General features: G+C 34.6%; 3 protein-coding genes and 2 long non-coding RNA genes across 5 annotated transcripts in view; 3 read left to right on the top strand and 2 right to left on the bottom strand.

Moving 5' to 3' along the window:
- The window catches only part of LOC126977134 (cuticle collagen 34-like), a 6,152-nt gene extending 2,603 nt beyond the window's left edge, over positions 1-3,549 (top strand). The window contains exons 3-4 of the mRNA XM_050825837.1: positions 2,416-2,441; positions 3,437-3,549. Of these exons, the coding sequence (XP_050681794.1) occupies positions 2,416-2,441; positions 3,437-3,549 (139 nt within the window). The remainder of the gene's footprint in view (positions 1-2,415; positions 2,442-3,436) is intronic.
- A 9,111-nt stretch (positions 3,550-12,660) lies between these two features.
- On the top strand, positions 12,661-14,266 carry LOC126977133 (cuticle collagen 2C-like; the record flags this gene model as incomplete). The annotated part of the gene is made up of 2 exons (XM_050825836.1): positions 12,661-12,793; positions 14,163-14,266. Coding segments are annotated over 2 exons (237 nt in total), but the record flags the coding sequence as incomplete, so codon positions are not given.
- A 34,692-nt stretch (positions 14,267-48,958) lies between these two features.
- On the bottom strand, positions 48,959-80,295 carry LOC126977102 (uncharacterized). The gene is made up of 3 exons (XR_007732148.1): positions 80,188-80,295; positions 55,651-55,756; positions 48,959-49,184 (listed from the first exon to the last, which is right to left on the bottom strand). It is a non-coding gene; the product is annotated as an uncharacterized LOC126977102 (long non-coding RNA).
- On the top strand, positions 74,874-76,586 carry LOC126977103 (uncharacterized). Its single transcript, XR_007732149.1, has 2 exons — positions 74,874-75,008; positions 76,347-76,586. It is a non-coding gene; the product is annotated as an uncharacterized LOC126977103 (long non-coding RNA).
- A 2,433-nt stretch (positions 80,296-82,728) lies between the features above and the next one.
- On the bottom strand, positions 82,729-119,282 carry LOC126977109 (uncharacterized). The gene is made up of 7 exons (XM_050825810.1): positions 119,230-119,282; positions 111,314-111,444; positions 106,528-107,076; positions 92,170-92,358; positions 84,263-84,516; positions 83,743-83,931; positions 82,729-83,661 (listed from the first exon to the last, which is right to left on the bottom strand). Exons 2-7 carry the CDS (start codon positions 111,362-111,364, stop codon positions 83,181-83,183), a joined length of 1,713 nt encoding a protein of 570 aa, XP_050681767.1. The 5' UTR covers positions 111,365-111,444; positions 119,230-119,282; the 3' UTR covers positions 82,729-83,180.
- Between the last annotated feature and the right edge of the window lie 24,897 nt (positions 119,283-144,179).

Here is a 144,179-nt window from a genome sequence, read left to right as displayed (position 1 = left end):
ATCAAATTGGTACACAGTGCCCTCGTTTATTATGTTAACCATGTCATTTACAAATAACAGGTACTCAGTCGGGCCAATGATAGAACCCTGCGCTGTGCCCTGTGTAGTTGATTTTAGGTCACTGCTATGTTTGGCTAGACTTACAATGATTTTTCTATTAAGGTGATAATTTTTTATCAATTCTAATAAAGGACCCTGTTTACCACTCTGAGACAGTTTGTTAAATAGGGTATTATAATTTAATACATCAAAGGCCTTACTGAAATCAATTAGTAGAACAAGCACGTGAAGTTTATTGTCTGGGTACGTATTAACTTCATTAGTAAAGTTTCTTAGTAGTTCTGTTGTGCTTTTATTTTTTTGGAAACCATATTGTGTATTATTTATTATTGAATGCTGTGTTAAATAATTATTTATTTTTAATCCCAAGTACCTTTCTATTATTTTATCAACACAGGACAGTATGATGATGGGCCGGTAATTATTGTAATTATCCCTCTTACCCTTCTTGTAAATAGGCCGAATTACGCAAATTTTTAATATGTCCGGATAAATCGACGTAGTTAAGCACTGATTTAATAGGTGTGTAATGACCGGCACTAGATATGAATACATGTATTTTATATCTTTAGCTCTAATTCCGTCGTGACCAGAACTTTTTCTATCATTTATATGCATAATTATACCCTGAACGTCTTTTTCACGTGCCTGTTCTAATCTAATTGAAGCAGCAAAATTAATATCTAATATTTAAATATACTATTCTTTAGCCAAATAATCAATGAAAGTGTTACTGCTGGAGAGAAGCACCTCCATGATTCAGCAGGCATGTCCGCTGCATCACTCAACTTTCGTTTAAGCCTGAGAATATTTTTTTACTTGGAGAGCTACAAAGCTTGTTGACGTGAAACTTCTTTATCGACTTATGAGAGAAATTTTATAGAAAATCGTCACGATTTTCGGTTACGCGCCATTTTGTTTTTTTTTAATCCAAGATGGCCGCCTCGCAAATTTATGATTTCAACAATATGGATATCGTGCATATATATGTTGTATCGTGCAGGTTTAGCACGCGGCCGCGAAAAAGTAGAACATCTAATAATTACTAATGTTGACAAAATCATTTGGTTTAGAGAATAGATTATGATAATTAATATAACAGAGATTTAAAAATTATTTTTCAAAGAAGCTTCACTTTTGACATGTATAGTCCAGATCTGGCAGTGGAATCCATAAGAAAACCATAAAAGTCTTAAATTTTTTATACATACGTATAGCAAAGTGGATGATAAATTTACGAATAATTCAATATTGCGTGGACCTATTTCCATTAATCCTTTTTTATTGGAAATGATATACTTCAAAGATAGTTTGGTGAGAGTTTGGTTAGGTTCTGATCACGGAATCCATGACAAAGTAACGGAACTCTTCAATTCGTAGGAGCAAATTAACAATACGCGGCCGAATATTATGTATGCTATCCGGATATTTAAGCCATCTATCAAAACAAAGTTATGGTCAAGTTATTGTCGTAGTCAAATATGTTGATCAATGGGACTCCTTAACGACTTACAGTAAGGGTGTGATCTGTGGCAGAATTTCTGTCTGTAATGAAATTGCAAAGCGCTTACGTTCATTGCTGCATTGAAATATTTAGTATATCTACACGTCATATTTAGATAAATTGTTAGTTAGTGTACTTAAAATTCACGAAAAATCCAAAAATAAAAAATTTTAACAAAAAAAAAGAAACCAACTCCAAAAAACACTATTCCAAACAATGTATATAATACAATATCCACTAAAAAGTATAAAAATAATTGCATATTTTTATCCAATCGAATTAATTAATCTAAATCTAGTTAGTTATACTTTTTAGTGTATATTATATCTATTGTTTTGGAATAGCGTTTTTGAAGTCAGTTGTTTTTTTTTGTAAAAAAATTTTTGTAGTATTATTATTACATATTATTTGCGTACATTTAGAATTAATTGAAATTGTATGTTTTTCAATTGGTCATAATATTAATTTGATATTATAAATATTAATCAATGGAGTGGAAATATTTCCTGGTAATGTTTTAGTAAAATTCAGTACCTATCTTATTAATAAAAGCAGTGTAAAATTTACTCCAACTTTAAAATTATTTCTCCGTGTCATTTAATTCTCTAGTGGCAAAGGATTTTAAATTTGGAATAACTTCGCGTTTGTTAATAAAACAGTTGATTTAACTTCTATCTATTGCGTTATTTAGTATCAAAATGGATAGTAAATCGATCGCAAAAGGGTTTACTTTGTTATTTTTTTGTCAACTAAATGTATTTTGGTCGTGTAACTTGTAATATTTTACAAACTGAAAAAAAAAATATATCTCTTAAAACCATACCTGTCAGCATTTACATGATGGGAAAAAGAGAAAAAATAAACAGGTTTTTTGAAGGTAGGTAAGTGACCCTTTACCTTAGGTAAGTAACCCGTAAGTGAAGACTAACCAATGAAGAATAATATTATAAAATGTAAGTTGTACGTTACAGCATGCCCTATTGCAGCAACATAAGTAGCTGTAAACATACTTAAGGCACGACGTATAGTTGATTGTAGTTTTTTCTGGGATTAAGTATACTTAAAAACCCTATTGTATGTATATATACATATATATAAAATAATGACAAAAAACCACCAAAACAACTGGGAGCTGAAATTAGAATGGTTCTGTGTAATATGTTATAATATTATGTTTTCACAACACATCAAATTGTTTTCAAAACCAAAATATATAGTAATATTCTTCAAACTTGTGCACGTAGGCCCTTATAACATTAAAACAAGGTTGTCAGGCAGGTTGTTAAGGAGCCTTAGCTTCGTGCCTATTTCCATAAAAAACCTAAAATCTTTTAGCCTGAACCCTTTATCAGTGCTGATCCGAATTGTTTCATTCAACTTTCTGTAGTGACAATTTAATCTGAGCATAACGCTTCACACAACGACCTATGGTGTGATGTAGCTTACTGGGATACAACCTGGCTCATATGATCTTAATTTTTGCTTTTTTTTATGAAAATAAGGGACGGGACGAGCAGGACATTCAGCTCAGATGATAATTAATACGCCCCCCATACGTCATCCCTATCAGGATTCTTGAAAAACCCAAACGTTCTGAGCGGCACTACAATTGCGCTCATCACCTTGGGACATAAGATGTAAAGTCTAATTTGCCCAGTAATTTCCCTAGCTACGGCGCCCTTCAGACTGAAACACAGTAATGCTTACACATTACTACTTCACGGCAGAAATAGGCGCCGTTGTGGTACCCATAATCTAGCCAGCTTCCTGTGCAAAGGAGCCTCCCACTGGTGTTTTGCTAGTTTTCTTATAACGTTGACTTGTTACCTTGAGAGCCAGGGTAGTGTCCGCCTCCATGGGATGGGCCTATAGGTCCGCTGGGACCGCCCGGTCCTCCTGGACCTCCGGGGCCGCCTGGTGAGCCAGGAGTGCCGGGAGTGCCGGGAGTGCCGGGAGTGCCTGGTGAACCTGGTTTGCCTGGGTAGTAACCACCTCCTGAACCGGTTGGGCCTTAAATAAATATAATAAGATTTATTTTCCTATATAGTTATTGTGTTTTATCTTATAATTAATAAAGCAGTGGGTACTTTGGAAATAATATTAATGTTAGCTTAAAAACCTGCCTACCTTGCGAGCCTGGGTAGTAGCCGCTACCTCCAGTTGGTCCTACTGGACCACCTGGGCCACCTGGACCTCCCGGTCCTCCTGGAGTACCCGGTGATCCTGGAGTGCCTGGAGTGCCGGGAGTACCGGGTTGTCCTGGGTAACTACCGCCTGTAATATTTACATAACATGTATCACTATATGATGGAATTTTTTTCAAGATGATAGCTGTCAAGTTTTGCATTTTGGTTTAATGTTATCTTTTCTAATATTGTTACTTTACAAATTAAGTTTAACGTTCTGTTCTTGGGTCAAACACTTTGTCGAACACCCAATATTTTGACAGAGTTCTGCAATATTATTATTGTGTTTATTTTGTGGGTAGCCCCGTTATTGAATTGTTTCCTGTTTTTCCTAAAACATAATCTTTTTTAATATAAAAATCTGAAAGCTTGTTTTAAGTTAATATAACATTTCGATGACAGATTTTAGTACTAAAAGCATAACTTATATAACAAATTTTAAATATTTGAATAATAACTAAGTTTTGAACAGTTTGGTATTGCAGTTGAATAATATCTATCACCCATATTTTTTTTAGTTTATTAGCCAATACAGAACAAATACATACATTTTTATGAAATAAGTACCACGAAAACCTTAAGGGGTTATCTGGGTACCTAGAGCCATTCAATTATTTTTTTCCAAATTCTATTCTTTTTTCAGGAAGTATCTTTTAAAGCGAGTTTTGATTTTCGTGGTATTTATGTACATTTCTTGCAACTCTTTGGGCAGTTCGTTAATGTATTCTGGTATTACGTAATTGACCGTTCTCTTCCCATATTTGTTATTAATTTTTGGTAAAATGTATTTGTGATTTATATCAAGTTGTCGTAAACCAAAGGGTCTATATTTTTCGATTAACAGGGTGGGATTATTAATTTCGGTTAAATAGAAAATTTAGCTTTATCATAAACGTTCATGACATAACAATGCCCAAAGAGCTGATCATAATTTTCCTTATTTTTATTTAGTTCATGTTTTGGTACAATTGTTTTGAGTAATCTTAACTGCAGATTATAAATATCTTTCAGATTTGTTTTGCAGGACCTACCATAACTACGAATACCATAAGCGATGACAGAGTCAGCTAGGGCCATGTACAGGAGTCGTAATGTCTCATATGGTAATTTGAATTTGAGTATGCTTAGTTTGCTCAAGATTGATCTTAGTTTTGAGCAAACATGCGCTATATGTGGACCCCAAGTAAATCTGTCATCGATTATTAGGCCTACGTACATTTGAGATTGCACTTGTTTTGTCACATGTACAATTTGAACTGCAGGAGGAGTGTAAGCAAGAGTGGTTGTGGGCTACGATAGTTGGTGTGATGTCTGCCTTGTTGTGCGACGAGTGGATGTGTTTATACTTGGTTTTTTGAGTGTTTATTGTCAGACCTACATCGTGTGCCCATTTACAAAGTTGATTAAAATTATGTTGCAAAATGTCCTGGGCTTGCTTAACAGTTTTTTGAGCTACTAGTAGACAAGTATCATCTGCAAATTGGTACACAGTGCCCTCGTTTATTATGTTAACCATGTCATTTACATATAACAGGTACTCAGTCGGGCCAATGATAGAACCCTGCGCTGTGCCCTGTGTAGTTGATTTTAGGTCACTGCTTTGTTTGGCTAGACTAACAATGGTTTTTCTATTAAGGTGATAATTTTTTATCAATTCTAATAAAGGACCCTGTTTACCACTCTGAGACAGTTTGTTAAATAGGGTATTATAATTTAATACATCAAAGGCCTTACTGAAATCAATTAGTAGAACAAGCACGTGAAGTTTATTGTCTGGGTACGTATTAACTTCATTAGTAAAGTTTCTTAGTAGTTCTGTTGTGCTTTTATTTTTTTGGAAACCATATTGTTTATTATTTATTATTGAATGCTGTGTTAAATAATTATTTATTTTTAATCCCAAGTACCTTTCTATTATTTTATCAACACAGGACAGTATGATGATGGGCCGGTAATTATTGTAATCATCCCTCTTACCCTTCTTGTAAATAGGCCGAATTACGCAAATTTTTAATATGTCCGGATAAATCGACGTAGTTAAGCACTGATTTAATAGGTGTGTAATGACCGGCACTAGATATGAATACATGTATATATATCTTTAGCTCTAATTCCGTCGTAACAAGAACTTTTTCTATCATTTATATGCATAATTATACCCTGAACGTCTTTTTCCACGTGCCTGTTCTAATCTAATTGAAGCAGCAAAATTAATATCTAATATTTAAATAAACTATTCTTTAGCCAAATAATCAATGAAAGTGTTACTGCTGGAGAGAAGCACCTCCATGATGCAGCAGGCATGTCCGCTGCATCACTCAACTTTCGTTTAAGCCTGAGAATATTTTTTTTACTTGGAGAGCTACAAAGCTTGTTGACGTGAAACTTCTTTATCGACTTATGAGAGAAATTTTATAGAAAATCGTCACGATTTTCTGTTACGCGCCATTTTGTTTTTTTTAATCCAAGATGGCCGCCTCGCAAATTTATGATTTCAACAATATGGATATCGTATCCGAGGTTCTCGAGGGTGCAGAGAACGATTGTGTGATCATATTTAAAATCCAAGAAGGCCGCCGCACAAAATTATGGTCCCAAAATCGAACGATTTTGGGATCATTTTTTAAATCCAGGATGGCCGCCGCGCAAAATTATGATTTCAACAATATGGATATCGTGCATATATATGTTGTATCGTGCAGGTTTAGCACGCGGCCGCGAAAAAGTAGAACATCTTCCCTACTAGAGTTGTATCGTACAGGTTTAGCGCGTGGCCGCGAGTAAGTAGAACATCTAATAATTACTAATGTTGACAAAAACATTTGGCTTAGAGAACAGATTATGATAATTAATATAACAGAGATTTAAAAATTATTTTTCAAAGAAGCTTCACTTTCGACATGTATAGTCCAGATCTGACAGTGGAATCCATAAGAAAACCATAAAAGTCTTAAATTTTTTATACATACGTATAGCAAAGTGGATGATAAATTTACGAATAATTCAATATTGCGTGGACCTATTTCCATTAATCCTTTTTTATTGGAAATGATATACTTCAAAGATAGTTTGGTGAGAGTTTGGTTAGGTTCTGATCACGGAATCCATGACAAAGTAACGGGACTCTTCAATTCGTAGGGGCAAATTAACAATACGCGGCCGAATATTATGTATGCTATCCGGATATTTAAGCCATCTATCAAAACAAAGTTATGGTCAAGTTATTGTCGTAGTCAAATATGTTGATCAATGGGACTCCTTAACGACTTACAGTAAGGGTGTGATCTGTGGCAGAATTTCTGTCTTTAATGAAATTGCAAAGCGCTTACGTTCATTGCTGCATTGAAATATTTAGTATAACTACACGTCATATTTAGATAAATTGTTAGTTAGTGTACTTAAAATTCACGAAAAATCCAAAAATAAAAAATTTTAACAAAAAAAAAGAAACCAACTCCAAAAAACACTATTCCAAACAATGTATATAATACAATATCCACTAAAAAGTATAAAAATAATTGCATATTTTTATCCAATCGAATTAATTAATCTAAATCTAGTTAGTTATACTTTTTAGTGTATATTATATCTATTGTTTTGGAATAGCGTTTTTGAAGTCAGTTGTTTTTTTTTGTAAAAAAATTTTTGTAGTATTATTATTACATATTATTTGCGTACATTTAGAATTAATTGAAATTGTATGTTTTTCAATTGGTCATAATATTAATTTGATATTATAAATATTAATCAATGGAGTGGAAATATTTCCTGGTAATGTTTTAGTAAAATTCAGTACCTATCTTATTAATAAAAGCAGTGTAAAATTTACTCCAACTTTAAAATTATTTCTCCGTGTCATTTAATTCTCTAGTGGCAAAGGATTTTAAATTTGGAATAACTTCGCGTTTGTTAATAAAACAGTTGATTTAACTTCTATCTATTGCGTTATTTAGTATCAAAATGGATAGTTAAAACGATCGCAAAAGGGTTTACTTTGCTATTTTTTTGTCAACTAAATGTATTTTGGTCGTGTAACTTGTAATATTTTACAAACTGAAAAAAAATATATCTCTTAAAACCATACCTGTCAGCATTTACATGATGGGAAAAAGAGAAAAAATAAACAGGTTTTTTGAAGGTAGGTAAGTGACCCTTTACCTTAGGTAAGTAACCCGTAAGTGAAGACTAACCAATGAAGAATAATATTATAAAATGTAAGTTCTACGTTACAGCATGCCCTATTGCAGCAACATAAGTAGCTGTAAACATACTTAAGGCACGACGTATAGTTGATTGTAGTTTTTTCTGGGATTAAGTATACTTAAAAACCCTATTATATGTATATATACATATATATAAAATAATGACAAAAAACCACCAAAAACAACTGGGAGCTGCAATTAGAATGGTTCTGTGTAATATGTTATAATATTATGTTTTCACAACACATCAAATTGTTTTCAAAACCAAAATATATAGTAATATTCTTCAAACTTGTGCACGTAGGCCCTTATAACATTAAAACAAGGTTGTCAGGCAGGTTGTTAAGGAGCCTTAGCTTCGTGCCTATTTCCTTAAAAAACCTAAAATCTTTTAGCCTGAACCCTTTATCAGTGCTGATCCGAATTGTGTCATTCAACTTTCTGTAGTGACAATTTAATCTGAGCATAACGCTTCACACAACGACCTATGGTGTGATGTAGCTTACTGGGATACAACCTGGCTCATATGATCTTAATTTTTGCTTTTTTTTATGAAAATAAGGGACGGGACGAGCAGGACATTCAGCTCAGATGATAATTAATACGCCCCCCATACGTCATCCCTATCAGGATTCTTGAAAAACCCAAACGTTCTGAGCGGCACTACAATTGCGCTCATCACCTTGGGACATAAGATGTAAAGTCTAATTTGCCCAGTAATTTCCCTAGCTACGGCGCCCTTCAGACTGAAACACAGTAATGCTTACACATTACTGCTTCACGGCAGAAATAGGCGCCGTTGTGGTACCCATAATCTAGCCAGCTTCCTGTGCAAAGGAGCCTCCCACTGGTGTTTTGCTAGTTTTCTTATAACGTTGACTTGTTACCTTGAGAGCCAGGGTAGTGTCCGCCTCCATGGGATGGGCCTATAGGTCCGCTGGGACCGCCCGGTCCTCCTGGACCTCCGGGGCCGCCTGGTGAGCCAGGAGTGCCGGGAGTGCCGGGAGTGCCGGGAGTGCCTGGTGAACCTGGTTTGCCTGGGTAGTAACCACCTCCTGAACCGGTTGGGCCTTAAATAAATATAATAAGATTTATTTTCCTATATAGTAATTGTGTTTTATCTTATAATTAATAAAGTGGGTACTTTGGAAATAATATTAATGTTAGCTTAAAAACCTGCCTACCTTGCGAGCCTGGGTAGTAGCCGCTACCTCCAGTTGGTCCTACTGGACCACCTGGGCCACCTGGACCTCCCGGTCCTCCTGGAGTACCCGGTGATCCTGGAGTGCCTGGAGTGCCGGGAGTACCGGGTTGTCCTGGGTAACTACCGCCTGTAATATTTACATAACATGTATCACTATATGATGGAATTTTTTTCAAGATGATAGCTGTCAAGTTTTGCATTTTGGTTTAAAGTTATCTTTTCTAATATTGTTACTTTACAAATTAAGTTTAACGTTCTATTCTTGGGTCAAACACTTTGTCGAACACCCAATATTTTGACAGAGTTCTGCAATATTATTATTGTGTTTATTTTGTGGGTAGCCCCGTTATTGAATTGTTTCCTGTTTTTCCTAAAACATAATCTTTTTTAATATAAAAATCTGAAAGCTTGTTTTAAGTTAATATAACATTTCGATGACAGATTTTAGTACTAAAAGCATAACTTATATAACAAATTTTAAATATTTGAATAATAACTAAGTTTTGAACAGTTTGGTATTGCAGTTGCATAATATCTATCACCCACATTTTTTTTTTTAAGTTTATTAGCCAATACAGACAGATACATACATTTTTATGAAATAAGTACCACGAAAACCTCACGGGTTTATCTGGGTACCTAGAGCCATTCAATTATTTTTTTCCAAATTCTATTCTTTTTTCAGGAAGTATCTTTTAAAGCGAGTTTTGATTTTCGTGGTATTTATGTACATTTCTTGCAACTCTTTGGGCAGTTCGTTAATGTAATCTGGTATTACGTAATTGACCGTTCTCTTCCCATATTTATTATTAATTTTTGGTAAAATGTATTTGTGATTTATATCAAGTTGTCGTAAACCAAAGGGTCTATATTTTTCGATTAACAGGGTGGGATTATTAATTTCGGTTAAATAGAAAATTTAGCTTTATCATAAACGTTCATGACATAACAATGCCCAAAGAGCTGATCATAATTTTCCTTATTTTTATTTAGTACATGTTTTGGTACAATTGTTTTGAGTAATCTTAACTGCAGATTATAAATATCTTTCAGATTTGTTTTGCAGGACCTACCATAACTACGAATACCATAAGCGATGACAGAGTCAGCTAGGGCCATGTACAGGAGTCGTATAAAGGCATAAAAGGCATAAAAGGCATTTATTTTCTCAAAATTGATTCCTTTAGAATTCTTTTTGATGTCATTTCTTATACTACTAGATACTACTACCGCTTCGGAAACAAATGGCGCTCTGAGAGAGAAGAAGCGGCGCAAGAAACTCTCCCAGCATTCTTTTTTTTTGCGCTCTTTTCAATAAAAATATACAATATTGTACAGTTGCTATAAAATAATCACAATCTAGTCCCAGGCTGTCCGATCATTTAGATATTCAGCAGTGGAGTAATAGGATTTACGACAGAGCCATTTTTTATAAAACATTTAAATTTATTTATAGACAATGCCTGAACAGTGGCTGGGACTTTATTGTAGAAGTGTATACATTTGTAATGTCTCATATGGTAATTTGAATTTGAGTATGCTTAGTTTGCTCAAGATTGATCTTAGTTTTGAGCAAACATGCGCTATATGTGGACCCCAAGTAAATCTGTCATCGATTATTAGGCCTACGTACATTTGAGATTGCACTTGTTCAATTTTGTCACATGTACAATTTGAACTGCAGGAGGAGTGTAAGCAAGAGTGGTTGTGGGCTACGATAGTTGGTGTGATGTCTGCCTTGTTGTGCGACGAATGGATGTGTTTATACTTGGTTTTTTGAGTGTTTATTGTCAGACCTACATCGTGTGCTCATTTACAAAGTTGATTAAAATTATGTTGCAAAATGTCCTGCGCTTGCTTAACAGTTTTTTGAGGTACTAGTAGACAAGTATCATCTGCAAATTGGTACACAGTGCCCTAGTTTATTATGTTAACCATGTCATTTACATACAACAGGTACTCAGTCGGGCCAGTGATAGAACCCTGCGCTGTGCCCTGTGTAGTTGATTTTAGGTCACTGCTTTGTTTGGCTAGACTTACAGTGGTTTTTCTATTAAGGTGATAATTTTTTATCAATTCTAATAAAGGACCCTGTTTACCACTCTGAGACAGTTTGTTAAATAGGGTATTATAATTTAATACATCAAAGGCCTTACTGAAATCAATTAGTAGAACAAGCACGTGAAGTTTATTGTCTGGGTACGTATTAACTTCATTAGTAAAGTTTCTTAGTAGTTCTGTTGTGCTTTTATTTTTTTGGAAACCATATTGTGTATTATTTATTATTGAATGCTGTGTTAAATAATTATTTATTTTTAATCCCAAGTACCTTTCTATTATTTTATCAACACAGGACAGTATGATGATGGGCCGGTAATTATTGTAATCATCCCTCTTACCCTTCTTGTAAATAGGCCGAATTACGCCAATTTTTAATGTGTCCGGATAAATCGACGTAGTTAAGCACTGATTTATAAGGTGTGTAATGACCGGCACTAGATATGAAGACATGTATTTTATATCTTTAGCTCTAATTCCGTCGTAACCAGAACTTTTTCTATCATTTATATGCATAATTATACCCTGAACGTCTTTTTCCCGTGCCTGTTCTAATCTAATTGAAGCAGCAAAATTAATATCTAATATTTAAATATACTACTCTTTAGCCAAATAATCAATGAAAGTGTTACTGCTGGAGAGAAGCATCTCCATCATGCAGCAGGCATGTCCGCTGCATCACTCAACTTTCGTTTAAGCCTGAGAATATTTTTTTACTTGGAGAGCTACACAGTTTGTTGACGTGAAACTTCTTTATCGACTTATGAGAGAAATTTTATAGAAAATCTTCATGATTTTCAGTTACGCGCCATTTTGTTTTTTTTAATCCAAGATGGCCGCCTCGCAAATTTTTGATTTCAACAATATGGATATCGTATCCGAGGTTCTCGAGGGTGCAGAGAACGATTTTGGGATCATTTTTTAAATCCAGGATGGCCGCCGCTCAAAATTATGATTTCAACAATATGGATATCTTGGATATATATGTTGTATCGTGCAGGTTTAGCACGCCGCCGCGAAAAAGTAGAACATCTTCCCTACTAGAGTTGTATCGTACAGGTTTAGCGCGTGGCCGCGAGTAAGTAGAACATCTAATAATTACTAATATTGACAAAAAACTTTTGGTTTAGAGAACAGATATGGATAATTAATGTAAAAGAGATTTAAAAATTATTTTTCCAAGGAAGTTTCACTTTTGACATGTATACTTTGTACACTCAACATTTTTTATATGTCAATGACCAGCTCTCAGCGGCAGCGCAGGACCAATTGTCGTGGAGATGGAGGATGGAGGATGGAGGCCTTTGTCCAGCAGTAAACGTCTTCCTGCTGATGATGATGATGACATGTCTAGTATGCAGTGTACTCAACATTGCTATGTAGGAAGATATTATGATTTTATTATAGATACCTGGGTAGTAACTGCTTCCACCCGGGCCGGTTGGTCTTACTGGCCCACCCGAGCCGCCTGGTCCAGTTGGTCTAGTTGGTCCTCCCGGTCCACCCGGACCTCCCGGCCCACCCGGACCACCGGGGCCTCCGGGTCCTCCGGGTCCTCCAGGGCTACCAGGGCTACCCGGTTGACCTGGATAAGAACCTCCACTTGGACCTAAAATAAAATTTATCAAAATAAATTAAAAATTATTTATTTATTAGTTTTTCTAGGCCCTAGGGTCTAGACGAAGTCTAGAAAGAAACTTCAACTTTGTGCTATAAGACGTAAGTTCAAGTTTCGTTATCCATTGTTATATAAATAAAATGTTTACTTTTGATAAGTACAGATATTTTTGTGAGTATAAGTAACTCCCACACAATATAGGACTGTTCCTATGTGTGAACTTTGACAATGTGACCTTTGTTATTTAATCGTCTGCGTGAGCCTGCTCGTGTCTACTTGACGTTACTGTGACGTCACTAACATGGTGGCCTGTCCCTCTATTAACGCACAGGGGTGTTATCGAGTCGTTAGAGAATCTTCTAAAGACGATATTATACACCTATTAAATAAGCACAAAGAGCTCAGTCTAATTACTAGTCACTAGTCAGTTTTTTACTTATATAGTATTTTTTTACTTCTTATCAAACTTTTCAAAAACCCTACCTATAATTATGGACATAATACTTTTGAATGAAACTATAACTGAGGAGTCCCACCTACCTACGACTGCGTGGCGACTGGTGTGAGTACCGTGGACCGAGGAACTAACTATTTATAAATAAAGTTGGTTTTTTAGTGGGATACTATTTTGACATTATTTTATTTTTACCCGACTGCGCCAGAAGGAGGATTATGTTATATATATTATGTATGTCGTGGCAGATTTTTGACAGCAAATTAAAATTTTTGGCACGCTCTGCCAAATGGAGGCTTCGTGAATTAATAGCACTTACCTATATTATATTGCAGAGTACTCAAATCTACTGACTGATCAACTTTCTAGAATGGTTCCCGACTGCTGCAACTTTTCTTGTATTTAAAATATTAAAGAAACTTTGTCGATTCTAACTTTGCGTGCAATCGGATATGGCGACTTCCTTGTTTTAAGGTTTTTTCATTTTCATCAAAAAAAAAAAAAACAGAAACACCGCCGGGTTTTTAGTTTTTAAATTACAGTTTTTTATCTCATAAAAATTTTCAGTAGTAAACCTGTAAGTGATAAGCCAGTTATTTTAGTTACTTTAAAATAATGGTGTATGATTAGAATTATTGAAGCTTGTAGTTTGTACAGAGCGAATAGCAAAGAATATTAAATAATAGTACAAATATGGCATGGGGGCGAAACTACGATTCGAATCAACATAATAATGGAGTGAAACTATTGATGGAGTATAATATGTACAGAGAGGATTGTAAGCATTATTATATTTTATAATATTTACTTACAACAATAAAACCTGCCTACCTTGCGAGCCTGGGTAGTAGCCGCTACCTCCAGTTGGTCCTACAGGTCCACCTGGGCCGCCTGGACCTCCCGGTCCTCCTGGAGTACCCGGTGATCCTGGAGTGCCTGGAGTGCCGGGAGTGCCGGGAGTACCGGGTTGTCCTGGATAACCACCGCCTGTAACATTGTTAAGATGGACGTTCAATGATTTAATTCATATAATCAATATATATATATTCATAGAATACTATGTATATATACATAGTATTCTGAGGATGTTCGATAAATTTAAACAAAACTATTTCTCGTGCTGAGCGATTAATAAAAACTCGTTTCTTTTGGAACAGATCCTTATAGACTCTTTAAATATGAAAAAATCTTTCTATAGCGAAAGCCCACTGAGAAATTTTTAATATCCAAAAACCAGTGGTCAGTTTTTTTTAGTTTTCCACACACAATTTCACATTATTGGTGATGTCGAGGTAATTTTAAAAGGCTAACCTTGTGATCCAGGGTAATAGCCACTGCCTCCACTTGGCCCATGTGGTCCCGGGCCGCCTGGTCCGCCTGGACCTCCCGGACTACCCGGAGAGCCTGGTGTTCCCGGACTGCCCGGAGTGCCTGGCTGTCCTGGGTAATAACCACCACCAGAGCCAGTAGAGCCTGCATAAAAGTAAGGTAAACATTACAATGAATGACGCCACGAGCGTTTTTTGACCTAGTTATACAGCGTGTCGCATACAATATTTTTTGTACGACTTGGCAATTTTAAATAAAACAAAAATGAAACAATTTGTTATGTTTTAAAAGTGATAAAACTGTCTAAGTGTTCAATGTCATCAAAAATGATTGATCTGTTGAGATACTGGTATGAGAACCAAAGCAATTGGTTTGGTTCGATGGGGCGACCCTTTGTCTAACGAATACAGTTTATACTGCGGAGTGCTTCAGGGTGGGCTTACAACGACCTGATTTGTTCAACTTGTATATGAATGACATGCTTGGGGAACTGACTAGAACGAATTTGGGTTGTCATATTGGCAGTACTTGTGTAGACAATGTAAACTACGCAGATGACATGGTTCTTCTCAGTACCTCAATCAACGGTCTAAGACGCATGCTCTCAGTGTGTGAGCGTTACGCGCTTAACCATGGTCTGAAGTATAATGTGAATAAATCACAGATGATGCTGTTGAAGGCGGGTCGCGGGCCGGATACACCCGTGGAACGAGTGGGACGGTTTAAGTATTTGGGTCATATCCTAACAGAAAATTTAAATGATGATGAGGGTATGGAACGTGAGCGCCGTGCGCTTGCCGTGAGATGCAACACGCGCAGGTTTTCCAAATGTAATAAAGAAGTAAATAAGATATTATTTAAAACATACTGCCAAAAATTTTTATACATGTCAATTATGGTCAAACTTCACTCGAAAAGCCATTAGGGTGCAGTATAATGATGCATATCGCATCCTAATGAGATTGTCACGGTACTGTAGTGCGTCCAGCATGCTTGCAGACGACGGCATCAATGATTTCTTCGCAATTATAAGATTACGGATAGCATCCTTTTGGTTGCGTATACGCTCCTCTAGCAACAAAATTATTTCTACTTTGTCTGAGTACCAATCCCATTTTTAAATATTGATTAAATGTGCATCGGAATAACAACCATAAATAGCTGTAGATATCGAAAGTTGTTTTTTTTAGTTCAATTTTAAATAAATATCATAATATTCATAAATAATTGTAATTCTTAATAATTTTGACTGATTGTAATTGTGATGTGTGTCTGAAATAAACATTTATTACTTTTATTATTATAAAGATATGACGTGATATTTTAAAATCTAAATTTTGAGTTACGTTTTAAAATTAAACTTGTATAAAATATGCCTCAAGCATAATATGTATAATAACAATAATAACTCAAGACTTCCTTAAACAATTGTAGTAGTAGTACCTACCTTGAGAGCCTGGGTAATAACCGGAACCTCCCGCAGGACCACCGGGACCTCCTGGACCACCCGGGCCCCCTGGGCCTCCCGGGGTACCAGGTGTGCCAGGAGAACCAGGGGTTCCCGGTGTTCCTGGGCTCCCAGCTGTGCCTGGATAGTAGCCTCCTTGCCCTGTTGTATTGGTAAGATGTTATTCTTTATTATATGAATATTTGACTGAAGAGTGCTATATTTTATACAGGATGTTCAGATCTGTAGATGAATAACTAAAATCATATTAATTGTTCTCCCAGAAGGGAGATAGATTCTCACAATGAAGAACTTATGCAATTGGACGGACACTTAATTGCTAGCAGTAACAACGTTAGGGTCTTATGCGGACAAGTTTTTCATCAGCAGAAACTAGCCCCTATGTGATCTTGGATTACGAGGCATGATGCATTCCGAGCAAACATACTTTACATACTCCTGCATTCCGAGAAGCCAGGCAGAAGCCAGGCGATTCTACTTTAGTTAGCGTAAATTTAACACCGTGTTTGTGTGGACTAGTGATGTAACTTATAATATCGTATCAAACTCCTCAAACAAAGACAATAAAGAAATAGAAAGTAAATCATTGTAATCGTTTTGTTTGCAGCTTTACATTATCTAATACCTATAACCTACAACAATGGATATTAAATCATTATTGATTTTGTTTCTTACCTGTTCCTGGATAATAACCACCACTGGAGCCAGGATAGTATCCACCTGTAACAGGTTGAAAACATGAATATGGACAGTAATCCCCGCATTAGAAATAGACTTTATTATCTATTTTAGGCAGACAGTTGTATTGTTATTACTTCATCCTTTTGGATGACGTTTTTTTTCCAAGTGAATTGTTCCTGGTCCATTGTTTGCTGGATATATTATTTTTTCATTCTATTTAAGAAATTAGGACAAAATCAAAATAAAAGTTGTTAATAGTCAAACAAACCTGATCCTCCTGGTCCATTTGGTCTATTTGGTCCGTTTGGCCCACCTGGTCCACTAGGCCCAGCTGGTCCATTTGGTCCTCCTGGTCCTCCGGGTCCATTTGGACCTCCAGGGCCATTTGGTCCTCCGGGTCCATTCGGACCTCCAGGGCCATTTGGTCCTCCGGGTCCATTTGGACCTCCAGGGCCATTTGGTCCACTGCCAGCACCTGTAAAGAATAACATAATTTATAAACATCCTTTCAATAATACTCTTCACTAACCAGGCCAGTAAAATAAGTTAATTACAAAACAAACAAAATTGTAATGTATAAGCACATAAGAATCCAATTTTTAACAAAAAATTCTAATGGAGGTTTGTTTCTGGGAATAATGATGATGTGATGCTCCATTTGAGTTGAAAATAATAACTTAATAAAGATATAACATACCTGATCCTGGATAATAGCCGCTGCCGGGGCCACCTGCTCCTCCAGGTCCGCCGGGTGAACCTGGGCTGCCAGGTGTTCCAGCGCTGCCTGGGTAGTATCCACCCTGACCTGGTTACAAAAAAATATATGAAATGTCTGCACATTTTATAGGAAGTGCTAGAAGTAACATTGCAAAGGCTGTTAATTAAAAAAAATATTATAGAAAAGATTAAAGCTGCAAACCGGAGAAGGGTAAATGATACTCAATGAGTAATATAGATAGTTTGTATTGGAAAAATATCATGTGTGGCTGCTGCACTAACTCACCACCAGGGTAGGCTACACCAGGCTTAGGGTTACTGGTTTGTCCAACACTGTCAGGAGGAGGGCTGGGTGGCTTAGTGGGTTTCGTCGGTTTTGGAAGAGGTTTCGGTGGAACTCCTCCGGGAGTCCTTCCACAACCCTTAGGCAAGTAGAGTTTGTCCCACGCAACAGTTTGGCCGGGCACGTCAGCAGAATTTCCAGCACTGAAAGTACATTGTGAATATAATTTAATTTAATTTCTGATTTTTCTTCAAATATTAACTTATCTTACAATAATAATCCGCAGATTCCCACCTTTCGAAACAGGATATAAAAATATACCATAACAATTAGGCTAACATTACGTTCTCATGTTACTATTATTACCATCACATACAAGAAGTTGGAGCTTATTAGAGAATTACTTCATCTAGAGTCAGCGAGATTCCATATTAAACAATATGAACAGCAAGACATGGCCGTGCACTCTTTACAAGTTTACTTTGGCACGTTTAACGTTATCCTGTAGGTGAGTTTGTTGCAAATGAAATAATGTGAATCGGCGTGTCAAGATATACTTCCAGGTCTTACTTAGAGTTTTTTGTTGACTAAAATAGACAAAATATTACAAAAGCAGATCAAGAGATAGCTAAGGTGAATCTTTAATTGTTCAACAAAATTTTCAATCATCGACTTTCTTTTAGGTTTGTTTACGATAACTTACTTTTCATCATAAACATTGTTGTCATCCGGGAATATTTCCACGGGCTTTTCTGGTTCGATAACTCGGTAGCCGTGGCTGTCAGCTACGTAATGAGTTGCTCGAAGAAAGCCATCAGGGTCGACGTAACCATAGCAACCGTACGTCACTCCATCTGGACCTCTGTTTTCGTGGTGAAATTGTCCGTTAGGTCCTACGTCGTAGCCGAAACCGTAGGAACCTAAATTTGAAACCAGCATTAATAATTATTCTTAGTTCCATTTACTGGAGTTTTTAAGTTAACCAAACAAATTTCTAACTTTTCCAGTGATTTACTTTGAGGCTAATTAATTGTGCACTGTGTGACCCATACTGTCTTTCAACACTAGAGTGATTACAGGAGCCTTGTTTTTAGGTCATTGTATTTTTTTAATGAAATTCATTCAATCTTTAAGTTGTAAGTTTACTCACTATAATTAATAAAAGGTAGGTAATAAAACCAGATCTACAATACTAAAATGTTAAAAAATTACACAAGTGTATGAAAGCATGTAATTGTCAAAAAGGGTAAGTTAAGGTAAATAGATATAAAATCGTAAAGTCTTAATAATAATATATTCTCTGCAATTTTAAAATCGCTCGTTTGTTCATATGTAACCATAGCAAACCGCATCAAGAGGCTGTTACTTTAAGATTTCTATCAGACAATGTAGTTTTTCCATAAATGATGTTATTATACTGTTTACAATATCTTTTACGTAGAACAACCATAATATTATCTACAAGACCTGAATGTATTAGACAGATAATGAATGACTTACTCGTATCATAATTAGTTTCGTAGTATTGTTTCTTCTCGTCATCTTCGATTTCGACAACAATATCGTTTTGGTCTTGGTTGTAGGCTCGAGACTCTTTAACTTGTTCGTTTATTATGTCCTTTGGGTTAGCGTCTTTCTTTGGTAAATCTTCGCGGGCTTGCGTTATGACTAGCGCAGCCTGAAACAATGGATAAGAAATTATTAAAATGGGTATTATATATAGTAAAAATATGTCAATAGTTCAACAAATATAAACATTTTTATGTTGATGGGTTTTAGTGTTTTTATCAAAGGCATCTTAACTTTTTTTATCTTTCTCAATAATAAAATAATCGATATAGAAATAATAGTTTTAGCTGTTATTACAATAATTGTTATAATTTGATTTTTGAACTACATTTACAATACCAATATGTTATTGAATGTTCTGTTCTATGCGACTATGGTATGCTATTTGACAAATCTGCATACGTGTAAGTATATTTGTAATTCGTTCATCAGATAATTGAAAAAAAAGCAATGAGTTGCACAAATTTTCGTCATCAGTACAATGTTTACTATTAAAACATTGCATTACCTAAGTGATAATATTGAGAGGCAGCTCGTGAGTCCTGCTTGTAGTCCTTGTATTCAAGAACGATAGATTTCTTAATTGTCAAGGAGACTCTGTCGTGTTAAAGTTCAAATGATCTCACTTGAACATGTTACAAGTTACAAATTACTGACGTCAGCTATCTCACGATTATATATTTTGCCTTCAATTTAAATAGATTTTGGATTTTTATTACATATGTTTTATTTGAACATATATTATCGATACAGACTTTTTGGTTGGCAAATTGCATTAAGAGCTATTTAATGTTCAATGTTAAAATCACTTATTGAACGTTAAATTCAAATAGTATGACTCAGACGAGTATGAGAAGACATCATCAAACAGCCCGGGTAAGACTCCTTTCGAAAGGTGTGGTTCATCATTTAGAAGGTCGTGTACGCGATACTGGTCCTTAACACATAAACGTTTTTTACAATTTCTTTTGAAATTCGCTTCATATTGTGTGATTTTTTTATGTTCTCGGTTCATGTTGTGAAAGCATAATATGCACACCTAACGATACTTTTACTAATTCGAATTAACAGAGTAGTTGGCATAGTAAGTTAATGTTGACTGATTGGTGTTGATATCACAGTTTTTGAAACTAAGCTTATGTACATATTATAGAAGAAATTATTCTTTCTAACCGGATTAATATTTCAGGTAGAACAGAGAGTTTATTATTTAAGTCTTACAAACTACCCGCTCAAATAACATTCAAATTTCACATCAAAATATAACATATTATAAAACATCACAGTTGAATGATAAAACAATTTGGATGTTACCAAATTGCTCAAAGGACCATCTAAAGTTATGTAAATAAGTTTTATTTTAAATTATGCCCTTCATTATCAGCATAGTCCTAACTGAAAAGTTCAACGAGAATAAGTTTATTATGGAGACAAACTGACTATCATTTTGTAGAGCTAATGAAGTATAATTCATAATTTATGTTAGTTTGGTTTTAAATAAACCTTTCAAGTCTTTCCTTGTTCTAAGTTTTTTATTGCTATCGAGAACAAGCTAAGTAACACAGTGAAGGTTTCGTTGCCCTTTCGGCTACCAGCTGACTAATGAGTTTCTTATCAACATAAACATTCCTCTATTGTGCTGTTTACTAACTACCTACATTAACAATAAATTTGTTTTACTTGTAATACTGCTTTAAGGCGACACTAAATGCCAGCGACCTTGAGCGATATGAGTTCACGGCTGCCGGCCCGCCATCTATATAACAAAGCCAATATTTTCAAAATTCTTGCGTGGAAACAGTTTATATGCTTACAATCCTCGTTATTTACTACTTATCTGAATAAATGAACCTACACAAAAAAATACAAGCTATAAGAATAACTTTTCTGAGAGAAGTACCAAAAAAATGCGCCCCGCCATGACAAAAAACTTGTTTAACTTCAAAGAAAAGTGGTAGTTCAAAAAGGCTCGGCAGTGTTAACTATAACCAACAGCAAGCATTAGCATCCTACAAATAAGACTTAAGGATATGTGTAACAGGTTTAAGTAGTGTTCATAGCTCGTAATGCTATACTTTCACAACAAAACTTGTCTAAAAACACCATGTTTGCGTGTTTTCTGCTTACTCTTCGCCTTAATATGATAGATCACGCAAAAGTTATAACATCAATGGGGTCAATAAAGTTGGGAATAAATAGTCTTTGCAATATTCCTGACGAACAACAAACGCGTTGACTGAATCGAAAGTCTGCAACAATAATATCCCAAATCCAAATCTCATAGTAAGTAACTATTTGAGGTCGCTGCAATGGGTTTCTGTGTCAAATTCGCGAATAATTGTACAAAATGTCGTTTGCTTACAAATCTCCGCACGTATTCTATGCGGATCAAAGAATTTTTTGTTGGTTGTAGTTTCAAGTACGTGAGGCTTAAGTTAAGTATGGTGAGTGACACAGTCGCTAAGAACAACGTCAATATGTAAGACATCCGTGTTTTAAATGTTTTCTGAACGATAACCATATTATTTATGTCTAATTTATCAATTCGTGGAGATAAAAAAATGTACGACCTGTGGGTGACTTTTAATTATTGTTGAATAGTACCTACTAGGCAGGACACTAACGATATTTAAGGCGAGTACTCGGTATTCGATTCGAAAATTAGTTTCTGAATTTTTGAACATAATATATATTTCCCTATAAATAAATGAAGTGTGTATTTAGCACCGCAACCCCACTGCATTGTTATTTCGTTATTTAATCAAAAAAAATAAAGAAAAAATGTAAGCTTTTTATTCATAATATATATAACATGATCGCCAAATATCACATCCACGAGTGTGCGAAAAGTAACTTATTAGAAATAACATCAAAACTTTATATAATAGAATGAGTTATTTAAAATAATAATAAAATGAAATGAAAAATAATTATATATAACTTACTATTTAAGTATTTACTGCAGTTATATTAATATAGTTTTAAGAATGAGGTAAGTGTTTGGACTTGATAGATAGACTTCCTATAAGGATTCATTTCTATTGTAGGTACGAAACAGACAACAGATTTATCGATTTGTATAAAATATTAGCTGACCCAGCAAACGTTGTATTGCCGATATTAAAATCGCGATACAAAAGTAACTGTTGATCATAGATGGGTGAAAATTTGAAGTTGTATGTATTTTTTAATGCTGACTCATAATCAAACAAATTAAAAAAAAAATAAAAAATAAATAAATAAAAAATCGTGTGGACCACCCTTAACATTTAGGGGGATGAAAAATGACACGAGAATTTTATATATTAAGATTGTGTCTTAATCGTGTGCTTCAATATGTAAGCATTTAGAAGGTATGTAATGACATTCAAGCTATTAACAATACAACCTCTTTGCAATATTGTTTAGATGTCACATATTTCAACATTTTTATATGTATTATGTTCTTAGTCATGCTTGTTATGCAGAAAGACGACTTTTCAAAGCGGATCTATTCGAATGCTGATATTATATTGAATTCGATTACTACATCCTTGATTATAATCATTGATAATATCTTCATTATTATATTCTCTGTGTAAACTTTGACCTTGATATAAATATTTACCTTTTACCGTCAGCCGAAATATGGAATAATATCCCCCCTGCTGCATGGTTTTCGTAGTAAACTTAAAGTGTTCCTTAATATAATTTTAGTGTTCCAAAAAGTACATAATAATAATTATTAATTAATTATATTATGTAATAATTAATATTATTATTATAATATTACTCTTTATTTTAATTATATTACTAATTATTGAATTAGGTCAGGTCACGAAATTTTATGTAATTTTTGTTTTGTTTTTATTACTTTTTTTATGTGATATTATTATTTTAGAATGGTAACCCTTTATATATTATGTATAACCTTTAAGTAGTTTGACAGTCCCCTAGACCACGTGGGGTTCTCCGGAAGACCAGCGCTGATCATATCGCCTATGGTTATGGCCAGTATTATGCTGAGATGAACTCCAATTCTGCATGTTCATATAAATTAATTAATAAGTTTACTTGTATACCTTAAGACGCAGAATAAATGATTTTTCTTTCTTACTGTATCATCTAGATAGACTGTGACAGCTGTGAAAACGTTGAAAAAATTGAGATTGACAGCTAACCTCTATTTTGAGCAATGCACGCACAGTAACACAAAGTGACATACAAATTGCGAGTGTAAGACGTAGCTTGTCACGCACAGTAAACTAATATTCCTGGCCTGTTTTTATCAGTTGTCTAACAGCAACATACTATATCTAGAGGTATAAAATATCTAACAATATTTAACACTAGCTGATAGCCCGCGACTTCGTCCGCGTATACACAGGACTGACTGAGATAATGTAATGTACAGTTACGCAACATTTTGACTTACTTGTGTACATAAAAAATAAGAAAAAGAAGTGATTTATCTTTAAAAAAACTCAAAAAAGTATCGAGTTCATCTATCAATTCGCATACACTGGAAGTAAGTTATCATAACTAATAAATTATAAGTGTTAGATAGTGCTGCTCTAATATCAGATGACCTATATGATTGTTTTTTTTTTCTATATAAAAAAAATGCTTCTAAATAAATATGACAAACATTCGAGCTAGGATCTACTTAAAGATATTATATATATATTTCCGTGGGATATTTAAGACTTCCTTATATTGATGTTCGAATTTACAATTTTGCTCCTTGAAAATTCTTAGGCATCGAAAAATAATTCAGCTGTTTGTAATACTTTCATATGAATTTTAGTTTCGTCAACAATGTGAAGTAATAATGTGTTGTGAAAGACTTGTTTATGTTTGACCCGAAATAATAAAGAACTATAAAACAATAATTTATAGATTTTGTTTTAAATTTGAATATATTTTGACAAAGTTTAAAGTCTTCGATAACTGGTTTTGTTAATGTAATCTTCATATTAATTATGGTGTAAGAGGATACGTTCTAAAAGGCTTGGTAGTAGTTATACAGGAATAAACGGCAAACGAATTATATATTAGAATAGACTATAAGACTGTTAATTATAATACTTAATAAAGCTAATAATTGAAACATTATATAATAAACTAGCTGACCCGGCAAACGTTGTTTTGCCATATAAAGTATAATTCACGCGATAGTTTTATAAGTAATAAAATATTGCCTATATTATACATCATCATTTTGTTCTTTTGTCAATAGTTTTTGCAGCGCACGCAAAAATAGGTTTACACCTTGTGTTACAAAATAGCAATTTTATTACGGATCCCTAATTTTGAAAAAAAAACATAGCCTTATAGCCTTCCTCGATAAATGGACTACCTAACACTGAAAGAATCATTCAAATCGGACCAGTAGTACCAGAGATGCTAATCTCTGGTACTACTGGTCCGCGTTCAAACAAACAAACAAACAAACACTGCAGCTTTATAATATTAGTATAGATTAATTTCATACACGAGCTGACAGTCGTATAATGCGTGACCACTTTTGATCCATCCATGGGTCAATGTGTGATTAACTACTGACTGTTGACGACTCGTCAATCAAAATGGGTAACAGTAACTGTTGAACAGAAGACATATGTGCTATAGGTTTACTTCCCTCCTCTATGTTGGTGTGTCTCCGCTAGAGATGTATGTACTTGTCTCTCGCACGCCATGTTTGTCTCTACTATATTATGATGGTCACGGCCCTATGGTGTCTATTTATTTATTTATTTATTTATTTAGATAGATACACCAACAACACATTATTATACAATTACAATTTTAGCAAGTACACAAGGGATAGTACAATATGACATGTCTTTACAGGTATAAACAACATGACAACACAACAGCACAACAGTGTCTGTTGGTCTATCATTATTATGGTTTTTATTATTATAATTATCGTTACAAAGATATATTTTAATGTTAATATTTTAATATTCAATGACACAAACATCTACCATCGCTGTGTGGAATCATCATCGAAGGTTGACATCAATGTTAAAATATATATATATTATAATATGATTATCCTTGCTTTTGTGTGTTTTCTTGACAACAGTGAGGTGTCTTCGTACTTTATTACTGTTAAGTAATTTTACAACTTATATGGGCATTCGGTAATGAGAATAAAATATTAAATCATACCATAATGTTTCAAGTACCTATTGGCTTTATTAAGTATTATGTTTAAACAAACATTAAGTTATCATCATTATGAAGGACCCACTGTATCTATATGTCTATATCTGTATGTTACATAATTTACTATCGTAATGAATGAGTGTTATTCTGTTAAGTTTGACAGTTATCTAATCCTCTTTGGTATTTTGGTACTTTTTGTTCAAAATTGGATTTAATATATTAGAAACTTTAAATAATTCAACGTCATAAACTACCCCCCATATAGTAACCTTTACCACACAAACGTTTTTTAACAATTCTTTTTTATTTCATAGGTAACCTATTTGTTAAGTACATTTTCTGGGATCGTGTTGTAAAAGAATATTTACATCACCCAATATGACTGAGTAACTCGATTTAACCGAGTATAAACTATAATGTTTATCATACGGTAAAGATTTGCGTATTTTCAAGTTGTACAAAATACTTATTTGTATGTGGCCGAAGCAGTAGCAAACGCCACTTGGTTACGTCACTATGTGGCTATGTTTGGACGGTAATATAAGCGTTAAGTGGTCCACAAACAGGTGAAGGTTGCGTGCATCCGGCTTCAGTAGGGAATTTATATGTTGATAAATTTATTGTGGTATCAAATCTGGAGGAAGCACAGTCGTGATTGTTTTGTTTAAAACAACAAATGTTAATAATCAGTTCAAGTTTTCAAGACTCGAACAAATTGGGATTGGGCAACTTGAATGTTTGATTCTCGAATATTTAATGGTAGATTCTATCAATCTCAATGGGTTCTGTGAGTACATCGATAGAGCTTTTTCGAATTTCTTTAAGTTTTCTAATTCGTTGTTAAAGATAATAGGTACTAAAGATTATACAGCAGTTGAACGAGTGGTATATTAAGTATATTTTATTTGGAAGAAATTTTAAATAGTAATTTCTTTGATTAACGCGAGTGTTAAAAATTTAAATAAAACATTATTGTAACTGTATTTTTTCATTTGACTCCTGACAATCACAGTCCCCCTGAAAACGTACTCTGCAAAGGTCACGAAATGTCGAGTTTAATATAATGATAATAAAAACGATATTTTAATACATAGATGTAATTTTCTTACAGTCAGTGGGATGATATATCTATGCTTTAACGCAAATCCCTAATATTTAAATATAGTTACAATGATATGCGTTTTAATCCTTTGAAAACTATTCTATTTAATGTTAAAGTAATAAATTCCCACGGGACTACGTATTACAGTTTCGATTACTGTGTGCACACTTCAGCCATTAAGTTTAAAATAAAACTCGTTCAGTAAAGTATTATAAATGATGACTAACAACCAACAGACATATAAATTTTTAATATTATGTTCTACGAAAAGAATGTTCAACTTTGACCTAAGCGTGGCTGAAGCGTTCTAAGTAGTTTTGAGTCAACATTGAAAGGACGTTTATATTTAGACAATAATTACAACATCGCGTGTTTTACAAATAATATTGATAAAGTAGTAGTTAATGTTTATCTCATTTTGTTATAAAAAAATAAATCTAACACTTTTTATGGTAAAGGAGGACAAACAAGTGTACATGTCATCTGGTGTGAAGTCACCACCTCCACATTCTCTTGCAACACCAGAGTAATCACAGGAGCGTTGCCGGCCTTTAAAGAAGGTGTACACGCTTTTATTGAAGGTACTCATGTGGTATTGTCCCGAACACACCGCACAAGGAAGCTCATTCAAGTCAAATCAAACCAAAAATATTTTTATTTCATAGATAAATCATATAATTACACTAGAAATATGTCATTTTTTTCATACAGCTCATTCGGAAGGCAGATTTCCTTAGAGAAGAACGAGTAAGAAACTCTAAGGTTGCTCTTTTCAAAATAGATTAGGTGTGACAAGTTCTGATTTTAAAGCAATTTACAAATCATTTCACAGCTTTCGGGATGATATCCTAATTTGTACTGTAATTATAATTTGTGTTCTGATGCGTATCGTGCGAAGGTGGAATTTGGCGGCAGGAATCAGGTGAAACAGTTCTTTGAAACACTCCTCGTGATAGATGCGGTAGAAGACACACAATGAAGCGAAATCTCTACGCAACGCCAAGTGATCCAGCCGTTCACAGAGCACTATATCCCCGACAATTCGAAATTCAAATGGATCGAGCTGATACTGGGGTGCGCCAGACCAGAGGTGACAGCAATGCTTCATGTGTGGCCGGACCTGGGCTTTGTACAGCGCTAGAATGTGGGCCGGCTTGAAGTATTGCCGTGCTCTATCTATGACACCCAGCTTCATCGAAGCCATTGGCTTTGCCCTCCAGACCACGGAATTTACCCGAGAGGACGCGCTAGAAGACACAAGTTTCTCCCGGCAGTGGTTGACGATTTCCCGAAAGGTACCTGCATGGCCCGTGTATACGGCATCACCAGTGCTGTCGTCTGCATAGCAATGTATGTTGGAGGTGTCCAACATATCATTGATATGCAGAAGAAACAGTGTAGGAGATAGCATACAGCCTTGGGGCATTCCATCGTTCACGGGCTTGGGATTCGAGCAATAACCGGTGATAACAACCTGTATGCTGCGCCCAGTGATGAACCTTCAGCTTTGAGACCTTAAAACCTATCAATATGTAGCATATATAAATAATAGTATTTTATTAGTATTAAAGGTAATGGTTTGAATAACAGGTGTATTAAATTAATTTTTTAGCTATTTGATACTTTTCAGTTTTTGATGTCAGTTTTTTTAAACGTAGTTTTTTTTATTAATTCTGTATCTCTGTATTCTAAACTCATCAACCGGAACTCGTCGGGATATTAGTCGGTATATAAACCAACATATTTACGACGTTTGGTGTCGGCTGTTGGACTTGAGATGGAGCCAGAGTATCAACACAAGTCGCGTCCTTCACCAGCGACCTTCCCCGTGCCCCAGCCATCACGGACATTACATCAGGCTGGCCCCAAATTGGAAGACAAAGATCTCCTGAAAGAGATCTATACATCGTTGGTACAAACTGTACTAACGTATTGTATAACGATCTGGGGTGGGGCCACTAAAACAAAATTCCTTGAACTTGAACGAACACAACGTAATCTTATTAAAACAATGTTCTTTAAAAAACGCAGATTTCCCACGGATAACTTATATAAAGAAACTAAAATACCAACAATTAGAAAACTATATATTACAAACACTATTACAAGAAAGCATAAATCCCTCGCTTATGACCCTAAAATCCTGCAAAAAAGAAGAAAAGACATTGTGGCAGTAGTTCCTAAGTCAAACTCAACTTTTGCTGATAGACAGTTCAATAAGCGATCTGCCAAATTATATAATTTAATAAATAAAGAATTACAGATATATTCAAAAAACGTATATGAATGTAAAAAACTTACATCTAACTGGTTAGAACCCAAATCCTATGACTGGGTAGAACAGTTGCTGAGTAGCTAGTTGTGTATGCTACAATTATATTTATATAAATACACACACACACGCGCACACACGCACACACACACACACACACACACACACACTTGCACACTAAACACTCATTTCCCTTCTTTCCCCTTTCTCTGATCATGTCTATTTTATATATAGTAGTAACGTAACGTATAATGGTAGAACTTTCATAAATAGTTTTAAAGTACATATTATTTCATTTGTGTAATTTGCATTGTAAAAAAAAAAAGGTCAAAATTATATTTTTATTAGTTAACTTTTACATGTATGAATAACTCTTAAGTATAATGTAATTTTGTTTGTTATATATACAGGTTAAAGAGCGGTGACTCCCAACACAGGCGATAAGCTTAACGGGAAACACCTGCCCCTAGTTTTTAAGTACTTTTTGTTAAAGAAATAAACAATTTATTATTATTATTATATTATTATATTATTATTATAAAGATGTTCTGATATTATTAATTGATGCTTTATGTATATGTCCTTATTTGTTAGAATTACATATCTCGACACATCTCGACTTATGAAATAATTTAATAATAACATTAAGTTTATTACATAATACGGGTGTGTATCAAGTGTGGATTGAATAACTTATTAAGTATTATAATATGAACCTTGGCGTGATAGAAATATAAATATCATGAATAACATACGCACGTTACAATAATAGACATTCTTCCATGAAAATGAATATTAATTATAACGTTATACAGGAATTCCGAATAATAAAATACTAAAATCTTAATAGTTAATATTACAAGACAGTGATGTCATTTGTTTTAAAGAAAATATATTTTTATAAGTAGTGATTGATAATGTATCTTTCAGGGAAGCTATATATAATGTGTAGTTTAAGAAAATATATATTAAAAAAAATAGGATAATATAAGGTTTTATTGTAATTTTGATCATTTGAAGGACAAAGTAGCATTGTGTATGTAGAAAGTTATTCTGGTTTTCTCGCAGGAGAACACTGTTACTTTGTTCTCCTCGGGCACCATATACTATATTTTGGAACCCACTCATGGATATAATAGTACTGGTACATTTATGTATTGTTTAGTTTTCTGTGTACATAAAATGTACAATGTTACACTTGACAATGTTATGTTACAGTTTTGTACAGCATCCATTATCGCACTCAGCGTCCAGAGTTTATATCTAGTATATTGAAGAAGCAATGGTTACGTAAGTAGTAAATTACTTAGAACCACGGAGTTCAATAGAAATATGGAGCACGAGTTACGATCTGATATCCCAGAGATGACACTCGATGGTTGGCAACACCGGAGATGAGATGGGAGGACGATATATTACGATAGCAATACTTAAGAGAGGAGTCCGGGGCCATGTTAGACAACAAGACTGTTGGAGAAGTGCTGTGGCAAGCGGTACTCAGAACTGAGAGACATTCTATAAAAGCAGAAGAATCTTTTCTTTAATTTAGTTTACTGTTAATTGTATTTAGATTAATTTATCCCCGTGTCGGAAATAAAAAGCCTTATATTATTTATTATTAAAACTTATAATATAATTACAATTATATAAAAATTTAATTGCTCCAGTAAATTTACTCTAATTGATCGCTCTACCTTACTTGAGCCGACTTTACCCGACCGAGTTTTACATAGCCAAGCGTGGCAGCTCAGTATCATACGATACCCACAATTTCAGTGTCTCAATATAAAATTAAATCAATAATAATGTAAAGGAACAATAAATTACATTAACACTCAACAATGCACTCTGTTTAGCTGACGCTTGTATAAGCATGTGTAATACATTTCATAATTCATAATGACGATTTTATGTAAGACTTATTGACAGCTCCATTGAATGAAATAAAAAGTGGTGGCCATTGACACAGCTTGTGTTACAATATGAATAACTATGTCGAATGTTTGTTTGTAAAAGTGAGAAATGAAACGAAACTGTCAAATGATTTAAAATATACATTGTGTAGATACTAACGTGACCTGCGCTATGGATGACTTTAATTATTTTACTTAGATCATTTATACATCTAGATAGACTGTACAGCTGGAAAAACGTCGAAAAAAAATGAAGTTAGTAACTGGTACCCTCTATTTTGAGCAATACACGCACATTTATTGTATTTGTGAAACATATGTTAGGACGCATCTATATTTATATTTTGTATCTCTTTCCTATATTGTTCAGTTCTTATGATGTGTTTGTTATGTTTCCTTGTAATAATAAATAAATAATAAATAAATAAATAAATAAACACAAAGTGACATACAAATCGCGAGTGTTAAACGCAGATTGTCAAGCACACTAAACTAATAATCCTGGCTTGTTTTCTTCAATTCTCTAGCGGCAAGAGGCTCTATCTATATTCTAGACGTATTATAAATGATCAAACTTATTTTATTATACCAGAAGTTAGTCTAAGAGATAAAAAAATGCTGAACTACTGACTAAACTAAAAAGTAATAAATATAGAAAAAAGTTAATTCGATTTGTAGAATTAAAAATAAAAGATAAATATATTTTCATGAAAGATGTGTTTGATTTTAACATCTATACCGCGACCGGTACCGCGAGCCATTTATTATTTTATGATATAATTATGAAAATACATATATTAAATATGGGCTGCACAAAATACGAGAATATATGCATTGATATAATCTATACTAATATTATAAAGCTGCAGTGTTTGTTTGTTTGTTTGTTTGTTTGAACGCGCTAATCTCTGGTACTACTGGTCCGATTTGAATGATTCTTTCAGTGTTGGGTAGTCCATTTATCGAGGATATAGGCTATGTTCAAAATTAGGGATCCGTAATAAAATTGCTATTTTGTAACACAAGGTGTAAAATCGAAAACCTATTTTTGCGTGCGCTGCAAAAACTATTGACAATAGAACAAAATGATGTACAGGCTATTATATAGGCAATATTTTATTACTTATAAAACTATCGCGTGAATTATACTTTATATGGCAAAACAACGTTTGCCGGGTCAGCTAGTAATGTTATATAAGTCAAATATTAAATTTGTATTTAAGTAAAAAACTCATTCAAGAGCAGTGAACGTACGTATGTTAAGTATAGCTAATAATAATATCTATTTGTTTATATTTATAACATAAACTTAGCATCGGATTTGGTCCGGCCAAATCAACGGACGCTATCAGCTAGCGGACCATATTCGATTGTTACATTGTCCATGTGTGTAATGACACACACAACATTATTAATATTGACGGGTACGACGCCGAACCAAATGGTACGAGGCATCCACCGGACTGTCCGATACTCTGTCTGATCATACCAATTACGACGATGTGTTTATGTTAACATGAAAATATATATGAACTTAGACATAAACTCAAGAACATGTTAAGAAACCTAAATTACGAAGCTACTGAAAATCTTATTCGTTAACCACTACTTATATTAGGTATAGCATATATATAGCATATTGATAAATAAAAAGCTAAACACATACACACACACAGACACACATACACACGCCCTAAATTATATATAAAATAGTTTTTGTGTTCATAATTTGTTGCATAACTTCCATTGTTAGACCTTAAAATATGTTGATGTTTGTCATTTGACATTTTACAATGCACGACTGGGAAGAGACTGACCCCCATGTCACGGGCTGTCCTAGTTTGGGGGTCGAGGGTAATATTTTAAGCAAAATTGTATTTTTTTTGCAACAAAGAAAGATTTATTATTAATATGTTATGTTATAGCATGTCCGTGACATGACCTTGCATGTTTTCTACTGAACATGCTGCAACGCGCTTATACAAGTATTCTCTTTTTTATTATGGAAAGGTGTGTTTTCAATAATGAAACATATTTAAATGATATTAAGTAAGAATTATTTTATTGGAACCCGTGATGTATAAATATAGGCATCCTTGTTAAAGCACCGCTTCTATTAAATATATCTTGCTATGTTGACACATTGAGATACACAATGTATTGATCAATAATATTATCTACATAAAAGACAATGTCACTATAAACTGGGAAATAATTCTGATCTAGTTTACTAGATCAGAATTATTTCCCAACTTGTAATGAATGACTTAATAATACCTTCAAGTATTGGTTGTGACTGTCTCGCGTGCAAACATAACGTGACAATAGGATTTTTTTCAACTAAATTTCTCGTTAGTTTCTTAAGCTAAATCCATATTAGGATTTTATTAATGACTTATTGTTCGTGTCCATTGTCATTAAATAGTACGTGTAGGATATTAAAGGTTATGCGATCATGAACAAACATACACTTATTATGCCTACTATTTGGCGCGTACTAGATTCGTTAGTAAATCTTTTGTGGGACGTTCTATTATACTTTTACAACATGATCTCATAAAATGTTCAAAACAAATATATTACGAAATTCAAGAGAATTGTTATAAGACGTTTCTGTCATAAAGGTTACCACTGTGTGTGGTTATATATTCATAAAAAAAATATATATAATTTTGTAAATATTTTTTTTTATGTTTAGTGAATCTGGACTAATACGACGTTACGGTAAGTGACTCAAATTTCCGGATAGCATAAAAAAGTTTCAGCTGACTATCGTCAATTTGCTGAAGAGTTCAGTTACTTTATCATGAATCCTATAATCTGAACCTAACTAACTAACTAAACTCTCACCAAACTATGATTGAAGTATATTCTTTCCAATAAAAAAGGAATCATCGAAATCGGTTGGCGCTATATTGAGTTATTCGTAAATTTGTCGCGCACATAATTACAGCAAATTTAAAACTTTTATGGTTTTCTCATGGATGCCATTGTTAGATCTGGACCAATTGAAATGGGACCACACGGGTCACGGGACAGCACCAGCTTTCAAATAAAACAAAAATTATCAAAATCGGTTCACCCAGTCGAAATATCTGAGGTAACAAACATAAAAAAAACATACCGACGAATTGAGAACCTCCTCCATTATTGTAGTCGGTTAAAATAAGAAGCCCGCTGAGTTTGTTGCGGCCGTTCTTCTCAGGTCTCAGGCATTAATTTTCAAATGGGTGGTAGTTTATGACTAGATAAATTATTGAGTTTTCTACTCTGCACTTTCTCGGAATGTGCGAAGGCTTAGTAATTATTATAACATTTATAAGCAGAATATCTTCGCGATAATAAGGCGGTACAAGTGGAGAGGACGCCTGCCATCACCACGTTATTGTCGGCAGACATAAGTTATAAAATCATAATATTTTTTTTAATATGCCTATAAGTTAATTAACTATAATATTAATTTGAAATAGTTATGTTAAATGACAAAATTACTTTAAATGACATTGTTTTCTGTTATGTTACACTAATGATTGTTTTATGGAAGATGAGTGGTTTTAAGCGATCACCACCGCCCATATTATTTTGCAACACCAGAAGAATCACATGAGCGTAGCCGACATTTTAGAAAGTGTTTGCGCTTTTTTGAAGGTACCCATGTCGTATCATCCTGGAATCACCGCACAAGGAAGTTAATTCCACAGCTTGGTTGTACGTGGAAGAAAGTTCCTTGAAAACTGCACTGTGGACAAACGCTACGTATCCAGAGCATGACTGGGTCCCCGATAATTCGAGCTGCTCTGCGTTACAAGTGGTCAAATGGATCGAGCTGATACTGGGGTGCGCCAGACCAGAGATGACAGCAGTAGCAGGTGTTCATGTTGAAATATTATAGGGTAGTAATTATTTAATTAAAACTTAATAAAAATCACAGAATTTTACGTGTGCCCTGCAGATTTGATGTTAGAAGCAACCAACAAAAAAGAATTTGTTCGTAGTCGTGCGATATCGACATCCCCCTACTAGCGTCTTGCGCTAAACCTGCATGAATCTACGCTAGTAGGGAAGATGATCTACTCATCATAACAACCCTCTAATAACTATATAATACAAACATACAAGCGAAGTATTTCGCGCCATTTACTTATTATGCTACAGATCCAGTTTATTTTATTTTTTTAACTGTTTAATAACGATTCCTAAGTCCCTGATTGCATTCAACTTATAGATAAACTTTCCATTAATTAACTTATGCAAGTATCTAGCTATGTACCAGCAACAAAGAAAGATTAATATTCATATAATCATAAAGACAACTCATAATTTGTATGAACTGTTAATTTATACATATTTTATAAACACGTAAAATGTTCATTATGCAATACAAATGACTAATTAAAAAGGACGCTTTACACATTTGCATGTGACGTCATTTTGATAAGTTGTTAGATGAGGTTCGGCGTGTAACCTCAACCTTTACACAGCTCTACTGTCTGATGAAACCGAGACTATTTTTTTTAAACTATCACAGTTATTTCCTTGGTGTTTTAATACACGACCAGCCCCTTACGTTTTGTGTTATTTTGTAAGCCTTTAAAACAAGGCAAGTACATGTTAAAACAAGACTAAAGTCCTGGTAGGATCATAACAAAAATAACACCTCTGAGAGGTATTTTTTGTAAGTTCCCCCCTCCCCTTTCCTTCCCCTTTCGGAATAAATTAATTTAGCGTTTGTCGCGCGTTCTAATACCAATGAAACACAATTCAAAATATTTTGAACAAGACCTACTTGTTACTCGAGTAACCAACTCATTTGATAAACATACGTTTTGCTTATAATATCGTTGAAATATAAAAATATAAATGATTCACTGCCAATAAATCACGGCTAACACTAATTTAAATTGATGTCATTTAAATTAGTCATTCAATTTCAGCATTTTTATTGAATTCATAAATTCGCTTTGATTGTTATATTTAAATAATATATTTAATAGGTATTTTATACAATTTATAGTATAAATTTTTTAATTATATATCATTCGTATAAAATACTATAAAAGTTGTAAATCTCAACATTTATTAAAAATTCCTGCTCGCTCTACGTTGAAATATTTACATACAAAAGAACGATAAAGTTTGCAGAAAATAATTTTCATATCTGATGCATAAAAGCGAGAGTTATTGTCTTCAGTGCTTGAATAACTGCACAAAATATTATAACATACAAATAAAACGTTCATATATTGTTCTCGGGACTATTAAATGTGAACATTTTTAGACTTTTATTGAACATTAAGTTTTAGTACTACAAGTTTTGTAAATAAAGTTTTAAAAAAAATCTTTAATACAAGAATTTTTACTATTATTTTAAGAGTGTTTTGAGTCTGCAAAAAAATACAAAATCCTAATACTATAATGAAGTCTAAGTTAATAACCTGTTTATATTTACAGTTTACAACTATTAGCTATATTAATTAAATAATATAATATTTTAAAGGACGTCATGTTAACTTTTTTGGTAAGTACGAATGAAGCTCGGTATTAACATAATGAATTCAGAATATTCAAATGTACGATTAATAGACAGAAGATAGCATTACATTGTTATTGTTGAATTATAATGAGCATATAGTTGTCAACTATAAGATGGATTCATGCAACAAGATTATCTAAACGTACTATTATGTTTTTTGTTATTATGATCAATATACTCGACTGAATATACAAATTACGCTTAAGGCGAAGAGTAAGCAGAAAACACGCAAACAAGGTGTTTTTAGACAAGTTTTGTGGTGTAAATATAGCATTTGGAGCTATGAACACTACTTTATCATGTTACACCTACCCTTAAGTCTTACTTGTAGGTTGCTAATGCTTGCTGTCGGTTAAACTTAACACTCCAGAGCTATTATGAACTACTAGTTTTGTTTGCAGTTAAACAAGTTTTTTCTCGGCATGATGCATTTGTTTAGTATACTGCTCTCATAAAAGTTGTTCTTATAGCTTTTACTTTTTTGTGCTGGTACATTTATTAAGATTAGTAATCAATAATGAGGATTGTAAGCAATTAAACTGTCTGCGCCTGTTAAAAATGTTAAATTTTCGACGCAAGAATTTTGAAAATATTGGCTTTGTTACATAGGAGCCGTGAACTCATATCGCTCAAGGTCGCCGGCATTTAGTGTCGCCCTAACAAAATTGATAGACGACGCGGGATCACATCCGCGGAGCTGGAGGTTCAGAACGGCACTACGATTATGCTAACCGTTCATTAATATATGATCCATAAAGTGTAATAAGCGGATAAATAAAAAAACATGTAAAAATATTTATAATAACCCTTTTAAGAGGGATCGAAATTACAAATGTATTCGGCTATCTACAATATAATGTTAATCTTTGTATCTATTTCCGGTATTGATATTAAATTGCCTTACTGCTAATATATTCTGTACACTTGATAATAATTAATTATTTAATTACATGGTTTCGTTGACCTCTTTGAGTATTGCCTGTATCAAGAACTGTGACAAAAAATCAGTTCATCCAAGATCGGTTTTATGTCAATTGCTACAACGCTTTGTCTCGCCGCCGCATTTGGGATGCTGTTTGATTGACAGCTGAATGGACAAGAAGGCTCAGCTCTGTCTGGTGTCCGTTAAGAGGATCAACTTGTCGATGTCAATGTCCTGTTATGTTCATCTTTACGACACACGTGATTAATCACAGGTTGCCGAATAATGCCTTTACTGAGAATTATCCGGTCAGTTACGCGAATGTGAAAGTTTAGTGCCATTTTCCAGAAACACTTAATTTTTCTCTTAAGTCTAGCTTCATTGATAGTTCACAAGTCAGATATATGTAATATAAGGTCGTATTTGCACAGGAGATTAAAAAGAATGGCGTTAAAAATAACGTAAGTCCAGCTCTGAAAATTGTTTTAAAACTGCTGGCGCATGTATAAATTCGTGGTTAAAATATACGAGTGTGGATATGTTTTATATTAACGTTTTACTAAAGAATATTGAAGCTAGATTTGAACTTCTTGGAATACTATAACATGCTATAACTCCTCTGTATCACACTTATCTATGACACTAAAATAAAAGTTTTATTATTATTCCTCAATAAATAAGGTTTATCGATTAGGTTAGGTACGTCGATTAATAAAGTTTTTGACCCTTTAGTTAATCAAAAGATGCACTCGTGGAACTTTCTGTTTGTTTATAACTCAACCGCAATACCGAGTTATAAGGAAACTTCAGAGTTATTATTGTATCGATTCGTCTTTCCACTAAACGTGATTGAAAAACTTGGGAGATTTGGGATCTTTGCTTAAGACCTTTTTTTATTATGCCTATTTATCAAGGGTGTTGATAGCTTATCACCATCATCAAGTTAACAATATAGTGCCAGAAAATGTGTTAATTTAGCTTCAAGCAAGGGTTTGTTTTACAAATTGAGGCCAAAAGGTACAAACCATTATTATAGCCCGGGCATGTCATATATTGTTCCGTAAGAATTAAACAGTGAAACATTAATCAAAAACAAATTAAATTTTTGATTTTTTATTTGATTTAATCATTGAACATCATTCCTGAAGGAGCGACACTGTAAAGGGAACACTAATCTTGTCTTATGATAGAGAAAGCCTCACATTAGGAAACGTTTCAACATTTTGTAACTTTGATTTATTTTGGATTGAGAAATAAACAGTCACAGTATCTAATTAAAATTTAGGATTTATAAGAGACTCATACTAAGACTCGTACCGCGGTACTTCCAATCCAACTGTAATTAAATATTTAGTATATTCATAATATTTTCTTCTCATTCAAACAATTACGAGTATTTAAAAAAAAAAAAAAATTACTTGAAAAATATATTTTCGTCTTAATATCGTATTTACATCCGTTATAAGGAATTCTTAATACTTGTTAAAAGTTGCCAAAAATATTTTGGTATTACAACTTGGAGATATCGAACATCAAACAACTTTCCTTACCAATAACATCTCATTTGAACCTTTTTAGTCGTACGAAATACGAATGAATATCATTTCTATTTTACTATTGAAGTTAATTAATAAGCTTTACAACATTTTTATATTTTAATTAAATTATACAATATCAGTTGACCTGGAACTGTTTCATTCTTTTATTAAAAAAGCAGAAAATATTATGAGTACTGATGTTTGACTAAATTGCCAAAAATTATATTTGTAATAAAATAATTTATTCAACTAAATGTTTTATGACAAGACATACATGACCAGACAAGACTTTTTATTGAAAAGAGCGCAAGAATGAAATGAAAATAATGCTGGGAGAGTTTCTTGCGCCGCTTCTTCTCTCTCAGAGCGCTATTTGTTTCCGAAGCGGTAGTAGTATCTAGTAGTATAAGAATTGACATCAAAAATAATTCTAAAGGAATCGATTTTGAGAAAATAAATGCCTTTTTATGCCTTTTTTATGCCTACAATTTCCGTTCGAAGGTTCATTACATCATACCTATTGAAAAACAAAAATTGGCTTTACACTGGCTTTAGGGTTTAGAGGATGGCGGGGAGAAGCTAAGGGGAGAACATTGAATTGTTTTCTTATACGAACTTGAGCTTTCATTCTTCTGATTTGTCAGCGTTCGCGATTTAATATGTCTATGTTTTATTTCAACTCAATATAATTAATATGCACACATTTTTAAAGTGGGTAAGGTCGCCTAGTTTATTTTGTGAGAGTGATGACAATCTGTGTGTTTCATTCGGAGCCAAAATATTTGGATTCCTCGCTCCTCTCAACAGTCTATTATACTTTAAAGTCCTTCGCTTCGCTTTTTCATTCATTTCATTCATAATATCAATCTTAATGATCAAAATATCACTTGGGTAGGATCTTTGTAATACTAATTATTATTAATATCTTAACAGTTTTATTTCCCAGACTTTATAGTCTAATTAATAGCTTATAACTAAGTTATAACTACTTTTGACTAAATAGATATTATAAATGTATCTCTATCTACTTATATGCCGTTCTGTGTGCCTGTTCCGAGTTATCTATGTAACGGAAATAAAATTTACGGAGCCAAAGTTACATGTCGCTCATGATCAAAAGATTTGACAGACTCACTTCTTATATAAAAAGGGCCTTATATTAGAGGGAACAGTAACTTTTGCCGGCTGATATAAACATTGTTAACACAATAAATTAAAATATTTATTTATTGTTCTGAGTTATGCTACTCTTAGCTTTTACCGCCTAAAGGCCCGCTTACAATAGGATATGCAAAAATACTAGAGCCAAATCGAATACATATTATGACCGTATTAGTTTATATTCTTGACATTTGACGCTTTATTTTTTTACGTCATAGAAACAGGACAAAAATCTCTATCAATTAAATACCTTTATCCCTCTATTAAATATTTTAATTCATTTGTGAAGCATGATTTTATATAACCTTTTACGAAGATGATTTTGCAAAAACTATTATTTTATTTGTGACTGTAAAAGGCGTTAGTAATTAAGGTCGGTTACTCATATATAAAATATAATAATATTATCAAATAACACAAGCTGTATGTTTCTTCCTATCTACGTTTTAATCTATGTTATACGATAATTTAAAAATGGAATGAAGCTCATCTCAATATACATATAACTCATAATTATCATAATATAAAAGGAGTTTAATACGATTTTTTTGACCACCAAACTAAATCATTAAACATACTTCCTACCAACCAGTATGACATCTTCACAGAGGACAACTTCCAATTTACTTGTTACAACATTGCAAATTCTTTTTGGCAAAATATAGAACAGGACAGATATTTATTCTTCTTCATAAGAAAAACTTAAACACTCTGTATAAAATAAGGCCGGGATAACACTTGACTGAAGTGGCGAATATGTGAAGATGTCTTACAAGGTAAGAGTCTGCCTCCTATAATAATATAGTCGTGATTCTACAAATTATTATATTTTCCACAACGTTCTTACGTCGTTATTATTTAACAGATGTTTTAATTTTTATTTTTGGCGTGTTCATTATACTTCACAGATTAGACAGCCTGACTCCTGTTAGTTAGTTAGTGGTCCGGGGTTCAAATCCCAAAAGGTTCAAAATGTCTTATCATGAACACTAACTTTGTTTCCGAGTCGTAGATATAATATGTAATAGTGGTATCATCATATACTCCGGGAGACGTCCACTGCTGGAAAATTCCCTCCCCTAAAGATATTTAATAATATATCGCTTACTGGCACTCATAAGAAGGGTAGAAAGTTTGTTTGAAGTGTGTCAATATTAAAATTTACATTTTTTTTATGATAAAACTTATTTTTCACATTTAATATGAACACATCGTCTAGTGTGACTAATATAATTCAAAAAGTCGTTATTTCTCTGTTGTTAAATGTCAAGGTTGCTATGGTGTGGATCCCTACTGTTTTTTTTGTTATTTTATGTTAATAAAAACATTCGAAACCTTTTTAACATTTTATCAGATACATCTTTTAATTTATTTTGAATATGATTCATGAATTTAAATAATTTAAGCATTTTATATTTGATAATTATGTATTTGGCTATTTATATATCATTAATGAAATTCATTTATATTATTATTATATTAATGAAAGTATTTTCCCGCTTAATATGGTTAGATAAAAATATATTTTCATAATATTGATAATATAATTAAGTAACATAAAAGGACCAATGAGTTTCTAGCCACTTTTTCTCATAAAAGCTCAACCTTTTCTGAAGTGGTGGTAAGTGGTAAGTATAACTTTAGACATTCATAATTGTGTCATTTTTGTATAAAGATGAATAAATCTGATTTGATTCAAGCGTTTATTTCTTTTTATTCAAGTTTTAGTTTTAGTTTGAAAAACTATGAGATTATAAAATTATTTTATGTTAAAATAAAATTACGTTACTTTAATATTTTAGATTAGACAGAATATTTAAATGTTTTATTAATTTTGTGTATATTATTTAACTATATATTTATTTTATAAGACTTAATTAAAAAGTCTCACTTACCAAAATAAAAAGTAAAATCCCCGGCGCCATGGCACGGGTTCTCGTGGCCTGTTGGCCCTCCGTTCGAGAAAACTTCAGTCTTACTATCACAAGTTAAGCCTCCCAGAGCCGGCTAAGCTAGAGTCGTGCTAATATTCGCTAACATGCCCCGCTCACAAGCGGTCGGCTTAAAAACTAAATTGTGCAAACTCAAAGATGCGACTCTTATATTACCTCTTACGTTATCGCCGAATACCGCAACGTATTTCGCATATGACAGCTATACATGTGTGTGTGTGTGTTTTGGCGGTGAAGCCTCCGCCTTCCATGTGTGTCATGATGTGATCATGATAAAGGCTATATTCCTTTCCTACCTAGCCGATAAGTGTATGTATTAAACTAATTCTTCATACCTGTATTAGTGTATCGGTTTATTAATAATAACGATAGTATATCGAATGTAATTTTTGTTAGATACATACTATATGTTCTTCTTGTAATGTGTATGTACAATATTTGACATCAAAGACAAAGAACTCGTGAAAAAAGTAATTACTTTTAAAGATGAAAATTGAATTAAGTTTATAAAAACAACACCGTGATGTAACAAATATTGGTTAGATTAGCCCTGATGTCGATATTCATAACAGATATATTGAGAAAAAAATGACAGAAAACTTTAAATTTCCAATTGTCCGTAGTAAATACTAGATATTGACATGTTATGTATTTATATAGATATTTACTTAAAGCATATTGTTTTATAAAACAATATATTTAGGCGATTTAATCAATATGAACTTTTATTGTACAGGTGTCCAAAAAGCAGTTAGTGAGATGTTTTATGTAATAACAGTGATTGCATTTGTAGCATATCATATGGTATGTGTTTAATTTGATGTAGTTAATGTGAGGAAGAAGTTAACTTCTTTTTAGATTAAAGGAGGTATATACAGGATGTCCCACATAGGTAGTACATACAAATAATATTATTTTATTAATATTGAAGGTATTTAGGTTTGCATGAGAGGTATATTAAATTAATTCCTTAATAAGTTTTTTTTAAGTCTCTATGCCATACACGAGACTCAATAAAAAACAATTCATTTGTTTGTCTCAGTATGCAGTTCTTTAATAAAATTCCAAATAATATAACGTTATGTCTAACATCGTCTAAAATAATAAAAGTTTTAAAGAATCGCCTTATTATGATAAAGAAATATGGTATATAGATTCTCCTGGTCCACCTAATAATAATTCTTCATATTATTAAGATTACATAATTTTAAGAATGTAACCTGAATATAATATAATATAACATGAATATAATATAATAGTGATTCTATATTGCAATTGCGTTATATTATAGAGTCACTAGCTGACGCGGCATTCGTGTTTTCCCATATAAATTATTTTTAGTGTTCGACTGTTTTTCCTTACTACTACGAAAAAGTCTTTTCATTTTCCGGGTTAATGTATAGCATATTTTTGATACTCACAAAAAAATTTGGCTTTCTATTGGTAACAGAATCTTCAAAATTCAGTAGATCCAGAGATAAAGGCCGGCTACGCTCCTGTGAGTCCTCTGCTGTTGCAAGAGAATGTGGGCAGCGGTGTTCATTTAACACCTGTACGCTCGTTAGTCCTCCTTTTACATAAAAAATATAAATTATTTTCTTTTTTCTTCAATCTTTAATGATATTCTATTGACCATGGTATTCGGGACGGAAACAAATCCAACAAATAAAAAATCAAGAAAATCGGTTCAGCCGTTCTCCAGATATAAGTATTAACAAATATATTGTGTAATTATGCAAATTTAAACTAAGTATTTTTATGATGATCCCAATAACAGGTATTATAAACGCTATGAACGTTTGTAAAGATAGAGACTTTGTTAAACGATTTTCTTTCCAGCCAGCATAAACAGAGATATATGCGTCCAAGCTTTTTTAGGACTACTTAAGATAAACATTTCCATTATACATTATATACGTTTAACTCCAATGGCTTCTGTGGCCTCTTTGTGGCAAGTTTTTTTCTAACTTACTTGACAATTATCGTACTATTTTGGATAATTCACAGTATGTCTTTATAAATTAAACCCTGTGTGTTATTTTGATGTGTAAGCTCTATTATTGTAAGGTTTCATTAAAATCCATTTATTAGTTTTTGCGTGAGGATGTAACGAACATACACACACTCACAAACTTTCGCATTTCTAGTATTAGTATGATTTGTGGGGTGCTTTGTGAGTATTCATTTTGTGATTTTGTTGTTATCATGCCTATGTACGCTATAACATGGAAATGGCATTGCTGGCGGTGGCGTCGTGTCGTCTCCTTCCTTCAAATAGGTGCGATGGGAGCGATGGCTGGTCAATGCGTCAACTCGTGAACGGGTGCTGCTTGAGGTGTCAGGTCGACCTGTTATAGTTAATAAAGCATTGTAATAGTTGGATACAGTTACTAATTATATCAGTAATAACGATCATCATGTTCACGAAGCATCCTTACACAAACATTGAGTTCAAGCTCTAAAGGTTGAGGCAACCAATATACGATAATTTATATTTATACAATTTATTCTTTATAGCTTTATATGAAATAATTTATATTATTTAAACACTACTCATATATCGGATGTAGCACCTTACAAACTAATTTGTTGTGTATATTACGGCAACTGTAAAATAGTCTATTTGATTGAAAAGAGTGGCCGTTGAGTTTCTTGTATGTTCAGATGAACATGAGATCATGAGCTCTACTTTTTTTAAACATATGGTAAATTCATTAATTTAAAAGAAATATTTATAGTGACTATTCAGAAGCGTTTAGTTTAAGCGTAATTGAATAATGTTTATTTAACTTTGACTTTGACAGAGAGTGGATTGTACTGTTTGACTTAGGTTTGTGGATCTTCACAATGATGAAAGTTTAAAATAATTTGTCAACACAACGGGTCACTCACCGTTAATTGAATTTGAATTTTTAAACTCAACTTATTCCAAACCACCTTTATACCTGATGCCGAAAATATATAACACCATAAGTATAACCTGTGCCGCGTATAAATAATAATATTATAAATAAATCATAATAATGACGGATACATATTACATCCTTCCACCCCACATGTTTATTTCACAGTTGGTTGGTCTACATGGACCTGGGCTAAAATGGCGTCTTCGGGTTGAATCGAGTCCTCGCCAGGTAATTGCGTTCATGAATCTTGAATATCACTTTAACTGTTTTGACCTTAATTAACTTAAACGTGATTTGGATATGGCTGGATTAATAAAGAGAAAACGGGTCTCCACAAAATTAGTGATTTCCCAGTCTTTAGGAATTTCAATATCTATATGTGAATAAAAACATAACTTGGAAAAAAACCAAGTCTCGCAACTCAGTTCTTCTACCGTGAAAAGTTGTGAGATCGATGTAAGACCAAGTCCGTCGATTTACTTACTCACTACATAAGGGTTTTTTTTGTGTAAAGTTAAAAAGACAATATTGAAAATCTTTTATGTTTTATATAAATAAGAATTTCTATGTTTTTTTCCTGGTGTTGTTTTCCTTCGGATGATTCTGCGCCGTTGCAGTAGCCGATGTGATACTACAGGGCATAGATATTTTCATAACAAACTCTGTAGTACCGACCGGTGGCAGATCACAGCCCTGGTTAGATGTGTCAGTCAACTTGGGTTGCGGTGCTGGGCTCAAAGGAAACTGCAAATTTTTTAAGCGGCAAATCGCCCGTACGATATCAAAGCAAAATCGGCGAGCAACTTTCCAGTTACCCGACTGGAACACGCAAGTACTGGTCGTTGTCGAAAGCTGATCTGGTTAACTTCAACCAGCCCTCCCTGCCGCCGTTGCACATGAGGAATGGCCTGGCCCATACAGTTAAAGAGAACGCTGATCTTCTATGCGCGTCTCCAACTCGTCTCTTGACGATAACGGAAGAACAGTTGAGACAGAAAACTGTTAGGTGAGCTCTATTTTCGTTGGACATAAGGTAGTTGAGTGGGTCGGTGCCTCTGGTTACAAAGTGTGCTTCTGAGTTGACGCCGGTGCTAACGTATTTATTCCGGTACTCATATTCAAAAGGCGTAGTCCCTGACTCATGGAAGACAGCCCTTGTCCATCCGAACCAAAAAAAGGAGACATTTGGGATCCGGCAAACTACAGGCCTATAACTATTGCCAACATCATGGAGAGCATAATTAACCTAGAAAGTCACCAGTTGATCAACGACCGACAGTACAATACAGTACGACAGTACTGTCTGTACAGTACGACAGCGGTTATGTAAACCAAGGGGAAAGGTCTGGTGGTTAGCCTGGATATAGCGAAGGCCTTTGATCGCTTATGGCACAAGGCGCTTCTCTCAAAAATTCCATTATTAAGTCTTCCCAAGACTTTATGCAAGTGGAGCTCCAGCGTCCTCAATGGGCGCAACATACAGCTGAGTGTCCCAAGGCTGTTCGCTATCTGCTACACTGTTTCTTCTGCATATCAATGATATGTTGGACACCTCCAATAATAAGTATATAATGCTATGCAGAGGACAGCTTTGGTGATGCCGTATATAAGCCATGCAGGTCTCTCTCAGGGAATCGTCGACCAGTGCCGGGAGAAACTTGTGTCTTCTATCGAGTCCTCTCTTGAGAAGTTCGTGGAATGGGGTAAATTCCGATGTCATCTGGATGGTAAAGCCAAATTGGGTTCGAAGAAGCTGAGCGTCATAAATAGAGCACGGCACTATTAAAAGCCAGTCTAAATTATATTGCTGTCATTTCTGGTCTGGTACACCCCAGTATCAGCTCGATCCATTTGAAAGAGTGTAACGCAGAGCAGCTTGATTGTGTAGAGACGTTGCTTCTTTTTGTGTCTTCTACCGCATTTATCACAGGGGGGCTTCCGAAGTGCCGTTTCACCTGATTCCTGCCGCCAAATTCCACCTTCGCACGACACGCCCCAAATTAGAATATCATCCCCACCATCTGGATGTGTGGCGGTCCCCCACAATGCAGTTTGTAAGGAGCTTTCTTCCACGTAGCTAGTAAAATAAATTACTGATATGAGCAAATGAGACTTGACATCTTATGTCTCAAGGTGACGAGCGCAGTTGTAGTGCCGCTCGGAATTTTTGGGTCTTTAAATCTTTCTTTTCTAATCTTGAGCGGCACTGCATTGTATTGGGCAGGGCGTATCAGTTACTATCAGCTGAACAACCTGCTTGTCTTGTCCCTCATTTTCATAAAAAACGTACTACTAAGCTATGGAATGACCTTCCTAGTCCGGTGTTTTCGGGACGATACGACATGAGTACCTTCAAAAAAGGCGCGTATACCTTCCTTAAAGGCCGGCAACGCTCCTGTGATTCCTCTGGTGTTGCAAAAAAAATGTGGGCGGCGGTGATCCCTTAACACCAGGTGTCTTCCTTTTCAATAAAAAAATATATTGCGAAGTCGAGCAAAACCAAGTGGTATGGCCGTACCAATTTTCTCGAAGCAGTAAAGGCCATTTTCGACCACCTTTAACTTCGTTGTGGATAAAACAAGAAACCTGAATTCATTAACCAAGCAGCCATTGTATAAACACGTTATAATTCAAATTTCGTTCAATTTGAATCAGTAGTTTAATATTTATCCTAAGTCAAAGTTTCTTAATTTTGTCACTGACTGACTGACTGAACATAAAAACTCTACTTCTAGCAGACATAGAAGCTTCTGACTTAGAATACAATTATTGTTATATTTAGGAACATATTAGTGCGTACATTAGACCCGAGCCAAGCTGGGCCGGGTCGCTAGTATATTATAATAATCAGTTCATTAAGTCTCCACACCCCACTCTATTCTCTATGACATGTGTTATATTCCTCTGTTAATAATTTATTACTTAAAAATAACCGTTATATTGTTTGTATTATATTATTAATCTGGTTTCCTTTTAGTGAAAACACAATTAGCATTGAAACATTGGAGTTAAACTTTAAACAGAAACTTGTGAGTTCCGATCGGTCGTTAACCTCGTTAAAATGTATATATATGTCCAAATTTGTCGATAACAGGATTATAATAAATAGTTTTATTGAACCTATTTTAAATGGCCGTTGGCAAGGTGGCAAAAGTCGAACACATTAATTTATGTACAAGCCTTCATATGTTAAGTGTTAGTTTTTAGAATCAAATTGATAGCTGCAAAATATATTTTAATAGTGTAATGGAATATTTTTGAAACTTTATTACTTTATTTTAAAAAATAGTACGGTAATTTAATATTTCTAAAGCTAAAAAACGGCTAAAATCTTGGTGTACTCATATCCCACTCAATCGTATATAATCGATTTTGACATAGTTGTAGGGATTTTTGCCTGAAATCTGCCGCCGTTGCACATGAGAAATGACACGCTAGCCCATACGGCAAAAGAGAAAGCCGATCCACAGTGCGCTCTTTTCGCCTCCAACTCGACTCTTGACGACAACGGAAAAACACCGCCGACCATCCAGTGTCCCCACGCTGTTTCTTCTGCATATCAATGATATGTTGGACACCTCCAACATACATTGCTATTCAGACGACAGCACTGGTGATACCGTATACACGGGCCATGCAGGTCTCTCTCAGGAAATCGTGGACAAGTGCCGGGAGAAACTTGTATTTTCTATCTAATCTTCTCTTGAGAAGGTCGCGGAATGGGATAAATTGGACAAGTTTCAATTTGCGAAGATATTGAGTTTTCAGAAGACTCAATTTTTCGCGTTTACCACTAAAAAACTTGTGCGGTGTTTCCGGGACAATACGACATGTGCACTTTCAAAAAAAGCGCGTACACCTTCCTTAAAGGCCGGCAACGCTCCTGTGATTCCTCTGGTGTTACAAAAGATTGTGGGCGGCGGTGATCACTTAACACGAGGTGACCCGCACGCTAGTTTGTCCTCCTATTCTATAAAAAAAAGAAAGAACATACTCAAAGTACTGATGGATAGGGGTCCAGCTAATGGGTAGGGGGTGTAAAGGTCTTTTTTTAAAGTTTTTCCAAAATCCTCATAACCGCTGGCTCATAGCAAAAAAAATAAACTTGCATTTCAAGTAGGTATGGCACGTATTAAATACAGATGTTTTAAAAAAAAATCAAATTTTCTTCTAAACATTAAATATCAACATTACTACGGACGGTGTTTTCAATGGGGAATCAGGCAATTTCTGCATTCCGGCACCCCACACCCGTCGTGCAGCGGCTAAATATGGTGTTGAGAATGCAGTTAAGTGCCACTGGATCGTTGGTTGTCACCGGCCTTAGGATGCCCTCGTCTCCTCTTGCCCAGCCTCATTGAGGTGGTGGTATGTGGGGGTTGCCGAGCCATTGTTGTATCTTTAAAAGAAGTAATAAGATCAGAGTAAGTATATACCCCATATATAATATATATTTGAGGTATATTAGAGTATTTGACAACTTCTGTGATGCTTGGAAGCTCCTCTGGTAGAAGGAGGAGTGCCCGGACCTAATATCCACTTCATCGATACTCTAAAAAAAACTGAGTTTGCTATTGCAATGAGTATGTTGTTGAAAATACCAGCAGCGCATACGCTGCTATTCATAAATACAAAAAAAAATTAAAAATTCCCTCAACGTCTCATAGATTTCTTGTATCTATGACAGATTCAACATAGATTGTGATTTAAATTATTTGGAAAACGTTAAAGCTGTAAATGTTGATTGAACAGTTTGGCAACGAGTTTTTACCACTTCTTCTCATGTTAAAAAGCATAACTTTTGACATTCATAATTGTCTTTAAAGGCATAAAAGGTTTTAGGTTATTTTCTCAAAATTGATTCCTTTAGAATTCTTTTTGATGTCATTTCTAATATACTAGATACTACTACCGCTTCGGAAACAAATGGCGCTCTGAGAGAGAAGAAGGGGCGCAAGAAACTCTTGCAGCATTCTTTTTTTGTTCTCTTTTCAATAAAAATATAAAACATTGTACAGTCATTTCTATCGCTATAAAATAATCATAATCTAGTCCCAGGCTGGCCGATCACTTAGATATTCAGGTGTGGAGTAATTACTTTTATGTGGAGGATTTACGACAGAGCCATTTTTTTTATAAAAAATTCAAATTTATTTATAGGTAATGCCTGAACAGTGGCTGGGACTTTATTATAAAAGTGTATACATTTACCCTTAAAGCTATTTTGTATGTTATGAAGCCTCCTAGAATAAGTTACAAGCAATCCCTTATTTCTAGCGTTATAATAATGAAAATCACTATTACGAGCAAAAAGGTGACGATTTTTGTGAACGTATATTAAATTTTTATAAATGTACTGACAATGAACAGTCATAATATTAAATTTCTTTAATTTTTTCTATGAGAGACTGTCTATAACCAAGTTGATATACAGCATGAACAGCTCTCTTTTTTTTCTCTCTTTAATTTGATCTATATGTATGAAGTGATATTGATTTGATTTAAATATGATTATCAAACCTTAAATGAACATAAAGGGTGACATGGTGGTACCCAAGGGAAGGCAAAAGGAAAAGAGGCCGACCACAGAAAAGGTGGGACGATGACTTAAGACAAGTGGCAGGAGTCACATGGAACAGAGTGGCTCAAGAAAGAAAGGAATCGAAAAGATTGGAGGAGGCCTTTGCCGACTGGTTAACAGATCTAGGAAAGATAACCAAGCAATAAATACTAGTTTAAATTTATTCATATCTATTAAGTTTAAGATTTTAATGCTAGTCCTTTACATAAGTTTAAAAATTCATTGCACTAAGAGATCTGAATAAAAGGCTATATTATTATTATAATTATTATTATTATTAAATAAACATAAAAAAACACACAAAAGTATAACTTCTTCATTTGTTTAAAAACAAACATAAGTGTTTACTAAATTGTACTAAAAAACCTTAAAACATCCAAATACAGCTTGATTTTTGTCTTTCGTCGAATAGTTATTAAGGTATAAATTATTACACTACAAAGAAATTTATTTATATCCACCTGAGGCCAACAACCGTAATGCTAAAATTGATTAAAACGTCAACCCAAGTTGAGCAATGGCTACTATAAACAAAAATTAGACATTTGAGTTTAAATTATACTAAGCTTGTTTATATTTTATTTGATTGTCTCATTATATTGTAAATATAATATTATGTTTGTCAAAACTTTATGGGCAAAGGGTCTGCAATTTATATTTGTTTTTTCATGGCCACCTGATTCTAAGAACAATATTACGGAAAAGATCCCAATCCGTGATCATATTATGTGTTATTGTCGTACAGTCTACAAGACCACCACTACAAGATTTCAATACCTTATACTACGGCCACACTAGGTACCTTACCACCCACCACCCTGTTACCACAATACAGTAATAGAACACTACTTCAACTTCATAAGAGCGCATGAATCGACGCACATATAAATTTGTCAATCGTTATACATTTCCCCCCTTATTCATAATGGTCCACTAACTTAAAATAGCCGCTAAGGAGTGTTTTTTCTCATTTTGACTTAGGTGAATAGAAGAAGATAGAGTGAGAATTAGCAATACTTTAAGTTAGCAGACTATTATGAATAAGGGGGTTATGGTTTACCACCACTTCGGAAAAGGTGGAGCTTTAATAAGAAGAAGTGACAAGAAACTCATTGCAACTCTTTTAAATTAATATTGACAGCTTCATCATTCTACAGATTATTTTAATTACAATCAATGACAAACGATATACACAAAATACTCTTATGTCTAGAGAAACAAGAGTAAGTTAAAAATAAAAATAAATGTAAATTAAGAATACAGATGTACCAATTCACTTATACTGTTAGGAATTATAGAAGTATAAATAAATTAATTTTAAAATTAACAATGTAAAGCAGAGTTCCTGATGCCAGAGTCATCCAGCCACCAAGAGTAGCACACGTATGTTGCGTGGACCATTCATAACCTCACCTGACCTTATTATTGGAAAGGAAACGACCCACTCAACACCACTAAATTTCCTCGGGAAGTGCTGTAGTTACACTAGGATTTACGAGATATCGTATTGAGCTACATAGTAAAAACTAATAACAACAATGGTACGGTACTTTGATGAGCAAAACTGCCAGTTGCCAAATAGATACTTTTATTTTACTTCAGTATATTGTAGCATACATCTAAGTATAGCTTTAATTATTGCCATAAGCTTTGCCATGTCGCCGTTGTGTGGCCGTATTACTAATGTGGCATTTAATGTGTTTTTTTGTTCAAATAAGTTGAAACTATTTGTTATTTTTTTAAAGTGATAATCCTCACTTATAGAATTAATACACAAATAAAATTTGAAAACAAAATTTTATGAACGATGCGGGACTCGGACCCATGACCGCGTTCCGTGCGAGTACTCATCCAAATGAGCTAACCGTTCGAATCCCGCATCTTACAAAAAATTTTGTTTTAAAATTTTATTTATGTATTAATCCTAGAAAATAAGTTGAGTGGGGATTTTAATGTAAACTTTGCATCGGATACAGCGAATCCGTTGACTGAGTTTTTGGATGCCAAATTTTATGTGAAAATGTGCAGCAGTCACACTGTATCAACAACAAGATCAAAAACAGTAATTGACGCAGTATTCTAAAGATATATTGAACATATTAAGACCAAAGTATTTATTTCATACTTTAGTTATCATAAGCCTCTTGTATCATTTATCGAATATGTAAGCTCTGAGTCTGTATACATCTATGTCATATATATGAATAAAACGCCTACACGCCCATAAAAATATTAGCCAATTTAAAAAGAATAGTGATGTACACAGTGTCAATACTCGAAACAAACATAAACTCGCAATTCCATCTACTAGGCTCCGTAAAATTGCTAAATCTTTTAAAGTGGATTGTGTTATATTTTTTATCTACACCCATGCTTTAAATCCTCTATTAAAGATTCTGAAACAGTTAGCTTATTGCCAACATTAAAACACCCAATGTTTTAATAACCATTACATCACCCAAAAGAGTGTTGTAATGTTGTACTGAATTTCATAACAACACTCCTATTTTTTTTTCATTCCCTTCATGCTCAAAGAGTTTTAACATACAGCCACATTCTTATTGCGCGATGCGTGGCATCTGTATGAATTTCAAAAAAAGAACATTTTGGTTTACGCGCGTTCCACACCACCGGAACGTCGCGCGCCGTAAAAAAACGTAGGTTATTCGAATCCCCGCTATTTTTCTTCGATATTTTTACTGTTTTTTTTACAAAAAATGAGCGATTAGTTTCCAAAAGAACATAATATTCAAGTGAATTTTAATTATTGCACTATACAAAATATAAATTACTACTAAAATAAATAATACTTTCATTAATACTTAGATTATTTGTATAGAATTAGAAATGGGTGATATTAGGTTACTACTAGGACTGACTGTTTTAATGTTAGCAGTAAGCTAACTGTTTCAGAATCTTTTAGAGGATTCATATTTTGGGTGTAGATAAAGTCTTGTATGCAACTGTTGATAATTAGGTATTAAAACACTCATGTGATACTATTATCACAATCGGCTTCGCCTCGTGAGATAAATCCACATTCGTGTTTTAATACCCCTTATTACACAACAGTTGCATAAATAACTAATAATAAACTCCCAAATGAAAATTAAATGTTACTTATTAAAAAATTTAAATGTATCGTAAAAAATAAATTAACATCTAAGGCCTATTATAAGGTGAAAGATTATTTGAATGATAAAGATAGTTGGAATTAATGTTCTATATTTTGTTAATGAATATTGTTATACTCATTTGAATGCTATTTTAACTTTTTTACTTCATCCACTACAACTACTTGCACTACATAACTTATAAAGTTTTACAGTGAATAAAGATATTTTGACTTTGACTTTGAAAATGTTAAATAATTACCAAACCTTACATCACTATGATTAAAGATCATAACGGTCACTAAAACCTACAACTATCAGTCCCGAAATTTTACATAAGTCTCATTATCTTGAAGCCAAAATATTTGAACGTTGCTCATACGTTCGCACATTTGATCACACATTTTCTTTAATTAGATTTATGAAGAATGAAACAAACATTATGTGGAACAAACCGCAATTCATCAGTGAAAACTGCATTCAAATCAGTATCAAAATACTGAGATTAGAGTGCACAAACGTACAGACAAACAGACAAAAATTCTAAAAATCACCGGTCTATACAATGGTAGTAATGTAGATTATATATCTATATGTACATTTTCAATATCAATAAAATAAGACCCACAATCCTAACCGTTACTGACAAACTCTTAATAAATACATACAATCTGATAATAATTAATCCTTTTTAACACTTTTCACATAAGTATGTCTCTCTGTACTTAATTAAAATCATATTATCTCAGTGTATTCTCTCGAACATAAAATTCAAGCACAAAAACAACGACTTTAACAAGGAAATGTCCTCATTTAGGCCGAAAACTGATTTTATTACAACGACACAAAGTCGATAAGGTGCGTGTTTGAGAAAGTAACCCGAAATAAGGTATGTTTGGAGTCCTACATGATAAACATAGCGGTACCTATATGAAAGCCGTGTGTTGAATGTGTGTCGTTGTTCGTTGTTCGAAGATTGCGGGAGGAACAGAACAGGATGTGCAAGATTCAATTTAAATTGGAAATATTTCTGGTATTAGGTTCGTTGAACTCGCTACTGACCCAATCTGGACTTAGCCTACGTATTCTTAACTAATTCGGTATTTTCTTATTTCCGTTGATATATATAAATATGAATTTCCATTTTATTTTGTATATATATATATATATTTATATATATATTATTAATTATTTATTGATAATCAATAGCGTTACAGTGTAGCAATTAATAATAATAAATATCCATTTATATTCTCCTCACACAGATTTTAAAGCTAAAAAGAACAGTAGTGTTACATTTTTATAAGCTGGTATTTTGTGAGGAGCTGGTGTCTGAAGTAGGTTGACCCTGTATTACTGATCACCAGGACCTCACGCCTAAATATAAGGATGACAATTATTAAAATATTATACATGTGTACTAGTAGCTAGAGAAGCATTAAAAATAGCAGTAGATTATTTTATACTTGAAAATTACTAGCAATATAATGTGTGTGTGTGAGAGTGTATAAGGTTTTCTGTGGAGGTATAGTCCAATTTCTGTAATCACTCTTTCAAGATTAGCTTGCATTAGTTCTATTGAGATGGTGAATTGACAGCACTTTGTTTACCTTATTGTAAAGGTTATTTGTTACCTTGAACACAGAAGAATCAGTGGGAGAAACTAGCATTAAACAATATTCTTTCACAGATTCAATCTTTTCGTCGTTGTGCTTTATTTATCTCCTGATCGTAACTGATAAGGCTACGTTTTTTTTTAAACTGTTTGCAGGATAGGATGTCAAAAAACACTGGAACCGTAGTATTTGTAGAAGTATTTTAATTAGATTTTCAAAAATGTTAGTTATTAGGACTATAGCGCCAAAATCTTAGCGAATGTAGGGTTTTATAACGCGTATCACCAGACCTTACAAAGATATAACCACATAATATATTTAACTTTATAAAACCCTTGTGCAGTCGAAGTTGCAATATGCCTGTCCAATCTGTAATCTCCATTATGCTATATATGTCACACAACTGCAGGCTGTACAAAAGAAATTCTTGCGTATTTTAAACTATCGTATGAAAGGTGTGATCGGAAATAATAATAATAATTTGCCGCTTATACCAGATATTTTAGATCTAAATGGTAATACAATTCACGATGGCAAGTGTCCTGATATACTGACCCTGGTGGCTTCATCACAGCGCTGGTGTGGGACGGGACTTGCGTCGATACTCTGGCTCCTTCTTATGTCCAAGCTACTTCAGTTTGTGCTGAGGTAGTGCTGGGTTCTGGAAACCCAAGCGATGTCAGCTGTTTCGGTCATAGAATCGACCTAGCTATCCAACGCGGATATACTGCCAGTATTCTTGGTACACTTTCCAGTAGAGATACTTTTAATTTAATATCATCATATTTATTATTGTAAATATACTAATACTAAGCATTGTTTTGATTTAATATACATGTTTTGAATAAATATATGTTTACAATTTATTTTTCTTAGCAGTAAAACAATATTAATGCATTATTAATGTGATTTAAATGCTATGAACCTATCGAAATGTCTATAATTGACAGCATTTAGCTGATATGATAAGCAAATAATAAATGTAGGTAGGTATCGAAGCTTATAACTCGGATTGTCAAATGTCAATAATGCGATGATCAATTATTAAACTTTAACCTTTATTAAAGATACGCTAATTTAAAAGGTTTGGTAATTTGATCCAAGGCACACAATGATTAGATTAAGGTTTTTGTTTAACAAACTGGCCATGTGTTGTGTGAAAATATTTGAAATCTTGTTTTCATATTGTAAAACTTAACCACAAAGGTATCGCTACACACACAAAACAACCAAAACAGCACAATGACATATTAAAACTACGGTGATGATTCAATTTATGTATTATATATATTATATTCTTGTGCTTAATACTTACATAATGTAACGCTCTTAAAAGTAACTTACTAGAGTTATTTATTCTGAAAGATCTTATTATAGTATTTTATACAACAGTTGTAAAATGATGGTCAAAAAACACGAGTGGCGCGGATTCGCCTGCGACTCACATCGCAATAAATGACGCCACGAGCGTTTTTTGTCCTAGTTATACATTGTATCGCATACAATATTTTTTCTACGACTTGGGTATTTAATTTATTAATAAACAAACAAATACCACAAGTTTTCGAGTTGCCGCTTTAATGTATTGTATACATACGTAACTCTGGTGAGTGGTTTCAGTTTTTATTAAAGGAATGGCAAAGGTACACCCATACAGCCAACGCGGGAAATTTGAAAATTACAAAATATACCTAGCAGCATCTTGACAAATTATACTGACAAGTTTTTTTTAACTGTTTAGTCTAATGATGTATACATGAAAATATTATATATGTAATATAATATTATGGTGCTACATAATATTTCTATGAACCTACCATACCCAAAGATAATTTAAACACTACGTTCGTACCTACCATATCTACTACCTAGCCTAGATTTAGTGACTGTACTGTACTGTAGACAATGCTTTTTTAGACCATAGAGTAAAAATTTTTCAGAGACTCAATGAAGTATGTACTTATATAATTAGTTATCTTGGCTTTTTAAATGACAGATACAATTAGAGGAGTACAAAAAAAATCTTATCAGTTTAGCGCAAGATATGGAAAATATATATTTTATATCCTAGATAACTAGGTTCACTTCATTTATCAATTCGTAGTAAATTCTAATGTTCTCGTAATGCAAAGAAGCAATTTGCACCTTGCCATGGCAATATGCAAAAGACTAGGATTCCGGATTGGAGAAGCATGCGGCGCTAGTCCAAGCATACTCAAGCTATAATAAATACGCATTGGCGTACCTACAGGGTGGCGCAGTGTGCACGACAGGTGTTCTTCCGGCACCAGGAAGGGTTCTTATAAACCCGTGTTGACGAAAATTTCCAATCAAATGGTTTATTGCTGACGCTGTGGGTGCAATGCGCACATTAGAATGACGAAATGCAGGCTGTGTCAATACAATACACTGTTGGTTTGAAAAGTAAAATTCAATTATTTTTGTACGTTGTTCGATCGCGTAATGATTAATAATAATGAAAAGAAATAATAATAATTAAAATAGTTATAAAGAATTCAAACCACATAGCTCATTCTGCGCCACCCGATACAATAAACGACTAGACTCACAATCACACTAAAACACGTTTTTCTGCAGACAGCTGCAGAAAAACGCAGAGCTTACGAGTCTATTGGGCAGAGTTTTCGTTCAGTTGTGTTTCGACCGCGCTTTAAATACAACGACACGCAATGACAGCGTTCAGTGAAAAACTGTTCAAATAACAGCATATTCAAATTTAAAAAGACGGAGTGTTGAATTTTTCAGGTAAGTGCCTTTTAAATATTATATATTCCCTTTTAAATTAACAAAGTTGCGTCACTAACTTGAGGTTTTTAATCGTTTTGCTAAATAATATCATTACGTTTGCTTAAACACACACACTGTTGTTCTTGACTCGTGATCGCGTCGGAGCTTCTAATGAACGTATACAATAGACTCCGAACACGAAATAAGGTGTGAATGTTAATAAATGTTTTAATGTTAAGTGTACAAGTTAATGTATAAGTATATACAACGCCGCTCGGACATTTTTGACGATCTTTTGATATTGATTATTTATTTATTTATTTTTATGATAATAAGGGACGAGACGAGCAGGACGTTCAGCTGATGGTAATTGATACGCCATGCCCATTACAATGCAGTGCCGCTCAGGATTCTTGAAAATTTCATAAATTCTGAGCGGCACTACAATTGCGCTCGTCAACTTGAGACATAAGATGTTCAGTCTCATTTGCCCAGTAATTTCACTAGCTACGGCGCCCTTCAGACCGAAACACAGTAATGCCTACACATTACTGTTTCACGGCAGAAATAGGCGCCGTTGTGGTACCCATAATCTAGCCGGCTTCCTGTGCAAAGGAGCCTCCCACTGGTTAGGAGTCTAGTAATTTATTGTATATCAATAGAAATATGACAAGCTAGGGCCCTTACTGTCAATATATGTGTAGGCAAACGTTACTCTCTGTCAAATTATCTCATGACAAAATTCAGTAGAACTGCATAGGTCTACAGTACAGTCTACGGAACTGCCGCCGCAGCTATTTCTACCGCAAAAAGACAGAGAGAGTGAGAGGTGAAATTACAGGTTCATGAGGATTAAATTACATTTTATTAAAATAAAATACTTTATAATAACACGTAACTTTTAATTTTGAGGACGACCGCGACTGTTGCAACGGTTATATTAATAATATTACATAATGCTCCGTACTTTTGTGATAATAGAAACATAATACGACGCAAGTCATATTCAAATTCAAATATTTTTATTCAAAATGGGATATGGCATCACTTATTGAAAGTCAAAAACTAAATACCAGTGGGAGGTTCCTTTGCACAGGATGCCGGCTAGATTATGGGTACCACAACGGCGCCTATTTCTGCCGTGAAGCAGTAATGTGTAAGCATTACTGTGTTTCGGTCTGAAGGGCGCCGTAGCTAGTGAAATTACTGGGCAAATGAGACTGAACATCTTATGTCTCAAGTTGACGAGCGCAATTGTAGTGCCGCTCAGAATTTATGAAATTTTCAAGAATCCTGAGCGGCACTGCATTGTAATGGGCAGGGCGTATCAATTAGCATCAGCTGAACGTCCTGCTCGTCTCGTCCCTTATTATCATAAAAAAAAATTGAACCCATTCGAAAACTTATGCCTCAGACCTGAGAAACGCAAGCAAGAAACTCAGCGGGCTTCTTTTCGTTTCATTAAAATATGGCTACAACATGAGGACGGTCGCTCTATTCCCTGTCCATGTCCTTCCGCCGCAACCCGCTCTCGCCTCTCGCTTCCTCACGAATCAAGCACATCTCACCTATAACTATGTATGTAGTTACAAACCTATCTTGGATGACACCAACTCCAAAAATTACAACAATCGTAACTAGAGTTAGATTTAGTAATAAGATTGTATAAAAATACGCATTTTTTTTATACTTTTTAGTGCATTAGAAATTTTACCACAGATCGCACTTGCCTTACTGTACGTCGTTAAAGAGTCCCATTGATAATGGGGGGGGGGGGGGGTAACACGGGTTGGCGCGATATTGAGTTATTCGTAAATTTATCTTGCTATTGGTATGTAAAGCAAATTTAAGACTTTTATGGTTTTCTCATAGATGCCATTGTCAGATCTGGATCAAAATGGACCACACGGGAAACACCAGCTTTCAAATAAAAAAAGAATTATCATAATCGGTTCACCCAGTCGAAAGTTTTGAGGTAACAAACATAAAAAAAAAACATACCGACGAATTGAGAACCACATCCTTTTTTGAAGTTGGTAAAAAATTATCTTTTGAATTTCGTAATACATTTGCTATGAACATGCTCTGGGATCTTGTTTTCGCGCAAAACGCCTTACAAAAGACGCACTTGATACTTATATATATATGATATACTTGACTTAGCAAAGTTGTAGGCATAATAAGCTTATGTTTGTTCTTAGTGCTAAAATTATGGTTACGACAGTTTCTAGCAAATTCTTTGTGCCCTATGTAGTATATACATGTAAAAAATTATCAATAATATATTGAGAGGCAACAGTTAAGGTCTTTCAATTTTGCTCTCAATGATTCTTTTTGAACATTTTCATTATTGCCACTGTTTTGTGCATCGGAAACATACAGAGAGTCAACGCTAAACAGTTCATTATTCCCATTAAAAAGCCAGCTCTTCAATATCCGACTTGTTCACTATAATATTGAATCACATGTCGTCTGCAGTTTATTTGGCCAGTATTAATGTTAACGCACGCCTGACATTGAGCGAATTATTTTCGATTCATTAAACGTTATCAAGTCACATTCCAAGCGTGATCAAAGTTAATTTGACATTTTTTAAACCCGCTCAGTCACTTTGAGCATAATTAAAACACGCTTTGATTTACTTCATCACTTACATTAAATACTGTATTACTGATATTATAAATCTGAAGAGATTTTTTGTTTGTGAAATTGTTAAAGTCCGCTGAATTACCGATCGATAAAAAGTTCTTATTGTAAATATCCCGTCATATAATATCACTGACTCACACCTTGGTACTAAGATTTCGGCAGGCAATTCGCCTGTCATATGTCTAACTTGCAGTTAAGAGATGGACGATACAGACAAAAAGATGTTTGATAGATGGAGAGGTTTGATAGGCATTAGAATTAGAATTATGCTTGGAACACTACGAAAACGGTGGACTGATGAAGTAATAGGACATGCTGGAAAAGATTTAAAACTGTTTTGATTAATACAATAATAGTCTTAAGTTTACTTACAGTTACTAACAATAATTAGATAAGGCCTAAAACTCTGTAACTCAGTACGGAAATAAAATGTTTTTTTTTAATTCCGTCTGATTATTATCTATCAGTACATCGTAGTTAGCCTGACAGAATAATATTTGTAAAGCAACTCTACCTATGATACTAATTATACTTTAATAACCGTTATTTGAAAATAAGCTTCAAATAGAACAGTTGATTACAATTTCTTAATTCGATTAAACATTATTATCATGTTACATTAACTAATGCAGTTCATTTACATATTGCCTGGATGCCCCAGGTATTCTATACAGCCTAGTGCCTGTGCCTAGGTATTGTGTAGAATGCATGCATTATACAGATTGCCTGTGATATGGTATTCCGTATTATAATACGAGGGCAGCACTGAAAATTTCGGGAATCAAGGAAGTGACACAACATTACTATTTAAAAATGTATTTATGCTTTTCGAAGTATTCTCCGCGAAATTTGACACATTTTTCCATACGATGGAACCAATCATTGAACCAACCATTCCATTCGGAAGTTGGGGTCTCCAAAATGGCCGTTTTGTAGGCGTCCACAGCTTGTTCAGGTGATGAAAATCTCTGACCACGCAATTTATTCTTTATTTTAGGGAAAGTATAGAAATCATTAGGGCTTAGGTCGGGGCTGTACGGCGGATGGTCTAATTATTCTATGTTTTCTTGCTCTAAAAACTCTTTTGTTTTGTGCGCGGTGTGACAACTCGCATTGTCGTGATGGAGGATGATGCGGCGGTTGCAGTTCTCTTTACGGAGTTCAGAAACGACCTGTGGCCCACAAATGCTAGCATACCATTCTGCATTAACCGTTCTTTCTTCCTCAAGAGGAATAGTCGCAACATGGCCGGTTTTGGAGACAAACGTGGCCACCATTTTTTTTTGCAACACTCCGTGAACGAACATTTTTTGTTGGCTTTAACTCATTTTCGAACACCCAAACTCGTGACTAGTTTTTTGTTTCGGGTTCGTACGCGTATATCCAAGATTCGTCACCTGATACGATGTTGTATACATCATTTGAGGATCCCGCGTGGAATCTTTCGAGAGTTCTGACGCACCAAGTAACGCGACCCGCTTTTTGCTCTTCACAGAGCAAATGCGGTATCCATCGGGGAAACAACTTTTTTACACCTAATTGTTCATGCAAGAATATTTGTATTTGACTCATTGCCACTTCATGCCAATGTCTAAAGTTGCCTGAATTTCTCGGTATGTCACATGTCAATCTTCCTCAATCAGCTTACGCACAGCATCAACGTTTTCTTTGGTGACTGCAGTTTTTGGACGACCTTGACGGGGATCATCACTGAGCTTGCCGCGTCCACGTTGAATTTCAGTAAGCCAACGATAAATTGTGGTTATGGATGGGGCTTCATCACCAAATGCAGAAATCATCCGGTCAACACACTGTTTTTGTGTTAAACCACTTCGAAAGTCATAATAAATCATCGCTGTAGAATTTTCTCGAGTCAATTCCATTTTCTCAACGACAAAACAAGTTTGGCAAGACCTTGTGACAAGACCGAGAATCTTTTTTTAAATAAATAAATGGTATTCGATTTTTAAAACCAAGGAGTTTTCAGTTAAAAAGATTTTAATATGACAGGAACAGTGGAAATATTCCTTTCCCGAAACTTTTAGTGCAGCCTATGTATACTAGCTGACCCAACAAACCTTGTATTGCCATATAAAGTAATAAAAGAAAATTCAATAAATAAAATTTATCTTACTACAATAATTATTATATTCGATTGCCATCTTGCAACTCTATTGTTGAAACCCTGTGGATGAAACAGAATAATATAAAAATCGCGATACAAAAATAGTTGTTGATTGTAGAGAAGTGAAAATTTTTAAGTTGTGTGTATTTTTCAATGCTGAATGATAATCAAAGAAAAAATAAAAAAGTTTGCCAAATAAATAAATAAAATATTTAAGGGCGGGGCCACCTATCATTTAGGGGTATATAAAATAGATGTTCGCCGATTCTCAAACCTATCCGATATGCACACAAAATTTTATACAAATCGGTTTATGGGGTTTCGGAGGAAATTGGTAACAAACACCGGGACACGAAAATTTTAAATATTAGAAGAAAGTAACTTTTTCATTTGTGTGATGGTATATAACTGGAAACCATTAACCATTTAAGAGTTATACACCGAACTTAAATCCGCCTCAGCTTCTAGTTAAATAAAGTAAGTCAGTAAAAACCTGCTCAGAGATATGTCACATCCGATATCTAAGAATATTATATTAATTTTGTGAGTAAGACTTAAATACATGACGAAATACTACAATCAACAATCATTTTGTTGGTCTGTACTGGCATCTTATTGTAATTAATTTGTTTTTATCTATGTCTGAGAATTTATAATATAATTTCAAGTATTTTCATAGGAACGAAAGGATTGAAGTAAATTATATACTCAAAATTAATTAACAACAAACAGGCATTGCAAATGAATCAGTTTTGGATTCATTCGTTAACTGGAAACTAAATACAATGCAATTTTAGGTTTTATTTATTTTATTTTATTTATTTATTTAAATTGCGTTACATGCGACTTAGTTACTAAACAAAGGTGTTTATAATTACGTATACCAATGACTTTTTTAATAATATAATAATATTGACACACTTTTTACACAAATTATCTTGCCCCAAGTTAAGCATATATAGCCTGTGTTATGGGTTACAAGACAATGATATATTTAATACAATATACTTACTTAAACATACATATATTCATATAAACATACATAAATACATTTAAACATCCATGACTCGGAAACAAACATCTATATTCATCATATAAATGCTTGCACCTACCGGGATTCGAACCCGGGACCTCTAGCTTAGTAGGTAGGATCGCTAACCACTCGGCTATACAGGTTGTCAGACAGGTGTAGTACTAAATAATTTATAAACTAAGTTGTGACACTTGTAACGGGGTATATATAGGTCAAACAGGTCGAAATTTCGAAATTAGATTGAAGGAACATATTGCCGCATTTAGGAATAATCATCCCGAAAAGTCACACTTCGCGAAACATTTAATTGATACAGGTCACTCACTCGGAAACAATAATAATTTTAATATTTTACATACATGTGAAAAAGGATTTCGATTAAATGTGTTAGAGCAATTAGAAATAATAAAACACAAAAAAAAATGTTTACATTGTTGAATGAACAAACAAATTTAGTCCCATCACCTTTGTTACGTGTCTCTTCCGGGGGTAATACGTCACAACAGCCGACCAATCACAGCGCGTCATTTCATGGGACGAGGGTATAAAACAGCGGCTGCCGGTTTATTTGATTCAGTCTCGTGCCAGATTTTGGCGAGACAACAAGTCCTGAGGATGCCTTGTGTAGAGGCGAAACACATGTCGAATTGTTTTAAAAACAAATATTGGCGGAATTAACACTAAAGAATACTTAAATCATTTGTATACTAAATAATTATCACATGCACCTCGTAACACACAGCAATAAACGACAGAGGGGCAGATATTCAAATATTTTTTTCCTCTAAGTAGGTATTCATTAAAAGATAGTAACTTTTGCAGAGTTTATGAATTTTTTATATTGGTTTTGTTTATTTAGTTTCAAACTGTAATTTGTTTGTTTAGTTTCAAACTGTAACAACTAATTTTCATTTGAAACATCTGCAGATAGTATTTTAATCGGAATGAACGTTAAGTGAAGTAGATATTGTATTCTATCAAAAGTCAGCCATGCTAGCTGTGTGTTATATTTTCTAGTTACTTAGATAATTTATACGTTTAAATAGAGCCTCTTGCTGTAAGACAACAGGTAAAACAGGCGAGGAAAATTAGTTTAGTGTGCCTGACAAGCTAGGTCTTACACTCGCGGTTTTTTATAACACTTTGTGTTAGTGTGTGAAAATTTCTCAAAATAGAGTTTAGTTTTAAATTCATTTTTTTTTCAACGTTTTGACAGCTGTCATAGTCAATCTAGACGTTTAAATGATGATCTAAGTCTAGTTTGATGAACTGCCTTTTTTATCCTGTGACCTCCACGGTCTATCACCCCACCGGGGTTTTCGTAATGGCAGTGTACTGTAATCGAACCGACTAAATTCGCTAGGCAGACCCATTACCCATGCCTAGAATATATTGTATGATAGAAGTTCTACATTTAATACTAAACACCACACGCATATTTATATATGTATATAGTAAGTCAAACAGAGCAAACTTCAACTTTCATAGACAACAATGAATAGCAAACAGATTCATCTACATTGTTAATTAGAACATTGTTGTTTGTGTGTACCACTCATGTGCTACTGACACTTTGTACGTAAAACTTACGTTTCTATGGTAACATAATATTTGTTTTAAGACATTCAAATCTAACAACATCTGGGTCGACCATTGTTTTTAACTGTTTTCTTTTTATATTTTTATTTACACGTCATAGTAAACGTAAATGTTTGTCCTGTGAGCTTCTTTGACTTGAAGGATAACTTGTCGCGGCCGCGGGTTCTTATTCCTAGAATTAGCTAAACTAACCTTAATGATATAACATCTTTAGAAGATAAGCCATCTGGGAGCGAAAATCCTGTCAAAATTGGTCAGACTATTTCAGAAATAAGACGTTACAAGCAAAATTATTAAAAACACTACATAGTACCCTATGGGTTCGTAGCCCAACAATCGTTTACTTTATAATTTAACAAGCATTTTAACAAATGAATGTTCATTAAATATTTGAGACTTCTACCGGTTTATGGTTTTATTATAGGTTACTAAACTTAAGGTATGAAGTGCTAAAAGACCAATAATTCTTTCTGATGCTATTATAAGAATAAGTTGTAAATTTACCCAAATTAATTGCGTAAGTTTATTATATTGCCGTTAATTATAACACTTTTTATTAGCTATACGCTCCTTCATTTCAAACAAAAAGTGGAATTTATAATATATTTTATGTTACTATAAAGACTTTTATGGACTGTAATTCACATTTGGAATCGATTATTCAGTATGATATGTTTTTATAATTATTATTATATTAATATATCCTCATGTACGAATGTCTCAGGGATATGATAAACACAGTGATTTGGTCAAATCTCGGAGGATGTTAAAATAACAACACGGTTTTATCATTTCTCTAAACAAATCTAGTGATTTGACCAAATGCCAGAGTTGCTCCGTAAAATGACGAAAAGGCTTTTCTTTGGTATTTAAAAGGTTTTTTTTAGTTTTAGGTCGCAGGTGGAGAGGGGTGAGAGGGGAAGGGGGAGAGAGGGATATGTCTTCTGTCCCCTGGCTCACTCCCCCACTCCCATGAAAAGGTAACTCACCATTCCTTTGAAAATCAAATTAATGTAACCTAACCTCAAAACAGATAAAAGTTTCTCTAAAGGCCAAGTAGAATGTAGAAGGTGGAAGTTCAGGTCTTGGCTCTTGATCTGCTATGAGATTAAAGTAAAAACTTAATAATGTCTATTTTAGGTAGTAGGATACGTATTAATATGTAGTATATACTACGAATTAATATATTCCACTCAAAGAACGATCAGGCGGAGGGGATACGCGGGGCCTCGAATTAAGCGGGGCCTGTAGCAATTGCAACCCTTGCTATGTGGTTAATCCGGCACTGCTTAAGTCTAAAGCTAGCTTCGCTCGCTTTTACATCCTAAGTTCTTCTAGTCGCGTCACTTATTGTCATTTCACGGAACCAACCCTGGCATTTGATCAAATCACTAAATTTGTTTAAAGAAATGATAAAATCGTGTTGTTCTTTAAATATACTCCGTGATTTGATCAAATCTCTTAGGGAATCGACCAAGTCTCTGTTATTATCATTTTATTGCGACATGTATAAGTCTAATCAATAAATTCAATAATTTAAAGTTCCGGTTTCTCCTTTCAATTACTGCACAGTTAATAAAAAAGGGAGGAAGGCTTTTGACGCTCCACAATCGACCTAAAGTAACCTACTACCTACTACTACTACCGTACTACTTAAAATAATACTAAGTCCTCCGGCTCCAAAGAATATATATCAATATAAAGATATATTTTAGTATATATGCATCACTAGTTTTTAATTATCAATAAAACATTGGGCTATGAAGTAATTATGCAGTCAGTTTTTTTTCCAAAACATCATATAATTATTACAAAAAATTTTTTACAGCTTAATAGCTGTCAAAAAATTTTAAAAGTACTACCTACTAATAAACGAGATTTTTTTTTAAATATAAGTAATGTATGATATTGTATAAGGGTTTATACACACGAGCGCCAGCCGTACAGCCTATTATGATGTTTACGGTCAAATAGTACCTATACATTAGTATTATATATTTTATGGAAGAGCAGGACAGAGTGCACGGGTCACCTGGTGTTCGGTGATCACCGCCGCCACTCCACTGATGCTACCAGGGTGCGGCCTGCGGTGATGACTTACAATCATGTGAACCGTAAATTGCTCTTGACATGATCAGGATAGTGTTGGGACTGGCTCGGTATTGTAGCACGTCCGGTGGTGGAGAACCGTGCCGATGGTTTCACCGCAGTAATACGGAAAAGAAACTCAAAAATGGGTTGGAAAGGAGTCCCAATATTATTTTGAAGGTGAAAGCCGACAAACAGAAAGGACAGCGCATTCAAAGCGCACTGGATTTAGTTTATAAAGTTTATTAATTATATCAACTAATATAGAATAAGTTTGTTGTAATTTATTATAGTATTCACTAACAAGACTGTTTCACTAATATTTATATATGGACCTATTGTTGTCTAAAATAAATAAATATTAAATAAAATAAAAACATAGAACCCTCGATTCTCACATAGTCATAATGGTAAATACAAATTGTTTATTCAATTTAAATAAAACTTATTAGGCATCTTACAAATATAACCTTAAACTTATCTAAATGTCACTTAACGGTATTTTATTAACAAATCGCATTTTGAGGAATTTTGCGTATGCTTTGTCAAAATTAATATGACACTAATTATAGTTATATTATCGAAATAACAGGCACAAGCCTGCCGATAAAATACATTATAATGTACGTCCCACACACGCTACTCGCAATGTAGGTAAAGGTGATTTCACACTCAGCGTCATATAAATAGGAATGTGTTTTAATTGATTTGATAGATATATTATCTTCCATAATGACCTGAATGTAAGAACTTGATTTACCAATTGGAAAAGGTTCTTTTAAAATAATTATAATTAGTATAATATTTAGTCCATATGATTGGCAACAACCTGAAATATTGTTCGGAATTATTGGAATCTATATATCTCAGTGTACCGGACTATAGAACCCGCCCAAGTAACTACAAATTATGTCAGAACAGTAATTTAAAACGTATAAAAAACTTATATAATAGTGAGTACGCAGGTGCTGATTTTTTGCGATATCTAAGCAACCCTTTTTACATGAAATCTCAATACTTAATTCACACGAAAATAAAATTATATAACATGAACACGAAAACACTCAATCACCCACACCCTCACTCACCTACAACTATACACACACGCACACTCACCTGTTAAATATTATTATTATTAACGTATGTAATAATACTTACTAGTATAAAATAACATATATCATAACATACATCTGTATTATACTGTATCATACTATTAAGATATTGCATGTGATTATATAATATTACAAATACTAGAAATGTACTAGATATACTAACGAAAACAATATAATATTAACAAATCTTATAACTACATAAAATTAAAACTGATACTGGCATCATTTCCGCGTTGGATAGCTGGTCCGTTCTTTTGATTTACTATTAATTGAGTCATGATTATTTTAATAAGTGATTCCTATTAATGTTTTGTAATTATTAATTCTAAATTGGCATATTTGTAACGTTATTTAGTAAGTCTGTTGTAATGTAATTACCTATTCTAGTCTATTGTAAAGTTATATAGCTGTTGGATTATTAGTAACAAAAATAAAATTAAACGAAAAAACAAACGACTTCAAAAACCCTGTTCCAAAACAATAGATATAATAATTATGCACTTAAAATATCAATATAATTGCGTATTTTTATAAAATCTAATTAATTTATATAATTATAGTAACGATTATTGTTATTTTTTGGAGTCGCTGACATCCAAGGCAGGTTTGTAACTACATACATAGTTATATGTGAGATGTGCTTGAGTCGCACGCGCAATGTGAAGAGGCGAGAGGCGAGAGCGGGGCCGCAGCGGGAGGAGAGTCTTCTCCTTCCCTCAAATATGTGCGAGGGGAACGACGGCTGGTCCATGCGTCAACTCGTGAACAGGTGCTGCTTTTGGTGTCAGGTCGACCTGTAATAGTTAAATCATTGTATTTGTTGGATACAATTACTAAATATGATAGTAATAACGATCATCATGTTCACGAAGCATCCTTAAACAAACAATGAGTTCAAGCTCTAAAGTTTGATTATATTACTGTATTTTATGAAATATTACTTTTTATGAAATAATTAATATTATTTAAACACTACTCATAATATATTGGATGCAGGACCTTACAAACTAATTTGTTATACGTATGTATATTACAGCTATTGTAAAATTCTATTTGATTGAAAAGAATGGCCGTTGAGTGTTTTATATGTTCTTCTCACTTCTCTCTGCTCAACTTTTTACGAACATATGGTAAATTCAGTAATTAAAAAGAAATATTTGTAGTGACGATTCAAAAGCGCTTAGTTTAAGCATAATTAAATTAAGTTTATTTGACTTTGCTGACTGTGAGATTAGAATAATGTTTGTTTCATTTTTGTACTCATTTGACAGCTGATATTATGCCTAGCTTAAGCTGAGACAGCTCAATGCAAAACTTAAGTTCGCCTTTTATCACACTCAGCTAAGTTTTACGTCCGAAAAGTCTGAGCAAAGTCTACGTACGTTATATAATAATAATAATAAAATTTATTGCCTTGAACTTAATTTAAGTATACAATATCAGCTTATTACAAACATACATTAAGACAAAAGGGAGTAGGCTCAGCTTATGCTGCTTGAAATAATATTTTCATGCAGCGCTGGTTTTCAGCCATTCCCATCTCCCTAAGGTGTAAGGTGGGATACATAGTAAAGAGAGCAAACTAATAACGATTACAATGCAGATCTAAACTTTTTCTAAATGTATCAACCTCTGTATAAATTATGAGTGTATTTGTGAGTGTGAGTGTGGGTGTTGTATAAATATATGAGTGTGTGTCAATGTGTCAGTTTAAATGTAATATGAAACGAGTTGCAAATGTTATGGTTTAATCATGAAAAATATTTATATAAGGGAAGTTCTTTCCATACACAATAATTAAAATTTTCAGCTTCCTGTTGTTTCTCTAACAATGCCATTTTATATTATTTTATATAGATCTCAGTGAACGTGATTACAGCCAGCTTCACTTTGTTTCTACACCAGATCAATCACAGGGGTTGTCGTACTATGGCGTGCCTGTACAAACTTGTTTTTAATGAATCATTGCAATTCAAATGCCTTGTATATCTAAATTATAATAAAATCTAAAAACATATAGTCGAAGTGTATACCACCTCCAATTTTTGATGTTGGTTGGAAACAAGTAAAATTTAGTAATTTAGTTATACAAACGGTTTATTTTCGACCTTAGCTTATACTAGTTTAAAAAATAATCTTTTTATTTATATACGCCAGGCTCGCCGCCACATTAACCGTTCCCAGTGTGGTGGCCGCGGTGTCTGTGGTTATATAAATTTAAAACATTAAACGCTGTTGTTTTAATGAACTCTGTAATATTGCTTAATTTTGTACTTAATTAATTCTTATGTTTTCTAATTTAACTGATTTCCCCCGTGTTATAGATGGGTAGAAGTTGCTGCTAACTAACCTGGCACATTAAGGCATGAATTGATTACTTTGAAAAAACGATTTTTAAGATATACCCCCAGGTATCGTAAATAGGTAACACATTTTATATTAATATATTTTAAATAGAGTTACTATTAGTTTTACTACGTTGTTTAACATATTTGTTTTTAATGTACATTAAACACTTCTTTTGTGCACTTTATTTTATGATTATAGAATTAAACTGAGCCATCACGGTCGGTCATAACGCTCGATCTAGCAGTGACTTCACCTTGAAGTTTTCACTTTATTGTTACGGACTTAAATTGTCCTGAAAGCCTAATGCCTCAATAGAAAGAAAACTAAACAGTGGAAAATACTTTTCAATACGTTTTAATAAGCATTAGTATGATAAACAAGGAAATATATTTTATTGCAAAAAACTGAAGAAAGTACTGAGTTAGTCTCCATTCTCCAGTGTTCTAATAAAAATAAAGTATTGAAAAAATCTAATATAATAATTACTCAGCACTATAATTTAATTTCGGTTTGAAGGTTGCAATTATTGATAGTGAACTATTTGCCTTCTGAGACGTAACATGTTATGTATCAAGATGATAAGTGCAATGTGGGTCGTGTTATGGATACATATACATATCATACTTCTCTCATAACTTCTTATCATATCAAATAACTACAAATCATATATCACCTGCATTCATTGTTCAAGCCACAGACTTACAATATACTATCAAATAAAAAAAAATCAAATTCCAAATTTCTATATTTGATATTAAAATATATTTACAAAATTACTTAAATCTACTTATTAAAGCAATTTACAATTAAGCCTTATATATGTAGGTATCTGAAAACTTATTTCTACAACCCTATCTACGTAGTGGGGGATTAAACTTTATTATTCTTAAAAACTAATACATGAAGCTTGTGGGAGTGGGGGGGGGGGTCCAGGAAACTGGGAAAACCTGGCTATTTGCTATGATATACAATCAAATAGACAAACCTAGAATCACTTATACGTCTAGATAGACTGTGAGAGCTTTGAAAATGTCAAAAAAATTGACATTGACAGACAGTTAACCCCTACTTTGAGTAATGCACACTACATTACTAACATAAAGTGTCATACAAATCGCGAGTGTAAGACGTAGCTTAGACATAAATTATCTAAGAGACAAGTGAGTCGTGCGAGGAACAAAAAGGATGTTAGCGACTCTATGGTTACTGTGACAGACTTTGATTGGCAACTCATAAATAGTCAGCCACGTTTTTATTCCCCCCTTTGGGATTATTGGCATTTGAAATATTAAATCACTTGGTATTACACACATTGACAAATAAAAATTGGTCACGCATTATCGAGCTCTCTGGTCGTTTTAACGCTAGTATATTGTAAGTCTGTGGTTCAAACAATGTATCCTACGAGCAAACTATTTGAGTTTAATCTCAGTATAACATTGTTATGTGAACGCAATTCAAACGCTAAGAGCCCAGATTAAACACTTAGACCCCTAATTATCTGGGTATAATAATCCAAGCTTAAACGTTATATTTAGTGCAGCTGACCTGCGGTTTGGTTAATGTTAAATAGATCATAATATATTTAACAATGTACAATATTTAAAGAGGAAATGTTTAATATATTATCCAAGATCATGACATTTTTCATTAATTTTATTTTTATCATGTTTTTTCGTTTAGATTTCATGAATGAATTTGTTATGAACATTTTTTTTCGCAAAATGCTGGATCAGGAGTGGGAGAGGCAATGTCATGACAGTTGTATGTTTGTATATAACATTTATTTATCTGTGTGTGTGTGTGTGTGTGTGTGTATTTCAGAATTATTTATTCACAATGTACTTTATCTCTGAAGCGTTTGATTTTAATTCCTCGATATTTATAATGGCGTCACAATCAATAAATAAACGCTCAAACATCTCGCATGTAAAAAAGAAATTATTTCTTTGTAAGTGTTTGTATGTTGATGCCATAAATTGAGTAGGGTTACTCCGCGCACGTTGGTTCCAGTGAAGTAGGAATTCGGTGTCATGTTACGTTGTAAAATGATGGGCGGTATTTTTGGGTAAATCCGAAACTTAGCACCGTTACTTGATATTCTTTTAAGACTTTCAAGTAACGTGTCTTTGTGATTCCAGCAAACGAATTGAATATACGGTTAGAATTACGTTGCTGGAAAATACTGAATTCAAGAGTTAAATTACATTGTTTCCTGGTCAGAGAAAGTCGTCGTTTTATCGATCGATTGATCGTCTGTTTATTACACGATCTTCACTTTGAACGTTTTTAAGAGAATATAGAAATATGTTTGATTTTTAATTTTACAATAACAAATGAGCATTAATTTGTTCGTATGAACCAATTTTCGAGCACTGCGAGTTTAAATGATTTGGATCATTGTTGCAATTTGGGATACACTGTTTAAAATTATTGTACGGTTCGTCATAGTGATTGAAGTAATAATAATTTTATTGTTGAACCAATATAATTCAAATAATTTGAAAATACTTCAACACCATTCATCCAGAAGTAGATGTAATGTTTCCAAAAAGGACTGAAAGCATAACCGAGATTTATTAAAGAACGAATTTGGTAGCGAACTTTTGTAAAAATAGATACATGTGAATATCCTTACAGAAGTTCCTCTTGAGACATTATCACGAGATCCTTTAGATATCATATAATCCTTACTCTTTGTAAGTATTCAATTCAATTTATTTATCTGACGTTCAAGATCCAAATATTTCTAATATTACTATCAACTATCGTACAAGTACCATACAAGTATCTGTGTTCTGCGATCCTGCGTTATATTGTCAGTTTCTCTTATATAAAAAATGTTAGAAAATTGAACAAGAATTTATTATAATTTTGATGAAGCCATAAGCGACAAATATAAATATGTTGAGTGAGCACCGGATTTGAGAGATTTGACTGCTTAATTAATATGAATATTAAAAACAAATGTTACTAATTTAAGATAAGAATAATATTTTATTGTCTGTAACATATAATTTGTAAGAAAAGTACAACTTTGATAATTCAAACAATACTATGTAATATGTTAACTGAATCATTAAATTGTGAGCAAAAGCCAATTCATTTGCCAGATTCAGCAAAGTCACGGTCGATTGTTTACAAATTCAAATGCATTTATGATTTGCAAGCTAAATGTTTTGTTTCAAATGTAAACATTCGAACGAATGAAATTGCCGAAAGATTGAGGAAACGAGTAATTAGTGGGGCTTTTAAAATAAGTTCCGAATGCATTCGTGCATAATTACAAGTATAATTTTTGTATTAAGTTGTAAAACAAATCGCTTTATTCTTCTTCGGAACTGCAATATAATAAATGTACGAATCAATATGACGTTATTTATGATACCTACGGCACTGGTAATTCGCTATCGATTTTAAATTATTAATCCGTATACAATTGGCGTGAAAAAGTAAAAATAAACCCAAAAATCATTGAACAATGACATACATTTGTTTTGTAATTTGATATGCGGAAAACATACAGATATTACAATATAATTTTATAGCTCTATTATTATAAATTATTCATTATATCTTGGTGTTTATAACTCTATTGATAATAATATTAGTAATGTTAATAACCATTAACACAGTTATCAATTTTATATTTAAAAATAACTGTGAATATTTAATCGAAGTTATAATTTGTAACTTTAAAGATGTGGATAATACTGTGGCAATTTAGTAATCTGCAGTTAAATTAGCTGTATCAAATACAGGTATCCTATATTTAATACAAGGTATCTGGTTATTTGTGCCAAAGCGTCTTTAGTACTTTATTTTGTGGATTGAATGAGTCCGTGCCGTTTCGCTTAGCTATGTAACGCTAATTTAAATTGGTACAAGGGAAACATCAGTGAGGAAGAGGTAGTATGTATCAAATACAGGTATCCTATATTTAATACAAGGTATCTGTTAATTTGTGCCAAAGCATCTTTAGTACTTTATTTTGTGGATTGAATGAGTCCGTGCGTTTCGCTTAGTTATGTAACGCTAATTTAAATTGGTACTAGGGAAACATCAGTGAGGAACAGGTAGTCATATGTTTTTAGAGTAATGGATGGACATTGTGACACAAATAGAGTGACAGTAAAATATTTCAAAATAGCGATGTAATTCACGCGTGATGCTGACGACATGTACCAGGACTTCATATTTATTACAAAGGGTAATTAATGCCAAGTGCAATACATAGATTTTCAATTAATTTGTTTATGAAAAAACGACCTAACCAAACCTAACAAGATAGTATTTATCTTATAAAAATTATACCCAAACATTCCTTAAAACTGCATTGCCCATAAATAGTAAATAAAATTTATTGTAAGAATTATTACTTTATGAATGAAGAATAAAGTTTTTTTAACGTATGGCGTATTATTAAGTAGCGATTTGTGAAGTATTTAGTCCGGTCAATCTAGACCAAAAAATGAGAGTGAAGGTACATAAAATCCCAACCAGCTGAGAATCAGTAAAATTGTTCAAAACATAATTATAAATAATATTTTAAAGTTCCCCATCATTCCCGTGTAAAACAGTAAGTTTTATCATAAAAGTACATTGGAAAAAAATTGTAGATCATAAAATTATCTATAAAAAATGTCACAATACTTTTTTTTCCTACGAGCCACCGTTTCTGAGATATAACTATTTTCATTATCACGAATAACTCATTTCCTTGACCTTTGAACTTGAATAAAAAAAATCCATAAATGGGAATGATGGGGGAACTTTTAAATATTATTTATAATTATGTTTTGAACAATTTTACTGATTTTCAGCTTGTTGGGATTTTATGTACCTTCGAAAGTCTAAATTGACCGGACTAATTCTCGTCTTTAACAATACAAGGATATACGAGCTTAATAGGCCATAGTTGGGCCGATAGTTGGTTGTACCGCTACGGAATTATTGTCGCGAGAATATTATTATTATATCGCGCATTTCAATAATAGGTACAAACAAGCAGTGGACAATGTCTCACATCCGTGAGTTGTGTAAATATAATAAATAGTGACAACTATATGTAAATGATGATAATTGAAACACAAACAATGCACATACAGGTGAGGTGATACCATATCCCTAGAATATGATTCCTAATTAGATTATGTTTCAAACAGCGCGCACGTTTCAATACAAGTAGGAACAACCTATAAAACGTTACGTAATATTTATTTATAATTTTGTGCGGCCTTGCAATAATATGTGGCAATCTAATTATCACAATTTTGTGAATTCGGCTTTAAGGATGTTTTCATAGAGTTTTGTGATTTTCTCTGAGGTACCAAGAAAAGTGTCGTTCGTACACATGGCGAAGTTCGCAATCGTTTCAATGCGTTTTTAACAATTTAAAAATAAATGAACTCTTCAAATTTTGAATTAAGTTAATCGTGTCATGTAGTAGTGGGATATCGTATGAACAAGGCTTCATTGGTCTTGCCAATGATTAAACAGATTTATAATGATTTTTATGGTTTGTTTGTAACTACATACATTGTTATAGGTGACGAGGCGAGAGTCGAGAGCGGAGCCGCGGCGGGAGGACACCGATTCCAAAAATTACAATAATCATAACTAAAATTACATTAATTAATTGTCAATGACATACCTAGTATGCCCAGATTGTCCATGAAAAGACCAACTTAGTTTAATGTAAAGATTGACGAAGGTGAAGGTATGAATAAAGAATTAAAACGCCGTTTTTTTATTGTTAAAGGATGTACAAATAAATCTTTGATTCGCAGCTTTATTTTATTTTTTATTCTCATACATTCGGCTCAATGACCGGAATGGTTCGCGCACTGCCAGCTAGTGAGGGAGCTTTGGCTTTTTGATTATTTATTGCTTCTATTAGAGCTTTAAGCCACGTCGATCAATGACCAGATTTAGAGTTTTGAATGCCAATTTATTACGTCCAGGATATTTAAATAAGAGTTTTTAGATTTTTTTTATAAGAGGGGGCAAACGGTCGTGATGGGCAGTGAGGCAACCACCCTTGGACAACCCCATCAATAGGGTTAAAGACATATGTTGCCTGCCTTTATGGTGGGAGTATGATCTTATCCTGAAGGTCCCTGAGTCGTATCGGTTCGGGAAAAGTAGAGTCACGTAGACATGAAGAAGAGAACACGTCGCTTCTACAATGTTATAGTTTTAGTTTGTATCCTGGCAAATTGATAAATTGATGCAAAACAGAATTGCTAGAGACTGCATCCATCGTTAACAAGTAAGGTCTTTTAAAAAGAGCTTCTAGGAATGAACTACCAAAACGCAACAAGAAGAAATGCAGCTAACAAATAGTTCACGTTTTTATATTCAGCAGTTGTTTGAACACCAGAGGTTCGTGAGGAGCATTCAAGATCAACGTATGAGTACTTCATGTGAATCCAAGGCACGTAATCCACCACTTGGTCATTTTTTGCTTTTGAACTTTCTTTTTAAATTACTTATTTTGTTTGAATGAAAGTTGACATGAGTAACTCTGTAAATAGTCATGTATCGGATACAACGTGCTCACAACTCACCTCACCTCAATTTCGTTGTTCAAATGAATTTTATACTTAAGATATCATGAGATACGTATTAAGCTATTAATACTTGAGAGCCTGTATGGCGCAACTGATAAGTCTTTACTTTACATCTGGGTGGCGCCGGGAGGAGAGCCACCACAATGTGTGTGAGATTTTCGTATTCACGCATACTTTTATATGATGGTCATACGTTGAAGGAAGACATTTGAAGGAGACCTTTACAAATTTGAGAAGAAATATAACGACTGTGCGTGAAGTTTAACAATTCCCCTTAAGTAAGTGTGGTCTACATAAAGTTTGAGGCTAAAGTTTGACACAGGGCCGTTTTTAAATAACGCAAAATAGGTGGTCATTTTTATACCTACCCCTATTTGAAAATGTTCTTATCTTCTGCTACCTGTTGGAACCTGATTATTTCATTGAGACACATGAAAGTTAATTTGTTTGAATTTAAGTGCGTTTTTTTTGCTACGTTTAGTCCTGATTTTATAATTTTACCAACTATTTAAATAAAGTGAGCGACAAAATTGAATTGTTAGATATTATTTACGTCATGGAGCGACGTCGTTTGACGGCAAATTAAATGCAAAGAGCTGTAGGGATGTTGCAAGTGGGAAGTAATCAATCTCAGGTATCTCGGCATTTTGGCATTCATAGAAGTGTTATTATGAATAGTGTAGAGAACGCAGAACATGGACCAGGAACAAGTGGATAAAATTATGTTTTCCGATGAGTCGCGATTCGGGTTTAGGCCTGATACATGAAGGGTGCGGGTACCGTCAGCCCGGAAATACTGAAAGGCTCAGGTGCATTCAGGAAGTTCATCCATAGAGCGGCTCAACAGTTATGGTATGGACGGGTATTATGAAGAACATTACATTGAGGATATTCGCAGACCTTATGTCCATCCATTTGCACAAACCTTTGGCTCCTATTTCACGTTAATGCATGACAATGCGCGTTTACATACAGCTCGTCAAACCAGTCAATACTTGGCAACGGAGAACGTCCGGGTATTGCTCTAGCCTGCACAATCGCCAGACCTCAACCCCATCGAGCACGCATGGGACATGCTCCAGAGACGTGTTTTGAAGGACTTGAACGGAGTGACAACAACCCAACAGCTGAAGGATTTGCTACAATTCCATTGGGAGCGAATACCGCAAGATGACATAAACAGTCTAATTTATTAATTAATTAATTCAATGAATATTATTGCTATATTGCCGACAAGTTCTGAATAGCAGAGGAGGCCATACGTTATATTAAATTATCCTATTCTGTCACAATAAATTCATTTTCGGTAGAAGTTTCATTTTGTTAAAAAAAATGTTTAGTTGCTTATGTGCCTTAGTTTCTGCAGTTTATTCTAATATTGTTGATTTCTGTTATTAAACGAACTAATAAAGACAACAGCTGTTATTTTTACATCATAGGACTCTAAAAAAATCGGGAAATGACCTATGTGTAATGTTTGCTTATTCTTCTTCTTTAAGACCTCTTCAGGTCTGCCAATTTGACTATAAAACAATCGTTAGTTACCTTGCGCGGTGTTTGCAGATCTTTAAGAGATGGTTACCTTAAAAAAGCACCCGTTAACCACGTATGATTCTTATGTAAAATATTGAGGGTAGACATGATAACTAACTATTAAACTCTATAAAGAAACGTGTGCGTCCTCGGGACGCCCGACAGAAGTGACACCTTCAACTAATCTAAGTTGAACTATTTTATATTGAAATTGTTTAACTTGAGAAAAGCTTAGGTTATTACTTAAATTTTGTTTATAAATAAAATCTTTTATTGAATTTCAAATATATTTTTTTATTAGTTACAACATTAGTTCAATATGTACACGAGAATCTTGTACATGATTAGTGTAGTAATTTAAAAAGGGAAGCCAGACAGACTGACGCCGTAACGCGTTACGTTATGAAGCGGTTTACATTCCATAGAAAGTTAACACTTAATAAACTGAAAATATAGGTATTGACACAAATTGATTAATTACGACATACATTAAATCTAAAGATTTTTTTATTTAAAATATGCCCTTTTAATACACCCTTGTAATTATTTTAAAATCGTTTGCTGTTTCTAATTCAATTCAATTTAAATATTTTTGCTGCAGAAAGTCAAAATCTACTAAACCCGTTCTCAGCAGGCCAAATATAATCATCTTCATTATAACTGTCTTGTCTCATAAAATAAAAATGAAACTCATTAACCTAAAAATATTAACAAAATATATTGTCATACGATGGTATCTTGTCTCGAAGTTAACAAGTAAATTAGCTCCAAAGTCTTCGCATTGTTTTTGTTGTATTTCGTGTATCCTTTGTTTGATGATTGATCGATGACTACACATAGTTATCTTTTACATTTAATATTGTAATATAGATGTCTTATTTTTAGCATACCTATTAAAAATTGTATATTTATCATTATAAAAAAGTTGAATGCGATCAAACTCACATTATAACACTCACTCACATTTAAAACATATAGGTGATACTAATGTATACCTTTAGTAAGTAATAACTTTATCGTTAATTTGTAATTGTTTTCGGGTGTTATTGTAATTCTTCAGACCCTCAGATTGTTTTACTATACTCAGTCGGAACAATACTTATTTGTTGTAAACAAAATATAAATCCTTATTTCATTACTTATATTATAAAACATCAGAGCTTTCTCTAATTCTATAAATATTGTTACAATTCACCACGATCAGAACAATTGTTAATACTGGGTATCATGTTCACTAACGTAATCTAATTTATTCGTTAAACTTTTCGTAAGAACACTACTCACCTGACTTATAACTTTATCGCCCCAACAAATCCACTAATCAACTTATTCCTCATCCACAATTCGGATTACATTCCACGAACTCGCGCCCCCAACACGTCCATGGTCTCATCTAGTATATTATTAGACGTCGTGAAAGCGTTTGATATTGACTGCCAAGTCATTAAAGCTTTACGAAATAGGTGTGCCATATTGTTTCCTCCGGTATATTTGATATTAATTAATTATTTGTATCTAATATTTTGTTACTGCATCAAGGGCACACTTTCAATAACACGACCTATCAAGTTAGGAGTTGCTCAGGGCTCAGTACTCTCCCCAAAGCTTTTCTCCCTCTTTACGTGAAATTTGGAGAGGCCTCCAAAGTTTCAGCTCGATCAAAATGTGGATGGCAAGGCTGTTTATTACCACGTTTCACGTATCGTCATTATTTTGCTAAACTTCAAGCCACCATTGATGTGCTGGAAAACTGGTTCAGAAAATAAAATATAAAGAGTGCGGTTCAGCGATTATCTTTGGTAGGAAGCAAGAATAAAACCAAAGAATGCACGTTTGATGCATTTAACCGGTTCCGGTACGCCCATTCATTGGGCTAGTTTTATCAAATATTTATTAGCTCTAATGCAATATGTTCTTCTGGGAATGTAACAATACCCAATTTACCATACTTATATTTTTGTATACTTATCCACTCTTATGTAAGCCTAATAAGCCATCGCCTTAACTTTTAAACACTAGATGAATACTATGTGCAAAGACATCTCTCAAAATTAGGCGGCACGTACCGAACTTAGTTTAATATCATACAATGTGGCACAATCAAAAGAGCTCATTTCATTTTGAATATATAGGAGTTTAAGTTCCAAAACTATACTGGTGCTTAATTAAATTTATGTAATAAAATTTTACATATAAAAATAACTTGGCAATTTATAAAATTAGAACGGATTCGACTATTTTGTTTTCTTGATCATCAAATCCGCTTTTTGGGGAATGTCGTTTAGCAGTTTATAAAGCATATTTAATGCTTGAATATAAAGACAGTTAGCGACAAATGTTAACATAATTAAGAGCTCAGCGGGACACAAACCAACCTGTTGTGAGACTAATAAATACTGTTGCATACAATTCAAAAAGTTAAACAGCGCTAAACATTTTGGTAATATTACAAATTGAAAAAGAGACGCATGGTCGGTGGGGTCCAGAAACGCGGAAAATGTACAAAACTATCTTCGCAACTCAATAGGGCAACTGGAAACCCAAGCGCTGGCAGCTATTTCGGTCAACGGATCAGCCTAGCTATCCAACACGGAAATGCTGCCAGTATTCTTGGTGCGCTTCCACGTAATGATAGTTTTAATTTTATGTAGTCATAGTTTTGTAAATATAGATATAATATTAGTTTTGTTTGAATAAATATATTTAAACGTGTTATAATAACAGTCAAGTAATATTCCAAGTTAAAGTCCAAGTATGTTACATTTTTATGGCAGCAATGATCTGAATATTAAGATGGGAAGTGCCTCATAATATTCCGAATTCAAGAAAACCATTCCGTCGTCGTGTTTATGAGTTACGACAATTTTAATGTTATGGAGTAACGCTATTAAATCGCAGTATTAATTTTTAATGACTATATAATTTCGTTTATTTTAGTGTTAGGAAGAAAAGCCAGTTTTGAACACCTTTATAATTAAGCAACTTGTTATTTATAAGTGAATTTTTGAACGATGCGGGAATCGAACCCGTGCCAATCGGGATAAGTCCCAGTGCTCTTCCAACTAAGCCAATCGTCCGCATGTCGCAGGTTCCGTAAATCTTGGCATGTTTGTTCAACTCTCGAGTTATGGCTCTATAATCCTTCAATAGTTTGACACATTTTGCTAATAGTTTCATGCAGTACAAACCAAGGACGAAACATACTTCGGTGATGATTTTAGGTCATAAAATTATTTTTAGTGTATGACACTTCTTTGTTAAATCCTTTATAATTACATGTTAATTAATTTTTAAATTTTAATTATTTTAATTAATGATCATGAAACAAAATTTTATATTGAAAATTTAATCAAAGTTCCAGTGTAGCGGGCGGGTTATTTATTTCCCAGGGTACAAAATTGTTGTATCACATATTATTCTTATATATTAAATCCTTTACACTGGCAACTTTTTCTTATAGATATCAATTTCCAAAGGAAAAGAGTTCGTCGACGTCTTCTATAGATATCTATTACCACATTGATCTGTGTTGGCGCCTTATAACGACATACTTATAATAAATAATATAGTTATATTAATATATGTATATGTATACGCTCTTATAACTGTACAACCACGTTCAACCTGACTGCAGAAACGACTCACAGACACCCACGAAGATAAGATTTACTGTCTAACGTCATGTACGTTTTAGATATTTATATATATAAAACATGTGATTTTATAAATTATTATTTAAGTTGTAAAGTATCTAATAATATCATAAGAATATAGTTGTAAAATGTAATGTAATTTCATGGGATAACAAAAACAAAATAAACAAAATGAAAGTAAACTTTTCGTTTATTTAATTTACAATGAATTCCAATAATTAATATGCCATTCCTTTTAATATTTTGATGAGCACGACTGCGGCATTTTAATAGGATTATTATAATTCTACAAGCATGATACTAATTTGAATAAACTTAACAAAAATATATCTATTTCCAATAAGTTTTACAGAAATATAAAAGAAAACTTGTTTAGAGTGAAAGTAGACTATTAGAATTTAATATATTATAAGTTATAATGATATAAGTCATTATTTACAGTTGAACACCTACTTGGACAGTCATGTCTGTCCGATAATATCTTAGGGATATAAAGAGGGCAATGACTTCAACAGTCATCCATTTGGGTTTTTTGGCAAAGTATATAAATTAACCAAATTATTTTAAGCTGTGCATTCAAACTAATATTAAACTGTTTTCTTTTGTAAGTTATTATGATTTGAATTAAAATTTGTATACTTCTATGTCCGGTTCAGATGATTCTTCGTCTAGTCCATCTTCCAAGTGAATTATTTTTTCAACATTTTCATTGAAAGTGACGACTGATTTCCTTCTTACTTTATTTTTTTCACCAAATTCATCATCATCGTCAGAATCAGCTCCGCTGTCCTTTAGTTTGTCTATAGATTGGATAACAATTGGTGCTTTTGGATCCGGTGCTGATATATTGATAAGAGTTTCTTTAGGAGTCTGAGCGACATCAGTCATTTTTGACGGTTCTTCAATGATAACAGGCAACATATCATTCGCGGCAATACTCGAACCATTCGCAGCATCCAATCTTTCTTGAAGTTTTTTCTCACTCTTTCTTAGTTCATCTAAATTTATTTTCGGTAATATTTCAGATTTGGATGACTTGATTGAATCATTTCGAGATGCCAAACTATTGCGGTCACTAAATTGGTCATAATGGTGCTCTTTTTTCCTGAAAAGTAAGTGGACATGTCAGAAAACCATGCGCTTGTATACAAATAAGACGTACGTAATCAAATAATGTCTACCGTACCGTTTAAGGAAAAAGCAGACAGCAACTGTTAGAGTAATTATTAGAACGACGCCGGCAAGGACTATAGTTGCCACTAACAAGCCAGTGTCACGTCCAGGTAGAGGGCATATCTGCAGTTTGTCGAGATGATCTTGAAGTGATAGGACACTGGCTATGTTGACCGTTACTATGTTGCTATCACTTAGGTCACTGTAAATAAAACAAAACGGTAAAATATTTTATCTGATTAAATGTCCTAGACGTATAATTTTATGCCAGTTTTAAGCATATTAAGATTTTGTAGAAAACTCCACAAAGTATATAGCTTAAATCAAGATTTATAGCATGTTAGTATTTTATGTGACTCTGAATTATCTTGACCTGCTTGCTTGAAACGACTTATGACCCACAACTTAGCCAAAAAATGGTCGTCATATTGATGTAACGTTTTGCTTTTAGCGAGTTAGAAAATGAATTTTCCATATTTGCAATGTTAATATTGCTATTTATGATTTTAGTATTACATTAATACAAACATTACCTTGTAAGTCTATCTACTTTGATTGCTTCCTGGCTTTTGATTCCATATACAAATAGTCTCAGAGAAACGCCTAAATCATCTGATTGTTGTCTTTTATAAGTTGGTTCAATATTTCCAGTGACCACGCTCGCGCATAACATTTTAATATCGTAATCAACAGCTGCGTTTAATGCAGACAATACTTGGTCTTCATCATCCAAGAAACTGTTTTGTACAGTGATCACGACTATTTCTTCTGAGGATAGTAGTTTCACCTGAAATGAAAGAGACTATCATTAAATTAGTAACAAAACATTTAAATATTTGAATTGTGAACTTTTTGATTTCAATTGCATTGATAAGCAATGCAGTCTTTTTTAATGTTATGTAAAAATCACATAAGACCTTCCTTATAGAAACCAAAGCAATACATGGTCTCTGAATTAGAGACAAACCCTCAATGTATTTTATAATTTTTGCATTATTTATATAGATATAATTTAAAAGTACAAATATTAAGTAAGTGTTATTATAACCACAGTTTTTCTTGCCAAACCTATGAAAGTAATAACAAGTATGGTGGCGGCCTCAATAAAGAAATTCTATTTTATGGCACCTGTGTAAATATTTGTGTAAACCATTTTGTTTCCAAAAACAATTGATACCTATTCTATCTATATATAGCTATTCAACCCACAGATTTATAATTAATTTTCACACTACCCGAGTGACCCGTTCCTTCAGTAATCTGGAATGTATAATAGCACTTTATTTTGCGTACGTCCGGAGTATTCTTGAATACGCATGTAATGTCTGGACACCCCAATATATTATACATATCGAAAGGCTGGAAACCATACTGAGACAGTTTATTAAATACTTAATTTTTAAAGATTTTAAAGAAGTCAACAGTTATGAGGAAGCGTGTTCTCACAATGGTATCGACACACTGGAACAAAGAAGGAATCAAAGTGACATGTTACTTCTGCAAGCAATTTTGAGAGGCTCCATCGACTGTCCTAGTCTACTGTCAGCGTTTTCATTAAACGCTGAATCTTTAAGATCGCGTCACACGCGCCTTTTGCATGTTCCCAAACCTAATACAAATTATGCTCAAAATTACATAATTCCGCGTCTGCAACGAACTTATAATAAACAGTACGCTGAGTTCGACGTATTTCACTTCTCAAAAATTAAGTTAAAAACAGATATAATAAAACATCATCGTAAAAAATAATAATAATAGGTAACGCAACACTCACACACACGCACACACACACCACACATACACACAACACACACACACACACAGAAACACACGCACGCGCTATTGTAATATTTTATTTGTTAGTATATGTAGTACATTTTTAAGTCTATTCTGTTAATATATGATTTATTTTTTATAATTTAAAATTTATGTAATCCTTTGTGGCTTTATGTAAAACCTAGGTTAAGATTGTAAAAATAATTGTTGTGTACGCTGTTGATTACATTAATAAATAAATATATAAAACTATCAAGTACAATTGAAAATAATGCACATTAATAATCACTTGGGTTACAGGATATGAAGTACAAGTTAAGGTGTGGTCAAAAGATTTATAATTATTTAATACAAACCATTATTCATTGTATAAATATAATATGTAGTAATATTTGTAATCTACTTAAGAGTTCATAATTCACAATATCTTCTAGGTTTATTCCAAGAAGATAATTAACTTCGGAACACAATTAGAGCCCGGAAATGGCATGTTTTATAATATTTTTAACAGTAGGCAACATACATTCTCCATACTTACCATCATAATTTCATTTTAACATACCTCCAAAGCTAGTAAGAACAATATCTTCAATGCTTATCGTAATACTACTCAGAACTAATCTGGGTCTTAACGCAGCCATTGCAAGGCTCTATAAGTCAGCTATATAGCTCACTGGCCAAATCTCAGGATATTGATTTATACTTGCCGTTTGCTTAAAATAAAGAAAATTAATAAAGTTTCATAAGTGATTTACTTTGTTTTCAAATGACATTTTTTTTTCTAATCTAACATTTTAATACTTGTGGAATGTTTTTAACACCGTCTTAAAACGTACTTTTAAATTATGAATGCAGTGGTGAGTTGTAAATGAAACAACCCCTGTTCATATTATTAAATAAATAAATTTTCATTGTGATTGTTAATTATATTAAAATTTTACATAAATAATTAAACTTAATACAGCAATAACAAATAATCGTGTTAACGGAAGGTTAACCTCTTTAACTGAACAAATGAAATACTCTTCCTATTGTATTGTTAAAACATTTTGTGTTACGTGTTTTAGGGTCAAGTGGACGTGCGTGAAGTTCCAAACTTAAGTTTTTACGCAGAAAATAATTATACCTTTTAAAATGTGTGAAGTAGTCTTACTTTATTCCGTGTGCAATTAATTTGAGGTCTGTTTGATTTTCTTTTAATAAAAAGCATAAAGTCACAAAAGTCATTTACTTTCTCAAAATTGATTCCTTTAGAATCCTCTTTGATATAATTTCTTACTTTCTCTCAGAGGGCCATTTGTGTCCGAAGCGTACCACTGCGATGAGAAGAAGTGGCGCAAGAAACTCTCCCAGCATTCTTTTTGCGCTCTTTTTAATAAATATACAATATTGTACAGTAGTTGCTATTAATAATATCCTAAATCGATGTGGAGATATCAAACCACAACGGGAAATAAGCCATGATCTATATGGCTCTATATCTGAAGTTCCCAAAGGATACCCTCCCAATGCCAATGCCAATTGTCTAATTATATACGATTTATATTAGCTACAGCAAATGCTATTTTTAAACAAAAAGGATATTTTTTATTATTATTATTACAAATAAAAATTAATAAAGTATGCCGCAATATAACGAACACTTTGTGAAAAATAAAATAATTTGTGCCTTAGTTCAGCTTGATATTTAAGCCTCTTGCCCGATTTTCCGATTTTATGGGTTCCGTAGCGAAATGGAAAAAAACGCAACCCTTATGGATTCGGAGGGAAGTTTTGATTTCATAATTTCTATTAGGCTCCAGAACTTACGCCATGACATATTTATTCTACTGTCAATGTCATTTTTGTTTCTGGATTTACTAAATGAAATATATCAACGTATTTTAAGTTCTTTGAATTCCCAGCTTGAATACGAGTTTGGATTGTATTAGTGATTACTTTGGTTTTTGTTGTATTTAATTGTATTCTTATACTGTTGTTTATTTCAAATAACTCTGATACTATTTCTTCTAATTGTTTAACTGATCTTGAAAAGAGGAATATATCATTAGCGACTCTAACGTTATTTAGGGTTTTCCTATTTATGTTAATGCCTTTTTGATCCCAGTCTAGATGTATCATTATATCTTATAGGTCTGATGATAGCGGGTCTCCCTGTTTTTCACCTCTACATATTTTGATAATTGGTCCCAATCTGTCCAGTTTTACATGCTTTTGTTGTAGATGTCTTTCATGATGTTTATATAAGTTTTGGGGATATCTTGATGGTCCAGTGCTTGCCATAAGCTATCATGGGATAAAGAATCAAAGGCCTTTGCATAATCAATGAAAGCTAATGCTATAAGGGTTGTTGATGTTCTTCATGTTTTTCAATTACATGTTCTTAAGTGTGAATATGATCGACTGTACAAAAACCTTTTCTTAATCCTGCTTGTTCAGTTGGTTGGTGCTTCTCTAATAGAAACAGAGATAGATCTCTGTTTCTATTCTCTTGTTTAAACAGGCTGCGAATAACTTATACATAGTAGGTAGTTAACTTATATGTCGGTAATTACTTATATCTATTGCATCCTCTTCTTTTATATCAATATATTTCTTGACTCTCTCGATTTCATAGGAACTCTTTACTTTTCAAGGATTTAAAAAAAAAAGATTTGAAAGATGACTAGCTAGTAAATACTAACCTAATTTGATAGCTTTTCTGGGATATTATCATGTCCCTGGCATTTTTCTAATGTAATCTGGTTGCCTTATTATTTCGGGTTCTTCAAATGGTTTAACGAACTTTAATTTTTTTGTATAATTTCTACAGTATTTTGATGTTTGTGATTTTATTGTTACAGTTTTGGTAGCTGTATATGTTGTTATAGTAATTTGAGGCTATTTTAACTATATGTATCCTGGATTGCGTGTGTTTTTAAATCTACTTTTTTCCTGGACAGCAGGATTCTAGCAGTTTAAACGCCTTCTCTGACTTCCAAATTTTAATAGATTTGATTCTATTATCTTTCTTTATTTTAAATAGTATCGTAAGTTCCTGTCTCTCTTCTCTACTTTTTGATTTTTACATTGTAATTCTGCTCGTCTCTTAATCATATCCATTGTATCTGCTGATATTATGTTTTTTCTTTGTCTGCTTTGCAATGAAATAGAAAAGAAAAAATAGAGTCTGCTTTGCATTGTTGCAGACTATTTTCCTGTAGTATGATTCTAAGATTCAAATAAGTCATTATTTAACGTTTCTGTGTTTGTAAAATGTCTTGGGCTATTACAGAGAATATAATCAATTTGATTTGTACAATATCCATTTGCATAGACTTGTGTTCTTTTTCTTAACTAATAATAACTACAAGAACTTTTATAACATTATATGTTACTTGCTGCTACAGAACCCTTCATAGGCGAGTCCGTCTCGCACTTGGCCGCTTATTTTAAACTATCATTTTATCTTTTTATTTCAAAACTTTTACTAAAAAACAATCTAAGCTTCATGATAATATGCTATTTTAAATACACAATTATTAAAAGGAACGCGGAATTATTAATTTTGTCACAGATACAGAATTAAACTGACAGCTAGTTTGTTTTCATTCGCATAGCAAAATATTGTTACGTGAATATTCTCAAGCGAATTAGCAATTTAAGTTATAAATCGTATATATTGCCAATGTTTATTTTTTATAAGCGGATGGAGAGATTAAATTACAGTTTTGCTACTTTTATTATTAGTCACGCACTTCTGTAAATTATCGTCTACTGTTATAGAAAATTTAATCTCACAATTAAATAAAAATCAATTAGATAAATTGTATTCAAATTGGCTAGACGTCGAAATCCAAGACAATCAGAACCAGATAATGTTTGATTTACTTTACAGCTTGGCCATTATCGGGTACCTTTGTTATCTATACTAATTACTAATAATATTATAAAGCTGCAGTGTTTGTTTGTTTGTTTGTTTGTTTGAACGCGCTAATCTCTGGTACTACTGGTCCGATTTGAATGATTCTTTCAGTGTTGGGTAGTCCATTTATCGAGGAAGGCTATAGGCTATGTTTTTTTTTCAAAATTAGCGATCCGTAATAAAATTGCTATTTTGTAACACAAAATAGCAATAGAGGTGTAAAATCGAAAACCTATTTTTGCGTGCGCTGCAAAAACTATTGACAATAGAACAAAATGATGTACAGGCTATAATATAGGCAATATTTTATTACTTATAAAACTATCGCGTGAATTATTCTTTATATGGCAAAACAACGTTTGCCGGGTCAGCTAGTTTGATTATATTCTTATTATTATTATAATATAACATATATTCATAATTTAAACCACAAATTAAGTGAGTATTTCACGTTTAGTTATTAGTTTATGTCTAAGATTGTAATAATAAAGATGGATTGTCTCATGTGCCGTTAATAATACTAGGTCCCACATAATGCAAACCGCTATACAATAATAAATATGCAATGTTATTTTGGGCAGAAAACAGTTAGTTATTCTGCTACTTAAAATATATAAAAAAGAAAACATATAAAAAAGGCTCCAAAAATTTCATTGACATTGATATCATCTCTTTAGATCATCCTAAACTGTAAACTAGTTTTATGAGCACGCCATACCACATTCAAAGTTTAATCGGGAAGCCACAAAAAATATGGACTAGATAAATATCTGCAGACGTGAGTACGTGAGCCAGGTGAGCCTTAGTGAAGTAAATGATAGAAGAATGAACAGGATGTCATCAAATGGTCAGCGGGCACACCCAGAATACTGGCGTAACTGGTTTAATGCAGATATTTTATAAATACTTGTCTAGTATTAGTATAATAAGTAGATTACTTTTTTAATTAATTACTTAATCAGTACCGGCTATATTTTATGTGGTTCTTATTCGTAAGTTAATATAATATGTTAATTTTAACATAAATATGTTTAATATTACAATAATGTATTTTCGTAAAGTTGATATCTACTAGTTTTGAGTATTGTTATGGGATCACATCTTTACTTATTTAGTGATATATTTTTTTTAATGGTGAAGCTATAAATATTGATTAAAATAGTGGTAGTGAGTTTCTTTCCACTTTATTAAAGCTCAACCTTTTCCAAAGAGGTTGTAAATAATAAAATGTACTTTTGATAATCATAAGTGTAATTTTATGACCTAGGTGAAAAAATGTGATTTGATATGATTTATCAAGTGAGCTCAAACAAATAATATCAATATCAGGATCCTAGTAACAGTTACCAGATTTTAAATACGTAACAAATTTTAAGAAGAATGGTCGAAACAAATTTATTCCGAATTGAATAGAACTTGGCTATAATTAGTACCTGTAAGAGGCCATTGATTACGCCAGATAACATTAAAAGTCTTCCCTTTTAATTAATATCATATTAATTCATATTTTATATTGTTAGGATATTTGAGGAAAGGAGATATTTTTATTAGAGGCGCCAAACAGGCATGTGGCTCTCCTATTGGAATATTGGTCCCGTTTCTTGATCTATAATGAGCACAAGGCATTCCATCTCTCCAGTTGTTGCTCAAGCTCAACTGATGGTTGGGGAAGCTTGTCATCATTATTTATTGGATCTTATAAATAGTGTTTATTTTTGGTTTATTCATTAATTATATATTGTTTATACGCGACTATGCGTAAGCGGTGTACGTCCCTGTTGAATAGGGTCCGGGCTAGCCCCAATGGTATTCTGAGGGCATTTCGCACAGGCTCGATTGTCAGTACCTGAACCACAGATGTGTGATACATGTGCTGACAAGTCGGTTCTGTCCTAGATTAGGAAGGTTTATATTTATGATATCTTTAACTAACACATTATTTTAAATTTTGAATTTATTATTATATTATTGTTAATAAAATAACAATTTTATACAATGGTTTCTTTGCAATTAAAATCATTGACGTAGAGTACTATTGCTATAAATGTTGTATCCATTAGGTAGCGCCGCTGTCAATATTTCTTTTTGGAATGACAGCACAAAATAAATTGATTTTTTGCGTTTAATCCACTGGTACATTTCGGTTTAGACGTTGTGGGTGTCATCTCTAAGTCCTGGTACATTACAATTCGATCAGAGTTGAAATGAATTATGCTACAGCTTAAGCCATTTTGCAATGTGTAGCGACATTAGATATCTAAATAAGAAGGTGCTGGTGATTACAGTAGCATTAAATATCTAACAGGTGACTTACACTTAAGTGACAGTAATAGTTTTCAAAAGTAAGTACATAAAATTTAACAATGTGAGTTAGACAAATAAAATTTGAAAACAAAATTATATGCACGTTGGGGAACTCGAACCCACGACCTCTGGCGTTGCCTGCCAGTGCTCTGCCAACTGAGCAGGTTATCAACTGTAAAGTAGATCCTGTAGATGAAGCCACAACCTGAGAGTTACAAGCATTACAGGCATACAAGATTTTATGACGATACGTCACTCGGACGGTTAGCTCAGTTGGACGAGCACTGGCACGGAACGCCAGAGGTCGTGGGTTCGAGTACCGCATTGTTCATAAAATTTTGTGTTCAAATTTAATTTGTGTATTAATAATCCTAGAAGTGAGGGTTATCACTTTAAAAACATAACAAAATGTGAGTTAGGCCACTGACTGTCTCATATCGTAACCCCATCTCTTACCAAAACATCAATCGAGCCCGTGTTTCCTGAGCCTCGTCTGTCTGTGGCGTTTACAGTGAACCTGTAGTTATCTTCAATGGTGGCAGTATTGTGAACGTGAACATCTCCTGTGTTCGGAGACACGACCACTCGTGGGTCGGTGCTCCAGTACATAATGGCTGCATTCTCGCCGATATCTGCGTCGGTTGCCTGAAAATTTTATTAAACTTTTTTAACTCGAACAAATAATATGATCTACACTGGATAGTACTAATTTCTTGATGTTAGGAATATTTGTTGAATTTCAATAAAAATTATATAAACACGTATCACAAAAAAATTAGAGGCTTCACAGGATAATCGGTAAATAATATTTTGTTTTTAAATTATTATTACTGAAATCGATATGACTCGGCTATAATATAATCTGACATATTATGGGCTTCAAGTAAGGATTAATAAATGTTTCTTGAACAGATAGCACTACATTAAAACCATCAAGTGTCATTGTCTGAACACTCATTGAGAGATGCCAAATATGAAATTCCAAGCGACATTTTATAACAATGCAAAATTATCTGTCTGTCTATCTTGAGGAATTAATACAAATTAAAATTAGTTTCTGGTTACCTCAAAATATAATAGAATATTAATGTAATTGATTTATTTTAGTCTGAGATAAAGAAATCTGTCAGATTATAAAAATAATAATGATAATATTGACACACTTTTTACACAAATTATCTTGCCCCAAATTAAGCATATATGGGCCTGTGTTATGGGTTGCAAGACAACGATATATTTAATACAATATACTTACTTATACATACATAAATACATGTAAACATACATAAATACATTTAAACATCCATGACTCGGAAACAAACATCCATATTCATCATATAAATGCTTGCACCTACCGGGATTCGAACCCGGGACCTCTAGCTTAGTAGGAAGGATCGCTAACCACACGGCTATACGGGTCGTCATGAAAAATATGACTTAAATTTAAATAACTTTTAAATTTTACTGTTGACTATTTTTGATTGTTTATCATCTATCAATGTATGCACGTTAGTTTCTGAAAGGCTTTACTTATTTTAATTTGATTGATGTGTAGCGACAAGCTCGTAACATACAGCACTTGTTTCATTTGTAGTGAAATTCATCTGTGGTTACTGGTGCACAGATTTCCTTAAGTACAGACAGTATTGAGAGCCAGTAATAGAAAATATACATTCTTAAACCAAATAATGAAAATATTAAACAATTAAAACTAAATATAAATTTATTTTCTATATTTTATTTCATTATTCAGAACTTGGTAATGCTAACATAATAACATAAATATTCTATTACATAATACCTATTGATGTCCAGTTTTATTTAATCTACGTCACTCTAAACGTCTTCTGTCTATAAAATAAAATCCGAGTGTTGAGTGTTGACAACACAACGAAATTGTTTTTGTGTAGCTATATCAAGTCGAGACAAGTGGGACCAATTCCCTTTTGATTACGACGCCGTATCTCACAGACGTGAGATGGAGGGTCCGGCCAACGAATCGTTGATGTTATAATAAATAAAACTATGAGAATAACATACACAGGCCTTCTTCTACTGTCAACGACCTGTATGACCTGAATAACTGTAGCAGAAACTATATAAATCTAATTGATGAAATTATTAATACAATTCAATTAAAAATGTTAAATTTTCTGCTGCATAAAAATTATTAATGTATATAACACATTTAAATTTAATTGTAAGTGAGTTTAATGAACTATCATTTTTAATAGAGTATCAAAGTACAAGCAATTTAAGAAATTCCAAAAACATCTAAGATTCAAGAATGTTTAATAAGTTTTTATCTAGTGTAATAAACAAATTGCCAGATAATATAAAAAAATAAATATATACCCAAATAACTATATTAAGCTTAATATAACAAATAAATTAAATAATACTTAGATGATAAGACTGTCTAAGTTAACAAAACAATTAACAAGTTGATCGTTTTTCTGTAACCGAACGTTATCACGGCTTTTGTCATAATATTTATTTGTTTCTAGTTATTTTTGGTCACACGAAGTTACCGCTCGGAATAACAATTTACGCACATCTCGGCAGGATTTGGAACATGTCGTGAATAAATTACGCATAGCTTTCCATTCTTTATATTAAACATCTACGAAGAATGTTGGTATCGAATTTTCGAATAGGCATTTGAAAAATACGCTTACGTACTTTTTATTCATGTAAAGATAAAAGTTCAAACTTTTTATTCATGTTTTTCGCTACATATAATTTATTATGTATCATTTATCTCAATATATATATTATTAGAGTATTGAGTAGTTTTAGGCCGGGTAAACCGGATGAATTCGGTTGTGTTCCTTATAGACCACTGTCGATAATTTTTGAAAACAAAAAAATTAATAATAGGATAAATTACATCAAATTTCGTGAAAAACAAAATTGATTTTGGAAAAGATAAAAATAAAAAACCAAAAACTTGTTTTTTTGAATTTTTCAAATAAATTTTGTGATAAAATTGTAAAAGCAAAATTTGTAGATCTTTTTATTACCTACAACTTTGCTACTTGACTTTTTTCCGTAGGACTTGCAGTTTTGCCGGAAATCGAGATAAACCATTTTTTACCTTAAAACACTCCCCCTTTTCCATTTTCCGATCACAGATCGCCCGTAATTTATTTTCCTTTCATTCTTGTTATATTCTCTTTCGTTTCCAATGGGTTTCATCCTACTATTATTTTTTTTTTCACTTTTTATCATTTTCACTGTCAATTTGGACTGGTCTATTAAGACGCAACATGTCACTAATATTTGATTAGTTCGCGGATAGCTTCGCCTGTAAAACTGTTTCCGTGATGAGGGAAGTCTCTATCAACATGGAACCAGTATACACATATTATAAGGTAACGACTCTTACATTATTCGCAATCAATCGATAGTACGGATCGTGTCGAGCTGGGACAACGCAGCCAATATTAATACCATATTATTTTGTGCTGCAAATTGTTGCACGCTAAGAGCTAAATTATTTTAGCCCCTAAAAATCATTCTAGTTTACTTTAAGGAAGTTAACATATTAACAGTTGCCTCTCAAAAGGTTCTTGATAGTATTAACATACGCATATAATATAAGCGAATTTTCGAGAAACTACTAATTAGCATTACTAAAACAAAATTGTTGTGTTTGTTCAGCTAAGTCGAGTTAACAAGCATTTTGTTTTGCGCTCCGTCATAAATAATGTCTTAGCAGTATTACCATAAAACATAAAAAAAACATAATTCTTATAACTTGATGACGCATAAAATTTAAATACAATTTTTATAATGGTCCTCTAACAAAGATTTATTATCTGGAAAGAAGGACGACCAATACGGATGTTGCATATTATGTCACTTTTCTGTCAGAGTGTCAAGGTTTAATTACGAAACTTTATATAATTGTTTACATCTTTGATAATTAATACGTCTAGATACAGTCTCTTGCTGTTAGACAACCGATGAAAACAGGACAGGACTAATACTTTAGTGTGAGTGACAAGCTACATCTTACAATCGCGATTTGTATGACACTTTGTGTTAGTGTGTGTGCATTGCTCAAATTTTCAAGTAATTCTTAACTCATTTTTTTGACGTTTCGGCACAATACAGTAACAGTAACAGTTCTAGGTTTGGTTCAAAGGGATTGAGAATTATTAGAACCTTCTATAAAGCTAAGTACATTACGATGATAATACAATAACGATGACGAGATCGTGAGTTCGTTCTTAAGATGACTATAATATTATTTTAAATAAAGATAAACGGAGACGGTAATAAAGAATTTTGCAAATGATGCATTATTAGGGCGTTAAATGTTTTTTTTTTTCAATTTAAAGTATTGAAACTCAACTTTGTAAAGCAACGAAAGGATGTTAGAGCAAATAAACATTTTACATTCATATACGAATGTAAAATGTATAAAAAGGTTGAAATAGAGTATAATGGAAACCCAAATTTGAAACTAAGAATAAATAAAGCGTTTATGGAAGGAATCTGGGAAAGGTTTCTGTTCAGTAAATTGATAATATGACAGTTTACTAAAATTTGTAGTGCGTTAAATATTGGGTATATTACTGTACATAGGTATGGTCACAAACATTGAACAATCGAAGAAGTGCCACTGAAATTAAAGTCGCAAGTGAAGAAGAAAAAAGACACCGAGAAGTGAAAAAGATGGCTGGCCAACACGTTCATACAAAAGTGGATTTATTTATGTGTCCGGTGCTGGATGCATTTTGAACTAAAACGTTAGTGATCCTGATGACGATTGAATGTTATTAGGTCGGCTGGAACGACGGCCTAATATATCTCCTCTGTATGAGTTAAATTAATCGCTGAAAAGCTTCAAAATTATACAAGTGGTCTGAGTGAGGATGACTTGTAATCTTTGTGAAATATATTATTGTGAATATTGTGAAAGTCTGCAAGATAGAAACATCTCAATTGCGGGATTATTAAAGTTGCTGTTGTACTTCATAGCACAAGGTAGTGTTGCTACTAAAGCAAATGATTATGGAAAGGAGAAAGAAATGAAACAGTACGCTTGTTTGTCCGGACTGGCCAACCAACTCCCCTCACCTTCAGCTTCTCCCCGAGGAGTGCGATAGGGCCAAAGTCTGCTCAGACCAATTCTACCTACAAAATTTTGACTAAATAGAGGTTTTGTATTCTCCTGTTTTCTCCTAGAAAATTGAGCCTGCCAAAAAATATTTCTTCTTGAAAAAACCGACCTACCCTACATTTATTATTTATTCCAAAAACGTCTAAAAAATGTTTTGTATTCGTCTGATTATGGCGGTACAAAAATGTAATTTTTTTCGATGTTTGAAGAGTCGTTAGTTGATTGAGAAAAACATAACGTAGGGACATAGCTTTTCCATACCTAAATTTTGTGGCAAAAAATCACTGCTCTAGAAGCATTACCGAGTGAGAAAAAAGGGTAATACAATTGCATGGAATAACTCTGCTAGCGTCGCCTCTTAGCCGTAGCTGGTGAGGTTACTGGGCTACGAGACTTTAAATCTAAACTAGTTCTGCAGCATACGCGGTTAAAAAGATTAGACATTAGCTGACTTGTATACTTTACGGCGTGACTAGTATACTTTACTTATTTCCATAGTATTATGTATTATGGTATATTGCTATGAGGCAACGCTGTCGATATTAATACAATATTTGTGCTGCAGAAGAGTGCTATTGGCGCTATTTACAACCTAGGTCCTAAAGAATCATTGAGAGAAAAAATTTGAAAAATATACATCTCGACTGTTGTCTCTCAATATATTTGTGATAATGTTATGTATGTACGTAGGCACCTAAGTTAATTTGCTAGAAACTGTCATAACCATAACGTTAACACCAGGAACAAACTTATAATGCGTAGTACTCGTCTAAGTCGAGTAAGTGCGTTTTTGTGGGGCGTTGTATATGCTTTTACAACAAGATCCAAAGATAATGTCAAAACAAATGTATTACAAAATTAAAAATAATTGTTAAAAAACGTTTGTGTAGTAAAGATAAATTACTTTATTAATGAGACTACTGATTGGAAATAGAGCGACCGCCCACAGGCTATTATATAATAAATTTTACTGTAAGATTTTACATTGTTACCATATTTTTAAATAAAAAAAGAACTGCGCTGAGTTTGATGCGCCCGTTCTTCTCAGGTCTGAAGCATACCTTTTGGAATGGGTGGTAGTTTTTGACTTTCAACAAATGATTTTATACCCTATTTTGAATAAAAATATTTGAATTTGAAACAGATTGGTATTTTTAAGGAATGGTGTGTGGGATACACTTCTGGAATTAAATACAAAAAAAAATATTTGTACCAAAATTTATGGACGATTTTTTTTTAATTTTTTTCCTAATATGCAATCATTGGGGTTAAACAGGTTTTCAACTATAAAGTAGATCCTGTAGATGAAGTCACAACCTGAGAGTTGAACAACACATACCAAGATTTACGGTCGATTCGTCACTCGGACGGTAGGGTCAGTTGGTAAGAGCGCTCGGATGGAACCAGAGAAGCGCAGGTTCGAATCGAGACTTAAATCTTAAATCTCAGATTGATCAGCACAATTGCGATGCGGTCTGAGTTTTGAATTAAATTAAGAATCTTGACGCAGTGCATTATAATAGGCAGGGCGTATCACTCACCGTACCATGCACGTCATATTCATCTAGTTATTTGTTTTCATATAAAATAATAAAAAAGGCGTCGTTCTCCGCGTGTAGTTCTCACGCGCGGTGTACCGTTCCTACTTTACGTGAATTTTTTGAGATGACTTCGACATTCATTTGTCATTTTTATAATGAACTAGCTGGCCCGACAGAAGCAGTCCTGTCAATAGAAAAAAACATAATGTAGGTATTCAGGAATAATGTGGTCTAAATGTGATATAAAGAAAAAATCCATCGGATATGTGTACGCATTGTTAATAAGTTAAAAATTAAACAAAAACGTATTTCTGAATGATTTTATAATATGTAGTAATAAAATGATAAGGATTAATATCGGATTTGTGTAAACAGCTTTTGCATTACTGCTTTATAATTGCCAGTTCTTTAAAGTATTAAAATGAACATAGTATGTTATACTTAATAGATAGAATTATGCCATTGAGGAATTTTCTGTAGACCTACATATGAGATACAATTCAATCATACATTATTATGTTATGTCTCAAAGGGCTTAGACAGTGTTTTCGTTGAAAGCACCCAGATAGCTTATTTTTCCGACACCTCCAACAATTATCGTTAATACATAAAAAAATTAAACAAATTATATACTAAAATCATCCTTGAGAACCACGCTATCTGGTGGTGAAAACAAGATGAAAATCGGTACTGTAGTTTTTGAGTTTATCGCGAACAGACAGACAGACGCGGTGGAGGACTTTGTTTTATAATATGAAGTGATAACCTCTAATATATTATTTTACCGTAGATCAACAAATATGGACGCAATAATTAACATAAAGATATGAAACACATTATTTATTTAAAAATCAGCACACAAACAACAGACAAAAAGATTACGTAAATAGAGATTCAATTAATATTGTCCCAAGTTTAAAAACAAAACACAATATATTTAGTAATCTATCCCTACTCTATGGTAATATCAACAACATAGCTTCCACTACTGTCACGATGTTGTCGTTTATTGCACAAAGCATATCGTTGTTAATTATAATATTACACGCCAATATTGACACGCCACTTTAGGCTCTATTACATCATTGATATAAAACTATTTGTCACAAAATCACATGCAAATCAATTTTCAAGTTCATTTCATTGTTTTTACGTACAACCGGAATTCCCGATTTCGTACGTTGTTTATAACAATATGATAGGTACGAATATTAAAGAAGTGCTTCTGTTAGATGCGACTGTTTTAAATATTAACACGGGAGTGGGTCAGGGATTGGAATAACACTCCGCTTATAGAAACGAGTCTTTATTTGCGTTCACTTTTCTGAACGTGCACTTCGCCGGTCTGCCGCTGTTCTCTTGTCGGCGGCGATACCTTTAACGCATCACACAGCACCGAACACTAAGTCTCTTCTATCTTCTTCTTCTTGGAACACTTCCACTTTTCACTATTTCTTATTTTCTTCTTCTTCTTCTTTGCACTTTCGAGTCAGAAATAGAACTGGCGTAGACCACGCTTAGTACGGCTTATATACCCCCGGATTCGTACTATTTTCAAAATGATTCTCCAATTCCATCTTTAAATTTAAATTGTACTAGAAAATTCTTTTAACTATTTTTATCCTGCTTACACATTTCCCATCCCTTTTTTTTGTTCGATTTGATCCTGAACTTACTAGAAATTTCCTTTCAGTTTACAAAACCCAAAAAATTCACGTATTGAACCCGGGTCTACAGCGTCTAAAGTAAACACTTTTCCGCTGAGCTACGAGTATTGCTGACGGAGCTGTTGAAATTAACAATGTCTTGAAGTTTGACAACTCTCGTCATATACTTCGAAGCGTTGCTACGCAACACTCCCAAGACATGATCGTCCCGATCATCGTTGCTTCCGTAGTACTTAGCCACCCGATCGACATGTACGATTTTCGGGGGACTTCGAGGGGTACTTTGGATCCTGAGAGTCACATCATTTATCCTTGTGATTATTACTTTGTATGGTCCCTCCCAACTTGGTTGGTGCTTCGTAGACTTCCCCTTTCGCTTTACAGGATTGTGTAACCAAATCAGGGTTCCCTCTTCAAAACTAGGAATATTAGCTCTTCACTTGCCTTAAGCCTAGTTGTTCTAATTTTCTCGTAGATGTCAACCATCTTTTTCCGTAACTCATCCACATATTCTGTTATACTTTTCGGAGTATCCGGTGGACAGCCAGAGAGTAAATCAGCTGGCAATTACAATTCTCTTCCAAAATTGGCGTACGCAGGAGTCACCGTTGTCGTCTCGTGTATTGCGCTTCTATACGACATAAGAAACAGTGGAATGTACTCATCCCAGTTATCCTGATGACTGTCCAATACTTTTGCCAGATGTCGCTCCAATGTTTGGTTAAACCTCTCCACCATCCCGTCTGACTGTGGATGATATGGCGTAGTTCTGGTCATATGGATTCCCAAGATTTTACAAACTTCTTGAAATACTTGTGACTCGAAGTTCTGCCCTTGACCACTGTGTATCTCCAAAGGCACACCGAATCTGCAGAAAACTTCATTCACCAGCTTCGTCGCAACGGTAACTGCTTCTTGATTCGGTAGAGCAAATGCTACCGGCCACTTCGTGAAATAATCCATAACCACCATAATGTAACGGTTTCCAGCTTTGGAGACTGGAAACGGTCCAGCTATATCCAGAGCTACTCTCTCCCACGGAGCCCCAACATTATACAACTTCATAGCTCCTCTGCTCCGGGTCTGAGGTCCTTTGACAGCTATACAATTCTTGCATTTACGGCACCAGTCTTCCACATCATCACGGCAATGCAACCAGTAAAATTGTTCTTTAATTTTTGTGTGAGTTCTTTTTATTCCCAAATGTCCACCTGAAGAACCATCGTGATAAGCTGTCAGGATCTCTTTCACCTTCTCCCTGGGAACGACCAATTGCAGATGGCAATCCTTTCCATGCGGGGTTTCCCATTTCCGGCAGAGCAACCCGTGATGCATCACCAAACTGTTCCATTGTGCCCAGAGACTCTTGGTAGCCGTACTGTGTCTAGCCACTTTAGACCATTTTGGTTTAAGTGATCCACTTGCTAGCCAATGTAAAAGTGGTTGAAGATCCTTGTCATTTTCCTGAGCTCTCCTCATTGCATCGTTGCTCCAGTTCTCGTCGATCGAATCTGTTCTGATCAGCCGGATCATAAAATTCTCTTTCTCCTCCTGACGAATGCAATGTTTGCATTCCATCGAACAAGGTCTTTTAGATAAAGCATCTGCATTTCCATGACTTTTTCCTCCTCGATGCTCGATTTCAAAGTCATACTCTTGAAGTTGCTCAATCCATCTGGCCACTTGTCCTTCCGGATTCTTGAATTCTAGTAACCACTTCAAGGCGGCATGATCAGTCCTTACGAGGAATTTGCGACCAACAAGTACTTTTTGAAATGTTGTAATGTCTTTACCACGGCCAGTAACTCCCTACGAGTTACACAGTAGTTTCTCTCCGGCTTCGATAAAGATTTGCTAAAATATGCAATTACAACTTCTTGATCTCCTCTCTTCTGAGATAGTACTCCACCAATTCCGGTATTGCTAGCATCAGCATCCACTATGAATCTTCCCTCTGTGTCAGGATATCCGAGGATAGGTGATTCACATAGTCTTTTCTTTAACTCTAAGAAAGCTTGTTCGCATTCTTCATCCCAGGAAAAGGCTCTTTTCTCCTCCGTCAGTCGATGTAAGTGCTTAGCAACCCGGCTTGGAAAACCTTTTCACAAAGCGTCGCTAAGCATAGTCCTAGAAATGGTCTCACATGTGTCTTTTCTGTCGGCGTCGGCCAGTCTTTGACAGCACTTATCTTGGCAGGATCCGTCGCAACGCCTTGCTCCGAGATAACGTGCCCCAAGTAATTCACCTGACGTTGAAAGAAGAAAAATTTCATTGGACTCAACTTAAAGTTGACAACCTGCAGTTTACCGAAGACTTTTTCGAGCTTCTTAAGATGATCTTCAAAACTTCGTCCCATAATGATTATGTCATCCAAGTAGACAAGGCAGGTTTCTCCCAACATACCTGCCAGCACATGCTCCATCAACCTTTTGAAAGTAGCTGGGGTGTTGCATAATCCGAAGGGCATTGTTTTGAACTGCCATAATCCTTTTCTGGTTGAAAAAGCCATGCTCTCCTTGTCTTTAGGGTGCAGATCGACTTGCCAGTAGCCACTTTTCAAATCCAGAGTAGAGAACCACGTCATAACACAAAGTGAATCTAAGGTGTCATCGATTCTTGGCAATGGATAACTGTCTTTCTTAGTTACATCGTTCAAACGCCGAAAGTCCACACAAAATCTAGTTGATCCATCCTTCTTCTTCACCAGAACCACAGGAGAACACCATGGACTCGATGACGGTTCTATCACACCATTTTCTTTCATATCCCGAATCATGTCTTCCACTTCTTGTTCGCGTGCAAACGGAATACGTCTTGGTCTTTGCCGTATCGGAACAGTGTCTCCTGTGTCGATCTTGTGTTTCACCAAACCAGTTCTTCCGATGTCCCCGTCGTTCTTCGAGAACATCCCGGAGTAGCGTAGCAGGAAATTTCTCGCTTTTATTAACTGTAGCTTGGTAAGATTGTCCTTACAGCCATTCAGAAGTTTCTGTATGTTCACATCCTGGCTTGCAGCTACGGTCTTCCTCCCTTCTCCACACTTTCTTAACCATGCTATCTCCTCTCAAGCTCGAATCACTGTTCCCTTCCTAATGATTTGCTTGTGCTCATGAGGATTAAACACGGGAACCATCGCAATTTGGGAGTTTCCCACAACAGTCCTGGCTGGGATCCATGTCGTGTCCGATGTCTCTCTTTCTATTATAGCGCATTTACAAGGTCTTCCTCTGTCTTCCTGGATTACCGAGACTAGGGTCTGCGATCTCGGATTTAAAGTAGTGTCTCTTAAGCACAACACTTTCCCAAAAGTTCCACATTTTATTGGAATTTCTTCATCCCCATGCTTCAATACACCATATTTCATGTCAATGGTACACTGAAGATTTCGAAGAAAATCCAACCCAATGATGCAGTCATCTGTGATATCCGCGATTACCACTTTTTGTCAGTACAAAGTATCCCCGAGTTTCATGGCCACGACCTTCTCTCCCTGGACTGGTATGCGCTGGCCGGTAGCTGTTGTGAGTGTTTAAGTTTACATTTTCTGGCATATGTCGTCTTCCGATGCTCTCAAGTCCTCTTTGGCTAACGACTGTACGAGAGGCGGGAGCCTCACGTACAGTCGTTAAGTACAGTAGTCAAGCCTGGATACGGGAGTATCCAAAGTGAAACGGCAAGATTTTCCATTTATCATTCCTTCTATGACTAAAGTGTTTCCGTCACATGTCTGCTTAACGAAGATCATTGGGGCTTTGCTTCTACCGGCCAGCGCCCACCCCACTGCCATGGCCTTTTCCTGCTGCTCCAGCGGTGATGCTGAGACCGCCGCATCCTTCCTACCTTGTGTTATGCTCTCACGCCTGGGGCAATTGCTCCTAATGTGTCCTCGCTCCCCACACCCATAGCATACTGGGTTATATGCTTGCCTTCGGCTGGAATCTGCTGGTACAATTTTGCGGAGTCTCAACGCTCGAGAATCGTGGCGAACCGCTTCCACTTCCAACGCATGTGCCACCGCTTTCTTCAAGCTGGTATGATGACTCAATCGTGCGGCTGCTCTAACTTCGGCATCCCGTATTCCATCGATGAAAACTTGGAGCAACATTTCTTTTATTGCAGCTGGCGACGACTGATATGCTTTACGCACTAGTTTCTCGGCTTCCACGGACCACTGCTGTAGAGTTTCACTGGCCCTTTGATTGCGGGCCTTAAGTTGCGCCCGGTACACATGCTTGAGGTGTTTATCACCATAGCGTGCCTCCAACGTGTCAAGAAGGTCTGTGTAGGTCACTTCCTCCTTCCCAGCGCCAAGTGCTTCCAATGTTCAATAAACGTTTTGATTTTGATTTTGATTTTATCCTTGGAGAGGTCTTCATGCAGGCCTCGAAGCTGCTCGTCCTGGCGGCGCGCTTTTTCTTGCATCATGGCGGCCATCTGTTGCATGAGCGCGCTGATGTCTACAGCAGAAGCATGCGGTGCTGACACGATCGCACTGCCTCCAGAGCCGGATGCCTCCTGTGACTCCACCTCTGCTGCAGCAGCTGCTCCTGCCTGCGTTTTCACTCCTTTCTCGTTCCTGGGCACCAATGGCATCTTTCCAATCCCACTTCTGACACCAATTGACACGGGAGTAAGTCAGGGATTGGAAATAATACTCCGCTTATAGAAAGGAGTCTTTATTTGCGTTCACTTTTCTGAACGTGCACTTCGCCGGTCTGCCACTGTCCTCTTGTCGGCGGCGATACCTTTATCGCGTCACACTGCACCGAACACTAAGTCTCTTCTATCTTCTTCTTCTTGGAACACTTCCACTTTTCACTGCTTCTTCTTTTCTTCTGCTTCTTCTTCTTTACACTTTCGAGTCTGATCTAGAACTGGCGTAGGTCACGCTTAGTACGGCTTATATGCCCCCGGATTCGTTCTATTTTCAAAATGATTCTCCCATTCCATCTTTAAATTGAAATTGTACTAGAAAATTCTTTTAACTATTTTTATCCTGCTAACACATTTCCCACCCCTTTTTTTTGTTCGATTTGATCCTGAACTTACTAGAAATTTCCTTTAACTTTACAAAACCCAAAAAATTCCATAAACAGGTAGGTGTATTGAACCCGGGTCTACAGCGTCTAAAGTAAACACTTTTCCGCTGAGAAATTAACAATGTCTTGAAGTTTGATAACTCTCGTCTTATACTTCTAAGCGTAGCTACGCAACAATATCATATCTATAATATTAACAAGATTCGATTAATTTGTTTTTTGCTAAGACATGATAATTTCAAACGCCAGAATTTTTATTATACATAGTATTACTGATTGTAATGTAATTAACTAAACTGAATTCGAGAGTGTTTTCTTACTAAAAATCTATTAAGAACAGCAACCATATTAATGCATATATAAATAAACCTAGATATTAATACACAATTATGTAATTATAATGATAGTTATGTAACGTTGGTATAAATCGCTAGCGACAACTTACCCAGATAAGCCTTATAGCGGTTGTTACGGTATTTAGTTAGAGTACTTTTACTGTATATTATGAATAATTATGAAAAAAATGTCTCGTGGGCAAGTGTACTATGGCGCCAACTAACAAATAATCATTTATTGCCAGCATTTAGAAAATATAAACGAATGGATGGTCAAATCTGTACCCAATTCATGATTGTCACTTACTACAACAAATTGCAAGTTGAACGTTAATCTCTATTAAATCGTACGTTATTACGGCTTCACTCATATAATATAATAGGTTCTACGTATTTTTGTTCACACGAAGTTACCACTTAGAATAAAAATTGCGCACATCTTCGCAGTATTTGGAACATATCTTCAATAAATATCTCTTGACTTTCCATTCTTTAAATATTGAAAAATCTACGAAAAATGTTGGTATTGAATTTCCGAATAGGTATTTGGAAAATATATTTATGTAGTTTTAAACTACATTATGTTTTTCCTAAACAACGATACAGGTCAGCAGAGAGTATTATTTTTGCGCAATTTTTTTCTGATAACACATAATATAATTTTTTACCAACGTGATAATTTTTTATTTATTGCATTATTTCTCATAACATATAAAACACTCAAATGAAAACACAATTTTTTATTCAATAATGGCAATATTAAAGTAAGTAAGGACCTAAATTTGTGTACAATATTTCTGTGCAGAGAATGTGATCAATAATCAAACACAACCACCACCTGAAAATTACTCAAATAGAATTTGAAGTTACCAGAAATGGGAATAGAATACTATTGTCCAGTTATGTTATTGATTTCTACCTTTATTTTTATGCAAATCAATTCACATGCAGTTCATGAAAGAAGAGGATGATACTTCAAAGAGCTCGTCAGGTCTAAAATTAAAATCATTGTTCATAACAATAATTCTTTTTTTTTTTTTCTGAGACAAACTCATTTCTGAAACAAATATCATATTATTGTATGTAACAACTTATACTTGCCTCAACTTTGACCAAAAACCTCGGCGAAACGAATCCTTCAATATCTGACTCAGGATATCCAACAACAATAGGTTCATTTTCCAATCCAACGAATATCGGGCTATTATCATTAATATCCTTTACGATAAGATTGACTAAGGTTCGTCTTGCATTATACGAGATACTGTCAGTTAGTATCCATTTATTAGCGCCGTAGTCGTAAGGCCCAAGCCAATTCTGTTCGCCATTTGTACTTAACGATCGTTTCATTCTTAAGTCGCTGCCACAATGTAAGTTGAGCTCCACTTGTATTTGTGAAACTGGCATAAAAGCTATTGAAACGTCTTCTCTATCAATAGATTTAGTATGTAAGCCTTCGTCGTCTACGTACAGCCAGTTTTGATCGATCGGCCAGCGGTTGGTTAATACATAATTACACAGTGGATGTTTGGTACGATTTAATGGTACTAGATTTAAATGTTCTTCTTCTTCGTATCGTTCAAGAATCAGAAGAGGTGGTTGATTGTAAGTTGTGTTACAAGCCCCATTCTCTTCAATAAAAAGGAGTATCTGAAAACATTAAGAGTATCATAATTTCATTGTAATCTACATGTTATCAGAATGAGATGAAACCTTTTGGAACTAAAACACGCGTGGTTAGTCAACTTGCTAAGCATGGGTGAAGCAAACCAGACGACACAAGTGGGATGGAGCGCCGATAGATTTATTACTATGATCATATTTTAAAACTAAAATGTTTTTTTCCAATCTGCCTATTAATTATTTAGAAATTATTTTCAAATAGGTTAGTCAAATGTCAAATTTATTTTTAAATTTCATTCTTTTGTGCTGTGTAGGTTAAGAAGTCCAGAAGTTTAGTTGAGTCTTAGCATTTGTTATTAGCAGAGCTGGGAACAAAATATCGATCCAAGGTTTGTTCGTAGAAACATGTCGACATGGCTATACACGTCTTGTGGTAATCTTCTCGAATCACCGCTAGTAGAAAAGATGTTCTACTTACTCAGCTACGCTCCAAGTTTTGAACTATTCTGATTATTTTGAACTTTTTGCTGATGCGCCTTCACGTGAAATTACTTTAAAAAGGTCTTGCGCAGAAACTGAAGAATAAGAGTTTCGTTCTCGACTATTTCGTTCAATAGTACCAATATTTTGGGAACAGAAACTAAAATAAATATTTTGTGTTGTCGGATTTATAGAAGTAACTTCTGATTGTGACCTACATGAATAACTCGTCTTGTGTACTGTTTGAACTAATATAATACTTAAATACCAAAAAAAACTAAACAGAGATACAGATTATTAATATATTGTTCTTTTTTGAAAAAAATATTAAACTGTCGCTAAAAATCAAGGAGATCTCAAAACAATCGAAAAAAGTTGATCGGAAAAATTCTTTTTAAAATTTGACATTCAAGATGTTTCCAAGAAACAATAATACATCTATGTATTTACAAGGACGTCTCGTCATTAGTACCTATGAGATAAATGCCATTTTCATCACTTTAACGTCCTAATAATTCAGTCTCATACAATTTGAAACGGGCACGCACTTGTTAATTGTGGAAGGTTATTAATTATTATTATCATAAACGGCAAACGTCGTTAGCGACGAGACAAAGGGATGAATGTATTCATTAAATTTAATTTAGCGTCCCATTATTGTAGTTGATTAACAAACCTTATTAAATCACAGTTTAATTACAGCTGACCTCTTCCATTTGGATTTTTTTTTGATTTGATTAACTCTTACAGTTAGTACATTAGGACTCAATGAGCCCAAAGTCAAGAAGCTTATTAAATCTTCTTTGACAAAGAAGGCTTCCAATATAATAGTATATAATATAGAGGATGCATGTTTAGGCCACATTCTGCGCAGGCCAACTTATATTGTATAACATATAGTAGGCTAAGTTGTCATATGATTTAAAGGGTGGGCTAGGTGTTTTTTTATCAGTTCTTCTCCCCATTACAAAGCCCCTTTACGAACTGATGTAGATTCATGATGTTTACGGAGTGTTGTTACAATATGTTATTGTCACTCTACTGATTACGGTGGAAGTCGATGGTTCGACTACCGGCAGGTGAAACGTTTGTGTGGTCAATATGAAATGTTGTTTTTGAGTTATCTCCAGGGGCAGAGTTGGCTTAGGATGCTAGTTAGATGAGTATAACAGCTTTTTCTGCCATAAATCAGTAATGTACATTAATTATTGCGTTTTGTTTTGTATGGCCTCTTAGCTAGTTGGCTATAGAGACTTAACATTACACCAAACACAGCGGAGGTACAAACCAACGTACTTATAAATGACCAGAGATTGGAACTTGTGGACACTACGGTCTTCCTGGGTATCACGTTAGATAAAAAGCTTCAGTGGGGTCCACATATTACCCATCTAGCAGATAGACTCAGCTCTGCGGCATATGCAGTTAGAAAGATTAGAGAGTACACGAATGTTGCGACCGCTAGATTAGTGTACTTTAGTTATTTTCACAGCATCATGACGTACAGTATATTACTATGGGGTCATGCTGCTGACATTGATATAGTGTTTGCTCTGCAAAAGAGAGCTGTTCGTGCTATATATCAGGTTGGTTATAGACAGTCTCTCAAAGAAAAATTTAAAGAAATAAATATTATGACTGTTTATTGTCAGTACATTTATGAAAATTTAATATATGTTCACAAAAATCGTCACCTTTTTGCTCTTAATAGTGATTTTCATTATTATAACACTAGAAATAAGGGATTGCTTGTAACTAATTCTAGTAGGCTTCATAAGATACATAATAGCTTTAAGGGTAAATGTATACACTTCTACAATAAAGTCCTAGCCACTGTTCAGGCATTGTCTATAAATAAATTTAAATGTTTTATAAAAAAATGGCTCTGTCGTAAATCCTATTACTCCACTGCTGAATATCTAAATGATCGGACAGCCTGGGACTAGATTGTGATTATTTTATAGCAACTGTACAATATTGTATATTTTTATTGAAAAGAGCGCAAAAAAAAAGAATGCTGGGAGAGTTTCTTGCGCCGCTTCTTCTCTCTCAGAGCGCCATTTGTTTCCGAAGCGGTAGTAGTATCTAGTAGTATAAGAAATGACATCAAAAAGAATTCTAAAGGAATCAATTTTGAGAAAATAAATGCCTTTTATGCCTTTTATTTTATGTCTCAAAGTGACGAGCGCAATTATTGTGATGATGCTATTAATGTTGGGTGTGGCGGGTCGTGGCAGAGTGTGGTGGGATGTGGCAGGGTGTGGCGGAGTGTGGCAGAGTGTGTCGGGGTGTGGCAGGAAATGGCAGGATGTGGCAGGGTGTGGTAGGGTGTGGCAGTATGTGGCAGGGTGTGGCAGGATGTGGCTGGGTATGGCAAGGTATGACGGGGTTTTGCAGGTTGTGGGAGGGTGTGGCAGAGTGTGGCAGGATGTGAAAGGGTGTGGCAAGCTATGGCGGGGTATTGCAGAGTGTGGCAGGATGTGACAGGCTGTGGCATAGTATGGCGGGGTATGCCATGGTGTGGTGGGGTGTGGCAGGGTGTGGCGGGGTGTGGCAGGGTGTGTCAAGGTGTGGCAGGGTGTGGCAGGGTGTGGCGGGGTGTGGCAGGGTGTGTCAAAGTGTGGCAGGGTGTGGCGGGGTGTGGCAGGGTGTGGCAAGGTGTGGCAAGGTGTGGCAAGGTGTGGCAGGGTGTGGCGGGGTGTGGTAGGGTGTGGTAAGATGTGGCAGGGTGTGGCGGGGTGTGGCAAGGTGTGGCAAGGTGTGGCAGGGTGTGGCTTATTACTATCAGGTGAACTTCTTGCTCGTCTCGTCACTTTGTCTCATATAAAAAATGTATACTGATGATCGGTTAACCTTTGGACATGTAACGGTAGCCGTATTCGTCTGCACCCCTTTAGCCAATTACTGAGCCTAATAGCCACAGTAAGCAATATGGCGGTGTCAGTCTGAAGCGTAATGTTGATGTGAAACATTATCTCAAAAATGGGCAAATGTAATGTTCTTTTATTTAGCCAATAATTGTTGGGAGGACACTCAACCCTTAAAAAACCTTCAAAAACAATCGTGATTCAACATGCTTTGGTGTAATTATCTGTGCGAGACATCCCTGTGCCTAGTTTGGGGTTATTTGGTAATTTGTATGAAAAAGCTTCCACGGTGTGTACTTACACCGTACCACGAGAAAAACATGATCAAGGCGAGATATAATTACAGCCATATGAGAAATTCTTCTTCTTTGGCACAGTCCTCACAACTTAGCAACCCTCCATAGCCATTCGCTTATACTCTACTTCTACATCTTCTCTACACAACTAATGCACATCAATATAGGCGTATAATTAAGTCAACTGAATAAAAATTTATTACATAGATTGCTATGGGCCTGATGAGAAAGCTCATGGTCGCTTAGAGGGCAATGGAGAGGGCTATGCTCGGAGTTTCAAAACAAAGTCATAGCCACAGCCCAAATGATTGCGAAACTAAAGGGGCAGTGGGCAGGGCACATAATTCGATGGGCAGATGGCTGTTGGGTATTAAAGTCCTCGAATGGTGACCACGTACCGGAATCCTCAGTGTTGGTAGGCCCCCCACAAGATGGACCGACGATGCGGTCAAGATCGCCGGAATACGTTGAATTAGGGCAGCGCAGGACCGTCGTGGAAATCTTTGGGGCAGGCTTTTGTCCAGCAGTGGACGTCTTCCGGATGATGATGATGATAATGATGCGCGTAATGTTTGCAAGGCACAGTCAAGAAATCAAGTGAATGTAATACTAGATACTCACGGGGGCTGAAGCGGTGACGTGTGTGAGTACAGTGGTAGCTCTAACAGACATGTGGTACGAGCCAGCGGGGGCCGCCGCGGACAGATAGATCTCACCGTTCACGTTGATGAAGAGGCGAGCTTGAAGATGATCTATTAGAACAATACAAGCTGTAGCTAAACATTTGTACAATTGATTGACTTTATTTCAAACACCAAAATTGTATATAGAAATTTATTTCTTTCGTTAGACGTCCTGTTGATGTACCATTACGGCTCATTCACATAAAGAGAATGAAGGCCACCGAAATTTCTCCCTTCTCTTTTACTCGCTTCGCCATACTCTCTCTCTCTCGTTTCTTAGTTTTCACCCTTGTTTGTTAAATATCGTCATATTGTGTATATATCAATATGCAGTTTCTGGCATTACAATAATTGACAACATTGGTTCGTTACAACCACGAAATTTTTTGTGGGAGATGACGTTAGACGAACATACGTATGGGTCACCTAATGCTTTGATTATGACCACGACGTGTACTCACCTGTAACACTAGAAGAACGTTACCCATCTTATAAAGCGTTGAATAATAGAAAAAATAATCTTTGAAGTACCTCAGATATAACGTGAACAACATAACAAATACCGCGGTCTATTCTACGTGATTCAATTATATTAACCTTTTTCATTTCATTAGCTCATGCTTCCACTGGGGACATATAATTTCATCTTATGTAATATAATATGATGTTTGCTATAATGTTAATGTCTATTTTTGTAATTTTTTCATCTATATGTGCATTTACCATGATATTTAATAAATAAACTTCAATATTTGATAGCAATATAGTTTCTAGCTATATTAAGAATAGGGATTATTTTAAACAAATTGCCTTCACACAATAATATGCCAACACACATTATTACTAACGCTCTAATATTATATTTTTAGCTATTATCACAAATTAGTTTGCATGTGCCTGTTTTCTATTGTCGACTTAGTACTTTATCCCCAATGCACATTAAATTCCACCACAATAATTATTGCTTAAACTCTCCTCAACAGCTAATGTTACAATTATATAATAGTATTTTTAATATAGATGAAAACATTGATAACTTCTTTTCAAATTTTATTAATTTTAAAAAACAAATTTTATTGCTCTACAACATTTATAGATTTTAGATTTTTAAATATCACATATATTTCGTATGATAACATCAGTGCTGTGCGACGCATGATAGAGGAAGATAAGAGAGTGACCTATCAGCATATACGGGCAACCCTAGGCATTGGTATGAGTCAAGTTCAAAAAATATTACACGAACATTTAGGCGTCAGGAAGCTTTGTGCCAGACGGATTCCCCATACTTTAATCGATGACCCGAAACACCTTCGCATGGACTGCTGTCGCCAAATGTTAGATAAGTTCAACGGCAGTGACTCAAATGCTGTATTTGACATCGTCACAGGTGATGAAAGCTGCATATATTGCTACGAACCCGAAACCAAAAGACAATCAGCTCAGTGGGTGTTTCCTTTAGAGGATCGGCCAACTAAAGTAAAGAAAGTAAGAAGTCAAGGAAATAAGATGATTGCCTCATTCTTTGGTCGGAAAGGTCATTTAGCGACCGTTGTGCTCGAAGATGGAAGGGCAGTTACTGCAGACAGGTATGTCAATCGCGGTTTGCCTGTTGCCTTCGACACGAAAAATTTGACAGCAGCGCCCTCGAAGCAGGATCCTTCTTCAACAGGACAATGCTTCAGCGCACTCCGCAAAACAGACTGTTGAATATTTGACTATGGCAGGTGTCGAGATAATTTGTCATCCGCCATACAGTCCTGACCTGGTGCCCTGCGTCTTTTATTTATTCCCAAGAACTAAAGATAAATTTCGAGGTATTCGCTTTACGAGCCCTGAAGACGCGGTGAAAGCGTACGAAAATGCCATAGAATAGGAGAATATTAAAATAATAATAATTAATATTAAATTTTATATAAATTGAAAAAAAATATTATTTATATATAATAAATATAAATATTATATATATATATATATATATATATTAAATATTTAAATAATTATATTTATATTAAATATATTATATTTATATATATACATATATTAAATATATATATATATATATATATATAAATATAATAACTAATTAGAAACATATATATCTTATTGATAATAGTTATCTATTTAAAAGATTACTAATCGCTTTATCATTAATTTAATTTACAATATGAATATTAGGAAAAAATAAGAGGACAATATTAAAATAATGATAATAAATATTAAATTTTATATAAATTAAAAAAAAAAATTATTTATATATAATTTACTTTGAAACGTGACACTTATTATGTCGAAAGAATATTATCTTAATCACAATAATTTGAAGCTATATTCACTTAAAAAAGACTTGTATGATTGTTAACAGGATTTATGAAACGCGACTCAATTTGCTGCAGCCAAGACAGATTGGAGAATTGGGAATTAATATATTTGGAGAATGTTGGCAATTTACCAAAAGAAGCATTTTGATAAATTAAAAAAAATATGTGTGTGCAAGTCACACACGGTAGAAGTGAAACTTCTGAAAAGATCTTGATTAAAAATAATCATTGAAAAGTGTTGAAAAATAAACAGTCGCTTTATATAAACCGTATATTTATAAATACAAAAAAAAACAATTCAAATTTCATCATTTTCAATACTTTTCAATGAGTATTTTCAATCAGGGTAGGCTACAATAGCATAGTCTATGGAGTATCAGAAGTATCAGGATAAATGTAAGGTTTACTTAATTTCACCACGCTTTCAATTATAAAACATATTACAAATTCTGCAGCTTTACAAACCTCATATACGTCGCTTGAGGCATATATTATAATTCCACCTCCATCTCGTGAGCTGACTAATTTGTGGTACTCAAACCTACTATTCACAATTAAAAAGTCGATGCGACCCATGGATTTTAAATGGTGAAATAGAGATCTCACCACATAATTAGCTATATATCCAATTATTTGCTATATTTATTCGAAAGCTTGGTTATGATCTAGTAAACGAGACATTATACCTCCATTTTTTCTGGTATATTAACAAATTTAATGTATAAATAAAATAAAAAAATCTATACTTGTTTATATTAAACTTAAATGCTGAGTGTTTATGCTATCTTTGATCTTAACTATTTGTAAAAATTTGATTTATTTTTTCCATACGCCAAAGAAGTATAACTTCTAACGCGTGTACATAAGTACACACACTCTTTTTTTTTCTAACTTATCTATAATATAACTGTCACTTTCATTCTGATTTGCATCATCAGTCTATGAAGATGGAGCAGTTGTATTAATATAATGCAGTGAACACATAAAAATACTGACGTTTTGTTCGTTAGCACAAAGTTTCTTGATTACAACGATTTTATTTGTTTGGCATTAGGGTTATCATTATAACCACACGCATACGAATAGCCCCAAAAATTATTTTGCGTAGTGGCCATCTTGGATTTCAAAATTGATCCCAAATTCGTTCTTTGGACCCTCAAGAACCTCGGATACGAAATCCAAATTGTTGAAATCATGCTTTTACGTGGCAGCCATCTTGGATTTCAAAAATGATTCCACATTCGTTCTCTGGACCCTCGAGAACCTCAGATATGACATCCATATTGTTAAAGTCATACTTTTGCGTGACAGCTATCTTGGATTTCAAAAATGGTCTGAAATTCATTGTCTGCTCCCTCGACAACCTCGGATACGATATCCATATTGTTGAAATCATAATTTCGAGCGGCGGCCATCTTGGATTTTAAAAAATCTGTGTATAGTGCACCAGACGTTATGCGACAGAATTGCCATCTAAAGTTAGAACTACTTTACTACTATTTAATACACTAGATGTCCCTTACTCTCTCTCTTAATCTTTCTCACTAGCTCTCTCTGACCTCGCACTCCATGGCACTGTGCGTGATGTGACATTCGCTCTATCTCACTCTCTCTCTCTCGATCTTTCTCACTCGCTTGCTCCCTACTCTCGCTCCATGGCTATGTCCTTCATGCTACGTTCGCCCTTTCCTACTCCCTCGATCAGTCTCAATCACTCTCTCCCTCTTCTTTGACCAAAACGCTGCACATCTTCGTGACGCTAATATTATTATTATTATTGCGTTTTACTCGTAATATTTTACCCTCATGCGCCTAAAGAAGTTTCGCTTCAAAAATGTTAACTTTTTGTTCAGTACAAAGCAGTAGATATAGTGCATAGACATTTTAGTATATATATATACTCATCATTTATATTGATTTTAAAGACTTAATAAGTCGATATAACCGAGCAGTAGGTATAGCAAGTTTATGTTTGCTCCGGGTGTTAATATTATAATTTTCTTATTAAAATTCGCTAATAAGCCTTTTTCATTACTTTATAATAATAATATATTGCGCGGCAAGAGTTACTGCTAACAATCCTAAATGGAAACGTCTGAAATAAACATATAATTTCCTATTAATTATTTTGTTAATATGCTAATTTACTAATAAAAAATCTAAATATAATATCTTAAACTCTACCGTAATATCTCTGACGAATGCTTAATATCTGTGCTGTTGTTGGTTAAATATTCCGCGTTAAATGCATTTGAGGCTTGTCGCCAGATAATTTGTACGAGTGAGAAATGATTCTGCGGTCGTGTGATGTCATCAGCTGATGTTTTAAATTGATTGTTATTTACAAGATTACCACATCATTATTTTGAAACCATTACTCATCGAGACATCACTGATAATCAGATAAGGCTAATGCATTAAATTAGTCATGGTATAATTAGGGAGTCTAACAAACCAAATGATAAAAAATATATACAGTTCATAGTTTACTATGTGAGACGAACTGCAAACGATACACTAAAATCGTGTTAGTTTTCGAGTAATGGTGAGGTGTTGGAAGGTTTTGTAAAAAATAATATATCTGTTTGTTTTTCCTCACAAAGATGCTTACACTAATACAGAAGACACATAGTTTTAATTGTTTTTAAAGTTTGTATTTATAAGGAGCTGGAGTCTGATGTAAGTTAGCTCTATATTACAGATCTTCAGAGCCTCATCCCTAGATATCAGTTTGAAAAATAAACCACAAGTGCACTAGAGCGAAAAAAATAATTTGAAAAGAAAATACTGTATGCTTAAACAGTGTGTTTGTTGTACACACTCGATAGTGTATCAGTGAAGAAAGTTTAGTCTAATTCATGTGAAAAAATATTCGAATTGCAGAAATTTATATGTATTTTACTCAATTTTAAGTAAGCGATGTCAATTAATAAAATGTTCGACCTATAGAGCCATACTATGTGTACAATTTAAATTATTTTGGAATGACTTATAACTTCGACTTATAGAAGGGTTTTGATTTTCAATAATGTAGGTTTTCGGTCTAAATGAAGTGAACGTTACATTACTTCCCGAAGTTTTAGATTGACCGAAGTTCAGCCTAAAGTGCATTTACTATAATATTGAAGGATTGGCGAATAGGCTTAGTTCTGCAGCATATGCGGTTAAAAAAATTAGACAATTTCCTGACATAGATACGGCGCGACTAGACGACCGCCCTCAGGATATTAAATAAAAAGTTTAATTGTACAATATTACTTTGTAACCATATTTTTTCATGAAAAAAAAAAGTTTGTTGCGCCCATTCTTCTCAGGTCTGAGGCATTCTCTTTGGAATGTATGGTAGCTGTTCACTTTCGTTAAGTGATGTCTCATCCTATTTTGAATAAAAAAAATGGATTTGAATTGAAACAATAAAAGTAAGTAAATAATTAACTCGGTAGTCATGTAAGTTACATTCTACTTATTTTCTAATTGGAACATTACAGATATGCGATCAAGATGTAACTTAATTAGTTAGTTATTTAAATATAATTTCACCATTTTAGAATACTTCCTACCCATAGTATCTATATACGATCTTAAATGTATTGAAATTCTAAATACCAGAAGACTCAAGTTTGCGCGTTTACCACAAAAAAAAACCCCATTTGCAGTATCACCGCTCTTCGACAACACTTCCCTTAAAGCCTCGCCTAGTATCGGAATAACGGGTCTTGAAATCTCGAGCGATTGCCAATTCCGTGGCCATCTGGAGGGTAAAGCCAAATTGGCTTCGAATAAGCTGGGCGTCATTAATAGAGCACGGCAATACTTCAAGCCGGCCCACATTCTAGCGCTCTACAAAGCGCAGGTCCGGCCAGACATGGAGTATTGCTGTCATCTCTGGTCTGGCACACCCCAGTATCAGCTCGATCCATTTGACAGCGTGCAACGCAGAGCAGCTCGAATTGTCGGGGACCCAGTGCTCTGTGAACGGCTGGATAACTTGGCGTTGCGTAGAGACGTCGCTTCATTGTGTGTCTTCTACCGCAAGTGAGGAAGTGAGGATATCATCCCCAACATCTGGATGTGTGGCGGTCCTCCACAGTGTGGTTTTCAAGGAGCTTTCTCCCTCGTACTACAAAGCTGTGGAATGAGCTTCCTTGTGCGGTGTTTCCGGGACGATACGACATGGGTACCTTCAAAAAAAGCGCGTACACCTTCCTTAAAGGCCGGCAACGTTCTTGTGATTCCTCTGGTGTTGCAAGAGAATGTGGGCGGCGGTGATCACTAAACACCAGGTGACCCGTACGCTCGTTTGTCCTGCTATTCCATAAAAAATAGTAATAAGCTTTTGTAAGCTTTCATAATAGCTAATATTTTTAAATATTTTAATTTCAATTCAGATCTAACAACATTTCTGAAAGTCATCAAGACTATTTCAAGACTATATTGTTTATATTTTTCTAGACAAATGCCGTGAATCAAATCCGGGAATTAATATAAAGTCTATAGTATAAAATAGAACATACTAACATATTAATAACTTGATTACTACATATTAATGTAATGCCAAGACAGACGATGATGTCACCAACTTGTTGCAAAATTAGTAAAGTTCAAAGGTAAAAGGTAAACATATCGATAAACTATGAGGCACAAGCTTACAATTTTATAATGTTGCTCCCTCGTGTGTATGTATGTAAGAGGAAACAAACGAGCGTATTGAGGGATCACCTGATAGGTGTGATCACTGCAGCCCATACTCTCTTGTGATAAGAGAGGAATCACAAGAGTCCGTATGGCAAGAATTGAACCTGGCGCAGGGTACCGTAGTCACAGTCACCGGTCTACCTACTACGATACAGACAAATTAAGAAAACTATACGGTGACTAAATGTTTTATTATATTATATAAATTAAAATTGATATCAATATAATTACTTTGTGCATTGTGCTTCTAAATAAAAGGCAAAAAGTATTTTAACGAAGATACTTGACTAAATTAAAATATGTACAAACATGTGCAAAATCGATATATAGTAGGTATGAAATATAGATATTTATGGAATATTCATGAGGTAAATACATCACATAAAAAAACTAGCATCAGTTGTATAGGTTACAAACAACCCGAAACGTAGTTTGGTAGTTAATTAACAAAAGGGTCCAATTGAATCGTTAGTTTTTGTTGACGACGTCGAGTGTATGTAGTTTGGGTCCGTGATAAAAAGGATCCAAGATTATTGAACCTCGACCTTAATACTTTTTGTTTTTAATTGGACTCTAGGTCAAAGAATCAGTATCATTCGTTTCCGGGCAATTGATTTGGATGGACGCGCGATGTATGACCTTGGTGATTCATAATATACATTTATTTATCTGATAGACAAATATGTCTAATTGATGACGCTAAATTGGTATTTAGATATCAAGAAAAATGTTTCTTGCAATATCGCTCATCAACATAAATAATCATATTGAAGTTGATTTTTCTTATATTATTGATTGATTCTTATATTATTATACAGTTACACAGAAAGTTATTAACCAGTGTGTGTGTTGCCGGTGTGATGACATACGGAACGCAGACGTGGTCACTGTTGGCCTTATGAGGAAGCTCAGCGGGCAATGAAGAGGGCTATGGAGTTTCCCTGCGAGATCGAATCAGAAATGAGGAGATCCGTAGCCCAAATGGCGAAGTGGCAGTGGGCAGGGCACGTAGCTCGATGGACAGATGGCCGTTGGGGCAGTAAAGTCCTCGAATGGCGACCACGTACCGGGAGACGCAGTGTTGGTTCCCCACAAGATGGACCGATGATCTGGTCAATAAGTTGGATGAGGGCAGCGCAGGATCGATCGTCAGTAGCGATCTTTGGGGAAGGTCTTTATTCAGCAATAGACGTCTTACAGCTGAAATGATAATAGTGATACAATTTTTTTCTGTTTAATCTCTGAAACGTTTGACCGTAAATCCATTCAGACTTTTATTGATAGCTTCTACCCGCCACTTCGCACACGTTAAACTTGTAATGTAACCATTTTTGTGGTTGCAAAATTTCATGTTGACCAGTTAAGTATTTACGATGTGACAAACAACCTCATTTTCTATATAATATTAATATTTGTAAGCCAATCGTAGATTTGCTGGCTGATGACGCCTAAGGATATAATATTGTATTTACTACACACAGGAGAAAAACGAAAATTATTTACCGTCAGCTATCACTAATGAGTAGGTGACACCCTCATTGTTGTCCGTCGTTGCTGTCACCTCTCCCACTAAGCCTGTGTATGTCGTATCTGCTCTCAACTCGTATGATTCCTGGTCGAATACCAATGACGGTGGATCTGAAAGAAGAATGTTTTATTAAATGTATATTTTTATTGATTAAAATCTTTGAAGTTCTCACTGTTATCCTCTTAGTTCATATTTTATACATCTTGATAGACTGTTCCTCTACCTCATAGCATAACCTCTATTTTGAGCAATGCACGCAAACACACACACAAAGTGACATACATATCGCGAGTGTAAGACGTAGCTTGTTACGCACACTAAAGTAATAAACCTGGCCTGTTTTCGTCGGTTGTCTAACAGCAATAAGTTTTATTTAGACGTATAAATTATCTAAGGTTATACCAGATATAGATAATTATCTTAACTTCACGAATGCGTTTAGACACTTAACATTCCACCTTCGCACGACACGGCACAAGTTAGGATATCAACCCCACCACCTGGATGTGTGGCGGTCCTCCACAGTGCGGTTTTCAAGGAGCTTTCTTCCACGTATTACAAAGCTGGGGAATGTCGATGTTTCCGGGACGATACGACATGGGTACCTTCAAAAAAAGCGATTCCTCTTGTGATTCCTCTGGTGTTGCAAGAGAATGTGGGCGGCGGTGATCACTTAACACCAGGTGACCCGTACGCTCGTTTGTCCTGCTATTCCATAAAAAAAAGACATAGGAATTAGCGGAAGCTACATTCACACAATCTTCGTGATTAAAAGTGACATAAGTGGAAAGAGGATGTGGTGGGGGTGCAGTGTGTTCGCAGAAGATATAGATTAGATGTAATTGAAGCTACGAGCAGAATAAAATGATTTGAGATTTGTTCATAGATGTTGAAATTCTTACACGAGTCATGCGCTAAGTGTTAGTGAATTAGGAATGATACTTGCTTGGCGCCGATCAATCCAAGTATTTAACATTCCACTCTTCACACACCGTCCCTGCTCTATGATACGTGTATCACCTACCTTAATACGTAAATATATTTCAATCAAATTGTGAAATAGTTTACTTTGAAAGATACATAAAGGATTTGTGTGATATTGTAAATATATTAAATTTAAATAAAAAAGATATCCCTCAACTTCTGGGGTTAAGTATTCTAATTTAACTTGTACCAAAATTTTCGAACGTTGCGTCCTCACGGGCTACGTCCCAACGCTCTGACTAAGCCAACAGTCCATATCACGCATGATCCTTAAGTCTTGATATATCTTGTTCAACTCTCAGGTTGTGGCTCCATCTGCAGGATCTACTCTACAGTTGATAACTTGTTCAACCTCTTAATTGCTTATTAAGAAATGGACTTGAGATGTCGCTCTTACAAATCTTAACAGTTTATTATTTTTAAGTGGTATCCCCCATTTCTGGGATTAAGTATACAAATAATTTATTCTCAAATATAAAATCGAAATACCGTTATTTATGTTGGCTGTTAATTGGTTTGACCTGATTAATGAGTCCTCTGGTTTAAAACACGTGGGAATGATTTAAAAGGTTCAAGTATCGCTCATCGCGGTGTTATAAGTACGACATATTAATTAGTTACTGAGAGTGAAATGTACTATTTTATACAACAAACATTTAAAATGGAAATTTAGGTTTGTTTTCGAAGCTGTCACACCTTCATTTCTAACACAGTGGCTAGCCCTGAACTTTGAGTTTCGGTCCCGGGTTCGAAGCAAGGTAGGTGCAAATATTTATTGTTTTTGTTTATTCTTTATTTTATTGGGGATAATTGACAGGGAGAGAATCAATTTGCAAGTTTAAGTTATAAATACCCACTAGCTGACACAACAAACGTTATATTACCATATAAATTAAAAAGAAATTGCAATACAAAAATTTTGGGTAAAAGAAATAGATGTTGGCCGTTTCGCAAACTTTTCCGTATGCACACAAAATTTCCTAAAATTTGGTTAAACCGTTTGGGAGGAGTTGGTTACAAACTCTGCAACACGAGAATTTTATGTATTAGATTTAACAGAAACCTAAAAACTGAGTTTAAAATTAAAAAAGTGTATTCGACTAGTCCCGGTACCGCTGGACCTTTCCAATTTTGCTTTTACACCGGTAATATACTTTGTAAGGCTACTTTTTATAATTTTTTATTTCTAAACTCTATATCCAGCGCTATATCGGGAAAACTAGTGTAGTATCGTATTTGCTCAGATGGCACCTGATAACAGAACCAGTATCTACAATGTTCAATGTCTGTCATAGCTCTGACAGTTCAGCGACCTACAGAAGAAGGTAGGTGGTGGGGATTAGTCTCCCACTTTTTAGTTGTTTAGCTTAGATGACCATCTCAGCTTTATCCCGGAACTAGGTCAAAAAATAATTTGTAGGGTTCGACGGTTTTTTCTCCGACGTATTTTACAAATATAACTACTATGAAAAAGTAATTTCATTATTTGGGTTAATATAATATAGTATATATATTATATATATAGCCTCTGGTGTTGCAAGAGAACATTGTCTGGGCAGCGGTGACCACTTAACACCAGGTGGCCCGTACGCTCTTCAGTCTTCCTTTTCCAAAAAAAAAGATTATCCTCTAAAAAATTGTGATAATGATTTTAAATGAAAGGAAGTATTTTGTTTTTTCGTAAATTTTTCAATAATTTTATATTATTTTGCGATTCGGGACGGAGGCAAATTCAACAAATTAAAAATCATGAAAATCAGTCCAACCGTTCTCCAGATATGTTCGAGCAGTTATATTGTGTAATGTATCTTAATTTGTACTAAGTTTTTATGATGATTTAACAAATAGGTATTATAAACGATAGCGTTTAGAATACCTATATGTATCCGACCTATTCTGACAGATTATAGAGTCTGTCAGAATAGGTCGGATGTATGTATATGATGATTGATAGTAATGCAAAAGTTAAAGGTAGTTACTACAATATATTCCTATGTTCTCCTAAATTATGTTAAATGATTTATTTCAGTCATCATAAACATGCAGATTTTACAATGCAGATTTAAAAACGCCTGAGCAAGTCACGTAGAGTTGACCTTAGGAAAAACATGTCCAAATGTATGCCTACGTCTTTTAGGGTTTGACCCTGCGATTTGTTGATAGTCATTGTAAATGTAAATTAATAGGAACTGCAGATGTTCAAAATTAATAACTCCTCCACCCGCAGCCGTCCGGTCGCCCGCAAGCCCGTCCCACCGCCTGCCACCAGACCACACCACAATATCGCGCACTCAGTTGTTTATCGCCATCGTCATAACTATTCAAATATTTGTTCAATTGATATAGTAATTGAACTATATCAATTACTATAGACACTATACTATAGACAGAGATTATCTCCTTTACATATCTGTTATGTTAGTATGATTCTGATATGTAAGCTATATTATTGTAAAGTTTCAATAAAATCCATTTAGTAGATTTCGTTTGAAAGAGCTACAAACATACATCCATACATCCAGACGTCCATACATTCTTACAAACTTTCGTATTTATAATATTAGTGGATAATTGTTTCGAAAGCCAGAAGGTAGGGCTGAGATTTTTACAGGTCCATACATCCAGACATCCATACCTTCTGACAATCTTTCGTATTTATAATATATAATTTTTTTGGAAAGCCAGAAGGTAGGGCTGAGATTTTCAATATCAATCAATCAATCAAAAAGGTCTATATATCCAGACATTCAGACATTCGTCCAACTTTCATATTTATAATATGAGTAGATGCTTCTTCGGAAAGCCAGAAGATAGGGCTTAGAATTTCACAGGGTTGTAAGATTAAGTTAAGTATGTATCGATGTACCTATATATTATTTCTGATCTAAAATACCTGTCGTTCTCACTTTTTACCTCAGGTGGAAATGATATCCGTCACACACAATTGATTTAATATGAATGACGCTATGCTGGGCTATATTTTTTTAATCTTTTAGTTTCTCGCGGGAACCCGTCGCTTATATGGGATTTTTAAATTTTATAATACTTACACATTGCTTTACCGGCAATAAAGGTTGACAAATTTTACTTAATTAGGTGCAGAAGTTGTTGTATACTAAGCTATATAAGAAACTATAGTGTTTTATTTTTCCCACTCGTTAGTTTTCCAGGCTAAAAGGTATCTAAGATGTTGACCGGCAATTATCAAAATGCCAAATTTTATTAAATAATATGCATAAGTTGCTGTGAACTACACTATATAAGTATGTATAGGTTTTTAACTGTCCCACGGGACTCTTTAATTGTCCGGGTTGAAAAGTATCTAAGGTGTTCACCGCCAATATAAGGTATCAACATGCAAAATTATGTGCATATGTTGTTGTGTACTTCGCTGTATAAGTAAGTAGAGGTTTTCAACTTTCCCACGGGAACCCTTTAATTTTCCGGGGTGAAAAGTATTTAAGATGTTGACGGGCAATATAAGATATCAACATTCCAAATTTTATAAAATTATGCGCATACGTTGTTGTGTCTTACGCTATTGTAAGTAGGTTTTTACCTGTTCCACGGGAACTCTTTAATTTTCCGGGATCAACAGTAAGATATTAACCGGGGATGTAAAATTAGTCATGCAAAATTTCAATTAAATCGGTCCAATAGCTTCAGAGATTAGCCCGTACAAACAGAGAAATAAGAAATTTCAAAAAAATCGGGACTTGTTCTATTTCTCGTCTTACATCCCTCTGACTCGCTTTTGATAATTTTTTTTCTTTGTACAGAAATTTGATCTTTACACATTATTATAAGTATAGATAACGCCATCCGCATATTGAACATAATATATGAGGTTTCGAACTGTTTGATCCAAATAAAATTAAAATCACTTAATTCATTTTGTTCAAGGATATGACACTTATGAATGCCAAAAGATTTTCTTTTTACTATTTACCACAATTTCGAAAAATATTATGTTTATATAAAGTCACAGAGTTAGTAAAATAAAAATGGCGTGGGTACAAAGTACACATGTCAGAAGTGAAACTTATTTGGAAAACTGATTTGTAAATCTCGTTTATATTAATTATGATAATTTGTTCTCTAAATCAAATGTTTTTTGTCAATATTAGTAATTATTAGATGTCCTACTTACTCGCAGCTACGCGCTAAACCTGTACGATACAATGCTAGTAGGGAAGATGTTCTACTTTTGCGCGGCCGCGTGCAAACCTGCACGATACAATGCTAGGAGTGAAGATGTTCTACTTACTGGCATCAGCGCGCTAAACCTGCACGATAGAAAGCTAGTGGGGATGATCTACGTTTTCGCGGCCGCGCGCTGAATCCTCTCGAACAGTTCCCAACTTTTTTTTAGCCAGGGACCACTTCGAATTATTTAGTTTTAGCAGGGACCACGATGTACAAGAAAATTAAAATCAATCCAAAACTAAACTTTAATCAAAAACTAGAATTAAAAATATGTATTTTTTGTATAATATCAAATCAATTTTAAGTCCATGTGATTTTTGAGCTTGCATGTTCTGACCAAGTTCAATAATCCTAGGACTACTTAACTTGCTCAAAGCCACGCGCAAATTATCGCCTACTTTCAATATATAGCGTGCTTTGCTTTTAATTACTAACAAAGCGGAAGACCCTTGCTCTCATAAAATATAGGTAGTAGAAAAAATTATTAGCGCAGGGCGATTTCACGAAATTTGGTGTAAGAAATTTCTTTCTTACACCAAAACTTCTCAAGTGAATTACATTTAAATGCATCCTTACAGTTCCTATCATTCTGAAATGCTATGAGTTTTTCTTGGATTTCATCTGTAACTTCACTAGCATTCATACTAAAGGGTTGAGAATCAGTTTTCGATCAACTTTAGCGTCTGGAATTATTCTGTAACGATTGAATTCTCACTGACTGAAGAGTCAGAAAAATATAAGGAGACAATAAGTTGTCTTCTTACATTTTTTACATTTTATTTTTCATGGAATAGGAGAACAAACGAGCATACGGGTCACCTGGTGTTAAGTGATCACCGCCGTCCACATTCTCTTGCAACACCAGAGGAATCACAAGAGCGTTGGCGGCCTTTAAGGAAGGTGTACGCGCTTTTTTTGAAGGTACCCATGTCGTATCGTCCCGGAAACACCGCGCAAGGAAGCTCATTCCACAGCTTTGTAGTACGAGGGAGAAAGCTCCTTGAAAACCGCACTGTGGAGGACCGCCACACATCCAGATGGTGAAAATGATATCTTAACTTGTGGCGTGGAATTTGGCGGCAGGAATCAGGTTAAACAGCTCTTCGGAACACTCCCCGTGATAAATGCGGTAGAAGACACACAATGCCTTGTTTGCGCCATACTTTTCATTTCGTTGAAAAATTATTCTCTACAATTTTGCCCAACCATAACTGAATTTTGCAAATAAAGGCAATAAATCTTCAAATAAAAATGCAATTGCAACGTCTTCTAACTCCTTGTTTCCGGAACCTTGAATTGTAAGTTTAATTTATTTATAAATATAAAATATAAGCAAGAAAAGAAAATATCAACGAGATAAGCCAAATTCATCTGAAGTGTTCGATCAGAAAACTGCATAAGCAAATCATTCATTTTCTTGTCAGTCAGCTAGGAAAAATAAGAACCACTGCCCTGAGTTGATACAATCTTTCCAACATATTAGCCTTCGATAGCCGCCTAGCATCTGTGTGGAATAGAAACGCCTCATAGTCTTCATTCCAGTGCATAGTTTTTTGAAAAGGCGTGTATTTAAGGCGCTGCTTTTGATAACATTTACCACTTTTATGACGATTTGCAATATATTGTTAAGGCATCGAGACTGTGTATTATACAATACGTTGTTGTTGCCTTAGGATTCTTCTGTTTTACTAACGTTGCCAGGCCGAAGCGTGATCCCAACATTGCTGGAGCACCAATCGTAAAGTCAAAATACATCAACTGCCAGTAGGTACTGATGCACTTCTTTGTTCGTACAGCTAACTAAATAGAGTCACTGATACCGTCAAACTTAACAAATAACAGAATAGTACAACAACGTGTAACATCAACACAACACGAGCATGACGCATGGACCAGTTATCCCCTCCCTCGATCATAATATCTTCAGGGAGGCCCACCCCACGTCGCAGCAACAATTCCGTCCGTTAAATTTGCCAGAAAGTGCTAAAACACTTCAATAGTTCAAACAAGTTTAATAAGCTAATGGTGTTAGTATGGGGTATAGGGTATTTGTTTATATTTTTATTAAGAACAATAAAATTATTAATAATTCTATGAATACAGATGAACTCATTTAATCTAAACCAATTAAGTTTTTGTTATCTCTGCATAAATCACTTATATGTTGTTGATGAGTTGTATTCATTCTTGATGTTTCAATTATAAATTTAATAGACAAGTCAATCTTTCTGGTAAACAACTAAAAATACAATCAAAAACTTAATGTTTTTATGTTAATTTTATAATAAATAACAAATTTATTTTTTATACATACTATATTTTTTTAATTTGTTCAATAGTCTATCTATATAATACGTAAAAATTAATTTATGTCGGTATGTTACTTAGAGTACCTAGACATAGAACTTAGAGGTTGTTTGGATTTCTCTCAGCAAGTACCTGGAATGATCTGCCTGCATTGAGTGCATTTACATCTAAACTCAAGTTTAAAACTGCCTTATTAAAACGACAACTTGCTGGCGAAAATCTAAAACACTCGTGTATAAAAGATATAAAACTAAAACACTTTTTTGTATCTCTAAATTATACACTCCACATACACAAACAGGACTATAGCACATAGTAGTAGATACTTACGACCATAGTGTGATATATTCTAAATATGCAATCTTTATCTATCTATATATACTTATAATAAATCTGTAGAGATCAAATTTCTGTATAAAGAAAAAAAATTATCAAAACCGAGTCAGGTATTTCTCTTCTTACATCCCGTAAGAAGAGAAATAGCAAAAGTCCTGATTATTTTGGAATTGTTTGTTTCTCTGTCTGTCTGTCTGTTTGTACGAGCTAATCTCTGAAACTATTGGACCGATTTAATTGAAATTTTGCACGATGATACCTTATCCCCGGTCAACATCTTAGATACTTTTCATGCCGGAAATCTCCCGTGGGACAGTTAAAAACCTCTTCATAATAAAATAGCGTAGTACACAACAACATTTGCACATAATTTAATAAAATTTGGCATGTTGATATCTTATATTTCCGGTCAATATCATAGATACTTTTCATCCCATAAAATTAAAGAGTTTCCGTGGTACAGTTAAAAATCTCTACTTATAATGCGCAGCACACAACAACTTATGCACCTACTTTATTAAACTTTATGATGTTGATACCTTAATTTGCCAGTCAATACTTTAAATACTATTCATCCCAGAAAATAAAAGAGTTCCCGTGGGATAGCTAAAAAACTATAGTTTCTTATACAGCTTAGTACACAACAAATTATGCATCTAATTTAATAAAATTTGGCATGTTGATAATTATATTGCCGGTCAACACCTTGGATACCTTTCATCCTGGAAAACTGACGAGTTCCCGTAGGAAAAATAAAATACAATGGTTTCTCATGCAGCTTAGTAAACAACAACTTATTCACCTAATTTAGTTGATACCTTATATTGCCGGTAAAACAATGTGTAAGTACGTAGGTAAAACTAAATACACACTAAAATTTTTGCGGAACTTAAAAAAACAAAATGGTATTACCAAAATATTATGTTTATTGCTTTTAAAAATACTCTCATGTATATTTTAAACATTTTTTCATGAGATCGAACTATTTAAAACAGCAGGACCACAGATCTGAAGGCATATTCTCTACGTGCTGATTGAACGCTATCACTGCCTCTTTGGATTTGGTAAAAGTGAAATCTCTCATCAAATCTTTGATTTTGGGGAAAATTTAGAAATCACAGGATGCTAGGTTGGGGTTATGTGCAGGATGGGTGACGAGTTTAACTTTTTCGGAAGCTACTCGTAAAAATGACTTAGTTTTGTTGGCCGTGTGTGAAGAAGCGTTGTCATGATGTGAAAAACGCGGCTTTTTGGTCGTCTTTCGCGGACTTTTTTTTAACACCCTCGGTAAACAAATGATAGAATACCACTCGGCACGCTTTTGATCTTCAAGTGGATTTGTGCAGATGGGACCCGTAGCTGAGAAATAAAATGCGATAATTTTATTACCAAGTTCAAAACAATAAATCCACGTTTCATCTCAGCACCTGTGAGCACCATTCCGCGAGAGCCCGCTTCTGCACCGCTGTCAATTCACGAAGGATCCAACGACAACAAAGTTTCCGAACTATCAATTCTTCGTGTAAAATTTTCTGAATTTGGCTCATACCAATCCACAATAGTCTTCGAATTTTCTCATAGGTAATCTACGGGTTTTCTTCAATTAGGCGCTTAAGAGTAGCCACATTATTTTTGTAGATGGCACTTGAAGGCCGCCCTTCACGAAATTCGTCATGTAAAGAAACCCGACCTCTCTCAAATTCAGCAAACCATCGCCTCACGGTGCTCAAGCAAGGTGATTCTGTCCCAAAAGCATTTTGAAGACGAGCGACACAGTCTTGCGGAGAGATAGAACTTTTAAAATCATAAAAATCATCGCTCTGAAATCTTTCCGACTTAATTCCATTTTCGTTGCGTACGTAGAACTTTGATGTGTGCTAAAAAACAATTGACAAATGATTTCCCGCCAATTGTTATTTTTTTATTACTCAGAAGGTTGCAACGTTTCAAAAAATATAACATTCGAAATTCAAATTCAATTAACTAGAAGTGCAAAACTTTTAGTGTGCCCCATGTAATTACAAAATTTAAAAATCCGATAAACATCACATACATCGATACATACTAATCTGTTAGATTAGTATGTATACCCTGTAAAAATTTCAGCCCTTTCGGCTTTCCAAAGAAGTATCTACTCACATTATAAATACGACAGTTTGTATGAATGTATGGATTTCTGTATGTATGGAACTGTGAAAATCTCAGACCTACCTTCTGGCTTTCCAAAGATGTATTTGTAAGAATGTATGGACGTCTAGATGTATTGATGTACGTTTGTTATTAATTTTAAACGTCTGCAGTTCCTATTAATTTGCATTTTCAATGACTATCAACAAATCGCAGGGTCAAACCCTAAAAGAAGCAGGCATACACTTGGACATGCCCTGTTTTTCCTATGGCCAAGTCTACGTGACTTGCTCACGCGTTTTTAAATCGTAAAATCTGCATGTATATACTGACTGAAATAATTCGTTTAACATAATGGAGTGGGGCATAGGAATATATTGCAGTAACTACCAATAACTTTTGCATTACTATCAACCATCATATGCATAATACCTATTATTATATTATGCGTTTATAATACCTATTGGTGTATTCATCATACAAATTTTTAGTACAAATTAACATAGTTGGTATCAGGTTGATGATAAACTTGATGATCAACAAAATACAAGGGCAGGTTTACCACCATGCTAGATCTAGAGCTGTGGTACCAACGCCAAACTAAAGGTTTCTTCATATTTATTTCATGGGAAATATTATTTTCCAGATAAACAAATTGATCAACGTTCTCGATTACTTACGAGTACTAAACGAGAATTTGTCACTGCTCTATAAAATTAATTCATTTACAAATTCATGCGATAGTTGAAAATTGTCTTGACAGAAGATTAAAATATAAATGCACATAAAGATACCCAAGAGAATTACTTTACGAAACTATCACTGGAAACGACGGATATCCACTCTATCGTCGGCGGTCAACAGATAATCGTGGAAAATCATCTGATGATAATTGATCACCGGCGCCCATACTCGCTTGCAACACCAAAACAAAATAAATGTTGTCAGCCGATCAGGATTTTAAATTTAAGATGTCAATTATTAGGAGAAACGTAAGAGTGATTAAATCTGTACTACTACTAGCTGACCCAGCAAACGTTGTATTGCCGATATTAAAATCGCGATACAAAAGTAACTTAATCGTAGATAGATGAAAATGTGAAGTTGTATGTGTTTTTTAATACTTACTCATAATCAAACAAATTTAAAAAAAATGTCAAAAAAATTAAAAGAAAAATTTTTGTGTGGACCACCCTTAACATTTAGGGGGATGAAAAATAGATGTTGTCCGATTCTCAGACTTACCCAATATGCACTCAAAATTTCATGAGAATCGGTCAAACCGTTTCGGCGGAGTTCAAAGTTTAACACCATGACACGAGAATTTTATATATAAGATTATGAAGACATTTTTGTTTATATTTTTATGTGTAATGTTAGAATCCCAAAAACTAGGAACTTTTTAAAAAACATGTTTACTATTAGAAAGGTAACAAAAGATGTAAGAGTAACATAAGATGTATATTATAACAAACAAAACCTGTAATCATATTTTTAGCCAATTGTAATTTACAACAGTTTGCTGTCTCTAAGAGCCAGGCGTTTCATTTTTGCTTAGTATTGCATCGAATTCAGTCAGTTCAGTTAACCTGAACGAAGTCTGAGTGAGCGACTCATATTCAGTATTTTCACGAAAAGTAAAACTCACCATTTTGCACGACATCAAGCAACAATACAGCTCCAGTGTTTGCAGCATTTAGTTGTAGAGCTATGTATAGAGTGTTCGCTGGTAGAGTCGATATCAGGGACACGGACACGAAACCATTGGAAACCGAAGCTTCAAATAAATCTTCATGCTCTGTGAAGAAATTATCAACACATAACGTTAATTAGGTCAGGATAACCTGTTTAAAAATAGAAAAGAAATAAATATGGCTTGTACTTTAAGTTACATCATTATAGTAAGCAAAAAAAAAAGTAATACAAGACGATTTTACTCTTCGATTAACTTAAAGATTTTCTGTCATTAATTTGTAATGATTTTATGAATATGTTATAATTTAAAGATGATCGTGTACTATCCTACCCTGAAGGTACTTGTATTGTCTGTGGTAAAAATTCTTGGAAAGATTTACGAGCAAATGCTGAATAGGGAATATCACAAGTTACTACTACCAACCACTGGGTATTATATTAATTTTAAATTAGCACCATATTCATTCCTTATTAATGATTATCAATGGGGCCCCAAAAGTTTCTATATATTTTATTTACTCTATGCTACTTAAGTTATTCTCATTCAAAATAATTTAGTCAGCTTAAAAAAAAAAGCACCTTTCTGTGTACATTCAGTCATTGCTCGGAAACAAAAAAAAAATATGATCAAATTAAGTATTAATCACCTCCCGATAAAATAATATCTCCTTCATAATCGCTTATGACAATAACATCGTGAATAACTTGACCATTTTGAATACGACCATTGTAGAGAAATTTGTCAAAAGATATCTCGGAATCTATAGGGAAATCTGTAAGTGAAAATAATTATGATAATTAATAGCGTATACAACAATATTTATCAATAAAATACTTAGTTTCGATTTCAAAGTACTGTAAATTGAACGAAAACTACATTTCATTTCATTAATAATAAAATTGAATTGAATGGATTTTTTTAATACATACATACAATACATTTTTTCCTATTGTGACTAACGGCCAATTTTACATTCAACAACTAAGTTGGCGATCTGAAATTATTAATTTAATCTTTTTCCTGCATTGGAACTTTGATAAACGATCAATGACACGTTTTGGTAATCAAATTTTTGAACCAAATTAAGTGTGATTCATAGAAATTTAGATTCAAGATTGATTGACGGATTACATAAATCTGGATTTTAAATTGTCTAAGAATAGAGAATGCAAGCAGCAAGCAGCCGTAACTTGATATGAATTAGATATTTGATTAAAATGAGAATTCGTTGGCAACAACGTAAACAAAAGTAAAAACATACCATTCTGTTCGATGTCAAGTAACAGTACTGTTCTAGCGTTACCCGCATTTAGTTGTAAGGCTAGGTATACCACATTGTCGGGTAAGTTTGAAATTAGCTTAACTGATACTACGCCATTATATACTGAAGCCTCAAATAAGTTTCCATTTTCTGAAAAAAGAAGTATTTTGATAATTTTATATTTTTTATTAAACTTAAGCGTTTTAACATAAATTTATCAGAAAAGCCACAAGAGATGATGCTCTTTGAGAGGCCGTACGAGCACTAGTAAAAGAGCGCATACGCTAACCTTTAAGGCCGGCAAACTACTTTGATCACTTTCCAAAATCAGATGACCCGCTGACTTTGATAGAAGTTTGTTTGTAGGTACTTCTATTCTTCAAAAAAAGCAAAAAGCGGCTCAACACACCTCTTATAAAAACTATTATATATTACATGAATATATTATAGTTTATATTAACTAAAAATATATTATAGATTATATTAACTTTCAAAATATACCTCCGGATATGAGAATTACTCCCTCGTAGTTATTAATATTAATTAATTCGTGATCAACTTCACCATTTTGAATCTGACCACTGTATAGTGCTTTATCGAAGTAAGCTTCTAGATCTGTCGGCAAATCTGAAAGAAATAAATGAATTTATTTAAGGTGATTTATCTTATACCTTAACTTATCTCACGCGGATGTTGGAAGTTACTGTGTGTTCAAATTAAAATAAAGAAAAATATTTTCTCTGTTCTGTCCGTCTCTGGAAAGCCCTGAAAATCTTTGTATGCAATATTTTTTATTAGACAAAAACCACATTTATTGATTACTTTCATTGTAAAGAGAAATTAGATTTTGTCAACAAAAATAACAAAACAACAATTATTACAGGGAACTGTTTTAATATCAAATGAAGTAGGTACCCGATAAGATTAGTAACAAACAATACTCAATATAATAATAAATAATAAACATACTTTTATCTACTTAATATTCAGACGAGAAGGTCATTAGCATTTCGATTGAAAGTTACAATTTATGACTCATTGGAAGTATAGTGACTAGCGGCCCTGACAGACTTCGGTCTGTCAAAAATAAATAGTAAAAATACACATTATTTAAGTTTCGAGTGATCCTGTTATTAATATCCCAACAATAAACAACTATAACATACAACATAAAGTTTCTTAGACTGCAATACTTTATAAACTTGATGATACTATTCTAATTCGCTCTCGTTACTCTCGCGCATCAAAAACAATAGGTGAACAAACAGCGCTCATGGCATATCATGCATTCGTGGTTTCAGCTTTACGATATGGATTGGTCATATGGGGCAACTCGGTGAGCATAGGGCATTTATTTATTGGACAGAAGAAGTGTATCAGGGCGGTTTGTGGAGCCGGCCCTCTAGGATTCTTGTCGACGAATTGTATCGTTGCCATGCCTGTACATTTATGAGATAAGCCTATTTGTTCAAAAACATATGTCTGATTTCTATACAAAAAAAGTCAGAAGGTTTTAAAGGTATCCAAAAAGACTCATAACTCCCTTCTGTAGAACTGCAACTTTTAGTAGAAATTGTTACAGCATGTCTATGAAAATATATAATAAATGGCCTAATGAATTGAAAGATTTACCTTTCAAAGTTGTTAAAAGAAGACTGCATCAGTGGTTAATAAATAAGTGCTTCTATAGTTTAAATGAATTTTTCAATACAAAATGAATTATTAGGTATTATGAATTAATCTATAATTTAATAGTTATATAATAGTATAATTAATTACCTTGATAATAATATATGTAAATTATTTACCTTTATTACATTGAATTTGTTAACATTATACATAGGTATCTACTAAATGGATTATTATATTACTTACGTCTTATAATATAATATCTTTAAATTTTAATTTCATAAATATGTATAAATGACAGCATTGTAAAATCCGGCATGTTTCAGTATAACAGTAGTGTGTGTGTTGTTGGTATTTAGACAATTTTATAACATATTTTGCATATCAATTGACGAAACATGTTGGATTAACAATAATATTATATTAACATCTTATGTACAATGTTTCTTGCAAATAAAATATCATTTCATTTCAATGCCTTCCCGGTCACCACCGCCACTACCGCTAAGTCTCTGCATTTTAAAAATCTAATATCGTCGAAAATATTCATCAAAATTATATACTGTAAAGGGCCATATTGATCTATATTAAATGTTCAATAAATTGTATTTACCTAATTGGATAATAACCTAATATATACGCCATTATTTGACTTTAAAAGTAAAGGATCAAAAGAGATATATTTTTGAGCGTAAATAAGACCCACAAAAACTAGATATATTTAAAAATTACATCACTATTAGAATGGTTTATTTATATCAATGTATAACAAATATACAGAAATCTATACACGAGTAAAATAGTAAAAAGCCAAGATGACATTATAAAGGACTACAATGACAATCGAAATGGCGACGTATCATGAGAAAAGAAGTAGAAAGTGCGTTGAATTCACTAGACATAATCAAAGTACCAGGACTGGATAATATAAGCTCAAGAATCTTAAGAGTGGGAAAAGATGTTATATTAGAAGTCTTAACAGAACTCTTCAATAAAATTCTATAGGAATATAATATACCAACCCAGTGGAAAACAACAGAAATTACAGTAATACATAAAAAGGGTAGTACAACTTGCAAAACCTTCTCATGGATTTTATCAAAAATACAACTTTCTAGACATACAAAAGCCGCTGAAGCAAGAAGGTGGATTATACTCGACAAGTGATCCCTTGCAATGTATCCAACAAATAATAGAAAAAGCTAAGGAGTACAAACAAACTATCTATCACGAGCACAGTTCAGTGTGGCATGAGTGCCAAATAAATACATAAAGATTTTACAAAATATTTATCAGAATAGCACGCCACTGATTAAGCTGGAAACACGGTGATCCAATGACCCCTAAACTACTCAACTCAGTTCTTCAACAAATATTCTTTAGACTCAAAGATAAATGGGAAAACTTAGGAATCAACTTAAGTGTACAAAACCTTACCGATCTATGATTTTCTGATGACATAGTTATTTTCTCAAAAACACCTGAAGACTTACAGACAATGTTAGAAGATATAAAAGCAGAAAGCAAGAAAGTAGGACTCATAATGAACATGGAAAAATCCGAAGTAATGAAAAACGTTGAAGAACATGTGATTTAAAGATAGATGATTTAATTAGAAGAAGTAAATAAATACACATACCCCGGTTAAGTAGTACCATTTCAGGGTTGGCAAAACATAGAGACAGTAAAGAGGATACATCTAGGACGGAATAAATTTTGGGCACTGAAACATATAGTCATAAATAAAGACGTTCCTATCAGCTTAAAATCAAAAACATTTAACAGCTATATCTTTCCCTCGCTAACATATGGCTGCCAAACATTGGCTCTTACTAAACAGCAAAAATGACGCAAAGAAATACAGAAAGAAAATTATTAAGTATTAGACTAAAAGACATAATAACGAAGAATGAAACACGGAAAAAAAGTAAACTAAAAGACAAAATAAGAATCGCAAAAACTACAAAATGGAATTGGGCAGGCCACATAATATCAAGGGCAAATGACGAAAGATGGAGCAGTATAGCAACAAACTGGTACCCATTCGATGCCAAAAGGTGGACCTAGTACTAGATGGAAAGACAGTCTAGTAAATTACGAGGAGTGCTTTGCTCCCGCACAGCAAACAATAAGGACGAATGTAAGAAGAAGGGGGAGGCCTTTGCCCAGCATTGGGATTGTATCTAAAATATTATAAATAATTAGTTTTAGTTTTTATTGTAATAGGCTTTAATAAATAAATAAATAGCATGGGTTATATATTAACTCCGCCTCCATATCCTTCCCTATATCAAAGGGTTGGTATGGTGCCGGTCCCAAGCCCGGATAAAGGAGGAGGGAATCCAAGCCAAGTTGTGAGACGTACCGTGACGAGGGCTGCGTGTCTGGGGGAGAGCTCAGACTTTAACGGTGTACCTCCGATACCTGGGCACCTCGGAGTGTTATTTTATGCCCTTCGGCCAGTAAGCGGGGCTCTGCTGGTTCGTGACCTTTATTTCCCTAGCTTCTCGTGGGAACAAAGTGGAGGAAAATAACATTTTAAGTTCTATTTTGTCTACCATAGGTGCAAACCTATCTATCTCGGAACCCGAGGGTGAGCGGCTAGAAGGGAACCGAAAACTTACCTCAGGCCGAGAGACTAATCCCAGGCGAGCTGGCAACCGTTAAGGAAACCACAACGCCTACGGAAACAGACTCGAAACTGAGAAATATAAAGACGAAGCCAAAGAAGCTGTCCGGTGCAGCCCGGAAAAGATTCAGAAAGCTTCTCCAAACGGATATGCCTGTAGAGGAAGCCAAGGCGTTAGCCAAAATGCCTTGGAATGACCTACAGAAAGCAGGTCACAACCCTCCACCACCTGAAGCGAAAGCTGAAAAACGTGGCAGGTCAGAGGAGATTTCTCCGAAAACCCAGCCGAAGAAGGTACCCAGGCTAGATGACACTCAGTCAACCTCGGGAAGACCTAGCTTCAAGGAGGTAACCGGGTCCTCACGTGTGGGCATTCGACATACCCATACTATGAGTGAGGACGAAATGCGGAAAGTGCGCCGCGCACTTCTTGCTTTGATCACCGGGGCTGAACAAGGTACCGGGCCGACATTTTTGGGCTTTGCCCACAAGCCTGGCTGGATTCTGGTGACTTGCGAAAATGATTTCAGCCGAGAGTGGCTTGTGGACAAAGTCAAGGATCTGAAGCCGTGGCCGGAGGCAGAGCTCTCATGCATGTCGGAGGAACAACTGCCCAAACCCTCCATAGCCACGACTTTTCTGCCGAATACTGAGGCTGACACAGTCGAAGAGGCACTGAAGCTGATCCGAGCGCAAAATGCGGGACTGAACACCGAACACTGGAAGGTGCTCCACGCGAGGGAGGACAAGGGAGGCCAAGTGGTCACTTTTTCCTTGGACGATCCCTCCGCGGAGACTCTGAAAGAGTCCGAGTGCAGAGCTGCCCTTGGTTTTAGAAAGATCAATTTTAAGATCAGGGGCGTCTCTGAGGGTTCCGCAGCAGCGAGTGGACAGCAACCCACCCAGACCAGCGGGCCTGTGCGACCGGGAACATCCGGGATCTCAAAGACCCCGCAACGGCCGGCTGCCCCCACAACTACGTTCCGGGGCAAAGGGCCGATGTCGAGGAACGTCTCAGGTCCCCTCAGGGGAGGGAAGGATCAGAGTCGGGCTAATTCTGGCCGCGGGCGGAAACACCCATACCAGAAGACAGACCGACCTAAGCCTTCCACCTCCGGTGGGATCCAATGACGCTCCGCAGAAATAGGGCGAGGATACTCCAGGCAAACCTCCACCACGCCAAAACTGCTACTGCAGTAATGGAGAAATGCCTTGCGAGTGGTGAAATCCTCTTTGCCCTACTACAAGAGCCGTGGGTCAATACCGGCAAAATACTGGGACTGAACACCGCTGGTAAGTTAATCTACAATACCAGCGGATCAAAACCCAGAGCTTGCATAGTCTTCAACAAGAACACTAATTTCTTACCTGTTACAGAGGTCTGCACCGACGACCTTGTTGCGGCGTATTTCTGTTTCGAAGGTTGGGAAGGCACCAAAGTGATCGTTTGCTCGGCGTACCTTCCATATGAAGAAAGAGACCCGACAACAGAATTGGCGAGAGTGGTCGAGTATGCACGACGCAACAACGCCGAACTGATTGTCGGGGCCGACGTCAATGCGCACCACACAACTTGGGGAAGCAGCGACGTCAACCACAGAGGTGAGCAACTTCTTAATTTCTTAGACACTAACGGCCTACAGGTACTAAACAGAGGTAATAAGCCAATCTTCGTTACCTCAAACAGGCAGGAAGTTCTAGATATTACTTTCGCTACCGACAACATTGCCAGGCGAATATCAAACTGGCGAGTCAGTGATGAAATTTCGCTATCGGATCACCGACACATAGCATACGACATCTTGACTTGCCTCGAAAAACAACTATATACGTTTAGGGATCCAAAGAAAACAAACTGGACTGTCTATAAAGAGAAACTCAGGAGTAATTTGGAGAATATCCCTAAGCGCATCAGAACCCTGGATGAGCTAGAGTTGGCAGTGAAAGTAACCACGGATGGCATCACTGACGCCTACGAGGCTAGCTGCCCTCTCTCCTTACAACACTCAAACAGGAAAGTGCCTTGGTGGAATTCAAACTTGAACAAAATAAGGCAGAAATCCAGAAGGCTGTTTAACAGGGCTAAAAAAACCCAAGAATGGGAACCCTACAAAGAAGCCCTAACAGATTACAACAGAGAAGTTAGGAAGGCCAAACGAGCATCTTGGAAGAGGTTCTGCGAGGATTTATCTAAAATTCCCCAAGGATCCCGAGTACACAAACTGCTCGCCAAGGACAAACCTAGCCAATCGGCCTGCTTAAGAGACCAGATGGATCTTTTACAGCCGACGACGTAGAAAACGTAAGAGTACTGATGGCCCACCACTTTCCGGGGGCTACCTATCAACCAACTGTAGCAACGCCTACACAACGGCCTCTTGACGAGGACTGGCGTAGAGCGGCAAAGATAATCAGACCCCGGGATATAAGGTGCGCCATCAAGACTCTGAAACCCTACAAGTCAAGCGGTCTAGACAACATTTTTCCAGCGCTTCTTCAAAAAGGCCTGGATATCCTAGTACCGCTACTAGTCAAGATATACCGGGTAAGCTTTGCCTGGGGCTATCTTCCAGAGCAATGGACTAGGGCTAAAGTACTATTTATACCTAAGGCAGGCAGAAAGGACTACTCCCTGCCAAGCTCCTTCAGACCCATTAGCCTAACCTCCTTTCTCCTGAAGGTTATTGAGAAAGTCTTGGACAGACACATAATAGAGCATGCTCTAAGCCTAAAGCCCATTCATAGTTCTCAACACGCCTACTGTAGAGGCAGGTCTACAGAAACGGCCCTTCTACAACTTGTGGATAGAGTCGAGAAGGCGTTACAAGACAAACAGATTGCACTTTGTGCGTTTCTAGACATTGAGGGCGCCTTTGACAATACCCCGACAGACACGCTAGTGAAGGGACTAATTAACAAAAATGTAGACTCCACCACTGTCAAATGGGTAAGGTCAATGCTCTCAAATCGCAAAGCTCTAATCTCCCTCCATGGGACATCACTGGAGCTATACACTACGCGAGGTTGCCCACAAGGTGGCGTTCTTTCGCCACTTCTATGGACACTAGCAGTAGACGAACTACTTAGTAAGCTGGCAGAACTCAGAATTGATGCACTAGGGTACGCAGACGACCTAGTTATTATCGTCAGAGGTTTCTGCCAAAGCTTACTAAGCTCTATACTGCAAAAGGCGCTAAACACCATCTCACAGTGGTGTACAGCCAACAAACTGTCAGTCAACGCAGGAAAGACTGTTATTGTGCCATTCACGAGGAAACGGACACTTAACAAACTGAAGTCTCCCACCTTGAACGGCTCTACTTTGGAATTCTCAGCTGAGGTTAAGTATCTGGGAGTCACATTCGACCAGAAACTCACATGGAATTCTCACATCGACAAAGCCGTGAAAAAGGCTAAAACAACCTTGGGTGTATGTCGACGGCTGGTAGGGAGACATTGGGGAATGCGCCCCAAGATCCTCCTATGGCTATTCAAAGCAATTGTGAGACCAACAATCACATACGCCTCCATTGTGTGGTGGAACAAAGCCAACCAGAAAACAACTGCAGACAGACTAAATAGCCTGCAGAGACTTGCCTGTATGTTGGTAACCGGAGCCATGACGTCTACTCCTGGTGCGGCCATTGAAGCAATGCTAAACCTACCGCCTCTTCCACTGTTCATACAGCAAGAGGCGAAGTCAAGCATGCTGAGGGCAATCGCCCAGGGGGGTTCATGTAACTGGATGTCGCAATCGCTTAGGACCTTAGAGGACTCAGTTCTGCGAGACCACATATTAGGCATGTTACCTGATCAGATGATTCCACAATTAATCTCTGTTAAACACTATATCGTGGAACTACCTTCCAGGGACGACTGGATGAACAACAAAGTCACGTGGAAGGACGGGAGCCTCATGTGGTTCACCGATGGGTCCAAAATGGAAAATGAAGTCGGCTGTGGGGTCTATGGAGAACGCCCCAGGTTTAAATCCAGCACAAACCTGGGAAGCTTTACCTCCATATTTCAAGCAGAGGTGTACGCCATCCTGGAATGCGCGGAAACCAATATCCAAAAAGGCTACTTCAATCATAACATATACATTCACTCTGATAGTCAGGCAGCATTGTTGGCTTTAGACGCTGACTTTCGTCGTCTAAGTTAGTCAATAATTGCGTCGAATGCCTGAATTCATTAGGCATGAAAAACAGAGTGATTCTCAGATGGGTCCCAGGGCACGCCGGAATCATAGGCAATGAAATGGCCGATGAGCTCGCAAGAGCTGGGGCTAAAGCAGTCCGATATGGTCCGGAACCCATTTGTGGACTGCCAAAGAGCGCCATCTGACACACCCTGAGTAACCAATGTAAACAAGAAGCACTTAAACGCTGGAACAACTCTTCAGGTTTAAACCACTCTAAAGCACTGATAAGGGCATTCAACAGTAGCTATGCGAATGAAGCCCTATCATTGAACAGGAAAAATCTATGCATACTCACTAGGATGCTAACCGGGCACTGTCGCCTAAACAAGCACCTCAGTGTGGTCGGCATCAGAAGCGACAAGGCTTGCAGGTTCTGCCTTGAGGATGATGAAACACCTATTCATCTACTCTGCGACTGCGGCCCACTAATGCATAAGCGTAACACAATCTTTGGCAACTACTTCGTACCACCAGAAAGTATTTGCAACACTCGCGTCAAGGAACTACTGCGGTTCGTAAAGGCGGTAGGGCTTGACGATGAGCTTTAGTATGAGTGGCGAACACAATAGTCCAATTCTGGATGCGGTGTTACTAGGAACCTTTTAGGACCAGGAAATAGCCACCCTCTTCAAATAATAATAATAATGGGTTATATTCAAAAAACATTTAACTAAAAATTATTAACATTTTAGCCAATTGCATTTTACAACACTTTGTTCCGGGATTTCATTTTTGCTTAGTACAATGCTAAGAATCGAATTCAGTCAGTTCTGTTAAGCTGAAGGAAATCTGATTGAGCGACTCATATTCGGTATATTCTCGAGAACTAAAATTCTACCAGATAATAAAAATAAATAAATTGTTTACTAAAATATATACTTGTAGGTACCTACTAACAATCAGTGTTGGAATTGGGGTGATCCTTATTTCAATTCCAAAAATGCTGAGTGGGTGTCCTTGTCAAGACATTCTAATTTTAATTTGTTAATTTTACTATGTATATAATGTTTTGTGTATATGCATGAATAAATGCATACTTTACTTTACTTTAAAACTCACCATTTTGCACGACATCAAGCAACAATACAGCTCCAGTGTTTGCAGCATGTAGTTGTAGAGCTACGTATAGAGTGTTCGCTGGTAGAGTCGATATCAGGGACACGGACACGAAGCCATTCGAAACCGAAGCTTCAAATAAATTTTCATGCTCTGTGAAGAAATTATCAACACATACCGTTAATAAAGTTAGGATAATAATAATAAAGCCTTTATTACAGTTAACAAAACATAAAAAAAATATATTTTATTTATATTTATAAAACATTTGTATTAATTAACTTATCTTACATAATTATATTATTAACTTAATTATTTGCAATAACTTTTAAACAGTCTGTGTCCTGTTTCTGTTAACTGTTTGTCCTTCGACAAAGGCCTCCTCCAAAGTCTTCCATTCTTTCCGGTTCCTTGTTATTCTAGTCCATAGTGGTCCTCCTATCTGTTTCAGTTCAATCTCCCATCGTATGAACTGTCTTCCTCTATTCCTCTTATCTCTTTTGGGTATCATTCAGTTATTGCTCTAATCCATTTGGGTGTTTCATTCCTCATAAAGTGGCCTACCCATCTCCATTTCAAAGTGCGTATTGTTTTCTCTTTGCTTTTGAACATAGTTTTACCTTTGGTATGATCCAATTACAATTTGTCTTGGCGCTTTACCCCGACTACACTTCGTTCTATTGAATTTTGGCAAACTTTTAACTCACTAAGTTGTTTTTGGGTAAGTGCCCAGGCCTGACAAACATACGTAAGGCAAGGCAGTATGCAAGAGTTGAATACTTTTCTCTTGTCTTTTATAGAGAGTTCCATATTCTTCATCACTTCTTTTAATGACCAATACTTCTTCCAATCTCCTTAGTAACTATCCCTTGTCCGAGATAAATATACTGTTCTACATATTCTATGGGTTCATTATTTACTGTTTTTGTAATTTTATCAGAATTGGTCATTATTTTCGTTTTTGCGGTGTTTATAGAGAGTCCAACTCTCATGCTTCCTCCTGCTAACTGCTGAAGCATAATCTTTAAGTTTTTACTATTTTTAGAGAATAGTATCAAGTCGTCAGCGAAGCGTAGATGATTTAGGTAGTCTCCATTTATTCTAATGTCATTGTCCTCCCAATTCATCTCACGAAATATCATTTCCAATACGGATGAAAATAATTTTGGGGAATTTGGATCTCCTTGACGGACGCCTCTTTCTTTTAGCATATACTTATTTCAGGATGCGAATGAATTTCTGATGTACACCCTGTTCAAGTGCGTATGCTATATGGTATAGCATTGTGGTCCAACGTTTCAAATGCTTTGTTGTAAACTACAAAGCCTATGTAATATTTATTTTTAAATTCCGAGTATTTTTGCAGGACTTGCTTGACAACATGGATATGGTCTAAAGTTGAAAACTTACTCATATCACATCCTGCCTGTTCTGTACAATAAAACTGTTACAATAAAACTGGATATTTACGCAATATATTACCTGTTCTACAAAGCCCGACCTATTTCTGATACTTAAAAACTAGTGGTATTGTCGGAGACCCAGTGCTCTGTGAACGGCTGGATTACTTAGCGTTGCGTAGAGACGTCGCTTCATTGTGTGTCTTCTACCGCATTTATCACGGGGAGTGTTCCGAAGAACTGTTTAACCTGATTCCTGCCACCGAATTCCACCTTCGAACGACACTCCACAAGTTAGGATATCATCCCCACCATCTGGATGTGTGGCGGTCCTCCACAGTGCGGTTTTTAAGGAGCTTTTTGTGACGTACTATACTTTCACGTACTAAAGCTGTGGAATAAGCTTCCTTGTGCGGTGTTTCCGG

The sequence above is a fragment of the Leptidea sinapis genome, chromosome 43 (assembly GCF_905404315.1).
Source record: "Leptidea sinapis chromosome 43, ilLepSina1.1, whole genome shotgun sequence".
NCBI classification, from domain to species: domain Eukaryota; kingdom Metazoa; phylum Arthropoda; class Insecta; order Lepidoptera; family Pieridae; genus Leptidea; species Leptidea sinapis.
The sequence above is the reverse complement of the archived record's forward strand: the minus strand, read 5'-3'. Positions and strand labels throughout refer to the sequence as shown.

Excerpts from the sequence above, each read along its gene's own strand:
- LOC126977109 (XM_050825810.1), bottom strand. The coding sequence starts at position 111,364 with ATGTCTGTTAGAGCTACCACTGTACTCACACACGTCACCGCTTCAGCC. Across the intron at positions 84,517-92,169 it reads CGGGCTCGATTGATGTTTTG|GTGAAACTACTATCCTCAGA; the intron begins GTAAGAGATGGG and ends CTTTCATTTCAG. Across the intron at positions 83,662-83,742 it reads GTCTGCTTTTTCCTTAAACG|GAAAAAAGAGCACCATTATG; the intron begins GTACGGTAGACA and ends CTTACTTTTCAG.